The 122,377-nt window shown below is 53.1% G+C and overlaps 4 protein-coding genes, 3 long non-coding RNA genes and 1 other non-coding gene across 25 annotated transcripts in view; 7 read left to right on the top strand and 1 right to left on the bottom strand.

The window, feature by feature from the left end:
* Positions 1 to 4,623, top strand: part of LOC144337752 (uncharacterized) — a 7,138-nt gene extending 2,515 nt beyond the window's left edge. The window contains exon 2 of the long non-coding RNA XR_013411246.1: positions 4,169 to 4,623. This is a non-coding gene — a long non-coding RNA (uncharacterized LOC144337752). The remainder of the gene's footprint in view (positions 1 to 4,168) is intronic.
* CFDP1 (craniofacial development protein 1) overlaps positions 1 to 27,567 on the top strand; it is a 151,396-nt gene extending 123,829 nt beyond the window's left edge. Inside the window, 2 exon segments of the mRNA NM_001194469.2 lie at positions 15,712 to 15,870; positions 27,229 to 27,567. Coding sequence (NP_001181398.1) covers positions 15,712 to 15,870; positions 27,229 to 27,319 — 250 coding nt within the window. The 3' untranslated portion in view covers positions 27,320 to 27,567.
* A 2,362-nt stretch (positions 27,568 to 29,929) lies between these two features.
* On the top strand, positions 29,930 to 35,501 carry LOC144337749 (uncharacterized). The gene is made up of 2 exons (XR_013411243.1): positions 29,930 to 30,123; positions 34,374 to 35,501. It is a non-coding gene; the product is annotated as an uncharacterized LOC144337749 (long non-coding RNA).
* LOC114674571 (U6 spliceosomal RNA) lies at positions 35,124 to 35,235 on the top strand. Its single transcript, XR_003725714.1, has one exon. It is a non-coding gene; the product is annotated as a U6 spliceosomal RNA (small nuclear RNA).
* A 12,863-nt stretch (positions 35,502 to 48,364) lies between the features above and the next one.
* On the top strand, positions 48,365 to 94,563 carry BCAR1 (BCAR1 scaffold protein, Cas family member). 18 transcript variants are annotated; one of them, XM_028841205.2, is made up of 8 exons: positions 48,365 to 48,583; positions 49,958 to 50,025; positions 80,425 to 81,045; positions 86,472 to 86,633; positions 86,810 to 86,926; positions 87,689 to 88,786; positions 89,694 to 89,783; positions 93,568 to 94,563. In XM_028841205.2, the coding sequence occupies exons 2-8, from the start codon at positions 49,984 to 49,986 to the stop codon at positions 94,078 to 94,080; spliced, it is 2,643 nt and encodes an 880-aa protein (XP_028697038.2). In that variant the 5' UTR covers positions 48,365 to 48,583; positions 49,958 to 49,983; the 3' UTR covers positions 94,081 to 94,563. The 18 variants fall into 18 exon arrangements, 14 of the variants coding, with proteins under 14 accessions (XP_028697038.2, XP_014982114.2, XP_077840832.1 ...); XM_077984703.1 differs by lacking the exons at positions 48,365 to 48,583; positions 49,958 to 50,025 and adding exons at positions 57,415 to 57,573; positions 58,807 to 59,056; XM_077984705.1 differs by lacking the exons at positions 48,365 to 48,583; positions 49,958 to 50,025 and adding exons at positions 70,049 to 70,405; positions 71,130 to 71,610.
* LOC713851 (chymotrypsinogen B2) lies at positions 93,076 to 103,279 on the bottom strand. The gene is made up of 8 exons (XM_077984727.1): positions 103,222 to 103,279; positions 101,393 to 101,543; positions 100,408 to 100,511; positions 100,230 to 100,309; positions 100,060 to 100,138; positions 99,648 to 99,828; positions 99,099 to 99,229; positions 93,076 to 98,585 (listed from the first exon to the last, which is right to left on the bottom strand). The coding sequence occupies exons 2-8, from the start codon at positions 101,442 to 101,444 to the stop codon at positions 98,424 to 98,426; spliced, it is 789 nt and encodes a 262-aa protein (XP_077840853.1). The 5' UTR covers positions 101,445 to 101,543; positions 103,222 to 103,279; the 3' UTR covers positions 93,076 to 98,423.
* Positions 100,021 to 105,871, top strand: LOC144337746 (uncharacterized). Its single transcript, XR_013411240.1, has 2 exons — positions 100,021 to 100,156; positions 105,647 to 105,871. It is a non-coding gene; the product is annotated as an uncharacterized LOC144337746 (long non-coding RNA).
* Positions 105,872 to 114,717: 8,846 nt separating this feature from the next.
* Positions 114,718 to 120,943, top strand: CTRB2 (chymotrypsinogen B2). Its single transcript, NM_001194456.2, is given in 7 exon segments — positions 114,718 to 114,898; positions 118,548 to 118,651; positions 118,750 to 118,829; positions 118,921 to 118,999; positions 119,231 to 119,411; positions 120,144 to 120,277; positions 120,724 to 120,943. Coding segments are annotated over 7 exon segments (792 nt in total). The 5' UTR covers positions 114,718 to 114,846; the 3' UTR covers positions 120,886 to 120,943.
* The last annotated feature ends 1,434 nt before the right edge of the window (positions 120,944 to 122,377 follow it).

Raw genomic sequence — 122,377 nt, 5'->3', positions numbered from 1 at the left:
TATTAGCCAGACTGGGCGCTGTGGCTCACACCTGTAATTCCAGCACTTTGGGAGGCCGAGGTAGGAGGATCCCTTGAGCCCAGGAGTTCAGGATCAGCCTGAGCAACAGAGTGAGACCTTGTCTTATAATAATAATAATAATAATAAAAAATTAAAATATTAAAGTATTAGCTGCTAGCTGAGTGAGGCATGATGACATGTGCCTGTGAGTCCCAGCTACTCAGGAAGCTGAGGCAGGAGGATGACTTGTGCCCAGGAGTTCAAAACCAGCAAGATCCCATCTCTTAAAAAAAAAAAGCTAGCTGAGAATAAGAAATAATAAGTCATCAGATTTTCCAGCATTCTTCCAGAGTACAAGTAAATTTAGTAGCTTATATTTAGGTTCTTGTTTCTCTTCATTCTTAGAGGGAACTCTTCCTTGGTGTGACTGAGGTCATGTTTTTGGATTTTGTTCTTTTATTTGCATGAGTCTCCCTCCTTTCAGTTGTTTCATTCACATGAGACCATCAGTGTCCCATATTCTGAGCCCCGTTCCTTCATCTGAACACTGAGAACAATGAACACGCTCATGCAATCCTTGCAGAGTTACCAGCTGAGCCTCTCTGTGACTGGAAGGCCATAACAAAGCCACTGGTCCCCCAGGAGAGGGTGTTAGTCACACAGTCTCACAGTTTGGGGTGAGGAGCGCCAGGTCAGAGGCCTTGCTCTCACAGCAGGGAGATCGTGATGCCAAGTTTCCCAAAACAAATGAATAATACACAGGGAAGAATCAAGGAATAGAAGGGTCTGCCCTACTTTCGTTGATTGCACTTGATTTTTTTTCTTTTTTTAACTAGTATTCCTTCAGTCTATGCTGGCAGAGCCAGCCAGCTTTGTTTCAACAGACCTTCGTCTGCCAGCCAGTGAATGCTAAAGCATCTCTTTCAAACTTTTTGGCCTTCAATCATAGTTATACGTTTTACATTATGACCCAGTGTGAGTCATGGTCACATAAAAGCGCATGCTCCGAGGGGTTCTCAGAATGCAAAGAAACTGGACTTGTTCAAGGGTTTGTACATCACCTAGCAGTAGGGATGGGTGACATGAACCTTGGAGGACAAACTACATTTCTGAATGAAAAGGCTGTTTTAGCAACCCCTGGCTAGCAGATTAAGGAAAGAAACTCTACTTACTGTTTTTTCTTGCTCTAGAGATGGAGGATGGGAATTCTTTTTGATGGTCAGTGATGCCATGGGTAAAAATCTTTCATTTGTTAAAGAGAAACAATGTTGTGGTTTACAGATGGCTCAGCTGTGGTTAGCATCTATGAAAACCATTTCCTGTATGCAGTAAAAAGAAAGTTTTCTGCTTTCAGTATCAAACTACGTGAGAACGAATATTTCTTTGTTGAAATCCCTTGCATTGCCTTAGCGTAGTGACACTTAGGGCTCAAATGCTTAAGTAACCCCATTCTTGTGATCACCCTTGTATAGATTGCTTCCTAAGGGCTCTTTAAATCCTGGGTTGTAAGGGGTGGCACCACAGGGGGAACGCTGATGATGCCGTATCCCAGCTTTGTAAGGAGAGGTGGGAGCTGCCTCTGGAGGAAGAGAGGCAGATTGGGATCTGAGCCTCATTAAGTTTCCCATTGATGTTAGTAGAATTGTGGCCTGTAGGAAGCCAGAGATGCTACCCTGGCAACTGAATGAGCAAGCGATGTTGTGGATGCCACTGAGAAAATAGACTTGGGAGTCAGGACCCTAGCAGGAGTGCCAAGTGCTGAAAAATGACCTTCACCACTTCAGCCTCCTGTAATGCAAGGACCATAAAGCACGCTCCCCTCCAACCCCAGACGTAACTTTGAGGTGTCAAGAATCACAGCTGTGTCCAATGTCTATCTCTCGTCCTCATTTGGAATTTTGCATGCTTATTTAGTAGCAGTGAGAAGTTTGGGGCTGGGCATGGCGGCTCACACCTGTAATTCCAGCACTTTGGGAGGCCGAGGTAGGCAGATCACAAGGTCAAGAGATTGAGACCATCCTGGCCAACATGGTGAAACCCAGTCTCTACTAAAAATACAAAAAAATTAGCTGGGCATGGTGGCATGTGCCTGTAGTCCCAGCTACTCGGGGGTCTGAGGCAGGAGAATCGCTTGAACCCGGGAGGCAGAGGTTGCAGTGAGCCGAGATCGCGCCACTGCACTCCAGTTTGGCAACAGAGACTTCATCTCAAAAAAATAAATAAGTTTGGTATTGAGAGGGAGTAATTTTGCAAAATGTGTTCAGCTCATATGAGTTTCATTTAAAACCGTGTGCTTAATATGCCTACTCATTTCTAGAAAGGGGCAGGCATGGCTCATTTTAAGAGAGGTGTCTATGATGTAAGGAATTATTTCTGATTTGACTGAGGACACCCCTGTGTCCTGAAACTTTAGCCTGGTCTCAACCTGAGAGGTGCCCAAGAATTGAAAATTTATGTTAACATCCTCAGGTTTCGTTATGAAGAGACAGAGACTTGCATCCGTGGGAGAAAAAAGAAAGCTGAATGTCTAAAAGCAGGATGCTGATGTTTAAGAAAGCATGCCAACTCCCTAATCAGCAGTCAGCCAAACAACCCACCACTGAGGCACATTGATCCTCTGCCCAGTGCTTTGTCTGTCCTGTTGACTTAGTTGGAGAGATGTGCTATTTGCCTGGCCATGCTGTCCCTGATGGGAACGATCAGGGGAGTGTTCATGAGAATGTGTGGCTCCAGACCGGCACAGACCAGTCACAGTCACAGCACAGCACAGCACAGCACAGTTCTCCTTGAAAGGAGTCATTGACTTTTTTTTTTTTTTTTGTGATACGAAGTCTTGCTCTGTTGCCCAGGCTGGGGTGCAGTGGTGCACTGGAGTGCAGTGGCACAATCTCGGCTCACTGCAACCTCTGCCTCCCAGGTACAAGCAATTATCCTGTTTCAGCCTCCTGAGTAGCTGGGATTACAGGCGGGCACCACCATGCTTGACTAAGTTTTTGTATTTTTTTAGTAGAGACAAGGAATCTCACCATGTTGGCCAGCCTGGTCTCCAACTCCTGAACTTAGGTAATCCGCCCACCTCGGCCTCCCAAAGTGCTGGGATTAAGGGGTGAGCCACCACACCTGGCCAGGTCATTGACTTTTAATGCCAGATGCTCACTACACCTCAGCTTTTTTTGGCCTCTGCAACTGTAACTGGTGGTAGCCCATATGGAACCAGTATCTGGAAAATAAGCTGTGTCTTCCTCTGTTGAGCTCCCAGGGTTCTGCATAAAGAAAGATGTCATTATGGTCTTTGTTAGAAGCTGTATTTAATAATTCCTTTAAAATTGTGTCTCAGAAATGTAAATTGTCTGTATTGGTCAGTAAATTATTCTCCCCAGCTGTGTCTAATCATACAAATTAAAGCGACAGCAGTTTGCACCTCAGGGGCAAAGCATCTCCTCCCCAGGCAGAATCTAGTTTCCATTACACTCAACATTTCCTCCTTGGAGAGCCCCCTGGCCTTCTTTACTCCCACACTGCTGTGAAATGGTGGAGTGTCCTTCTCTGCTTTGCCAGGACTCCCCCACCATGGGAGTGGTTCAAAGAAGGAAATTGCTAGAGCAGAGGCGGGAAGGGTTTGCAGCATTATCTCTTTCCCGGGGAGGAGATGAAACCACATTTGAGTGGACAAAGGGGAAGGGAAATTCAGAAGTATTATTTCCTTAGAGGTCTGGCGGCAGGTCAGAAGAGGTTTTCTTTGCTGCTGACTTCATGTGATTTAACCCTCATGCGTACCAGGCACCAGGCCTTGAGAAGAGTCTCCACTCATCTAGGTGAGGGCCTCCATATTGACCAGAGAGGCCTCTGTCCTCACTACTTGCCTGTCCAATCTAGGACTCTGCTGAAGATCCCATAGCCCTTTGCCTTTTCTCTAGTTAACTGCTCTTTTACTTTTTAAAGACTTTTTTACAGCTAGAGCTTTACTCTCCTTTGGGGATTTCCTGAATATTTGTATATTTGTCCTTCAAATAGGACTTTTTTTTTTTTTTTTTTTTTTTTTTGAGACAGGGTCTCATCCTGTTACCCAGTCTGGAGTGCAGTGGCACAATAACAGCTTTCTTCAGTCTCGAACTCCTAGGCTCAAGCGATCCTCCCTCCCTGGCCTCCCAAAGTGCTCAAATTATAGGTGTGAGCCAGCACACTGCCTGGCCTTTCAAATAGGATTCTTTACTATTAATTCACTCTAGTCTGTCTGTAGACATAACCAAAGACGTTATAGAGTGAGGCGTAAGAAGTAAGAAGCGGTCAGAACTTCCTGAACTTCCTGAGGGTATTATCCCACATATTTTACATGAATTACAAATTAATTACAGAGGGAAAGTATACCTTTACAAGTGAGAGTTCTGGCAGTCAGAACCTTACCAAAGGGATCACACTTGGCATCGCCAGGATGGGCTGACCTGACACTAGTGCCCCTGATGATAGTTCAGTAAGAAGTACCCAACCTCATCTTTTTAGCATCCTTGGCAAAAATATTTAACCTGAATCTGGTCATAGGAAACAGACAAATCCAATGAGCAACATTCTGTAGGTCAGCCAGACTGGACTCTTAAAAATGAACAAGACACCGAAGACCAAAAATCAAAACAACAAAACCAAAGGCAAGAGACTGCTAGATTACAAGATTAAAAGAGACTAAAGAAACTTTCAAATGTGATGCATGATGGGAGAGAATGGGGAGCAACTGACAAGGCCATTTTGGGAGGTGCATTGAAGGAAATTTGAACCTGGACTTTATATTGGACTATATATTGTGTCATTATATCAATGTTAAATGTTTTGGGTGTATGTTGGAAAGTGTCCTTGGGAGACACATGCTAAAGTGTGTAGAGGTGAAGTGATGCAGTGACTGTACACAGCCACAAAAAAGTAAATTTATTTTTTATTTTTATTTTTTTTTTGAGACAGAGTCTCGCTGTCGCCCAGGCTGGAGTGCAGTGGCCGGATCTCAGCTCACTGCAAGCTCCGCCTCCCGGGTTTACGCCATTCTCCTGCCTCAGCCTCCCGAGTAGCTGGGACTACAGGCGCCTGCCACCTCGCCCGGCTAGTTTTTTGTATTTTTTAGTAGAGACGGGTTTTCACCGTGTTAGCCAGGATGGTCTTGATCTCCTGACCTCGTGATCCGCCCGTCTCGGCCTCCCAAAGTGCTGGGATTACAGGCTTGAGCCACCGCGCCCGGCTAAAAAGTAAATTTATATATAGAAAGAAAAGTTATATGTGGCAAAATGTTAACAATTGAATCTAAGTGAAGCATATTTAGATAAATAGTGGTTCTGTTTTCAACTTTTCTTTCAGTTTGACATTTTTCAAACTATAAAGTTGGGGGGAATTTCGCACCAGACCATACTGGAATTCCTCACCAGACGATAATGGAATTCTTGTACATAACCCTTCCGAGATACCACCTTAAGGTTACAAAAACAAAGAAGAAAAAGCAAGAGCCAGCCTCAAGGCTGATTAATGCCAGCACCCATTTCTCATTATTGAATATCATTATTATAAATTGCTCTACTAGGAAACTCTTCTCTTTTTTTTTTTTTTTTTTTTTTTTGAGATAGGGTCTCACTCTGTCACCCAGGCTGGTGTGTAGTGGCATGATCTCGGCTCACTGCAACCTCCGCCTCCCAGGCTCAAGCAATCCTCCCACTTCAGCCCCGCAAGTAGCTGGGACTACAGGCACACACCATCACATCTGGCAAATTTTTTGTAGAGACGGGGTTTTGCCATGTCGCCTAGGCTAAAGCCTTTCTTTAGGTTGGCCAAACGATGGCCCAATTATGTGATGCTTTTGTGAGTCCAGGAAACACATTTTTGCTTTAATAACATTTTCCTGGCCGGGTATGGTGGCTCACACCTGTAATCTCTGCACTTGGGGAGGCTGAGGCAGGCGGATCACTTGAGGTCAGGAGATGAAGACCAGCTTGGCCAACATTGTGAAACCGCATCTCTACTAAAAATACAAAAGTTAGCCAGGCATGGTGGCAGGTGCTTGTAATCTCAGCTATGTGGGAGACTGAGGCAGGAGAATTGCTTGAACTCAGTAGGCAGAGGTGGCAGTGACCCGAGATCGTGCTACTGCACTCCAGCCTGGGTGACAGAGCGAGACTCCGTGTCAAAATAAAAATAAAAATTTCCTTTATTTCCTTTTATTTTTCCTGAATAATAAAAGATAAATTGAGCGTATAAATCCAGTACCTAGAGAAAGAATAGTCACTTATCATCTTTCAAAACAGCTTATAGGTATAATTCCCATACCAGTCTACAGTTAAATGGCTTTTAGTATATTTGCAGAATTGTGCATCACTACAACTTAGGACATATTCATTATTCCAGAAAGAAACCCTGCACCCTTTATTTGTCATTAGCTGTCAGCAACTACCGCCCCCAACTCCTAACCCCATTTCTCCTTGACCCTGGCAACCCTTAAACTACTTTCTGTGTAGGTTTGTCTATTCTGGACATTTCATATAATTGAATCACACAATATATGGTCCTTTGCTCCTGGCTTCTCTCACTTAGCATAATGTTTTCATGGTCCATCCATGTTGTAGCATATATTGGCACTTCCATGTATTGGTATTCCTTGTTGTAGCCCATTAAGTAACTTATCTTACTGCCATTGAAGGTAGTTATTCACTTCCTTTTCTTTCTGTTCAAATAGACAAATATAACAATGAACAAGGCCAGGTGCGATGGTTCACGCCTGTAATCTCTGCACTTTGGGAGGCTGAGGCGGGCGGATCACCTGAGGTTGGGCGTTCGAGACCAGCCTAACCAACATGGTGAAACCCCATCTCTATTAAAAATGCAAAAATTAGCCAGGCATGGTAGCGGGCACCTGTAACCCCAGCTACTCCGGAGGCTGAGGCAGGAGAATTGCTTGAACCCTGGTGGCAGAGGTTGCAGTGAGCCAAGAGCATGCCACTGCACTCTAGCTCAGGCAACAGAGCAGGGCTCTGTCTCAAAAAAAAACAAAAAACAAACAAAAAAAACAAACAAAAACTAACACTCATTTGACTTTAAGACATCTCATTTGCTTTGGTTAGGGGCAGCAACTCAAACTTTCAACGTGAGATTCTCTGTGGAATTTCTTTTATGTAATTCAAGGGAATACATGCAAAGAGAGAAGACAGCTTGATGATATTTTGCTTTCTGAAGAACTAAGGCATGTTTCACCATATAACTTCCCTCAGAGGCAAGAGTGGAATGAACACTCGCACACATTAAAACTCACATGCCAACCGGGCACGGAGGGAGGCTCACGTCTGTAATCCCAGCACCATGGGAGGCCCAAGCGGGCAGATCACTTGAGGCCAGGCCTCATGGCGACCAGCCTGGCCAACATAGTGAAACCCTATCACTACTAAAAATACATAAATTCGCTGGCTGTGATGGTGGGTGCCTGCAATCCCAGCTATCAGGAGGCTGAGGCAGGAGAATCGCTTGAACCCAGGAGGCAGAGGCTGTAGTGAGCCGAGATCACGCCACTGCACTTCAGCCTGGATGACAGAGCGAGACCCTGTCCCAAAAAAAACAAAAAAACTCTCACATGTTTACCTGGTAGCACAAGTTCTTTTACATCTTCCTGCAGCATTTCTCTCTGCATTATATGGTGTGAACCAAGCATCACAGATGTTTTACATGCACCAAGGAAGGGTGTGGAAGAGGATCTGCACTTTCCTAACACTTATCAAATGTAGAGTGTCTCTGAAAGTTCTGAAATAAACAGAGTAATAAACACAAACAACACATTATTGTTTGTGGCAAGAGACCCAAAGCCACTGAGTTGGTTGGTTGCAGTGGAACAATAGACCAGTAAAGGACTGTTCTTCATAGAGAAGAATGTTAGCTTTCTCTTGGTCCTTGTACTGAGACTGCCCAGCAGGTCAGTTATCTTGTCCCAGAGAAAAAGTCCATTTCAGTGTCACTTGAGAGCCCCAATCCCCATCTGACATTCTCAAAATGAATGCCCTTGATTATAACAGAGACCAGGAGTCTGTGCATTTAGAGTACCTTTACTGCTTTTGGGAAAACAGTCCTTGTCTTAGTAATTACAAACGGATGGTGGTATCTTATATAGGAAGAGCTCTTCATTTAAATAGAACCAAAGTCAGCTAAAATTTCTTAGTTCTCCCTGGCAGTCAGCTGAGAGGCCAGAACAGGGCAAAACACACCTCCGCTCAACAACACATGGAAGGAAGGGTTGGCAAGGGCTTTCTGTAACGTGTTTCAGGAGATATTAGAATTCAGGACTTCTGTCACTAAAATAGGTATGTTTCAGACACACGTTATAAAGATGTAGAGCAGCTGAAATCAAATCAGACAAATGTAAGTGCCCTTCATTATTGGCTTAGCAAAGAACAATAGAACTGAGGAATAAATCATTTTCTATTTGTATAAAAACAGTAAAGCTGTTGCTATTTGCCAGCTTTTCTTTTTGCCTTTTGCTGATAGATGGCACTTTTTTTACTGGCACTGTTATCAACTTTATTAATAGATTTAAAAGTACTGACAATTTTTCAAGCCATAAGAGGTTTAAAATCTTTGGAACTTGTCATACTTCTGGTTTTCTGCTTTCCTGAGGCCGTTGGCCCGTAGAGTACTGTCAATACAGTGTTGAGAAGTGAACAGGAGTTAAACTAGCTCCCTAATATGCCATCAGTGGCTTCCAGTCCATTTCCTTGAGTGGTCTAATCTTGGGCTTTGGGGAGATTACTTAGAGATTTATACAGGTGGGTAGTGAAATTTGCCCAGGGCTTTGAGTTGTACTTTTTAGTCTTACGGATTTTAGCTAATTCCAGAGAAAATGTGAAAGAGAAACCTTGGTTCCAGACAGACAACCCTCAACGAAGAATTAGCTTCATAAGCTTGCTTTCTTCCTGTTTCTCAGAGAGTTCCAGGCCAGTGTCAGACCTTCCATGACTCTGGACAATATTAATAGTTCATGAATGAGCTACAAAAAGATTCATTCCTGATGAGTACGGTGGTATGAGCCTATAGTCCCAGCTACTTAGTAAGCTGAGGCAGGAAGATTGCTTGAGCCCAGGAGTTCGGGGCCAGTCTGGGCAACATAGCAAGACTCTATTTCTTTAAAAAAAAAAAAAAATTGTAAAGGTCCATTCCTACATTGTAAGCAGATGACAAATACTAGGGAAACTGCGTATCTCTGCCAAAGAATTTTTGTTCCAAATAAGTTGCATTTTAGTAATTATCCAGGCTATTAGATGGAAGGCATAGACTTAATCCAGCCTTCACTTGTTGAAGTTTAGAGTAAAGGTCAGTGGTGCTTCTGTACACGTGTTAACCCTATCCTTGCGGTCCACTTTTGGTACTGGTCTGTCAGTTCAAGTGTAGTGTTGAATATTTTGTTATGAGAAAAATAGTGTTTGGGTAAGTCCATTGTCAAATCATGGGGATTTAGTCCATTAAAAATGTAATAGATTGGACATAGTGGTTCACACTTGTAATCCCAGCACTTTTGAGAGGCCAAAGTGGGATGATTGAGGCCAGGAGTTCAAGACCAGCCTGGGCAAAATAGCAAGCTCGCTGTCTGTACAAAAATGTTTTTTAAATTATCTGGGTTTGAGGCCGGGCGCGGTGGCTCAAGCCTGTAATCCCAGCACTTTGGGAGGCCGAGACGGGTGGATCACAAGGTCAGAAGATCGAGACCATCCTGGCTAACATGGTGAAACCCCGTCTCTACTAAAAAATACAAAAAACTAGCCGGGCGAGGTGGCCGGCACCTGTAGTCCCGGCTACTCGGGAGGCTGAGGCAGGAGAATGGCGTAAACCCGGGAGGCGGAGCTTGCAGTGAGCTGAGATCCGGCCACTGCACTCCAGCCTGGGCGACAGAGCGAGACTTCGTCTCAAAAAAAAAAAAAAAAAAAAATTATCTGGGTTTGGTGACATATGTGTATAGTCCCAGCTACTTGGACTTAAATCTAGCACCAGGCAAGGTAGAAAAGACAGTAGTCTGGGCATCAAGAACACTGAGTACTAATCCCAAGTCTCCTGCTATAAACTTGGGCAGGTTTCTTAACCTTTTGGAGTTTAGTTGACTGATCTATAAAATAAGGAGGTTGGACTAAACATCCCTTCAGCTCTTCTTCTTTTGTGCCCTTATAATATGTGGTTACAGTTTGCCTGTATGTTGATCTGTCCTCCACTGGATTTTTGTTTTGAAGCCGAAAATTAAGCTTTATATATTTTTATATCCCCATTCTGAGCACAGTGTCTGGTAGAGAGTAAGTTCTCAGTAATCTCTGTTGGATAAATACAGTGAATGAATGACTCTGAATTCCTTTCCAAACCTAAAATTCTATTCTGTGAGATGGCTGGGTACCTGGGGATGATTTTAAAGATCACCAGGAAAGATCTTCCTACCGTCCTTCACAAACAGTTGGTAAGCCCTGTCAGCCTTTCCACTTGGCAAGTTACTCTCCCAGCTCCTTTCCACTGCCTCTTTTAAGCAAACAGCAGGCATTGCTGAGGGTGGTCAGATAGAACAGTGCTCTTGCTACAAAATCTCAGTCGGTTGGACAAATCCAAGTCCATGCTAATGGACGTGGAACAAAGTAAACAAGTTACCATAATATCTCTGTGACAGACTCAACAGGATGAAGTTTATTGTTTAGTTACAATGACATTTTTGTTAAAATTACATTTCTTTTGCTAAAGAGAAGCAGAGTAAGTTCTAGAAAATTATCATTATAAACTTTGAACCTAGAAGGGAAAAACATGACTTGTCATTTTACATTCTGTGTCTCTTTTACTTTTCTTAGTTTCTTAATCAGGGTCTTGGTTGGTGTCTGATGTTATGGTAGGTCTTGGTCTGGCATGGTGGGAAGGGAGTTGAAGATAATTGCTGATTGATGGATAACTGAACAAAATACGCAAGAAAGATAAGCTTGGAAAATAAGTGTCTCTTTCACCAGTATGAGCTGCACTCAGCCACGCTCTCTTACGGCATGGAAGCTGGCTGGTGAAAGCAAAGGCCACATTCCTTGAACAGGATTAGTCTTTACATCAAATTTATGGTAGTAAGGTCAACAAAGTCTCGTTATGTTCAGGAGGAGGTGGTTGCAATGTCATTGTGACATTGGAAACATCTTGGTAATAACATTCCAGAGTCCCTCAGCATAACATTCGGGATGTAATCTGAGTGAGCAAGTGCATGGTGCATTTCTTTGAACTTTGACTTGCAACAGGTGGGTGAGGAGTCTCTTGACTCAATGAAGTACCGTCATCTGAAGGGTGGTCTGTTAAAACAGACTTTCTGGCAGTACCTTGCCCTACGGTTTAGGATCCAGAACAAAGAAACCAGTGGTTCTGTTGGTCTGGAACTGGATTGGTTCTTGATGAAAACAAATCTACAAGGGAATTCTGACTTCCCCATTCCAATATACACAGCTGCCAGATGCCTGGAGAGCCAATGCTGGTTTGTCCCCTGCTAGCCACAGTTCTCAGAGGTTAAGTACGTGGCTGAAGTAGGTTTTCCTGTGTTCTTTCTCAGAGTAAGGTCAGCGGCCCCTGCCCAGAGACTGATTCTCTCCTGCCTTGGCTTCCTGAAAGCCTAGTTGATGTCCCTTTGTGGCAGAGAAAGGGGCAAGGTCATAGTAAATCTGCCTTTCTGAAAGCTGTGCTGAAATGACGCCAGGATTAGGACACTGAAACCCCTGTCAGGGTGGGAGGGTGAGTGGGAGGGCTCAGAATCTTGAGGGAGCCCACACACCAGGTTCTCAGAAGAAGCTGCTGGTCTCCTGATTATGATGAGCCCCCCTGTGTGTTCTGGCTGCTGCTATCAGTGTGTCATTCATTTTGAGTTAGCCTCAAATAAAAGACATATCGTTTTGCTTTAGAGACTATCACATTAGGACATCTTACACCATGTTGATGACCCAGTGAAAGGAGAGCTGGAAGCCTTCCCCAAAAGCATAATAGCACAGTTGACATTTTACTGATGTTTTATGGTGAGCAAGCCAAAGGGGTATTATGGTTTTTTTCCTTTCTGGAAACCTTCTCACTGCTGTCCATCAAAAAATCAAGTTTCTCATAGACTTCTCAAAGTAATTCGTCAAAAAGATGGCCTAACCCAGGAATACCACTGGAGCTGTAGGCTGAATGGGAGAGGTGGCATACATGGCCTGTGGTGCTGCCCAAATTAAATGGCAAACCCTGGGCTGTTGAGAGCTGATGGAAGAATAAAAGTGAATTGTTCCCTGTAAAATCTTCAGTGTAGAAGTGCTCTAAAAAATATTTTGTTCTACAAAGATCTGATTATCTTCCATGAATTGGTTCTGCAATCCAGGTGACATGGTTGACTTTATTGAGTGCCCATTGTTCACAGAACTCTGTCAATGGTTAGAGAGGTTTGGAGACCCAGGAACTTAAATAGCCACAGAAAGATAAAGACTACACGAGGAAAATAATTTTTCTCCTAACAGCCTTAGTTAGATTCCCCTCAAAGCAGAACGTAAGACAAGGATTTTGAGTGCAGAGAGTTTATTTGGGAAATGATCCCAGGGACCAGGTGTGAGTAGTGGAAAGAATGAGGTAAGGAAGAAGGAAAAGTTAATATAAGAGTACAATTCCAAGGCCACAAGGACTTGATGGCACCAGAATTTCTGAGAAGCATTCAGGGCACCTCCTACAACTACCTTGTGAGGGGTAGGAGGCTGGCCATTTAACCACCAGCTTTTGTGTTCTTTCTGGCTAGCCCCAATGGCTTGAGCTCCACCACCTGTGCAGGCAGTACTTGTGGCATGCAGGCAGGCTCAGAGGAGATCCTGCAGCCAGAAATGGAAAGTCTTCAGGCATGTGCTTTTGGTGGGGTGTTGTCAACAGTGAATGAACCTGCACTTGCCCAGAACCATCTAGTACAGCTGCAGCTGAAATAAGAGTTCACAAGCATCTAAAGAGAAATCAGTGTTCCCATATGAAAAGAACTGGTGTGATAGAAATACCAACAGGGGCACCTAACCCAGAGATTAGGGAAGGCTTCCTGGAGGAAGTGGTTTTAAAGCTGAGATAAGGCTTGATATGGTGGCTCATGCCTATAATCCCAGTATTTCGGGAGACCAAGGCAGGAGGATTGCTTGAGTCCAAGAGTTTGAGACCAGCCTTGGGCAACATAGCAAGACCCTAGCTCTAGAAAACATAAAAAAAATTAGTTGAACGTGGTGTCACACACCAGTAGTCTCAGCAACTCAGGAGGCTGAGGTGGGAGGATCACTTGACCCGGGGAGGTTGAGGCTGTAGTAAGCTGTGATTTCACTGCTGTACTCCAGCCTGGGTAACAGAGTGGGAACCTGTCTCTAAAAGAGTAAATACATAAAAATTTATTTTAATTATTATATTTTTAAAAAGGGTCAATGGGCCTGGCCTCGGTGGCTCACACCTGTAATCCCAGCACTTTGGGAGGCCAAGGTGAGCAGATCACCCGAGGTCAGGAGTTTCAGACCAGCCTGCCCAACATGGCGAAACCCTGTCTATTAAAAATCAAAAAATTAGCCAGATGTGGTGGAGGGCACCTGTAATCCCAGCTACTTGGGAGGCTGAGGCAGGAGAATTGCTTGAACCCGGGAGGTGGAGGTTGCAGTGAGCCGAGATCATGCCACTGCACTCCAGCCTGGGCAACAAGAGAGAAACTCCATCTCAAAAAATAAAAATAAAATAAAAAGGAGTCAGTGAAGAGACATTTAAGCAGAAAGACATGATAAGCTTTGTGTTTTGGAATATTCAGTCTAATTACAGCATGTCAGTAGATATCAGGATAGGACCACTGAGTGAGGATGGGGAAAAACAGGTTAGGGAGACCAGTAAAGAGGCTGTTTAGTTATCCAGGTGATATAAGAATTAGAAGTCGGGCAGTAGCAGTAAGGAAGATGAGAAGGAAAAAGATTTGAGACACAGTAAGTTTCCATATCCCCACTCATGGTCCATTCCTGGTAAAATGGTGAAAGAGAAAGAGTATGTGTGTGTGTGCGCACATGACATTGTAGGAGTTGAGTTGTCTAGAAAACAGCGCTTAGAAGATATGAATTGAAAGCTCATAAAGAGCTATTGGAGTTCTCTTAAGCAAACTGGGAAGTAAAGTAACTGAAGAGAAAATCTCTCCAGTCACTTCTATCTGGAGGTGAGATAGTGCAGTGCAGACTGAGAGTCAGGAGACGTCTTGCTTTGTCCCGGATCTCTGTTGTCTATTGCTTTGACCCGTGTTTTTTCATTTAACCTCTCTGAACTTTGTTTATTTGTCCAACTTAATACAAAGATGATGAAGCTTGCCCAGCCTATTCTGAGTTGATCTTAAGCTCAGCATGTACTGGGGTGTGACCCAAACAGGGAAGCTGACATCCTCTCTACTAAAGTTAATAGAATGAGAATGCTTAGGGTCATTGTTCAGTCCCAGCAGTCTGGTGTTCAGTGTGGACGTTGGCCTGTTGGCTCACCCCAGGCACAGGGGGTGAGTGGTTGTTCACCGTGCTGTGCGGCAGGGATGTGGGGTTTCGGAATGGGTTAGGGTGATACTAGGTTATTTCAAAGGTGATCCCTTCCAACTCTGAGACTGGGTCCTGTGTCACAGGCCTTAGTAAGAGTTAGATGAGATCATGGCTACAAAAGCACTTGGAGAACAAACATTCTAGACAAGTAAAGGTATTATTATCAGTAGACCATTTGACATTAGCTTATAGTTTTTAAATGTTTAACTTTCTTGCATATCCCCATGAGGCAGAAAATAACTTCCAAGTTCCTACATGCTGGTAGATGATTTCGTTTCATTTCATAAAGAGACCAAACTTTCCCTCATACCATCTTCTTAACTGCATTTTGCTTTTCTTACATTATCTCATATGTTTAACAATGACTGGAAATATTTGACTTGCCAAGACTTGAATTTGGGCATCTGGGGTTTCTCCCACTGTCCATGATAGCATCACCAGCAAGTGGAGCACAGGCTGTACATTCCGCATGTGAGCTTTCAGAGTGAGGAATGTTCTCCACCTCCTGGGAAAAACCAGGGCCCAATTCACAGGAGTTGAAAGGAAACTGATTTTAGAACCCTTTTACAGTACTGTGACTTTTCACTCATCAGTGCTGGGAACTGGTTCTCTTTCTGTTAAAAGAATCCCCTGGGGCTTTAAGCTTAAACGATGACAGTGACTCAGAGTGGCTCATGCTTATTGCACCTTGACGCTGTGCCAAGTGCAATTTTAGCCCTTTACATGTAAAATACACCACAGCCTGTGAGTAAGCATTCGCTTTGTAGATTAGGAAACCAAGGAACATGCAGTAAATAACTAGCCTAGAGTCGCACAGTTAAGCTGGAAGTTGGACCTTGGCATGTGACTCCAAAGCCCTGCCTGAAGTGCTGCTCCTCCCCTCCTTGCAAGCAGAGACCTGCCACACAGAGCCCACAGAGGTCTGAAGGAGGCAGGATTTCCTGTTCGCAGCTCAGGAGAGCAGACAGTGGTGTTAAGCAGGAAAAGCACATTAGAATTCCAGTTTACTTACAGTGCTCTCCACACCAGGAAGGAAATGCCCCAAATATGAACATGACTTCCACTAAGATAAATGGCTACAATCTAGGGGATTCCCATGTGCAGCAGAAAAAGTGTTAATCTAGAGATCAGAGTTTTTACCTGCTACCTCTTTCATATTTTCTTTCCTTAGGTTAAAAAGATCAAGTGGCATGAGCAACCTTTTGGGGAAAATTGGTGCCAAGAAACAGAAAATGAGCACCCTCGAGAAGTCCAAACTGGACTGGGAGAGCTTCAAGGAGGAAGAGGGGATTGGTGAAGAACTGGCCATCCATAATCGAGGGAAAGAGGGGTAAGAAGGAGTAGGTTATATGCCTTGAAAAATCCTCAGAACCCTGAAATCAAATGATTTATTGGAGACAGACTGCCCACTGTAAGCAAGCAGGAGCTTCTCATGATGGAACTAAAAATGTGAGCACTTTGTTCTGTCAGTAAGGCTTTGTTCCAATGTGGGGCAGGGCCCGTCACTGGGAAGGCCACTGCAGATGGAGGGAAGGTGGGGCATGTGAGGAGTACTCTCAGGGCCAGTCACGTCTGCCAAGCTGAATTTGCTGAATTACAGCTCCAGTGAACTATAAGTTGCCTAGTGGTTGGATCTGGCCCATGGTAGCAGCCTTGGCCTTATCTGAATCATTTGTCCTTCTGAGAAGCCAAACTAGTTCAAATCTTTCAAAAACAGAGCCACTGGAGTGCCTAGATGTTGCATTATTGTGACATTTTTTTTTGGTCTGTGTCATCATGGCCCAGGGTGGGGCTTTACCCTTGGCTATAGCCTGTGTGATAGGCCAGGCCCTCAGACAGCACCACAGGCCATCACTTGCACCTCTTTCTCTTCACTGTGGAATACAAAGAGGATGTTCATAACCTATGTATTCAGTTGTAAAAAGGGTCCTTTCCTTGTCATATTTGTCTTACTGGTGATTAAACAAAACATCAAGAAAGAAATGGTGGCCAGGCATGGTGGTTCACACCTGTAATCTCGGCACTTTGGGAGGCTGAGGCAGGCAGATCACTTGAAGTCAGGAGTTCGAGACCAGCTTGGCCAACATGGCAAAACCCCATCTCTACTAAAAATACAAGAATTAGCCAGGCATAGTGGTGCACGCTTGTAATCCCAGCTACTTGGGAGGCTGGGGCAGGAGGATCACTTGAACCCGGGAGGTACGGAGGTTGCAGTGAGCCAAGATTGAACCACTGCAGTCCAGCCTGGGTGACAGAGCAAGACTCTGTCGAAAGAAAGAAGGAAAGAAAGAAAGAAAGAAAGAAAGAAAGAAAGAAAGAAAGAAAGGAAGGAAGGAAGGAAGGAAGGAAGGAAGGAAGGAAGGAAGGAAGGAAGGAAGGAAGGAAGGAAGGAAGGAAGGAAGGAAGGAAGGAAGAAGGGAGGGAGGGAGGGAGGGAGGGAGGGAGGGAGGGAGGGAGGGAAGGAAGGAAGGAAGGAGAAAGAAAGAGGGAGGAGGGGAGGGGACGGGAGGGGAGGGGAGGGGAGGGGAGGGGAGGGGAGGGGAGGGAAGAAAAAGGAAAGAAAGAAAGAAAGAAAGAAATGGTGTTCATAAGTACTTAGGGACCTCAGAAGGCACCAAGGAAGTTACCACAGAAGTGACTTCATGGCTCAAAATCAATAGTCCTCACCCCTAGCCATGAAAGGAAATGTTGAGTGTCCCACTCAGAGAGCCCTGGCTGCTCAGCAGCTCTGCCCTCACCAGTAAGCTCTTCTCCAGCAGCATGCTGGACACCTCTGAGGCTCAGCTCCATCACCAATAAAATTGGGATAATGATACCATCCTCGCTATGTGGTTGTGATGATCTCATGAGATAATACATGTATTGCTTACATATATGTAATATGCATAAAGCACTTTACGGAACACCTGTCACATAAAGGCTTGCATTAAGTCCAAGTCATTCAAGTTTTTTTTTTTTTAAGAGAGAGAGTCTCACTATGTTGCCCAGGCTGGTCTCAAACTTTTGGGCTCAGGCAATCCTCCTGCCTTGGCCTCCTATGGAGCTAGGACCACAGGGGCACATCCCTGCACCTAGCTCATTCAGGTTATTAATGATAGGCAAAGGATTTATTTTGGGAGGGGTCATATTTCTAAATTAGGCTTCAAGATTATCTAAATGAACCTGGAAGCTGACCAGTATTTTTTTTTAACATTATTTATTTATTTATTTATTTATTTAGAGAGGGTGTCTCACCCTGTCACCCAGGCTAGAGTGCAGTGGCGCGATCTTGGCTCACTGCAACCTCCGCCTGCCGAGTTCAAGCAATTCTTCTGCCTCAGCCTCCCAAGTAACTGGGATTACAGACATGCGCCTCCATGCCTGCTAATTTTTGTATTTTTAGTAGATAGAGATGGGGTTTCACCATGTTGACCAGGCTGGTCTCGAACTCCTGACCTCATGATCCACCCGCCTCGGCCTCCCAAAGTTCTGGGATTACAGGCATGAGCCACAGCGCCCAGCCCAAAAAAAAAAAAACATTTTAAACAGCTTCATGAGCTTGTTTAACTAGCAGACTTCTAGGTCAGTCTAAGCTGGAATGCTACAGGACAGGGAGAAGGAGCCAGAGTGATCAGGGGAAGGCTCCACATAAAGTGCAGTGTTGTCTCTTCACGAGTGGCAGCTCTGACATGCACCCCAAACCTCTCCATTCAGATTCAGCTCTAGTAACTTGCAGCTCCGTCCTGTTCTCCACTCTTGCACGGTGATCTGAGACAGCAGTGTGTGCTACACATTATTGCTTTTCTGAATATTGATTATTTGAGTTGGACAGTGTTGACTCTGCTTGAGTTAATAGCGGTCTTAGAAAAGTAAGGAGTGCTGGGAGCAGTGGTTCACTCCTGCAATCCCAGCACTTTGGGAGTCCAAGGCAGGAGGATTGCTTGAGCTCAGGACAAGCCTAGGCAACATAGCAAGACCTCGCCTCTACTAAAAATCCAAAACATTAGTTGGGCATGGTGCACACCTGTAGTCCCAGTTACTTGGGAGGCTGAGGTGTGAGGATCGCTCACCTCTAGAAGATCGAGGCTGCAGTGAGCTCTAATCGCACCAGTGCACTCCAGCCTGGGTGAAAGCGTGAGACTCTGTCCCAAAAAATAAAAATTTTCAATTAAAAAAAGGTAAGGAGTGGTGCTGTTAAAGATAGGAAGAGTTAACAAAATGTAGACTAGAAGAGAAGACAAGATTAAAAATAACATCTGCCTAGTGAGAACTTTTCAGGAGGGGAAAGTCACACAATTGGGTTAGGGAACAACTAACTAATACTGTTCTCCTTTATGCTCTGCTTTTCCCTCCTTTGTTTGAGGCTTCTCCCCTCATTCACCCAGCCAGATTCCACAGATGTGACTGTGTTTTCAGTGCAGATCTACTGGCTCTGTGCTCTGCCTCAGCCCTTCTCATCTGCTTTCTTGAGTGCCCAGCCCCATACCTCCACTCACTCTCCTTTTCTGGCTCCCGCAGATGGTTTAAGGGAGCCCAGCCCCTAGGCCAGTGAAGGGACTGGAGCTCTGTTCCTCACCTTGGCTGAGCATGAGAATCCTCTGGTGACATTTTCCAAAGTTCAGGTGACCACCTCTGTACAGAGCTGCTGAATCAAGAGTCTAGAACAGGTAGGTCACAAATATCTGCATCTTTAAATTTTATTTCTCAGGTAATTCTCATGCACAGCCAAGGTTGAGAATCACAAGACCACAGGTTCAAAATTCTAGAGGCATAAGACAGGTGCAGTGACATGCACCCGTAGTCCCAGCTACTCACAGCACTCCAGCCTGGACAACAGAGAAAGGTCCTGTCTCTTTACAAAAAAAAAAAAAAAGACACAACGAAACTCTAATGTTGAGAAAAAAGAAACTTAAAGCAAGGAAATGAACACACAGACACAGGCTCTGGGCAGGCTGTCACCTGAGTGAGCTGCAGGTTTTTGGGGAAGAATTATACAGGCACCTCCTCGGGGCTCCAGCCTTCTACTTCTAACCAAGTCAGAGCCACGCGAGCACTTGTTTTATAATGATTCATTGCCCTTGCCCAGTTCTTGCACTCTTCTGTATGTATGTTTTACAATAAGCAATTCAAATATTGGGTCTTCCCATACCATGGGTACCAGCCCCATTTTCTTCATCTGTAAAGTAGAAACATTTTAATATACCTCTCATGATTATTGTGGGAATTATATAAGTAGAGGAAAGGCCGGGCATGTTTTTCAATAGGAGTCCTCTCCCTTTTCCATGAGTCCTGTGCTCACTTTTCTTTCTCCCACCTGCCATTACTGACCCCACCATACCTCGGGCCTTACTGGAAAACTAGATGCTTTATTCCTTTAAGTTTCTTCTTGATGTGTTCCTGCCAACTCTTCAGGAATATTTACCACAGTGGTGGGAAGCAGAGCTTGGTGGCATCTCCGCCCAGACTCCCTGGCTGGCTTTTCTTCCTTCCCTGGGCCTTTAAACTTGGAAAGTCCCAGGGCTGGGCCCTGGGCAGCCATCTCTTCCTCCCCAGGAAAGCTCACAAGTTGCAAGTTGCAGCTACCATTCTTAACAGAAGACTCAAAAAAAAAAAAGTATCCCCTGCTCTGACCATTCCACTAAGGTCCGGACTTACATTTCAGCTGTTAGTTGACATCTCCTTCTGGTTGTCCAAGACACATCAAACTTAACTTTCAAAACCAAATACTTGCTTTCCCTCCATAAACAGAACCCTCACTCCTCAGAATTCTTAGAAAATGGCACATCACTGTGTACCCTACTGTTAAAAGAAAAACTTGGGGCTGAGCATGGTGGCTCACGCCTGTAATCCCAACATTTTGGGAGGCCGAGGCAGGCAGATCACCTGAGGTCAGGAGTTCGAGACCATCCTGGCCAACATGGTGAAACCCCATCTCTACTGAAATACAAAAATTATTTTTTTTTGTATTTCATGCCACCGGGCATGGTGGTGGGCACCTATAATCCCAGCTACTCGGGAGGCTGAGGCTGGAGAATTGCTTGAACCCAGGACGCAGAGGTGGCAATGAGCCGAGATCATGCCATTGCACTCCAGCCTGGGCAACAAGAGCGAAACTCCGTCTCAAAAAAAAAAAAGAAAAACTTGGGCTTCATCCTTGATTTCTTGTCTTTCCACCAACGTCCCACAATTCCAGTTGATGGTTTCATCACAAAATACTTCAGCTCATTTATATTCGTGCAGCCCCACTACCGCCACCCCAGTACAGGCCGCAGACATCTCCTCCGCTCCCTGCTTCTACCTCTGTACCCTTTCATCCATTCTCCACCCAGCAGCAGAAGCAGTCATTTAAAAATACCATTTTTCATCTCTTCCCTGCGGAACGCCCCCCGGTAGCCCTTCAAATCAGTGTTAGCCAGGCCCTCTCCCAGCTGTCCCCTGCCTACCTCTGTCCTCTTCTCCCCTAGCTCGCTGCAGGCCATCCTCACTGTCTCTATGTAGTGCTCCTCCCCCGGGAGGCTCTGGTTTGTCATCCAGGGCTCTACACGGGTGGCATTCTAGAGTAACCCCAACCCAAGGAACCCTCAGTCACATTACCCTGTTTGGTTTTCTCCGTGACATTTACTATCATCTGATGCATGTTGTCATGTTTTGTTCATCTATGGTAAGCCCCTGAGGGCAACATCTTGTTCCCTATTCTGTTACCAGCCCAGAGCAGGTGCTGCACCATGGCAGTGTCTAAACACCCATCCCACTAGCTAGCAAATAGTCATGGCTTTTGTTTGGCAGTCTAGTAGGATTAGAATTAACCGCCCAGAAAAGAAGAGCATAATACATCAGAATGATGTTTCCATCCAGGCGTCATTTCAGTCAGCAGAGATGGTTGAAGTCCCTGTACTGGAGACAGTCATCTGTCCGGCAAAGAACTGCTGCTTTTCCTCTGAGCTCCAGACTCCCAGGGCCCAGTACAGCATTCCAGGATCAGAGTCAGCCCTGCAGTCCTGTAACCCATTACACAGGTATCTTGGTTGTGATCAGCAGCAGCAGCTTGGCATCTAGCAGTGCTAAGGCAGGGGCCGACTGACTTAGGGGGAGGAATCAATGCACAGAGAAGAGAAATACTGGCTAATGCCAGCTGCTGCTGTCTGACCAATCGATTGAAGTTACGATTGGAGACCAGGTGTTTTTGTGAGTTGGAGAGGCATGAAGGAGGAGGGACTGGAGAAAATAATTTTCTTTCTCCAAAAAAACCTATTTTCATGACCCCTCAGAGTTACTCTTTCAGAACCAGCACAACCTGGAGGTGATAGGGGAAGAAGGCAGTGGAGAAGAAACTTAATTAGAATCACCGCCCTTCCAGTCTAACCCTTGAGATGTTTGCAAGTTAAATCCTCCGGAAGGGGGGAGATGTACTGTTGGGCAAACTGCTTCTTTCAATTGCATTTCTCAGGATAGCAAAGTCTGTATCTCTGTACATCATTCCCAGAGCTTTATTCTAGCCTCGGCGTGCTTCCATAGCCCATTGCTTTGTGGTGTTGGAAAATGCGTTTACCCACTTTTTGTCCTGTGTCTGTGCTGCCTTGAATACTCACTTGGGGAACAGAATGCTAGCTTTGGGCAGCGTGATGGTAATGCAGCCTTAGTGTGTCCTTAGTGACTGCCTCAGGTTTCCCTCCGCTTCCCTGTGCTCTCCCTTTTCCTGACCAGCAGTGCAGGAAGCATCTCAGGGACTTCAGCCAGGGTGACTACATCTGATCAGCACTCTCTTGGACCTTACCACCCTCAGAGGCCCTCTGTCCTCCTGCAGTGTGGGTGCCCAGATACAGGTTGAATATCCCTTATCTGAAATGCTTAGGACTGGAAGTGTTTTGGATTTCATACCTTTTTCAATTTTGTAATATTTGCTTTTACATCATCAGCAATCTTGGGGACGGGACCCAAGTCTAAACACAGAATTCATTTGTTTTATATGTACTTTATACACAAAGCCTGGAGGTAATTTTATGCAGTATTTTAAATAATTGTGTGCTTGAAACAAAGCTTGTGTACATTGAACCATCAGAAAGCAAAGGCGTCAGGTGTAGAATTTTCCACTTGTGTCTTGTTAGTGCTTTAAAGTTTCTGATTTTGGAGGAATTCAGATTTCGGATTTTTGGATTTGGGATGCTCACCTTGTACTGACATGTTCGCTAGTAGCATTTTCTACCCTTCTCTTGTCCTCTTCCATTTCTCCCTCCCTCTTCATTGGCCTAGATCTCAGGGAAATTGGTGGCAGATAAATAATTTGGGTTGAAAGATTCAAAAGATGTCAGAGCCTTTTGTGCCTAACCTGGTTCTAAAAGGAAAAACTAGAAAATCCCTTAGGTTCTTAGCATATTTTATTAAAGAAAGTGAAGAGCCTCTTAATTGGGCCACAGAAGGCAATGGGAGCAGAAAGGGATGATGCACCCCCCACCACTGGGCTTCCCTGTGGACTGGGCTGAGTCATGCTGGGCCCCCAAAAGGGCTGCTCACAGGCCAGAAAAACACCTGGACACATGAAGAGCAAGAGCCATGATTCCCATTGCACTTGTCCTCAGGTGGGTCTGTTCTGGGGCCACGACCCACTTAAAGTGCATGAAAACGTCCTGAGTCTCAGTGGCCACCTTTGAGGAGGTGGCCTTCCTAATGAGCCCTTCCTCTTTTGGGGACATTTAGCCTCTCGGTCTCTGTTCCAGTTGCCCTGGGTTTTGAGGGTCCGTAGAGGTAAAGTCAAGTCAGAAGAAATGTGAAGCAAGACCGGGCAGAATGACTCACGCCTGTAGTCCCAGCACTTCGGGAGGCTGAGGCGGGCAGATCACTTGAGGCCAGGAGTTCAAGACCAGCCTGACCAACATGGCAAAACCCCATCTCTACTAAAAATGCCAAAAAAAAAAAGAAGAAGAAGAAGAAGAAGAAACGGGAAGCAAGAACCCCAAGCCCGTGACAAATCCCATGTCTATTTTTTTGTTTTATTGTATACAAAGCACTTCTCACAGTTTCATTGTATTGCCAGAGGGTTATTGTAATTGTTACTCCTGTTTTACAGAGAAGGAAAAAAAAGGCACAGAAAAATAAGTATCTTGCCCAAAGTCACACAAAAACTAAATGTCAGAGCTACTGTCATCCTTAGCACCTTTTCTGTCTCTTGGCAGTGGGAGAGTATATCAAGAGTTTTGTTCATGGTCAGCTCTTGGCAGTAAACCAAGGCCGTCACAGGCATCCTGTTAGCAGCTGCAGATAGCTGTGAATCGGGGGATAGTTGCCAGACCTGCCTTGATGGCCTTTGTCTGGGTTGCCCTTGAGAATTCAGTTGCATCCTGCACATGTGCCCCTCATTGCTGCCTGAGGCCTCCCTAAACCTGAACTCCGACTGCACCTGCCTGTTTAGCACCCAACCTGGGCTTCACTCTTGATAGTGTCAAGGTTAGCTGGACCCAACACAGCTTCTGGGAACATGCAGGACCTTTATTCATACCCAGTTAGCATCCTTATTTAAGTGTCACTTCTGATTTTCAGGAAAGTCAGGGCTGGGCCCGATGGCTCTCACCTGTAATCCTAGCACTTGGGAGGCCAAGGTGGGAGGATCGATTGAGCCCAGGAGTTCGAGACCAGCATGGGCAACATGGAGAGAACCCTATCTCTACAAAAGATTTAAAATTAGCCTTGGCCGGGCGCGGTGGCTCAAGCCTGTAATCCCAGCATTTGGGAGGCCGAGACGGGCGGATCACGAGCTCAGGAGATCGAGACCATCCTGGCCTACACGGTGAAACCCCGTCTCTACTAAAAAATACAAAAAACTAGCTGGGTGAGGAGGCAGGCGCCTGTAGTCCCAGCTACTCGGGAGGCTGAGGCAGGAGAATAGCGTCAACTCGGGAGGCGGAGCTTGCAGTGAGCTGAGATCCGGCCACTGCGCTCCAGCCTGGGTGACAGAGCGAGACTCCGTCTCAAAAAAAAATAAAATAAAATAAAATAAAGTAAAATTAGCCAGGTGGTATGTGCCTGTGGTCCCAGCTACCTGAGAGGCCGAAGCAGGAGGATTGTTTGAGCCTAAGAGGTCAAGGCTGCAGTGAACTGTGTTTGCACCACTGCATTCCAGCCTGAGCAACAAAGCAAGACCCTGTCTCAAAAAAATAAAGTCAGGAAGAAAGACCCCAAATGCTTAAAGCCACATACTTACTCCTTTCCTCCACCTGATCTCCCAGACAGGTAGCACTGGAAGATGGCTCTTGAAACATACCCTAAATTCCTCTTACACCCCTGGGCCAACAACAGCACAGCAAGATCTCATGCTGAGGCTCACCTCTCTTTTTTCTGCTGGCACTTCCAAGGGACAGTTAAAGTTCAGTGCTGTCAAAATCCTGGTCCCCATGGTAGTGAGCCTCCCTGGGGCTGGTGGGGCTGGGGTGGAAAGATGACCAGTTGTAGTGAACCTCAAAATGTAGTGAACCTCAAAATGGCCTCTCAGGCCATTTTGGTTAGCAGCCCCCACTTGAGAATCACAGGTCTCTTAGTGGGAGGTGGGAAGTGAGTTTGTTGTTAGATGTCTACACTTCCCTACCTGTCTCCTCTTTTTCTCTTTTTATCTAAAGGGGTCCACACTGTCTGCAGCTTCCCTGACTGCCAGGGACTCTGAAGTTCGAATTCAACCAGGCAGCCTGTATTTTTATTTGTTGAATCTGACAACCCTGACCCCAGGGGCTTTTATCAAACCTAAGAGCAGGCCCTGTCATTGTGTTTCCAGCCATTCTGGCCTCATGGATGGTTTTGACACAGCAGCTTAATATCTGAGCCAGACCAGGTATTTTGGTTACTCACTGCTGAAACCATAAGTCCAGACTTGGGCCATCTACTATCGTCAGGAGCCTGTTGGAAGCTGGCTTCCTAAAACCATGGTGACAACATTACCTACCATTTTATTGAGCATCTTTTCTGTGCCCAGTGTGATGTAGACACTATTTTATTTAATCCACACAACAGTCCTTCAGAATGGAGTCGACTAGCCGTTATTTATCATCATTATTACAAATTAGGAAACAGAACTAGCAAGGTTAAGTGACTTGTCCAGAGTCACACAGACAGCAAATGACAGGACTCAAACCTCCAGCCCTCTGGCCTCAGAGCCTGTACATTTCTGGCCAGCCCTCCAGAAGGGTCAAAGTAGTCAGGCCTAGCTGGAAATGAGGTCGGATGATGGATGGTACTTCCCAGGATGCCGCCAGGAGGGAAAGCAAGGCCCTGGACTCAGCAGGGGAACACAGGTTCCTGAACCCAGTAGCATTCTCACTATAAATGTAATGACTTTGTAATGACAGATGCACATTTTCCACAGTGCAACAAAAGAAAAATTAGTGCAGAGATTCAATTATGTCTCCCATTTTCGATGGCAATTTTTGCTCTCTCGATAGATTAATTAGCGGCAGAGATCTCCTCCCCCCAGGCAAATCGCAGCACACTTTATGGCGAGGAGGTGCATTAAGATGCAGCTGTGTCTCATTAAGCAGCCAGCCTCGCTCCCAGCAAGCACGCCTGTGCTTCAGCCCTTGCTGCTTTCCCGTCCTGCCTGGAGGACAGAGGGAAAGTTTGCTGAACCCAACCAGATTCGGGAGCAGAGTGTCCACCTTTCAAGGGGATCCTGTATGTGGACTACAGGCCACAGAGGCCCTTAACCTCATTCTCTTAGAGGAATTTAGAGAAAGAGTTCTCCTGTCATCTTAGCAGAAGCAACCTAGATCCAAACAGGGTGGAGGGGATACCACGGAGAGGAGAAAAGGGTGAGGGGGGAAGAAAAGAGCTCAGAGCAGTTAAATCGCTTCTGAAGTGTGCAGTTTATGAACCTCAGCTCACTTCATCTTCACAGCAGCCCTGTGAGGTCATTTTTACTGTCTTCTTTCCTTCATTACCACATGCCCCCTTTTCACGTTTTGATGTATGTATGCAAGAGGCATAGCTTTCTCTTACCCACCAATTCAACACACCACTAAAGCCAAGAAATACAGCATCATCGGCCGGGCGTGGTGGCTCACGCCTGTAATCCCAGCACTTTGGGAGGCCGAGGTGGGCGGATCACAAGGTCAGGAGATCGAGACCATGGTGAAACCCCGTCTCTACTAAAAATAGAAAAAATTAGCTGGGCGCAGAGGCGGGCGCCTGTAGTCCCAGCTACTCGGGAGGCTGAGGCAGGAGAATGGCGTGAACCCGGGAGGCGGAGCTTGCAGTGAGCCGAGATTGCGCCACTGCACTCCAGCCTGGGCGACAGAGCGAGACTCCGTCTCAAAAAAAAAAAAAAAAAAGAAATACAGCATCACCATGCTGCTGTATAGAAAAGTGAGGCTCAAAGATGTTCATTCCTTTGCCCAGCTAATAAGTGAGCTAGAGCTAGGACTTGAACCCATGCTTGTGTAAACCTGTATTCTTTCTTCTTACCTTAAAGTCCTGTTAGAAAATTGCAGCATCTTCCTGCCACCCAGCCTCTGATATACTTTCCCTTTGATAAGCTGTTGCCTTCCTTTTATTTTCACCATCCTTGTTTAGACCAAATGTGAGTGGTTTGGATTGTACTGGAAGAGTCATGGGTGGTCACTCTCGGCACCATTTACTGTAACTTAGTTTATCCCTGGGGCACGGGACCATGCAGAGAAGGAGTTTCTCCTACTGGATTCTACTGACAAACACTGTTTTCATCTTCTTCTAGGTACATTGAACGGAAAGCCTTCCTCGACCGAGTGGATCACAGGCAGTTTGAAATTGAGCGAGATCTCAGGCTGAGCAAAATGAAACCTTGATGTTACGGACAAAATCAAGAGCAGCTTAATCCTGTTTACAATGTGAGCTTTTTGTGCGTCTGTGAAATGTTTTCCAGTGTTTCTCATCATCTGTTTCCCAGCAAGGTCTTTTTTTTTTTCTACATTGAAGTTCTGTCTATGTATCTTAATCACAAATGGTTTCATTCACTTTACTTTTAAAAATTTGTCCTTAAATGAATAAATAAAATAAAAGTTGGTCCTGTGAGAGGATGATGAAGATGACGACCTCACTCACCTTCCTTTTATTCTGCTGCAAAGTCCCACCCAGTTCAAGACAGCACATTCCAGGTCTGTCCAGGTTGGCAGAGGTCTTGCCAGGCATGGTGAAGAGAGCTGACCAACCCGGGTGTGAATTTTCTGGGACCAAGAGGCTCTTTCTGCAGCCAGCCTTGTCCCGAAGAGCTAGAGGAGGTGGCTCACTAGAGTGACTGGAATGCCAGGCCCCTTTGCAGCTTGTTCTCATTTCCACTCGGGCTTGTCTCCTGCTCTGTCTCTCTCCTGAATGGATTCCTACTGATGGCATGTAAGGCTGAAAAGAAGGATATGGTATTGCTGAATTAGCTGTTTTTTCCCTTCAGCCTTTTTCCTCTACCCAAAGAAAAGTTAAATTCAGATATGCTCCCACTTCAATAGTTCATTAGTTTTTAGTTTGTCGGAGAATATTCTGAAGGATTTTCTTTTTTATACTCATAAGAAAATGTAAATTCCAGACTTCCTGCTTAGAGTCAGACATTCTTTGCAGAACAGCAGGGAGGAGAGTAACAAATCTTCAGTGAAGAGGGAAAGGGGGATAGAGAGCATTCATATTAATAAAGCAGGAAACCCCACAACCTGCTCCTGGTGTGTGTGCCTGCATGTGCACGTGTGTTACTCGAGTAACATGACAGGTTTGAGTGATGACAGGATCCCTAAGACTGCATTCCATTTCTTGCTGGACCAGCTCTGTGGCCCTGACCACAGGTCATTTTTCTGTGCCTCCATTTTCTGGTCTGCAAATGGCATGAATAACACCAGTACCTCCAACGGGTGGCGTAAGCTAACAGCACACCCGGCGGGTATGAGTGCTAGTTTATGGCAGGTCTCCCACTCTAGGCCTCTAATGTGGTGAGAATTCATAGCAGCAAAGACCCGACTGTCAACAGTAGATGGTTATGGGCTATGGATCTTATTACTCAGAAAGGTAGTTGACAAGTTAAATTTGAACACAGTGTCTATTCACATCCCCTCTGATAAATAATTCTAAGTGACTATAGAGCATTTCAGGCCAGCGTCACAACAGGCAGCCTGCGAGGTCTTAGTTATGGTCCCAAATGGGACATAAGAATAACAGAGGAAGTTGGGCGAGGTGGCTCATACCTGTAATCCCAGCACTTTGGGAGGCTGAGGCAGGTGGATTGCTTGAGCTCAGGAGTTCAAGATCAGCCTGGGCAACAAGATGAAACCCATCTCCACCAAAAATACAAAAAGAAATTAGCCAGGCATGGTGGTGCGTGCCTGTAGTCCCAGCTACTCAGGCAACTAAGGTGGGAGGATCACTTAAGCCCTGGAAGTTGAGGCTGCAGTTAGCCAAGATCATGCCATTTCGCTCCGACCTGGGCAAAGGGAGTGAGACCCTGTCTCAAAAACAAAAAAAGAATAACCTAAGAGCTGCCAGTATTTTGATGAGAGGACATCCAGACCTTCAGGAGGTAGCAGCCAAGATTTGATGTGAACGTCCTCCCACATGGTACTCTCTGGCTTATCATCCGTCATTCACCACCATTTGGCAACTGTTTCCCTAACTTTTCTCTGGAGTTCTGAGTCCCTCTTCCATTGCGTTTCACAAAGTTCTTCATCTTAGCAGCCAGTATCTCAGCAACACGTGAGCTGGCGCTCTCCCTGTTTGAAAAATGATCTGGAATCCAATAGAATGAATGGTGCTGAGTTCGTGGTAAGTTAGGGTTTTTCTTTTTAGCCAGTGTTAACACCTGTGAAGCCTAAGGGATTGAGACAAAAGCTGCAAAGCCTGCTGGGTTCTTCTTACAGGTGGGTTTGCTATTCCTGTTTTGCTCCAAGCCATGAAGAGAGAAGTCAGGTGTGTCAGTGAAAGTCATAGCTGTGTGCTTGGGCCCTGCCTGTCTTGTTCAGGATCCAGCCCCCACACAGGTTTCTCCATCTGTACCTGTGTTCAGTTAATGTCACAATTCTGGAGAAATGTTGGTTCCTTTCTGCTGTCTCTTGACTGGTGCCCCTTTTCCCAGCAGGGTTGCTGCCCACATCTGACTTCCACACAATCACCCATTACCTTTCCATGAGTCTTTTAGAAAGCCCCTCTAGTCTAATCTTTTTTGACAGATTCTGGCTGCCTGTCAGGGAATACATGGCTATTTGCATCAATCCTGTTACAGGTGCCCTGTTTCCCAATTTGTAGATCCCTACTTCAGAGTCTCACACTTTGCCACTTTAAACTGTGCTGTTTGCCTTGACTTCAGCTGTCACTCTCTTGATCTACATGGAACCTCTTTAAAAGCCTCCTGTACTGACCTCACTTCATCTCACTAATGAACTGCTTCCTCTGGCTGATACATATGCATCTGTGTGTATGTATTATGTACACGTGTGTCATCTTACAATGAGAGTTCATATCAGACTTTCATTTATGTCTCAGTGCCCATAGCTGGGTCACTGAACTACCTCTACCTGTAGGAAAGGCTGGAAAAGTGAGTGTCATGGAAAACAGGCAAGGATGGGGGTAATTAGGAGTATGTAGTAGGTCAGCCAACCAGTGTACCTGGCACACCCAAGTCTTTGTTATAAACCAACGGGCTTTTCTCTATTTGTTCTTTAAAATTGTCCCAGGCTGGGCACAGTGGGTCATGCCTATAATCCCAGCACTTTGGGAGACCAGGGCTGGAGAATCACGTGAGCCCAGGAGTTTGAGACTAGCCTGGGCAACATAGTGAGACCCCATCTCTAAAAAAAATAAATTTTTTAAAAATTAGCCAGTTGCACTGGCACATTTCTGTAGTCTCAGCTACTCGGGAGGCTGCAGTGGGATGATCAGTTGAGCCCAGGAGGTTGAGAGGTTGCAATGAGCCATGGTCACACCACTGCACTTCAGCCGGGGCAACAAAGAAGACTCCGTCTAAAACAAACAAACAAAAAATGGTCACAGAGAGGCAGATAGGTAACTAGGTAGGTAGATACGTAGGTAATAAGATTAGATAGGTTAGATTAGATTAGATGGTCCCAGAGTGAGACCCCATCTCAATAAATAAAATTGTCCCCAGAGGAGTGGGTAGGGTTTATTGAAGCTGAGAGAGGAGTATTTTAGATTTATTATACTATTCTCTCTACTTCTATATAGATTGAATTTTTCATGTTTTTTAAATTGTCACAGGGAGGCCAGGCACAGTGGCTCACGCCTATAATCCCAATACTTTGGAAGGCCAAGGTGGGTGGTTCACCTGAGGTCAGGAGTTCAAGACCAGCCTGACCAACATGGTGAAACCCCATCTCTACTAAAAATACAAAAATTAGCCAGATGTGGTTTGCACGCCTGTAATCCCAGCAACTCAGGAGGCTGAGGCAGGAAAATCACTTGAACCCGAGAGATGGAGGCTGCAGTGAGCCAAGATCGCACCACTGCACTCCAGCCTGGGTGACAAAGTGAGACTCCATCTGGAAAAAAAAAAAAAGATTGTTAGAGGCTCTAAGGAAGGACTTTGATGTGCTCAGGCTGTTCTAGGAGAGTGTGGGCAGCCTCCCAGGGCTCACCTCCCCACCCTGCAAGTCTCACAATGGCCATGAGTGTGGTAGAGGGGACCCTGGTCCAGGAAGGAGGTCCTCTCTGGCTCCTAAGATCCTGTGCCTGTTTTTCTTTTTTCTTTTCTTTTCTTTCTTTTTTTTTTTTTAAGACAGGGTCTTGCTCTGTTGCCCAATGAGTGCAGTGGCATGATCGTGGTTCACTGTAGCCTCGACATCTTGGGCTCGGGAGATCCTTTCATTTCAGCTTCCCAAGCAGCTGGGACCACAGGTACACGCCACTGCACCCAGCTAACTTTTTAATTTTTTGTATAGATGGGGGCTCACTGTGTTGCCCAGGCTGGTCTTAACTATGCCTGTTTTAACAACTTGGAAACCAAGCTTTGCAAATTCTATGTCACCTCATCTTCCCAGACTCTGAAGGACTTCCTTTGGCCCCTTCTTTTTACTCCTTACTGGTGTGGATCAAGTTCAAGGGACAGGGGAACTGGCCAGTAAGACAGGGTCCTTGGGCATTGGCAGTGGGTATCTGCAAATGGGTGGCTGTTTCTTGTACGTGTAAGCCAGGCCTCAGGAGGCAGGAGTCTTCTCAAGCCCTGCCTGACCATCCCCAAGGGCTGGGTGCTGTGGCTGCAGAATGGAGCAGGCCTTTGGCACCAGCCAGTGACCCAGGCAGAGGACCAAGCAGGTGGGTGTCCATGGGGGTGCCAAGATGGGGATGGGCCACTCTTGGGTATTCCTGTTGGTCATCTGTGCTGCCTGAGCCCATCTGTGCCCTCAGTGGACCTGCCTTCTCTGCCAGCATTGCTACCTGTCCCACCCTCTTCCTACCTCATGCTCAAAGGACTGAGCCTCCTCAGCAAATGCCTAGCCTTTCTCAGTGGACCCACTGAGACCAGGCTGATGGGTGGGACTGATTAAAGTGTGTTTGCCTTCAATCAAGAATCACCTTTTCAGCCAGGCACGGTGGCTCACACCTGTAATCCCAGTACTTTGAGAGGCTGAGGCAGGCAGATTGCTTGAGGCCAGGAGTTTGAGACCAGCCTGGGCGCTATATACTTGTAGATATAGCAAGACCCTATCTCTACAAAAAAAAATTGAAAATTAGCTGCACATAGTGGTACGTGGCTGTGATCCCAGCTACCTGGGAGACTGAGGTGGGAGGATCACTTGAGCCCAGGGGTTCAAGGCTATAGTAAGCTGTGATTGTGCCCTTGCACTCCAGCCTGGGCGACAGAGCAAGACCCCGTCTCAAAAAAAAAAAACACCCTTTTTTAATTACAAGTCTGATTTGAACCATGACAGACACTATCCTGCCCAAAGTGACTAATATTTTATCTAGCTCTCACATCCACATTTAGTGAAAACTCATCTATCTAACTCCCAAAGGAAGTGATGTCCCTTTATCCAGGAGTTGGAAATTGTCAAGGAAACTGTTTGCAGGAAGTGGGAAGTGGAAAGAGTGAGTCAGTGCTAAGAGGTGTTTGGCAGCCTTCTGCAGGGCACAGTGCTTGTCCCCTGCTGTGGTGTGAATGGCTGACAACGACAGTCCAAGGATACCTTAGCTGGTCCTGCGGAGTCCAGAGACTCCCCTGGAGTTGACTTTCCTGGCCTTGCTCTTGTTCTCTTCAAGTCCCAAATGGGTGTGTCAGATTTCCAGGGCATCTGGCACCTTCTCATTACTGAAAAAAGCTGTCCTAAAACAGGATAATGTCAAAAATAAAATAAGCCTCTTGATGTGCTCTGCTCACCTATTTTCTGAGGAACGCAGTGCTCTAATTAGGAACTCTGCATAAGGTCTCTAGGGGCAAAAGGGGACACATTAAGAAGGAAATCCTGAGTGAGCTGTACACTGTCAGCGCCCATAAAAAGGTGCTGGACTAAGGCCTGACAGACACTTAGCTGGTACCTGACTTCAGAACTGGGCAGTGCAGGTTACTGAGTGGCTGGCACTGCAAAGGCCAGGAGACCTCCCGGGCAGGAGTGGAGTGATGGTGCTTCTGGCATCTGGGCAGGGACCAGGAAGGCCAGTGACAGGCTTTCCAGGTGCCATGCTGCCTCGTGGCAGGAGAACAGAGGCGGTGTGGTTGGTGTGGCGAGATGGGAGTGTGTGGTGTGGCGTAGTTAATGTGGTGTGGTGTGATGTGGTCTGCGGTCTGACACGGGGTGGTGGAAAGGGCCTAGAACAGGCTTTCAAGAGCAGTCTTCTGCTTTTTGGTATCAGTCCTTAGCCAGATCTGGAATTGCTCAGGCATATTGGGTAAGACTTCACGACTTTTTTAATTACCAAAAAGCACAGGTGAACAAACAGGAATTGGGCTGAGAATGGTGGGCTCCTGGGAAGGATCAGAAGCTTTTAGCTTCATCAGCAAATGATCGGTTGGTCCTGCGTGCCAGGTGCTTCCTGGCACGCTATCTTGTTAGATCCTCTGCCCTTTCAGAGGAGGAAACTTTCCTGAGGTCATCCGGTAACACAGCCAGGGCTGCACACACATGGCATGGCTGGGGGGCAGGATGTGGGAGGGAGCAAGATTAAACAGCCTCTCTTCACCCCCTGGATCCCAGCGCCATGTTGGGAAGGAAAGACCTGAGCGCAAGGAGACAGAAAAACCAAAGGTTGAGAAGGTTCTTGCAGATGAAGAGAATGGCACCTCCCTGCTGGTACCGAATTTTTGTGTCAAGAGTTCACTGAGATGAGCTCAGCTGAGGCACCCTGGCCTCAGCTCTGGTACTGCCCAGTCTAGGGCAGCTTCTGACCCACTCTCTGCAGAGGAGAGGGTGCTGCTGAGAAGTCCTTACCTAGGACTCCAGCCTTGCTTCAGACAGGCCTAGTGGCCAGGTGTCACCCACGTCTAAGCTCTGCTCCATGGTCACGTTTCTGTGCTGAGCGTTTCTGAGTGAAGGGTGTTGCCCTCTTCGCTTTGAGACACTACCTGGGGTTAGGGAGTGAAGAGAGGAGATGCCCAGATAACTGCAGTCACTTGGTGTGTGGGAGGTTCAGCAACTCAGGGACATTGAGTGCCACTCCCCTGCCCCGCCTTCTCTGGGCTAGAGATTCCCGTCTTGGCCTCTTCTGCTACTTCTTCTTTTGAAACAGAGTCTTGCTCTGTTGCCCAGGTTGGAGTACAGTGGGGCGATCTCAGCTCACTGCAGCCTAAGCCTCCCTGGGCTTAAGCAATCCCGCCACCTCAGCCTCTTGGGTAGATGGGACTACAGGCATGCACCACCACGCCTGGCTAAGTTTTATATTTTTGGTAGAGATGGGGTTTCACCATGTTGCCCAGGCTAGTCTCCAACTCCTGAGCTTAAGCAATCGGTGTGAGCTACCACGCCCAGTCTGCTAAGTCTTTTTTACTATTGCTTTTGTTTATGCCCTCCTAGAGCAACTTAAGTCCAAAAATACTACCAGATGCAATCTTCGTGCACAGCAAGTTGACCCCAACAAGGAAACTGGGATGGAGAAGTCCAGCAGGGTCACACCACAGAGCCCTTCCTTTGGGCCTCTCTCCCTGCTATGCAGCCAGCTTTCATTGTTTGTGGTCTCAGAAAGCTGATGCATAGGCTGAGTCTGTGCTCATATAAGGTACAAGGTGGCTGTGCTAGGGAGGAGGAGGGAGAGAAACTAACATAAGGAGAGTGCTGTGGGGTCAGACACATGACTTGACATCCTGCCTCTAACCCTCCTATCTCCAGGATCCAGCTAAATCCCTCCACCCCTGCGTCTTGGATTCCTCACCTTGGAAAGGTTGCTGAGGATGGTGAATAATCCTGCTCTGCCTAGCTCACAACACTTTATTAAGTGAAATACACCATCCACGTTACTGTAATTAAATTGTGCCTGTGAGTCCTCCTTCCCCAAGACAGCCAAACTTGCAGGAGTATAAATTAGTGCCACTTTACAGAGCACTTTGGCAATGTCTAATAAATCCGAAGTTGTACCTGACCCCGGATGCAGCAACTGTACTCCCGAGATACATCTTGGAGAAGCATCAGCACGTGCACAAAGAGACAGGAGTACAGGTTAAGTACCCCTCGTCTGGTGCTCACTTTGGCAGCACATATACTAAAAAAAAATGGAATGATACAGAGAACATTAGCATGGCCTCTGCACAAGGATGTGATATGGTTTGGCTGTGTCCCCAGTCAAATCTCATCTTGAATTGTACTCCCATAATTCCCATGTGTATGGGAGGGACCTGGTCGGAGATATTTGAATCATGGCGGCGGTTTCCCCCATTCTGTTCTCATGGTAGTGAATAAGTCTCACGAGATCTGTTGGATTTATCAGGGGTTTCTGCTTTTGCATCTTCCTCATTTTATCTTGCCTCCACCATGTAAGAAGTGCCTTTCGCCTCCTGCCATGATTCTCAGGCCTCCCCAGCCATGTTAAGTCCAATTAAACTTCTTTTTCTTCCCAGTCTCAGGTATGTATTTATCAGCAGCGTGCAAATGGACTAATACAGGATGACATGCAAATTCATGAAGCGTTCTATTTAAAAAAAGAAAAAGTATCCCTTACTTGAAATGCTTGGGACAGGAAGTGTCTCCGATTTCAGATTTCTTTGGATTTTGGAATATTTGCATTAGACTGATCCAGCATCCCAAATCCAAAAATCTGAAATCCAACATGCTCCAATTAGCATTTCCCTTTAGCATCATGTTGGCACTCAAAAAGTTTCATATTTTGGAGCATTTTGGATTTGAAAGCTTAACCTGTATTGATAATTATAAAAACTTGGAAACTACTGTAGAGGAGGAAAAATTTTTCTTCTACTCTATTTATTTATTTATTTATTTTACATGTACATAGGTGTCCTCACAAGAAACATGAAGACCCAAAGAAACAAGAGTTGAAAGCTCATATACTGGGTTGGGCAAAGAGTAGTAAGTGTGACAAGGTGAAAGGGCCTGAGCTAGGGGAGTTACATTGGTTGGAAAAGTGGGAAGATACAGGTTTGTTAACAAGGTTCGTACAGATTTCTCTCAGCCTTTAACTTCCCCTCCTTGGTGATAAGAGCGTCTCTTTCCTTCTGGTATAAGAAGGATACATTGGGTCAGGCGCGGTGGCTCACACCTGTAATCCCAGCACTTTGGGAGGCCGAGGCAGGTGGTTCACAAGGTCAGGAGATCGAGACCATCCTGGCTAACAGGGTGAAACCCTGTCTCTACTAAAAATACAAAAAAATTAGCCAGGCGTGGTGGCGGGCGCCTTTATTCCCAGCCACTCAGGAGGCTGAGGCAGGAGAACGGTGTGAACCCAGGAGGCAGAGCTTGCAGTGAGCCGAGATTATGCCACTGCACTCCAGCCTGGGCAACAGAGCAACACTCCATCTCAAAAGAAAAAAAGAAGGATACATTGGCTGGGCATGTGGCTCATGCCTATAATCCCAGCACTTTGGGAGGCTGAGGCAGGCGGATCACCTGAGGTCAGGAGTTTGAGACCAGCCTGGCCAACATGGTGAAACCCCATATTTACCAAAAACACAAAAATTAGCCTAGCATGGTGGCACACGCCTGCAATCCCAGCTACTCGGGAGGCTGAGGCAGGAGAATCGCTTGAACCCAGGAGGCAGAGGTTGCAGTGAGCCGAGATTATGCCACTGCACTCCAGCCTGAGTAATAGAGTGACACACTCCATATCAAAAAAAATAGGCCGGGCACGGTGGCTTACGCCTGTAATCCCAGCACTTTGTGAGGCCGAGGTGGGCGGATCCCAGGGTCAGGAGATCAAGACCATCCTGGCTAACACGGTGAAACCCCTTCTAAAAATACAAAAAATTAGCCGGGTGTAGTGGCAGGTACCTGTAGTCCCAGCTTCTCGGGAGGCTGAGGCAGGAGAATGGCGTGAACCCGGGAGGTGGAGCTTGCAGTGAGCCGAGATCACGCCACTGCACTCCAGCCTGGGCGACAGAGTGAGACTCCATCTCAAAAAAAAAAAAAAAAAAAAGGTTTCATTTCACATGACAATTTCATCTGTTTTTAAAGAAAAAGAAGGACGGTCAGAGTGTCCTTACACCTGTTTTTCAGGTGCCTTTTCTTAGAGACAGGTTCTTACTCTGTCTCCTAGGCTGGAGTGCAGTGGTGCAATCATAGGTCACTGTAGCCTCAACTTCCTGTGCTCAAGTGATCTTCACATTCAGCCTCCTGAGTAGCTAAGACTATAGGTACATATCACCACGCCCAGATAATTTTTTTGTTCTTTTTAATGACAGGGTCTCACCATGTTGGCCAGGCTGGTCTCAAACTCAAGCAATCCTCCCACCTCGGCCCCCCAGAGTGCTGGGACTACAGGCATGAGCCACTTCACCAGGCCACAGGTGCCTTTAACTCAAAATAGTCAATAGGCCAGAGTGGCATATTTTGGGGTGGCATGTTGTGAACACCTTCACAGCCCAATGCCTGCCAGGAGAATGGGTCAATTGTAAAGTAGTCACACAATGGTATACGATTTGGCAGTGAAACGCACAAGCTGGCGGCGATGTGCATCAACACAGACGAACCTTGTAAACAGCATTGATGTAAAAATCAAATTGTGAAAGACCTGCTGTACAATCCCAGTTGTACAGATTTTAAAACATGCAAATATAAAGGTATTGGTTGCCCACCCTTGTGATGTATAATTCTATACACTTTAAAATGGTTTTATGTTCTGTGGGTCAGAACATGCATGTATGTATATATATAGTGATAAACCTTAAGCTCAGCATAGGGGAAGTCTCTTGTGGGGTAAGGAAGGCCATATAAGAGATCAAAAAAGAGCTTTGGGCCAGGTGCGTGGCTCATGCCTGTAATCCCAGCACTTTGGGAGGCCGAGGCAAGAGGATCCCTTGAGTTCAGGAGTTCAAAACTAGCCTGGGCAACATAGTGAAACTCCATCTCTGCAAAAAAGTAGGAAAAAAAAAATAAGCTGGGCATGGTGGTGCACACCTGTGGTCCCAGGTACAGGAGGGTGAAGTGGGAGGATGGCTTGAGCCCAGAAGGTGGAGGTTGCAGTGAGCCAAGATCACGCCACTGTACTCCAGCCTGGGCAACAGAGCAAGACCCTGTCCCCCCCCCCTAAAAAAAGGAGCTCTGGGCCAGGTGCAGTGGTTCATTCCTGTAATTCCAGCACTTTTGGAGGCTGAGGCAGGAGGATCCCTTAAGCTCAGGAGCTTGAGACCAGCCTGGGTAACAGCGAAACCCCATCGCTAAAAACAATACAAAAAAAAAATTAGCTAGGCATGGTGGTGTGTGCCTGTAGTCTCTGCTACTGGGGAGGCTGAGGTGGGAGGATGGCTTGAGTCCAGGAGGCGGAAGTTGCAGTGAGCTGAGATCACACCACCGCCCTCCAGCCTGGGCGACAGAGCCAGACCCTCTGTTAAACAAACAAAAAAGGAGCTTTATTTACAGCTGTGGTTTTATATCTTAAATTGGGAGGTAGTGACACAGATTTTTTTTTTTTTTTTTTTTGAGATGGAGTTTCCCTCTTGTTGCCCAGGCTGGAGTGCAATGGCACGATCTTAGCTCACCGCAACCTCCACCTCCCGGGTTCAAGCAATTCTCCTGCCTCAGCCTTCCGAGTAGCTGGTGTTACAGATATGCGCTACCGCGGCCGGCTAATTTTATGTATTTTTAGTAGAGACAGGGTTTCTCCATGTTGGTCAGGCTGATCTCAAACTCCCGACCTCAAGTGATCCACCCGCCTCGGCCTCCCAAAGTGCTGGGATTACAGGCATAAGACACCATGCCCAGCCGTGGCACAGGTATTTCTTATATTATTCATTATATCTATTTATCTGAAATATTTCAAGATAGCTTTGTTTCGATGAGAGATGAGCCTCACCTCAGAGAAACGTGCGTCACCCCAGTCAGCCTCCTTTTTGGAGGCCCCAGGGAAGAGCAGCTCAGGATGGATAGATTGCCATGGTGATGGGCTTGCTGGGCATCAGGGAGCTTTCCAGAGTGATCTCCTCCAAGTGGCGTCTGGAACATTTCCCGGGAGATGAGTGACTCACAAGTAGCCTGCCAGGTGCCCCCCTTTCTTTCTCTAAAAAGCAGGTTTTGAGGGGCCGGGGAAGCCAAGGGGGCTGGGCTAGGCCACGTGCCCCTCCTCAAGCAGCTGCACAGTGGGATTGCCCCGCCAGCTGACGATGCGAAACTGGCTGAGTCAGTCTCCTCCCAAAACATGGCTATGACAGATGCTCAGAGGCAGGGCATGAACAGGCCATATGTTAGAAGGATGCTGCACAGGCCTCGACTTGTTAGATGCAAAATAAATGGTTCCTGACCTGGATAAATGAGCTTGAAATGTGAAGACACCAAAACGAATTACACTCAATGTCTGTATTTTCTGGCGGAAGTTATGGAGTTGCCTGTCTTCAAACTGCCCCATATGCTGAGCTGTCCCTGGGCCGGTAGGCCCAGGCTGTGCCTTGAACCTCCTGTGAGTGCCTTATCTCAGTAGGAGGTGTGGCCAGATCTCCTGAGGGTGTGCAGGAGTCTTACTGGGCAGAGCCCTCCTCTCCCAGGCCCACTGAGCAGCCCTGTTCATCTCTGAATGATTTCATGCCTTCTTCCACTGAACACGTTTGCATTATAACCTGGGCCTGCCAGAGTTTGAGGCACCCCACCTGACAAATGGAACACATTTTTTAAGCTCACTGGATGCCTAAGGGCGCTGTCTGCAGCAGGCTGAGCCCTCCCTGTATCGAACACCCCGTCAGGTTGTCTCTAGCAGGCTCCCAGTTTTGTTACCACTCTGCAATTGTGCTCCATTATTGGCTCCTTGAATTTGAAGTTCAAGGTCCTGAGTCAAGGGAAGGAAAACCTGCCCATCTCCCAGTCACCATTCCCCCCACATCCCAGCCCTCCTGTACCAACAGGGTCCGGCGTGTGCCCTTGAGCCGTCTGTAGACAACTGAGCTAGAGATGACCGGAATAAGCATTATCATTATAAAGGCTTATTTGTCTTTGCTGTGCAGTGGTATTTTCCAAAAAAAAATTGCAAATACTCCATGTGTTGTAATAAAAAAAATATGACTCACCCCTGTAATCCCAGCACTTTGGGAGCCTGAGGCAAGAGGATCATTCTAGCCCAGGGGTTCAAGACCAGCCTGGGCAACATACCAAGATCCCATCTCTAAAAAATCAAAAAATTGGCTGGGCGTGGTGTCGCGTGCCTGTGGTTCCAGCTACTTAGGCGGCTGAGGCAGGGGAATCACAGCTGGGAGGTCAAGGCTGGAGTGAGCTGGGATCATGCCATTGCACTCCAGCCTGGGTGTGCAAAAGCAAGATCCTGTCTCAATTAACTATTAATTAATTATTTGGCTTTTGTATTCCTGGCACAGAGCTCCTAAAACCCTTGGAATTTACTGTCTTTTGTGTGCTAATGAGAGACCATGGCTTATCATAGGGGAGCCCTAGATAGCTTCAGGATGGGGACTGGGTGCCAGAAAACCAACCACATGATTAGAGGGACAGGACTTTCAGCCCTACCCTCCCAGCCTCCAGGGTGGGGAGAGGGGCCAGAGATGGAGTTCAATCGCCACGGACCAGTGATTTAATCTATCATACCTAGGTAATGAAACCTGCACAAAAACCCCAAACCCCCTTGCCCCCCAAGTCTATGGGGACAGAGGCTACTACACTCAGGACCCTTCCAGACCTCACCTATATACTTCATCTGGCTGTTCATTCTCATCCTGCATAATAAATGGCAGTGGTGAGTAGAGCACTTGCCTGAGTCTGAGTTATTCTAGCAAATTATCAAACTTGATAGGAGTGTGGGCTCAGTGGCCCATGCCAGTAATTCCAACACTTTGGGAGGCCAAGGCAGGAGGATCAGTTTGAGTCTAGGAGTTCAAGACCAGCCTGGGCAATATAGTGAGACCCTGTCTCTAGCAAAAAACTTAAAAATTAGCTGAGCATGGTAGCTGTGTTGTCCCAGCTACTCAGGAGGCTGAGGTGGGAGGATTGCTTGAGCCCAGGAGGTGGAGGTTGCAGTGAGCCAAGATTGTACCACTGTACTTTAGCCTGGGCAATAGAGCAAGACCCTGTCTCAAAAAAGCCCAATAGGAAGAAGGGTTCATGGGAACCTCCAAATTTATACCCAGCTGGGCAGAAGTATGGGTAGCCTGGACACCCCATTTGTAGCTGGTGTCAGAAGTGTGGGCAGTCTTGTAGGACCAAGTCCTTAGCCTGTGGGGTGTATGCTAATTCTGGGTAGTGTCAGAATTGAATTGTTGGACATCCAGTTGGTGATGGAGAATTGGTTGGTGGTGGGAAAAAACCTCGGAGCCCTTTTTGTCTAACACTTCATTTAAGGCAAACAACTGACACAGGCAAATTGAGAGGCAAGGCAATTAGTGAAAGACACCCACATCAGATGCCCAGATCCTAATCCCGGCACTGCTGACCAGCTGGTGCCCTTGGGCACATGGCTTGGCCCTCTGCCTCCCCTGGCCTGTCTTTAAAATGAGGGGGTTGATTAAATTATCCCTGGGGCTTAACACTAGGAATCTCCACTTCTAACAAGCGGCCAGGTGATTCTTCGGCACTCCAAAGCTTGAGAACCACTGCTTATGACCTCCTTGGCAGTAAAATAATTAAAAGGCCTCCAGCTATGTATTTAGGAAAATTACATCTTTCTTTATCCTTGCCACTTCAAATAACTCAAATTCCTAAACTGCTGCACCAGCAAAGCCACAAAGAATAAGCTAGCCTAGGTTCCATCCCCGATGTCTGCTGAGACTCACCTGCAGGAACTTCCTCCTACTTTCCAAAGAGCTTGGCTGAAGTCTCCTAAAAGTTGTTGGGGTCAGCGTCCGGGCATGGTGGTTCACGCCTGTAATCCCAGCATTTTGGGAGGCGGAAGTGGGCTGATCGCTTGAGCCCAGGAGTTGTGAGACCAGCCTGAACAATATAGTGAGACCCTGTCTGTGCAAAAAAATACAAAAATTAGGTCGGGTGCAGTGGCTCATGCCTGTAATTCCAGCACTTTGGGAGACCAAGGCCAGTGGATCACCTGAGGTCAGGAGTTCAAGACCAGCCTGGCCAACATGGTGAAACTCCATCTCTACTAAAAATACAAAAATTAGCCAGGCGTGGTTGTATGTGCTTGTAGTCCCAGTTGCTCAGAAGGCTGAGGCAGAAGGATCGCTTGAGCCCAGGAGGAAGAAGTTGTAGTGAGCCGAGAGCGCACCACTGCACTCCAGCCTGGGTGACAGGAGTGAAACCCTGTCTCAAAAAGAAATTAGCCAGGCATGGTGGCACATACCTGTAGTCCCAGCTACTTGGGAGGCTAAGGTGGGAGGATCACTTAAGCTAGGAGGTGGAGGTTGCAGTGAGCCAAGATTGCCCCACCACTGCACTCCAACCTGGGTGACACAGTGAGACTGTCTCGAGTGTTTTGTAAGAAAAAGTTGTTGGTAACTGGGAGAAGCAGCTGAAGTCAGGCTAGGAAGCAAGTGAGAAATTCAAACAACAAAATCCACTGAAGACCCAACAAATACAGCTGAAGAGACAACACTTTCCTGCCAGGTGGGCAACAGATGGTAGGACCTACGTGCACACACACACTCACACCAACGAAGCCGAGCTTGCAGTGTGTCAGCTAGGTTGCCCTGCCTCTTGGAGAAGACCCAGCTCCCACGCACCACACTCCTGTCAAAACAAGCCCTGTGCTAGGCGGATTCTCCCCACTCCCACTCCTGCCAGCTCAGCCAGGGGAGCCCCGCTGGGCTCTTCCTGCCAACCTGAGTTCCACTGGCACTCCTCTTACCTCCTTTTTTTCTCCTCCTGATATTCCTCTGCTGTTCTGATGGAGAAGAAATCTGTTCATTGTCTAAGAATTTGAAAGCAGGAAAATGAGAGAAAATTTAAAACTCCTATAACCTGCCTAACAGAGAAAACTACTGTATACACTTTGGAATACTCTTTCAGCCATTTTTTATGTGTTTCATGTGTTTTTCATACCTTTTTCTTTTCTTTTTTTTTTTTTTTGAGACGGGGTCTGTCACCTGGGCTGCAGTGCAGTGCTGTGATCACAGCTCACTGCGTCCTCTACTTTGGCTCAAGCGACTCTCCTGCCTCACCCTCCTGAGTAGCTGGGACTACAGGTGTGCACCACCACACGTGGCGAGTTTTTGTATTTTTTTGTAGAAATGGGGTTTTGCCATGTTGCCCAGGCTTGTCTTGAACTCCTGGCCTCAAGTGATCTGCCCGCCTTGGCCTCCCGAAGTGCTAGAATTACAGGCATGAGCCACCACGCCCAGCCACCCACACCTTTTCATAACATACTTGGGATTTAGTGTACCTGTGCAATTCAATACAGAAGTCACTAACCAAATGCAGCTCTTTAAACGTTAAATTTGTTAAAATGTAAAATTCAGTTCTGCAGTTGTGCTAGCCCAAGACATCATGTGTTCATTAGTAGCCTATGGTTATTGTCTATGGAATAAGGGACCAGGCAGGTGCAGAACGTTTCCATCATCACAGTCGTATCGGCCTGCACTGGTGTGTGCAGTTTTAACCAAGTGTTACGCGCTAAGCATTTCCCCATTTATGTAAACATTCTCAACATTGTTTGAGTACATTATTATTATTTTTTTGAAAGAGAGGGTTGCCGGGCGCGGTGGCTCAAGCCTGTAATCCCAGCACTTTGGGAGGCCGAGGCGGGCGGATCACAAGGTCAGGAGATGGAGACCACAGTGAAACCCCGTCTCTACTAAAAATACAAAAAATTAGCCGGGCGCGGTGGCGGGCGCCTGTAGTCCCAGCTACTCAGGAGGCTGAGGCAGGAGAATGGCGGGAACCCGGGAGGCGGAGCTTGCAGTGAGCCGAGATCGCGCCACTGCACTCCAGCCTGGGCAACAGCGTGAGACTCCGTCTCAAAAAAAAAAAAAAAAAAAAAAAAAAAAGAAAGAGAGGGTCTCACTCTGTCGCCCAGGCTGGAGTACAGTGGCACGATCTCAGCTCACCGCAACCTCTGCCTCCCAGGTTCAAGCGATTCTCTCACCTCAGCCTCCTGAGTAGCTGGGATTACAGGCATTCACCACCACGCCTGGCTAATTTTTGTATTTTTAGTAGAGAAGGAGTTTCGCCATGTTGGCCAGGCTGATCTCGAACTCCTAACCTTAAGTGATCCACCCTCCCAAAGTGCTAGAATTACAGGCGTGAGCCACTGCACCTGGCCAAGCACACGGTTTTTAAGGGCTGCAGAGCATGCCATTTGTGGTTGTGCCATGGTTTATTTTACCGATCTTCCACCATTGGCCATTCAGGTCACCCACTGTTGTGATTATGAATGACACTGTGGTGCACTGCTTTAGCCCTTAGATCATTTTCCACATCCCTGATTCTTTCTAGATTACTTCTACAGGTGCGTTTGTTGTGTTGGGCAGGGCACATATTTTCTTTTTCTTTTTTTTTTTTTGAGTCGGAGTCTCGCTCTGTTGCCCAGGCTGGAGTGCAGTGGCCGGATCTCAGCTCACTGCAAGCTCCGCCTCCCAGGTTTACGCCATTCTCCTGCCTCAGCCTCCCGAGTAGCTGGGACTACAGGCGCCCGCCATCTTGCCCGGCTAGTTTTTTGTATTTTTAGTAGAGATGGGGTTTCACCGTGTTAGCCAGGATGGTCTCGATCTCCTGACCTCGTGATCCGCCCGTCTCGGCCTCCCAAAGTGCTGGGATTACAGGCTTGAGCCACCGCGCCCGGCAAGGGCACATATTTTCAAGGCCACAAAATGGAATGCCCAGCTACCTCCCATAAAAGGTTCTCTCATTTAGACAGGGCAAGTGTGCCCCTCTCTGCTTATGTGAACCCTCTGAGAGGAGAGGACTCATCGAGGAAGCCCTGCCTGCCTGTTTGAGCAGAGAGCCAGGTGCTTTGGGAGAGACTTGTCTGAACTAGGAGGAGAATGGCCATCCAAGGAACAGACTGGACTAGATTGTCCCTGAATTCCAGAACCTTCTGCCATATCAGCCCAGGGCTCTGTCTCTAAAGGCAGCATCTGGACGGGAGGGATATGCTGCCCCAAGGACCCGGATTCATTCAAGCCCAGCCTTGTGGTGCATTCATCTATGAGTTGCTGTGAATGTGCTTTCTGAATCCTTCTATCCTCTCACCTCTCAGGGTAAGTGAGTTCTGTTCCACTAAAAAGGAGGGTTTTCCGGGCTCGGTGGCTCACGCCTGTATTCCCAACACTTTGGGAGGCTGAGGCAGGAGGATCATGAGATCAGGAGTTCAAGACCAGCCTGACCAGCTGGGTGAAACTCCATCTCTACTAAAAATACAAAAATTTGCCACGTGGTGGTGTGCGCCTGTAATCCCAGCTACTCAAGAGGCTGAAGCATGAGAATCACTTAAACCCAGGAGGCGAAGGTTGTGGTGAGGCAAGATCGCACCACTGCACTCCAGCCTGGGCGACAGAGCGAGACTCTGGCGTGGCGGCTCACGCCTATAATCCCAGCACTTTGGGAGGCTTAGGTGGGCGGATCATCTGAGGAAGGGAGTTGGAGACCAGCCTGACCAACATGGAGAAACCCTGTCTCTACTAAAAATACAAAATTAGCTGGGCATGGTGGCACATGCCTGTAATCCCAGCTACTCAGGAGGCTGAGCCAGGAGAATTGCTTGAACCTGGGAGGCGGAGGTTGCGGTGAGCTGAGATCACACCATTGCATTCCAGCCTGAGCAACAAGAGCGAAATTTCGTTCCCAAAATAAATAAATACATACATAAAAATTCATACCCTATATTATAGCCAAGTGATGGAACCAAAAAAAAAAGAAAGATTCTCCAAGAGAGGTGTTTTAACTTCCCCAAAAAACAGAATCTGCTATTTGAATAAGTTAAAGTTGCCACCTGTTTCTCTGAATTGTATTGCAGGCTTTTTGTTTGTTTGAGACAGGGTATCACTTTGTCACCCAGGCTGGAGTGCAGTGGTGCCATCTTGACTCACTGCAGCCTCGACCTCTCAGGCTTAAGTGATCTTCCTGCCTTAGCCCCCAAAGTAGCTGGGACTACAGGCACACACCATGACACCCAGCTGATTTTATTTATTTATTTATTTATTTATTTATGAGATGGAGTTTTGCTCTTGTTGCCCAGGCTGGAGTGCAATAGTGCAGGCTTACCACAACCTCCGCTTCCTGGGTTCAAGCAATTCTCCCGCATCAACCTCCCATATAGCTGGGATTATAGGCATGCACCACCACGCCCTGCTAATTTTATATTTTTTTAGTAGAGATGGGGTTTCTCCGTGTTGGTCAGGCTGATCTTGAACTCCCGACCTCAGGTGATCTGCCCGCCTCGGCCTCCCAAAGTGCTAGGATTACAGGTGTGAGCCACCGCGCCCGGCCTGACACCCAGCTAATGTTTTTTGGTATTTTTTGTAGAGAAGGGATTTTACCATGTTGCCCAGGCTGGTCTCTTAACTCCTGACCTCAAGTGATCCTCCCGCTTTGTATTCTAGTTTTAAACTTTGAAGAATTTAGGGCCTTTTTGTTACTTATGAATACAAAAGACATATTATTAAATGGATTGCTACTTTTAAAACATTTCATACTTTTGACCCAGTAATTCAATGTCCAGGAATTTATTCTCAGAAAATACAGTAATGAGATTGCGGAGAAAGATCCACTTACAAGTATACTCATCTCAGCATTATTTGTACATTATTTGGCCCAAAATGGAAAAAGCCGCAACACCCACATGCAGAGAATGGTTAAATCAGGTGTGGGAATCCTGTACAATGAATGATTGATTATTTTACAGCCTCTGAGGCCAGGTGCATTGGCTCATGCCTATAATCCTAGCACTTTGGGAGGTTAAGGCAGGAGGATTGCTTGAGGCCAGGAACTCGAGGCTGTGGTGAACTACGACTGCACCCCTGCATTTCTTTTTTTTGTTTTTTTTTTTTTGAGACGGAGTCTCACGCTGCTGCCCAGGCTGGAGTGCAGTGGCGCGATCTCAGCTCACTGCAAGCTCCGCCTCCCGGGTTCCCGCCATTCTCCTGCCTCAGCCTCCTGAGTAGCTGGGACTACAGGCGCCCGCCACCGCGCCCGGCTAATTTTTTGTATTTTTAGTAGAGACGAGGTTTCACTGTGGTCTCGATCTCCTGACCTTGTGATCCGCCCACCTCGGCCTCCCAAAGTGCTGGGATTACAGGCTTGAGCCACCGCGCCCGGCCGCACCCCTGCATTTCAGCCTGCGTGACAGAGTGAGACCCTGTCTCTAAAAATAAAAAATAAAAAGGAAAGTTATTCATTGAGCTCCTACTATTTGCCAAGATGATTTCAGCCCTCACGTAGTTTATAGTTCACAGGAGCAGATAGACAGCTATCATATGCACAAGCAGCTATACAATATCAGGAAGTGGTAAATACCACAAATGAAAATTCCTCCCACTTGTTGGTTTCCATGTACCCAGCCCTGTTCTAAATGTTTTACCTAGATTATCTCACTTAATCTTCGCAGCAACCTATGACAAGATAATATTTCCATTATGACCAAAAATAAATCAGGGAAGGCCTCCTGAGAAGGCAATCTTGAATAGACCTTGAAGGAAGGAAGGGATGTATCAGAGGAGACTCTGGGGGCCTGTATCAAAGGCAGAAGAGCAGTGCGAAAGCCCTGGGCAGGAAGGCACCAACTTGAAGCCAGCAGGGTTCAATCTAGCAAGGCTAAGTCATGAAGAGTGGAGTTTGCAACCCTCGCTGCACACGAGAAGCACCCAGCCAGGGAACTATATTATTGTTATTTAAAATATTGATGACTAGCTGTATGTGGTGGCTCATGCCTGTAATCTCAGCACTTAGGGAGACTGAGGTGGGAGGATTGCTTGAGCCCAGGAGTTAGAGACCAACTTGACAACATAGTAGGCCCCGTCTCTACAAAAAAAATTTTTTTAATTAGCCGGGCCTAGTAATGTACACATGTAGTCCCAGCTACTCAGGAGGCTGAGGTGGAAGGAGCGCTTCAGCACAGGAGTTCAAGGCTACAGTCAGCTATGATCACACCACTGCACTCCAGCCTGGGTGACAGAGCAAGGGCCTATTAAAATAATAAAAGAAGAAGAAGAAATTGATGGCTGAATCCTCCTTCCAGTCCCACTCAATCAGAACACCTCTGAACGCGTCTGAAATGCCCCAGTGATTTTAACGTGCAGCCTGGGGCTGGGAACCACACATGTCAACCCTTGTAGATCTCTGGGTTTTATTCTGAGTGGACAAAGAAGACATTGAACAGTTTCAGCAGGAAAGGGACATGGCCTAATAATTTTTCTTTCTTTGAATTACTTAAAGGCAGCCGGGCGTGACGGTTCACATCTGTAATCCCAGCACTTTGGGAAACCGAGGCAGGCACCTGAGGTCGAGAGTTCGAGACCAGCCTGACCAACATGGAGAAACCCCATCTCTACTAAAAATAAAAATTAGCCAGGCATGGTGGCACATGCCTGTAATCCCTGCTACTCAGGAGGCTGAGGCAGTAGAATTGCTTGAACCCGGGAGGTGGAGATTGCGGTGAGTCAAGATTGTGCCATTGTACTCTAGCCTGGGCAACAAGAACGAAACTCCATCTCAAAAAAAAAAAAAAAAATTTCTTAAAGGTTCTGTAGAAAAGCAGTTTTAGGGGCCCAGGTGAAGGTGGGAAGGCCAGTTGGAGGTCACTGTCATGATCTGACGTGGCTTGTACCAGAGTGTAGACATGGAGGTGAAGCAGCCAGATGCTTGATCTACTTTGAGGTAGACCCTGGAAGGTGAGCCGCCCCTGACTCATCGTTTAAACTCCTCTTCAGGGCCACCTCCTTCAGGAAGCCTCTGCCAATCCCTGGCAGGCCAGGAGGAAAGGCCCCACGACTGTGGCTACTCTGTCGGAGTCCATCTCCGCATATCTAGGCCTTATCTTGACTTTCACGGGGATGTTTCCCAGATGGAACAGTAAGACCTCAGTGAGCCTCGCTCCATGGCATCAGGAGTTCTGTCATCTGGAAAATGTGCAGCTCTGTCTGGAATCTTCTGCCAGACATTCCCCTGTCAAACACTGAGCCCAAGGGCGTTGTAGAAAGGCCCTGCCCGAGGTTATCCAAGAGACCAGAACTTGGGCCAGCCTCCAGCATCCTAACTAGTCTGTCGTCTGTTCAGCCCCGTGGAGAACAGGGCATCCTTCCGGAGGGGTGGGGCTGTCTGCTGCCGTAGTGGAGCTCCAGAGGCAGAAGTGCAGTCTGGTGGTGTGACGCTGGAGAGACTGAGTCAGACCGTGACCCCCACAGCGTCAGTGTTTTAACTGAGAGCTTCCTGCATACCAGGTGCCGAGAACAGCCCCATACACCTTATACCTGAGTCCTTCCAGGGCTTCGGGAAGTGGATGCCGTGTGTCCCAATCAGGGCCACAGTGGTGCACGACTCCAGGGGTGCCATTCACAGAGCAAAATAGAGCAGCCACTCCCTGCAATGTGATGTACTTTGCTGCTTTCTCCTTCCTCCCTCCTTCTCTGCCTCCATCTCTACCTCCCTCTCTCCCTCCCTCCCTCTCTCCCTCTCTCTCTCTCTCTCTCTCTCTCTTTCTCTCTTACTTTCTTTCCTTCTTTCTTACCGAGTCTCGCTCTGTCACCCAGGCTGGAGTGCATGGTGTGATCTCGGCTCACTGCAACCTCCGCCTCTTGGGTTCAAGCTATCCTCGTGCCTCAGTCTCCCAAGTAGCTGGGATTACAGATGCACACCACCACACCTGGCCAGTTTTTGTATTTTTAATAGAGACGGGGTTTCGCCATGTTGAAGCTGGTCTTGAACTCCTGACCTCAGGTGATCTGCCCACCTCAGCCTCCCAAAGTGTTGGGATTACGGGTGTGAGCCACCGCGCCCAGCTTCACTGCTTTGTGGATCCCTGTTTTACAGATGGAGAGGAAGCATGCTTAGAGAGTATGAAGATCATGCTGAAGCTCACACAGCAGGACCAGAACCAGGTCAGCCTCACCCCACCCTGCCCTGCCACTGGAGGTCAATGGTGACAGGAGCCTGGGTTCCTGTCAAAGTGCAGACCTCACTCCCCACAGTGAGTTCCTTCCTGTTTTCACAAGGATTGTTCTCACTCCCAGGGAACAGCAAAATTTTCCTAGTGTCCCCTACCCCCCACTCCAACCCTGGGCGGACCCTTGGCCTCGGGCAACATCACAGGGCAGCTGCTGGGGATGCCTGGCATTCAAGCCTTGCTGAGAACATGAAACTGCTGCTCTGGGGACTCGCACTGGTGACCCCAATGTGGCAGCCGCTCTTTTGGCTCTTTAATAATTTAGAGAATGCATACAATTCAGCGGGCAGTTTCATCTCTGGGTTCAGAAACACAATGCCCAAGGGATTGCTGCCAGCGAAGAGTGAAATTTCACTTGTCACAGTGACCGAGGATGTGAGCCTGTTCCTGGAAGGGGCTCTGGTCTCTGGGTGTTTGTGAACATCCTAGAAGACAGGAGGCCAGCAGCCAGCGTGCCAGGAGCTTGAGGGTCTGCCCCAGCTCAGCTCTCCAAAGATGGGCCTTCCTGTGAATCCCTTTCCCCCTGTCTGTTGCCTGTAGGGGAGAGAGAAGTGGCTGCACAGACTGGTGTGTGTGGCTCCACATTTGCGTTTGATGCCTAGCTGCACCTCTGACCCCAGCCTCCCTCCATGTCAGCCCCTGGGAAAACCCTTGCACCAGGCCCCAGAGGGTCCTTGGGAACCTTTCTGGGACACTTGCAGTTCCTAAAACTTGGCAATTGCCTTTTTCCCTTAAAAAAAAAAAATCATTCTTTGCCGGCTTGGTGGCCTATAGTCCCAGCACTTTGGAAGCCATGGCAGGAGGATTGCTTGAGCCCAGGAGTTTGAGACCAGCCTGGGCAACATAGTGAGACCCTGCCTCTACAAAACATAAAAAACAAAATTAGCCAGGGGTGTGTGCCTGGGGTCCCAGCTACTTGGGAGGCTGAGGTGGGAGGATTGCTTGAGCTCATTGGAGTGGAGGTTACAGTGTGCTATGACACCACTGCATTCCAAGCTGGGCGACAGAGTGAGACCATGTCTCAAAAAAGGACAAAAAAAACCCAAAAATTGGCGGCCGGGCGCAGTGGCTTATGCCTGTAATCCCAGCACTTTGGGAGGCTGAGGCGGGTGGATCACGAGGTCAGGAGATTGAGATCATCCTGGCTAATACGGTGAAACCCCATCTCTACTAAAACTACAAAAAATTAGTCGGGCGTGGTGGCAGATGCCTGTAGTCCCAGCTACTGAGGAGGCTGAGGCAGGAGAATGGCATGAACCCAGGAGGCGGAGCTTACAGTGAGCTGAGATTGCGCCACTGCACTCCAGCCTGGATGAGAGAGCAAGACTCTGTCTCAAAAAAAAAAAAAAGAGGCCGGGCGCGGTGGCTCAAGCCTGTAATCCCAGCACTTTGGGAGGCCGAGGCGGGCGGATCACAAGGTCAGGAGATCGAGACCACAGTGAAACCCCGTCTCTACTAAAAATACAAAAAATTAGCCGGGCGCGGTGGCGGGCGCCTGTAGTCCCAGCTACTCAGGAGGCTGAGGCAGGAGAATGGCGGGAACCCGGGAGGCGGAGCTTGCAGTGAGCCGAGAGCGCGCCACTGCACTCCAGCCTGGGCAACAGCGTGAGACTCCGTCTCAAAAAAAAAAAAAAAAAAAAGACAGAAAGAAAGAAAGAAAAAAACCAAGAAAACAAAAATTGTTCTTTAAAAAAATTACACTTGAAAACATGATGTTAGGCCGGGCACGGTGGCTCATGCTTGTAATCCCAGCATTTTGGGAGGCTGAGGAGGGTGGATCATGAGGTCAGGAGATCCAGACCATCCTGGCCAACATGGTAAAACCCCGTCTCTATTAAAAAATACAGGCCGGGCGCGGTGGCTCAAGCCTGTAATCCCAGCACTTTGGGAGGCCGAGACGGGCGGATCCACGAGGTCAGGAGATCGAGACCATCCTGGCTAACACGGTGAAACCCCGTCTCTACTAAAAAGTACAAAAAACTAGCCGGGCAAGGTGGCGGGCGCCTGTAGTCCCAGCTACTCGGGAGGCTGAGGCAGGAGAATGGTCTAAACCCGGGAGGCGGAGCTTGCAGTGAGCTGAGATTCGGCCACTGCACCCCAGCCTGGGCGACAGAGCAACACTCTGTCTTAAAAAAAAAAAAAAAAAAAATTAACTGGGCGAGGTGGTGGGCGCCTGTAGTCCCTGCTACTCAGGAGGCTGAAGCAGGAGAATGGCATGAACCCGGGAGACGGAGCTTGCAGTGAGCCGAGATTGCGCCACTGCACTCCAGCCTGGGAGACACAGTAAGACTCCGTCTTAAAAAAAAAAAAAAAGAAAAGAAAAGAAAACATGATGTTAAGTAAAATTAGCCAGACACAAAAAGACAAACAATATATGATTGCACTTATCCAAGGTACAGAGAATAAGCAAATTTATGGAGACAGAAGTAGAATGGGGATTACCAGGGACTGAGGGGCTGGGGAGCGGGGAGTTATTTAATGACTAAAGCATTTCTGTTTCGGAGATGAAAACGTCTGGAAATGGACAGTGATGGTTGCACAACATTGTGAATGTACTTAATGCCACGGAATTGTACACTTAAAAATGGTGAAAATGGTAAATGCTGTGTTATGTATATTTTATCACAATTTTAAAAGTATGTTTACTGTAAAAACAAAAAATTGCACAAGAGGCCTGGTGCAGTGGCACATGCCTGTAATCCCAGCACTTTGGGAAGCCTGAGGAGGAAGGATCACTTGAGCTCAGGAGTTTGAGACCAGCCTGGGCAACATGGTGAAACTCCATCTCTACCAAAAAAATAATAATAATAATACAAAAATTAACAGAAGGTAGTGGTACATGCCTGTAGTCCCAGCTACTTGGGAGGCTGCGGTGGGAGGATCATTTGAGCCCAGGAGGTCGAGGCTGCAGTGAGCCGTGATGGCACCACTGCACTCCAGCTTGGGAGATAGAGTGAGACCCTGTCTCAAAAAAATAAAAATAGGCCGGGCGGGGTGATTCATGCCTGTAATCCCAGCACTTTCGGAGGCTGAGGCAGGTGGATCATGAGGTCAGGAGTTCAAGACCAACCTGGCCAACATGGTGAAACCCTGTCTCTACTAAAAATACAAAAATTAGCTGGGCATTATGATAGCAGGTGCCTGTAATCCAGCTACTCAGGAGGCTAAGGCAGGAGAATCGCTTGAACCCAGGTGTCAGAGATTGTAGTGAGCCAAGCTGGTGCCATTGCACTCCAGCCTGGGTGACAGAGTGAGGCTCCATATCAAAAAAATAAAATAAATATCCATAAATCCATACTGATATAAATAAATGATTGAATACATAAATAAGTGAGGGAGAACAGGCAACCTCTCATCCAGAATTCCAAATCATCTCTATAGAGAGTCCACCCTCAGGAGGTGGAACATAGGAACTCCCTCCTCCTTGGCTGTGGATGGCAGACCGGGACTTCCTTCCAAGGAGTACCCTACAGAAAGCAGGGGGAAAAAGAGTCGCCTTACAGTGGAGACCCCTGACGAACACTCCCTCAGCCAGGTGGTCAGGGTGAGCCTCAACAGTGATCATACGTCATGTTGTCTGTATGCACCCTGAGATGATGGGATGAAAACGGCACTTGACCTCTGGGGTCTCCCTCCCTGAAACCCACAACCCAGTCTAATCGTGAGAAAAACGTCAGACAAATCCTAACTGAGGGACATCTATAAATGTTTTATTTCATTCTGTAAATGTTTCCAACACACCTCAAAACTGTCAAGGTCATCAAAAACAAAGTCTGAGAAACTGTCACAGCCCAGAGGAACCCAAGGAGATGCTGGGAACTTGGATGGGATCCCAGAACAGAAAAAGGACATTAGGTAAAAACTGGAGAAATCTTTGGCTGGGCACAGTGGCTCACGCCTGTAATCCCAGCACTTTGGGAGGCTGAGGCAGGTGGATCACTTGAGGTCAGTAGTTCAAGACCAGCCTGACCAAAACCGTATCTTTACTAAAAATACAAGAAAAAAATTGGCCGGCGCAGTGGCTCACACCTGTAATCCTAGCACTTTGGGAGGTTGAGGCGGGCAGATCATGAGGTCAGGAGTTTGAGACCAGCCTGACCAACATGCTGAAACCCCGTCTCTACTAAAAATAAAAAATAAAAAAAAATTAGCCGGGCACGGTGGCACGCGCCTGTAATCCCAGCTACTCAGGAGGCTGAGGCAGGAGAATCGCTTGAACCCAGGAGGCAGAGGTTGCAGTGAGCTGAGATGGAGCCACTGCACTCCAGCCTGGGCAACAGAGGGAAACTCCATCACCAAAAAAAAAAAAAAAATTAGCAGGGCATGGTGGCATACCCCTGTAATCCCAGCTACTTGGGAGGCTGAGGCAGAAGAATCGCTTGAACCCAGGAGGCAGAGGTTGCAGTGAGCCAAGATTGTGCCACTGGGGTCCAGGCTGGGCAAGAAGAGCAAAAGTCTGTCAAAAAAAAAAAAAGGAGAAATCTGAATCAACTGTGGACTTCAGTTAACAAAGATGTATCAGTATTGGTTCATTACTGATGCTACACGTCCCATGCTGATGTGAGAATTTTTTTTTTTTTTTTTGAGATGGAGTCTCCCTCTGTTGCCCATGCTGGAGTGCAGTGGTGCGATCTTGGCTCACTGCAACCCCTGCCTCCCGGGTTCAAGTGATTCTCCAGCCTCAGCCTCCCAAGTAGCTGGGATTATAGGTGCACACCACCATGCCCAGCTAATTTTTGTATTTTTAGTACAGATGGGGTTTCACCACCATGTTGGTCTTGAATGCCTGACCTCAGGTGATCTGCCCACCTTGGCCTCTCAAAGTGCTGAGATTACAGGCGTGAGCCACCCCTCCCCAACTGACGGGAGATTATTATTAGTGCCTGGTAATCATTGCACTCTCCCAGGGCAGGAGCTCCTTTGCCAGAGAAGTCCCTGGTCACCTGAAGGCGGGTACAGGGAGAAAAAGAGCCACTTCCCAGCCCTCAGCCCCTCTAGACATGGCAAGGCCCTGGGGACAGAGGCCAGCTTGGGTGTTGGAAGAGCTGGGCGTGAAGCTTGTCTCTGCACAGATTTACTCCATGGCCAGGTCCAAATTCCTTTCCCTCCAGAAGCCAGGGACAACAATAGTCCCGGTGTGAGGGCCTCGCTCAGCATTCAAGGACCCTCTCAGGGCGCAGGCGCCTGCTCTGACAGCCCAGCTGTTGCTTCTGGTTGGAACTGCCAGCCTTGAAGCCCCAGAGGTTGTTCCCTGTAGGACGGAGTGAGTCATCCTGGGATCATTTGCCTGCCAGGAGTGGGTGAGGGAGGAGCAGCTGCCGCCTTCACAGACACCTGGTAGTGTCAGAAGAGGGCATGCACTGCCCTGGTGAGGCTCCTCTGGCTGCCCCCAGGCCCACACCCAAGGATCCCTGCCTCAGAGTAAGTGAGTGCTCTAGCCAGGGTCCCCTCTCACTCTGCTAAGGGCTGGGTTAGTGATGCCCTACATAAGCAGCCGCTTGGGCGGTCGGAGGCAGGACAAGATGCGTTGGAGGGTCCAGGTCCATCTGTGCCCCTCCCTTGGGCTCTCCTTTCCCTGTACCCAGGCAGGTGGAAGGGATCTTTCTCCCATTCTGGCTGGGGCACCTAGAGATGGGGGAGATGGGAAAGGAGACAGAAACAGTGGGCCCCAGGTAGGAGCGAGGGAGGGAGGCGAGGTCTAGGCAAGGAGCGAGGAAGAGGGCCAGGGTGGTGGTGGGTGGGGGCATCAGAGACAGCGGGGCACGTGGCCAGGAGCCCGGGCGCCAGGCTGAGCTGCTGCTCCCAGCTCAGGAGCCCCTGTGCCAGCTGGATGCGGGCGGGTGGGCACGGGCAGGGCCACGTGCCAGACATGCACAGAGCGCCCTTTGAGGAGGTGGCAGCTGTGGGTCCAGGCCCCCCTCCTCTTGCTGTGGCCCTGCTTGGCCCCTCCAACAATGCCTTGCTGAGCACTGGGCTGTGGATGCTGATGTGCACAGTTGGGAACCCCACTCAAGAGGTGAAGGGGCAACCATACTAAACCGGAGCAGGGAGGTACACCCCATCATTGCCAGAACAGGGACTTGGGTCTCTTGTGGGAGGCCTGGATTTCCCTCTTTCTCGCATAACTCATACCCCCTCACTGCTGCTGGCCTCTTGGGATCCTCCCCTGGACACTCCTGGAGAAAAGATCAAGGCTGCTTGCCCCTTGGGGAAAAAGGCCGAAAACCCAGTCGGTGACCTGCTACTGGGGGCTTTTGGGAGCTGGGGGAAGTCAGCCTCCTGCCTGGCTCTGCTTCCTCCATCCAGACACCATGGCCTCCTGGCACAGCATCCCTGGCAGACAGAAGGGCCCGCCCCCCACATGGGCACCCACACAGAGATTCCCTAGGCAGCTGGAGCTCTCTGTCTGCCCCCAGCCTCATGGAGCTGACTCTGTCTTTCCTCCCTGTGGTGGGTAGCGCTGACCTCTGGGCACTGCCCTGGACCCCAGCCCCACTTGCTCTAGATGCTCACCCACCGTCCCCAGGCAGCAGAACAGAGGGGTCAGACCCCTGCTCCTTCCTTTGGGTGGGTGAGGGATCTCAGTGCCTAGGCCTATGAAACGTAGGCAACAGCAAGGCCCATGGGCAAGAGCAAGGCCTGCCTGGCAGGGGTAGAGGGATGGGGACGAACATGCATGTGCCCAGTGGCTGTGGATGCCATGTGTGGGCACCATGGTAGATGCGGAACAGCTGAAATTGGGGGTGTCTGGCCTGGGGAAAGGAAGTCTCAGGGCCACGAAGGCTTGTCTTCCAGCCTCTGGGAGGACGATGGGCTGAGGGTGGGCCCAGGAGTGGGGGTTACAGGGACAGAGGATCCTCCCTAGAAGCCAGGCCAGATGACTTCAGGATGAGCCAAACTGTTTCCGGGGAGTGGGAGCTCCTCTTCCCTGGGGGTCTCGGGGCTCGCTCTCAGCTGGGGGAGGGCAGAGGGGCTCCCGGAGGCCTGCTCTGCTGCCCCGCGATCGCCTTCCGCCGGCCGACCCCTCCCCCGTCTGCGCCCGGACCCAGGGCCTAGGAGGCCGGCCAGGGCCACAGGGCAGGCGCCCAGCCCCCGGGGACGTGCAGTGTTGGGGGAGGGGACTGGTTAGGCGACCCGGAGCTGGTGCGACCGGAGGTGGCCTGCAAGGGATGGGCTAGGAGCGGAGGAGACCGCGCCTCTCCGCCGAGTTGGGCCGACAGAAAAAGGCCAAGGTCTGGGGTCCTCGCCTTTAACGTGGCCTCGGCTGCGGAGACGGGGGGAGGGGCGGCGCGGGCGGCGCATGCGCGGCGCGGCTGGAGCCGCCGGACTGTCCGGCGTCCGGGAACGCTAGGGAGCCCAAGAAGCCGGAGAGCGCCCGGACCCCTCGCGGGGGCTCTGAGCGGCGCGGGCGGACCCGAGCCCCCAGCCCGCGGGTGCCGCTGCCCGCCAGGCCCCGGGGGCGACGGCCAAGATGTCCGTGCCGGTGAGTACCGCGCCGCTCCGGACCCCGGGCCGGCTGCCCCCCGCCCGCCTGCGACCTCGCGCCGCCCGCGCCTGATGCCTCGCGACCTCGCGCCCCTGGGCCTGATGCCGCGGGGGCTCCCGGACTGGGGGTCGCCTGACCGGGGTCTGCTCGGCCCCGGGGGAGAGCGCACAGTCTCGGGGAGGCTCCCACAAGCCGGCCTGTATGCCCCAGCCTTTGCATCCTCTTTGAGGAGAGCCAGGTCGGGCTGGGGTCCGTGTTGTCCCCTCGGGGAGCCCCCCAAGATGGCTGGGTCGGGAAGGCTCTTTGTTGGTCCGGGAAACCCCTGGGACAGCTGGGCCAGGCGGGAGTCTGCCGCCCGCCGGGACCCCGCAACAGGACAGTTAGGCCTAGCGGGGAGGGGTCTCTGCCACTCCCGGGACTCGCCTCCGGGACTGCTGGGCTGGATGAAGGGTGGGAGGCCTGTGCTGCCCCTCCAAGACCTCCCTCGGATTGCTGCCCTGCGGCGCTTCCGGGACTCCCCTGGGGTGGCCAGGTTGGGGCGCGATCTCTGCCAGTCACCGGAGCCACCCCTCCCCCAGGACGGCTTGTCTGGATGGGAGCCGTGCCTGCCCTCCACAACTGATGCGCTCACTTTCCTGGGAAGTTTTCCTCCCGCCGCGGAACCCCCGGGGCCCTGACTGGCCGCTTCCTCCCCGTTGGCCGTTGGCCGTGGGCGTTTTCTATCCGACACCCCCTCTTCCTGGCCGGGCAGCCTGGGTTTGGCAGACCCCCGGGCCATGGTTCCACACTTGGACACTGGCATCTCTGAGCATCTCAGTCTCATATTCTGAGGACAGCAAGTGATCCTGGCTACCCTGGGTGACTAGGCCTCACATTACAGATGGACAGACTGAGGTGGGAGGCGGACACCTTGGCGAACTGCCAGGAAGGGACACCATCCGCACCTGGTGAGCTGTGGCCTCCAACCATCGTTTCCCTGCCTAGTTAGGGGCTTTACCCTCCAGAGCCCTGTCCACTCTGGCCTTGTTTCTGGAACTGCTCCTCACCGGGAGGACCCAATCCTTTCCATGAAGCAGGCAGTGGGGGCTTCCTGGCAAGTGGCCTCTTCATTAACTACTCCAGAGTGTGTGCAGATGACTGGAGGGGAGGCTGGCCAAGTGCAAAGCATTGTTACTGCGCAATTAAAGAGCCCGCTCCCGCCCACCTCCAGAAGTGGTAATGCAGTTACAGATGAAAAAATGAGGGCTTCCAGACTGTGCTGAAGTAAGCCCTGCCATCCGTCCTGGTTCAGAGCATAATCGCCTGTCTTCAGAAAGAAAGAAAACAGAGCATGCCTACCAAGCCCTTCCTCTCTTCTGCTCTGCTCTCCTGGAAAGTTCTGGACTTCTCTGGCCCAGGGCCTCAGGAGACTGGCCAGCCCCGCTCCTGTGGGCACGAGACAGAGGGACAAGGTGAACCACCTGAGCCTGCTGGAGGGCCAGTGTCCCAGGGCAGTAGTGATTAGGGAATGTCAGTCTGGCCACATCTGAGCCTGCGTGGGCCTCTATGGGGAGGTCTCCATTTGCTTTGGTCTGGTTGTCCACAGTCAGAACCAAGCTCTGGACAGAGTCTGGGATGGCGCCCTGACCCCTTGCCTTACAGGACTTTGGGCAGCCTTCTTTGGCGCTGTGCCTCATCTGTAACAAGAGAGGGACGGCAGGCTGGGTAGGACTTGGACAGATAGGCACCGTTGTGGGGACCTGCAACCTGGCCAGACCATCACGGGCTCCAAGTCACCTCCTACCCTCTCCCTTGTAGTCACAGCCCAGCAGAATTCTGCTAGGGGTGGGCAGGGGTCTTCGCCATCTGTCCGTTACGTGCCTGGCTGGCAGATCAGCATGGCTCTCTCTCCTGGGACCTTGGGCAGTGTGTGAGGTGGTGGGGCCAAGAGGAGAATTCATTTTTGGAACAGTCTTGAAGTGTTCGGAAAATTGCTTTCATGTGCTGAGGAGGCCCTGTGGAGGCTTCCAGACCAAGCTGCCTGCTCAAGCCCTGCCCTTGGAACCCAGAGTGGCGACTGCTCAGGGACACGTCTGGGTTTTAAGCACACCCATTCATTTGGACAGTCTTTTCCTAGATGGGCTGACGCAGGCACTTTGGCCCACAGAAATAAGATACTTCAGAAGGGGGTGGGAGGTTAAGCAGGGTGAGAGGTTGGTGGGCTGATTGTGCGGGGAGCAACCCCATGAGTGTTGGGGCAGGGGGCACGTCGGGGGTCAGCTGGTGTCACCTTGTCATTTGACTCACATGGAGTCCCGGACCCAGAGAGGGGAAAGTGCCAGGGCATCCCAGCTGCCTGCTCAGTGCCCCTTCCTCTGCTCCAGGCATAGAGCAGTGCAGTGCTCAGGCGGTGCCTGGATACCCCATGCGTATTCCCATGCCTTCTTCTTGGGCATGGCTACCCAGCGCCCTGGGCCTGTCTCTTCCTGCAGCTGAGAGGACACATTTGGAAGGAAATGTGCCACCCACCTCAGACCTCTGGCTGGCATTGGCTTGGGAGTCCATGTTTAGGGGTGGCAGGTGCTGGCCACACCCGGCCCCGCCAGGTGAGAGGCCAGCTTCCAGTTGCAGAGTGGCCTCCTTGCTATCTGTTCTGCCTCTTGCTTCCCATCTGTGAAGTGAGTGCAGCCACTCCAGCTCCTCCTGTGCTCCTTCATTGAGGGATGGCTCCTTTCAGGGATGCTGCCTTGTGTGCTGGGCACTGGGCTCAGGGTCTCACAGGCCCACAGAGGGCCTGTGTCGTGTCTTGCCAGGGTCACATGGCCAGTGAGAGGTGGAGCCAGGGTGGGAGCCGAGTGTGGCAGGATCCACAACCATAAAATGACAATCATCCTGCATGGCCTCTACCTGTGGGGGCCGCAGCCTGTTGAGCTGTGGACGGCAGCCAACCCTCTACCTATGGCTTCCCAAACATGAGTTTGCGTCACCCCTTCTGTGTCCCTGGGAGGCAAGGCAGCTTGGGCTCAGAGCAGGTAGCACCCAGGGTTGTGTAGCACGGTGGGTCTAGTCCCAGCCAGCCCCAGCAGTGGTAGATGGAGATGAGTAGACCAGCCTGCATCTGGTTGAAACCTTGGCCAGCAATCCTGGGACTGGCTCTGTGCCAGGCAGTGGTGTGAGAGGGAGAGCCGCCCAAGGAGCCATGAGGGGCTGGCCTGGGCAGCCAGGCAGCGGACAGAGAGAGTGGGAAGAGGCAGTGTCCATGTTCAAAGTCCGCAGCTCAGGCGCCACCGCCCCTGCAGCACCCTCTCCGGCCACTGGGCCTTGGCTCAGCCTGTCCCTCCCTCTATAGGAAGTGATACCCAGCCAGCTGCCTTCTTCACCAGGTCATTCCCGTTCACCTCGAGTTCTGCGAGCCTGGGGTCTCAGCCACTCTCCTCAGAGCCTTGCTTAGGGCTGAAAGGGGTTCCTGGAGAGGCTGCTTCGGGGTGGGGAGAGTGTTTTGGTGGGTCAAGGGCGAGGGCTCTAGAGTGAGCAGTGTTGGCTCTGTGCCTTGAGTGAGTTACTGAACCTCCTGAGCCTCAGTTTCCTCCTCTATGTCATGGGGATGTTAACAGCACAGAGCTCCTGGGGTTTTGTGAGAACTTGGTGAGGGGCGCCCAGAGCTGTTAGAAGGAGGGTAATTAAGTAACAGCAGCTACTGCTATGGAGATTATTGTCTTTATGTGGCCGTGGTTGGCTAGTGCAGTGGCCCAGACCCCATTTCTGACTCCCAGGCAGCCAGCATAGGGAGGAGGCTGGGCTGGGCCCAGACCGATTGGCCTCTGCCCCCAGGGTTCCGTGGCCCTTTCTTTATGGTCAGTGTGGTTTCCGCCAAGGCCTTGGTGGTGGGATGACCCTGGCCTCTCCCCTGCCCGGGCGTGGCCTGCAGGACCCTAGCCTCTTGAGCCTTGGATGGGCAGGTCCTTGTCTTCATCCCATCCAGAGAGAGTGACCTGCACTGAGGCCACCAGCTGGCCCATCGCATCTAGGCAGCTGCTGCCCTGCTCCAAGTGCCCCCAGGAATGAGGCGGCATTGCAGACCGTGGGAGCCACCGCAGTGGTGCAGGCCTCTGCTCAGGTGTAGTCTGCAGCAGCTGGGCCAGCACAGGGCAGCCAGGGCCTGGAGGGAGGCTGGTTCCACCCCTGCCTGAGGATCATGGCTCCTGCAGCCGGGAGGGTGAGTGGGGGCCTGGGTAATACCTGCAGACCTCCCCATTTCCTACCACTGGTGCCCTGGTGTCCTTGGGCCCATACCACCTTCCCTCTGTGTGCTTACCTTCACCCCGGCCTTGGACTTGGCTTCACTGCAGCCCTGCGTGTGTCCTCCCGGTCAAGCCCCATGGTTTCTGTGGCTCACTCTCAGTCCTCGTGTGCTGAGCCGTTGTCTCCCTCTCTTCAGGAAAAAGGAAAAGAGTTCTGGGGGACAGGTTGGGGACCTCAGTAGAGGAGTGGAAGGTATGCTTGCTTTGTTGAGATGGTCACAAGTTGCGGCTCTGAAGTTAATCTCTTCTCCAACGGGGATTAGAGGCTGGGAAGGTTTTTCAGTCATTTTAATTTATTGTTTAAGCCCTGCCAAATTCCAAGAAGAATTTGAAGCAGATTATAGCAGAAGACACAAATAGTCTGGGATCATGAAAAGATCTGGAATTATGTAATGTATTGTGAAGGAGGAAGAATTATCCCAGAAAGCCTGGGCTCAGTAGGCCTCCAAATTTAACTTGAAGCTCCCTGATGGTCAGGGCAAAAAGAGTAGCATGGTGGGTTTGGGCTTGCAGTATCTGTTTTTGGTATTTGTAATACCATGTATTTTTTCTTTGCTTTGTTTTATTTTTTACCAGTCGAAACTCTTACTGAGGTAAATTTTACATGTTGTGAAATGTGCAGATGTTAAACATACAGTTAGTTGGATGAGTTTTGATTAATATAGACCTTCATGTAGCCATCAATCAAATCAAAATAACAAATGTCTCCATCACCTCAGAAAGTTCTCAAAAGCCCCCTTACAGTCAAGATTCTATCACCCTGGCTTAAGTTTGCCTGTTCTTAAACTTTCTGCAACTGGAAGCCTGCAGTAGATGCGCTTTGGGGTCTGGCTTTTTTCTCTTTTTTTCTGAGACAGAATCTCACTCTGTCACCCAGGCTGGAGTGCAGTGGCAGGATCTCGGCTCACTGCAACCTCTTCCTCCCGGGGTCAAGCGATACTCCTGCCTTAGCCTCCCAAATAGCTGGGATTATAGGTGACCACCACTATTCCCAGCTAATTTTTGTATTTTTAGTAGAGATAGGGTTTTACCATGTGGCCAGACTGGTCTCGAACTCCTGACCTCAGGTAGTCCGCCCACCTTGGCCTCCCAAAGTGCTAGGATTACAGGCATGAACCACCAAGCCCGGCCAAGTCTGGCTTTTTTCATCGAGCATATTGGTTTTATTCTTTTTTTTTTTTTTTTTTTTAAATAGACGGAGTGTCATTCTGTTGCCCAGGCTGGAGTGCAGTGGCGTGATCTTGGCTCACTGCAAGTTCCACCTCCTGGGTTCAAGCGATTCTCCTGCCTCAGCCTCCCAAGTGGCTGGGATTACAGGTGCCCACCACCATGCTGGCTCGTTTTTGTATTTTTAGTTGAGACGGTTTCACCATGTTGGCCAGGCTGGTCTCAAACTCCTGATCTCAGGTGATCCACCTGCCTTGGCCTCCCAAAGTGCCGGGATTATAGGCATGAGCCACAGCACCCAGCCCCAATAGTTTATTCTTTTTTTTTGAGACGGAGTCTTGCTCTGTCCCCCAGGCTGGAGTGCAGTGGCACGATCTCGGCACACTGCAAGCTCTGCCTCCCGGGTTCACACCACTCCCCTGCCACAGCCTCCCGAGTAGTTGGGACTACAGGCACCCACCACCATGCCCGGCTAATTTTTTGTGCTTTTAGTAGAAATGGGGTTTCACTGTGTTAGCCAGGATGGTCTCCTGACCTCATGATCGCCCGCCTTCGCCTCCCAAAGTGCTGAGATGACAGGTGTGAGCCACTGCGCCCGGCCAGTTTATTATTTTTTGTTGCTGAGCAATGTTCCAGTAATGGATGTGCCACAAGATATTTATCCATTCCCTTGTGGATGGATATCTATCTCTACCTTTAGTGTGCTGTGTCTGTATCTGAGTCTCAGTCTTGCTGTGTTGCCCAGGCTGGCCTCCTAGACTCAAACGATCCTCCTGCCTCAGCCTTCCCAGTAGCTGGGACTGAGCCACTGAGGCCAGCTTGTGCTGTGTGTTATTAAGTACTGGAACACCAGCACTATTGTTGGCAAAATACCCCATTTAAGTATTTTATAAAAACTGATATCCAATTGTATGCCTTGAGACATACCTGGAGATCTGTGTCCCCAAATCCTGGATCTACCAAAGTTACTTGTTTGCTCAGAAAGTGGTATGACCACACTCCTCCCTGTCCCATCCCTCACCAGGTGTCTTAGAGTTTGAACTGCCTTTTCGCAGGTTATCTGGGAGGTTAAGTGTCTTAGGCTGTGGAGTCATCTATGTTTCTGCCAGGACCGGTGACAACTCCAGAGGTCCTGGTTGGGAGGTTTCTAAGGAGAGCAGGAAGCGGGAGGGGATGGAACAGAAGCTGCCTGTGTCCCTCCTCCTCCTTCCCAGCCTACACAGATTCCTGGGCTCTCTCTTCTTTTTCCCTGGCCATCTGCCAAGGCACCCCTCCAGGAAGACCCCAGCACTGGAATCCCCAAGCCCAGGAGGCATGCACCACTGAGCCAAGACTGAGGAGGGTAGAGGGAGACTCCCTGCGTCCCGGGCCCCCAGTGTCTGGGTTTCTTCTGTGTGCTCCTGAGGCCACCCTGGCTCTTCACACCAAAGGAGCTGGCTTGCCTCTGCTATTTTTACAAATCTTTGCTGTTATTTTTTTCTGCATAATGAGTCTTAGCAAAAGAGTCACCCATCTGCTCAAATGTCACCTCCGCAGAGAAGCCCTCAAGCACCTTGCATAGAACAGCTTCCCCCATCCCTCTGCTGTCTGCTTTGCAAGCATTTATGTTATTTATGTTTGTGCCCCTTAACACACACCTTGGAGTGTGAGTTCCCTGAGGACACAGCTGTCCTTTTACACAGCAGTGCTGCCAACAGTTAGACCTCAGTCAGGAGGTGCAGATGCACGAGTTTTGCTTTATAATGTGCATAATGAAAGGGACTGCAACCAGCCACTTCCTGCTTTCCCCAGAGCAGTCCAAGAGGAGACCCTGCCTGCCTCCAGTGTTGGCGGGTGGATCTGGGGGCAGCAGAGCTCCAAGGAAAGATTTTTGCCCCCGTCTCTCAGACAAGGTTTCAGGGAAGGTAAGGGATGTTCAGGGCATCTGAGGAGCGGTGTCTGTGCAGCCTATAGGGAGAGCAGGGAGGGCTTGGTTGGGGGATGGACTTAGCACATGGGGTAGGCCAAGGGAGGGTGTGCCCTGGTGCCCAGCGGGTGGGGCCAGTGTATGATGGCACAGAGTGTGGGTGTGCTGCGGGCAGTGGGACACTAGAGTGCCACTGTGTCCTTGCAGGCCACCTGTGCCATCACTCTTATGGCCCTGGGGCAGCCAGGGCTGTTGGTGGTAGGTACATTTAACAGATGGGCAAACTGAGACCTGAGCTGTACAGTGACTGGCTGAAGGCCCAAGGCCAGTTGGAGTCATTAATATCTGCTCCCTTCCTCTAGTCTAAGCCTAGGTCTTCCAGGGCAAAGGAGCCTTTATCTGTAGCCTGGCGTAGGCTCCAGTGGGATGCTCAGCCTATCCCCATGATGCTGTCTGTCCAGGGAAGTAGAGAAAGCATTGCTTTTCCATCAGGCACTGTGGCTCATGCTTATAATCCCAGCACTTTGGGAAGTCAAGGCAGGAGGATCACTTGAGCCCAGGAGTTGGAGACCAGCCTGGGCAATATAGTGAAACCCCATTTCTACAAAAAAATTAAAAAATTAGCCAGGCGGCCGGGCGCGGTGGCTCAAGCCTGTAATCCCAGCACTTTGGGAGGCCGAGACGGGCGGATCACGAGGTCAGGAGATCAAGACCATCCTGGCTAACACGGTGAAAACCCGTCTCTACTAAAAAATACAAAAAACTAGCCGGGCGAGGTGGCAGGCGCCTGTAGTCCCAGCTACACAGGAGGCTGAGGCAGGAGAATGGCGTAAACCCGGGAGGCGGAGCTTGCAGTGAGCTGAGATCCAGCCACTGCACTCCAGCCCGGGCGACAGAGCGAGACTCTGTCTCAAAAATATAAAAAAAAATAAAAAATAATTAGCGAGGCATGGTGGTGCACACCTGTAGACCCAGCTAGTCAAGAGGCTGAGGTGGGAGGATCGTTTGAGCCTAGGAGGTTGAGGCTGCAGTGAGCTATGACTGTGCCACTACACTCCAGCCTGGGTGATAGAGACCTTCTCTTTAAAAAAAGGAAAAAAAAGCATTGCTTTCCCTGTGGCTGCCACAGCTCTGTCTTCTCTGTATTCACTCTTTCCATCACTGCCATGCAGAGCCTCCAGGGTCCCCTCTTGTGACTCCACTGACCCCTGGCCTGCTGACCCCAGAGTGCCGGGTGGGTATCTGTGGGTGTGGGCACCTGTGTTCTGCGGAAGCAGCCAGGAGTGGGCAGCAGATGGTGTGTGAAGTCAACCCCCTCCGCCCAGTATGCTGGGGCTGGTTGCCATGGGAGAGCAGATGGCTGGGCTGGGTTGAGCTGGGGAGGCCTCCTGACCACACCCTCATCCCTGCCCACTGGCTAGTCAGCGGAGAGTTGGGCAGCCTCCAGCCATGGAGCTTCCTCTCTGAGGACGAGGACTGAACTTGCCCCTTTGCCCCTCTTTCCCCCTTCCAGCCAGGACTGAGCCCCTCTCTTTCCCCTCCCCCAGTCAGTGCTGAAGGGCCACCTCTGCCATAGGGCGCAGATGCAGGACGGGGACCTGGTGGTCAGCAGCAGGGCAGAGCTCACATGGCCCCTCCTTACTGCACACAGGGGCACTGCTGGTCCAGGAGGACCTGTCTGGGAGGGCCCTGTGCTGGTATCCGCCCCACCTGCCAGCCCCAGGAGGCTGGGCAGGAGGAGAGAGCTGAGAGAGGAGGGTGCACAAGAGGAAGGGGTCGCTGGGGTGGGCGGAGAGCCTCTGAATGGCGCCCCGGGGCTGCCTTGCTGGACCACTCCAGCCTCGGGCCGCTGCGAGCTGTGCCCCTCTCTGAGGCAGGTACCTCCGGCAGGGGCCTCTGCTGCTTGTTAATTTCCAGATAATTTGGAAAGTTGTGCTGCCTCTTCCAGTGCTGTTCCTGACAGGCCTGAAGTGGAGGCGTAGGGCTGGATTTACTGGGATGCGGGCCAGGACTTGGAGCGCAGGGAGGCCCCACCCCACCCCTGTGCTGTGTCCCCTACCTGGCAGCTCCGCCCTCACACCTTGGGTCCTGCCCCTGACCCCGGGTCTCTGGGGACTGGCCTCGGGCATGCCAAAGGGGATGACCACTGGAGGGATTTGGCTTTAGGCTGTAGGGCCCGCCCACCTTCCCACAGTCAGAGCTGCTACTGTAATGACAAACCCTGCCCCGCAATCACTCCACCCTCGAGAGCAGGGAAGGATGGGAAAGCCCTTTAAGGCGACAGCTCCAGCTTGAGTCTTGAGCGCACGCTCTGCGGTCTGGGGTCACCCGGGGTGCTTTCTGGCAGGCACCCGCCTGGGTTATGAGGTAGAGGGTGCGAGCTCTGCTGGCCGTGAGAGCTGCGTGGGGCATTGCCCTTCTCTCTGCCTCCAGGTAGCTGTCGTCTGTCCTGGTCCCAGGGCAGCAGTGAGGAATGACTGGTGTTGGGGTGTAGGCTGTCCATTCTGGGTGTAACAGTAGGCTCACCTCTGCGCTATCCACAAGGGTTCCGTGCCCTCGCCTGGGTTTTTTTGTTTTTTGGGGGTTTTTTTTGAGATGGAGTTTTGCTCTCTCACCCAGGCTGAAGTGCAGTGGAGCGATCTCGGCTCACTGCAACCTCCACCTCCCGAGTTCAAGCGATTCTCCTTCCTCAGCCTCCTGAGTAGCTGGGATTACAGGCATACGCCACCACACCCGGCTAATTTTGTATTTTTAGTAGAGACGGGGTTTCACCATGTTGGTCAGGCTGGTCTTGAACTCTTGGCCTCAGATGATCTGCCTGCCTTGGCCTCCCAAAATGCTGGGATTACAGGCATGAGCCACCGTGCCCGGCTGTTTTTTGTTTTTTGTTTTTTTTTGAGATGGAGTCTTGCCCTATTGCCCAGGCTGGAGTGCAGTGGCGTGATCTCAACTCACTGCTACCTCCGCCTCCTGGGTTTAAGCGATTCTCCTGCCTCAGCCTCCTGAGTAGCTGGGATTACAGGTGCCTGCCACCACGGCCAGCTAATTTTTGTAGTTTTAGTTGGCCAGTCTAGTCTTGAATTCCTGACTTCAGGTGATCTGCCTGTATCCGCCTCCCAAAGTTCTGACATTACAGGCGTGAGCTGCCTCGCCTGGCCTCTCCTGGGTTTTGAGCTTGCCACTGTGAGTGTCCAGCCTAGGGGGATGGCGTCAGCTCTCATTGGCCCTCCAGAGATACCGTTTCTTCCTGTTCCTGCGGCTGGCAGTGCTCACCTCCGGCCTCAGGAAATCCTCTCCTGCTGGCGCTCCCAGAGCCGGCCATCAACCAAGCCCACCCTCACTGCTGCTGGGAGGCCAAGGCTTCAGGAGGGGAAGGGCTGCGGGCCTTTACACTGTGCAAGCCAGTTTTAGCCTGCTCTTTTCACTTTAGTTTGTTGTAAGCATCTTCTTGCATTATTTAAGTCTTTGGAAGAGGCCATCTAATAGCTGCAAACTATTCTATTGAGGGGCTGTGGTTTGTCTCACCGGTCCCCTGGAGTTGGCATTGATATTTTGCTCCATACTTTGCTGTCATAAATACTGCAGTGGACATTGGTGAACATCGAGCAAGAAAACTTCTCCTGTGCATTGGGTCTGTCCTGAAGGCAGACGTCAGAAAGTCCAAAGAGCAGGAACCCTATCCCAGACTTTTCTTTCCACTTGGGTCCAGTATAACCCCCTGCACTCCACTTAGTGTCCTGGTGTGCTGGGTCCACCTGTTTTCTGTACAAACAGCTACTCCAGGCCCTGAGGGGTTGGAGACATCCCTTCGAGCCTGTGAGCTCATCTTGAACCTGGCTGGAGGTGCCAGGCCACTCCTGGGATGACACAACTGTCGGGGAGGGCCCTGTGCTGGTGCGCTGGCCACATTGTCTGCAGCTGTCTCCCTTGGTCCGGCAGCAACCTCTCCCAGCTCCTTCTCATCCAGGGCCTCTCTCCTTGCTGCCAGTCCCACTATGTGTGTGCGCATGCGTGTATGCTGTGTGTATGCAAGTATGTGCCTCTGCACTTATGCGTAACTTAACCACCGCCATCCTCCAGACTAGGGCAGCCTCAGATTTCTTCACCCAGGCCAGCGCATCCCATGAGGGCCACCTCTGAGGTCCCATCCAGTCAACAAATGTTTACTGCACCCCTTATCACCAATGGGGCTAAACTTCATTGGGGTGGGGGTGGTGCTGGCCCCAGTGCTAAACTCATATTTTTTGGAGAGGAGGGTGCTTAGGTCTCAGCTGCCTGTCCTTTTGCAGTCTGAGTGTGACAAGGGTCTTTGGCTTTGCTGAGCCTGGAGTGCTGCTGTCCCTGTCCCTAGATTCCCTTCCAGCTGCAGGGTGGGCTGAGGTCTAGCAGCTCCATTTCTTCCCTGGCCCTGTCTCCTCTGTTCCCTGAAGTGTATGGGATGGGACAGTGGTTGCTAAACTGGGTCTCAGTCTCTTCATGTGAAAAATGGTCCTAGGCCATGCACAGTGGCTCACGCCTGTAATCCCAGCACTTTGGAAGGCTGAGGCGGGTGAATCACTTGAGGTCAGGAGTTCGAGACCAGCCTGAACAATATGGTGAAACCCCGTCTCAAAAAAACCCAAAAAACAAACTGGGGCTAATGGTGAGCCTGTTTTGCAGGATTGCTGTGTGCACAAAATAAGTGCATGGGCATAGGGTCCCTGGCACTGGCTAGGCGTGGAGGCTCTGCTGGGTATGTGGGGCTGCATCCCTGTCCTTGACAGCAGAGGTCCGGGAGGCTGGACTGGGGGTGGGGTAGGTTCTGCCCCCATATACCCCAGCCAGAGCCTGCCCAGTGGGTGCTCCTTCCCCACCCCCCAGCTACATCCCCTTCAACACAGTGGGGCTTAACTCCTAGGGCCTTGTTTCCAAAGCGGAAATGCCATTCTGGGAGGCACAGGCTTTGGGGGGAGGGAATTTAAGTGGAAAACGAGCAAATTTTTGAAATGCCTGTGTCGGAGCCTGTTCCCTTTGCTGCCTCCCGCTCACACCAGCAGCCCCACCCCCAGTGCTGCTCTAATCCAGCTCCTGGGGGAGGAGGGCCCCATCCCTCAGGGTCCCAGCCATCCACCTCCTCTCTGCACCCCTCTCCTTGGCCAACTAGGATGGAGCAGGGGCCGGCTCCCTTGAGGGCCAGGCCTTTTGTGTCCCTGCCCGTCCCTGCAGACTCCTGCCTGGAGCCCTGCCAGCAGGGCACTGCCTGCCCATGAGGCCTGGTCTCCCCTTCCCACAGAAGTGGAGGCCCAGGGATCACCTGAGCCTCCTGAGGGTCCCGCTGGTTCAGACCTGCTCTCTAGGAAGCTGGTTTGTGTGCCAGTCAGGCTGAGGAGTGGGTGGCTGGACAGGGTCAGTGCAGGAGGGGCCAGGCACAGCTCGTGGGAACAAGCAGGAGGAGATGCTCCAGGCAGCCTCCCTGAAGGCTGGCTCCTCTTCTGAGGTGAGGTGGGCTGTGTCCAGGAGGCATAGGGTGTTGGCAAGCTGTTCTGTTCCTCCTGAGGACTCTGGGTCACGCTGTGTCCCATCCCACTGGTCCTTCCTCACCCGCTGTGCTGTGAGTTCTGGCCAGTGGTTCCCAAGCCAAATATTGAGGAAATGCAGACGTCCAGTTTTTTGGGAGGGGTGGGACGCAGGAGTCTGCTTTTAAACAAGCTCCCCAGAGCACCTGAGCAGCCAAACCTGGGCTGCCCTAGCCCCTTTTCAGATGAGAAAGGAGCCCAGAGAGGGGAGAGGGTCTGCCAAGGCGGCACATCTCGCCAGGTGCTGTGTAGGCTGAGCCTTGGGTGTCAGGCAGAGGGGCAGCTGCAGGCCCACCTAGGCTTATGTCTGTCATAGGCCACGCTTGAGAATTCTCTGCTGTGGGAAGCCGGGTCCACCCCACTGCTTCCCTGCCACTAGAGCTGCCTCATGGCATCCCCTTGCTCAGCCAGTGGCCCAGGATTGTTGACTGAGGGTTCTGTCTGGTCTGGACCAGGCTCGTCTTACGTTCTTACTGCAGGTTGTACATCCCTGGCCAGGCCCAGGGGCTCTGGCACCGTGGTTTTGCTGCAGGGGGTGACAGTCACTGACCTGCAACCGAGCAAGGGGCAACTCAGGACAGCCAAGGTTGTCTCCACTCCGTTTCCCCTGGGTGATTCTTCCTTCTGTCTCCCTCATTCCCCCAGTGCCGCCCTCCTACCCCATGTCGCTGAAGCAGATGAGTTGGAGCTGGACTCAAGAGGGTACTGGGCCCAGGTTTTAGGCTGAGCCTAGGAATGAGTAATGAGAGGAGGCAGATCAACTCAGCTGGAGTCCCCAGATGTCGGCACAATTCAGGGGAAGATAGGTGCTGCCAGTGAAAAGTGCTGGATTGAGAGCTCGCCAGCCTCCTTGCTTGAGGCTTCATTTCCAGGGTCTTTACACGGTGGGACCGTCTACAGTCGGAGCTGTGGTGGTGGTGATTCTTCTCCTGCAGGCTGGCGCACGCCCCCTCCCCTTTCCCACTAGATTCACATCTGAGTCCCACGGCCCATCGACACGTGATGAATGCCCTGGGGTTGGTTAGCGGGAAAGACAGAAGTCGACTTGACGCCGTGGCTCGGCTCTGGAGGAGGAAGGCAATCCGGGCAGCCTTCCCAGAAGTGGAGGCATTTGCATAGGCCTTCGGTGCGTTCTCGCCCGGGTGGAAGGCGGGGACTTGGATTTGTTGGAGAGCGGTGTCCTGCGCTCTAGGCTGGAAGCCTGGCCTCGGCCGGGTGCCTGGAGCCTCGGGGTGGGAGGTGGGGGGCGGGGCGGGGGGCGGCACCTACTGGGCGGGCTTCTGTCTGCGCGCCCGCGCCCCTGACAGGCGGCTCATTTGCATGGAGAGCGGCGGCGGCCAATGGGCGCGCGCGGCTGGGCATGCTGGGATCGGGCTGGGCCGGCTGGGCCGCGGCGGCTGGCGGATCGCGGCTGGACCGGCTCTGGGTGGCCGAGGTGGCAGCTGCGCGGCGGCAGCGGGGCAGCTGTGGCGCTCTCGGAGCCCCGAGGGCACGCGGCCAGAGCAGCTCGGTGTGCGCCACCGCGGGAGCCGGGGCCCCAGGCCCGCTGGACACCATGAACCACCTGGTGAGGGCGGCAGGCGGGGCCGGGCCGCGTCTGGGCTTCGAGGCGGTAGCCCTGCCGGCTCCGGGTCTGGCGCGGGCTGGAAGGGGTTAAGTGAGCGGCATTTCCTGCCGGACCTGCGGGGCCTGGGAACCGCCGACCGGGATCCGCGGCCCCGGGACCTCCTTGCGCCCTGGTCGGGGAGCCGGGAGGCAGGAACCGCGGGGGCTCCGGAGCCTGCGCGCTTCGGGGGCGTTGGCGGGGCCGGGCACGGGGGCCGCCAACCGGCAGGAAGATGCCTGTGTCGGGAAAGTGACTGGCGGGGCCCGCGCTCCCCGGCCGGCGGCCGCCTGCTGTGTCACCTTGGGCCTCTGCGCCCTGCCTCCGAGCCTGTTTCCTCGGCTGCGAGGAGGGACCGTTGAGTCTCGGGCGGGTGGTCCGTCTGGTGTGGCGTGGGACTGCCCACCGCTCCCGGAGAGGGAGGAGCTCCGGGGGACCGAGGCCGGGCGGGCAAGTGCTTGGCGCCAGCGGGGAAGGCTGTGCGGCCGGAGCACCCGGGTCCGGTTAATGATTCACTCCGGCCGCCGGCGCTGGGTTCCGGGAGCGGAGCGGGGGTGGGGGCGGGCGCGCCGCGGGCTTTGCAGCCCTGCACGCCGAGCGCCGGTGGAAGCCGGGTCCTGGCTGGCTACAGGAGTCCTAGCTGCACACGAGAGTCGCGGGAGTGGGCCGGGGCCGGGTTCTACAATGTGAACGTGAAGGCTTTGGAGTCCATGGTTGGGGGACCCACAGAGCTAGAGCAGGGGCGGGGCTGCCTCTCGAGGGTCAGAGAGGCTGATCGCTGGGCCGAGGTGAGGGAGCTGGGAAAGCTGAGATTTGCCTAGGGGTGCGTGGTGAGGGGCTTACGACCCGGAAGATGGGGTTTTGGGTTCCTATCGGGAACAGCAGCTCCTTTTCCCACTACAAGGCTCCCGTTCCCTCTTAAGAGTCCCTGGTGTCCTTTCCCGCACTCCTCCTGGGTCCCGCTGCTTTTTTGGTCACCTCAGAATGACCATGGGTTGATTTCCTTACTGGATTCGGCCAGGTGAGATGTTTCCCATCGCCCTGGGCCGGGGCACGCCCCCTCTTGTGCTCATTCCTTTCCTTCGGTGGAGAGTTGGGTGGTGGGGACTGGCTGGCCTGTGAGAGCAGGTGTCGGGGTGCCTGGAGAATCGGGGCCCAGGTACCGGGGCGGCGGGGCTGTGGGGAAAGGAGCTTTGGGGAGGAGCTGCTGACGCTTCCTGCTGGCACTGCTTGCTTGGGAGCTGGGTGGAGGCAAGGCAGGGCAGTTCCAGGTTCTGCCAGGAAAGTCACCTTGGGCTGGGGCAGGAGGCTTGGAGCTTCTGGCCGTTACTGTTTGTCGGAGCAGGAGGGTGAGCCCTATGGACTGGTACCATGGCCCCAGGTCTGGGCAAAGAATGGAAATAAGGACAGTGCCACTAGGGCCTCCTGTCTGTGCAGGAAGGGCCCTGAGACAGCTCTTCAAGCCCCTTTCCCATTATACGGATGGTGCAGATGGGGACACTGAGGTACAGAGAGACAGTTAGTTGTCCTCAGAACTGGATCCAGAACCTGGTCTCCTGACATGGCCCCCAGTGCAGCACCACATGTGGCTTCTGAATTCCCAGTCTGGGATTGAGGAAGCTCTGGTCCTTGGGGGACCACCATGCTCTTTTGGGATTATCAACTTGGTAGGGACCCTCTGGTTCCAAGGCTGTGCCTTTGTGGCCCTCTGCTGGCATCTACTGTCCCTTTAGTGGGTCCTACCACCCTTTTCTCCTGAGCCTGGACAACTTCTTCCCCTGACCTCAGGAGCCCACAGCCAGCTGAAGCAGCTAGAACCAACCAGCAGGGGAGGTGTGCTCCAGGGGGGCTTCTTGGAGGAGGCAGTATTGGAGTCAGACTTGAAGTGTGGGGCATGGAGTTGGGTGATAGGGATGTTTCTCCAGCAAAGACACTGGGCAAGCCTCTTCTTCAGCCCCCAAAAAAGGGGCTGCAGGGTGGTCTCCCTGTAAGAGGGCGGGGCTCTGCCCTCTGTCAGGCCCTTCCTGGCCCTCTGAGCACAGGAGAGGCCCTGGCTCCATCTGCATCTTGCTGCCCTGACTTCCTCCCACCTCTAGGTGCTAGTCTGGGGCAGAAGTAGGGTGAAGGGGCGGGTCCAGCCTCCTTGATGACTCAGTTGGGGTTGAAGGTGGGAGCTACCCCTATTCTGGGCCTGTTGCTGTCTCTGAAGTCAGGGGTCAGCCTCACACTGAACTCTCTGCCAAAAGTCCGGATCACAAGCATGAGCTCCAGCAAGTCCACTTGAGTGAACCCCGCTGATCCTGCCTGCAGGGGTACAGGCCTGGGGCCTGCCAGCCGTCCCCACTGTCCGTGGGGTGTTTTGGGTTGCAGATTCCATGTCCTGAAGCTTGAGGGCCCTCCCCATGCCACCTCCTCTGCCCAGCCTCTTAGGGACAGTGCCTGGGATGCCCTGGCAGGAGTAGGGGCTGGGGCGTGCTTCCAGACCATAGCTGGCCTGGGCATAAAGGCATCTGCTGTGGCGCTGCAACGAAAGCCAGGCTGTGCTCTGTGCTTGTGTCAGGGCACCCTTGGCAGTGGCCACCCCACAGGTGTCTTTTTATTCCCTCCTGCTGCTGAGTGTCACGCGTGGGGCTGAGGGCCTGCACGCCTTCCCTGCCTCATCCTCTCCGAGGTTTCACGCCCTACTAAGGCCGGCAGGACAGGAGCCATGCTCCCCTGGGGTGGCTCTGGAACGTGGGCCCCGCGCATAGGCTATGTGATCTGCCCACGCCCTTGCTGCCTGCCACCTGGGCACCCAGAACTTGAGCCCAGACCCTGGCCACCCAGTTGTCTGTGGGAGTATTAGGGGAAGATGCCACTAAACTGGCAGGTCCTGGAGTTCCACCCAGGATGGGAACATGGAGGAGGGAAGAGGAGGTGCCCCTCAGAGCCTGAGGCCAGGGCCAAGTGGGGTGATCAGGACCCTCCAGGTGGGTCCCGGGTGCGGATGGCCAGTTGGGCGCACGCTCATTGGGCCTGCATCCGTTGGCCATGGAGGCTCTTTGGGACAAGCAAATAGAATGCTCCAGAAATAAACTTGGCCCAAGTTTGTGACGGTTCTGGGTATGAAAGAAAGCAGTGTTTCCCAAGTGCCTGCTGTGTGTGAGGCTCTGTGCTGGGGCGGGTGCATGTGTGTGTTGGGGGTGTGGACAGGAGGGGTGGGAAAGGCCCGTGACATTTCCTCTCGTGGTTTCCACGAACCCAGGCATCACCCCTGGGTGGAGATAAAGTGGAGCCACCCAGCTCTACTGTGTCTCAGCCTGGGGTTGGCCTCTGCTGCTTCTGGACTCAGTGACCCTGGACTGTCAGGGAGCTTCTGAGCCTTGGTTTTCCTGTCTAGTAAGATGCAGGTATTTCTGTCTTATGGGGTTGTTTTGAGGGTTAAATGAGCTGGTGGCTGTGAGGGAAAGAGCTCTGCCTCCGGCAGGGAGGAACTGTGCTGTTCTTACTGTTGTGAACCTAGTGACAACTGTGGTCGTGTTACCCGTTTCCTTGTCTGCTCCCAACCCCGGGGTCTTGGGCAGAGACCAGGAGTTCTTGCCGTTTTCTCCCAGCTCCCACCTTGTGCTGGCTTGTGGGTGCTGTGCTGAAGTCACATTTGCTGGGTGAAAGGGTGCAGGCCAGATGTGAGCCAGGCCTGGCAGAGAGGGTTTTGGTCAGCGGTGATACCTGCAGTGTCCTCTGCAGTTGGCTCGGGCTGGCCCTGCTCCTGAGAACTCCTCGGTTGTCTCTTCAGGCAACCAGGGAAGGCTCCTTGGAGCAGCGGCATCTCCCCTTACCACTCCCCGACACCAGCTTCCCCCCAACCCAGAGTCAGAGTCTGGGGACAGCCACAGCATGTCCAGGGCTCCCAAGGCAGCTGGCAGAGCCAATGAGGAGAACCCAACACCCATCCGACGGCTGCAGCTCTCCCTGACGTGTGCCACCCGCAGCCCTGGTCCCAGCCGCTCTGCTTCTCAGGGCCTGCCTGCCCAGCCCTGGTGGATCTGGTGCCCAGGCGGGCCCCAGGGATACAATGAGGGCCATTCTCAGAGCCAGGCAGAGCCTGTGGGGCAGTCCTGTCAGCTCCCATGTGCAGCAGCTGGGATATTGTTTGGGGAGTGCTGGCATCAGGCTGGGGATCTCCTCCTCTGGCCCTGCCCTCTGGGATGAGCGAGCCCTCGAGGGCCTTCCTGGGTTCCTCTGGTGCACATACCCTGGAGCTACCCTTCTGAAGGAGGTAGATTTGTCCTCCTGTCCCAGGTGCCTGGGGTCCAGGGGTATGAATTGGGCTATGTCAAGACATGCTGGGTGGTACTGTGAGGTGGGGGCCGAGGGAAGGGGGTGTCCCAGGAGGAGCCTTCCTGGACGGGATGATAGTCCAGCAGGTCCTGAAGTGGGAGTGGGGTGCGGCAGGAGTGAGGTACCAGAGACTCAGCAGCCTCCACTGTGCCTTGGACACAGGTGACTGACAGTGTCCACCTGGACTGGCTTTGCACCCCATCTGAGGTCACAGTTGTATCCCTTGAGAAGTTGGGCAGGAGCACCTGACTGGCCCAGCTTGGGTCATGCCCTAGGCCCAGTAGTGCAGGAGGCCAGGAAAGTAGGCTTAGGGAGGCTGGCCTCTCCTCCAGTTTGGAGCATGGCAGGGGTTCCGGGGGAGGCTGCTGGGGGGCCTGCGAGCATGTCCAGAGCAGGAATGCTTGAGGTGGTGTGCGCTTTGCTCGTCTGGGCTTATCTGGCCATGGGAAGCTGGTTGTGTGGATGACGTTCACTGAGCTGTGCAAGCATCACCCATGGAGTCTGTGGCGTGAGTCCTTCTGCCGCTCCAGGGTCACAGCCTGCCTCCCTGCTCCAGCCCCCTGGCTGAGGCCCTTCCTCTGCCCCATGCTCTTCCCAGACGGGAATCCTGTGGAATATCATCTCTTGGGGGAGGCCATCTCTGACCCTGTATGCAAAGGCCTTCTCCCACATTATTTTTGGCCCCCCACTTTCTTCCCCATGAGAGCAAATTGTTTGCTGTCTTTCTGTCCCACTACATTGTAGGCCCCGTTCAGACAGAGGCCTCGTCCACTAGGCCTGCGCTATCTCTGCGGAGCCCGGCTGAAGCAAGGGCCAGGCGAATCTTTTGTTAAAAGAACAGTGTGCGCTGGGCACAGTGGCTCACGCCTGTAATCCCAGCACTCTGGGAGTCCGAAGCTGGATGATCACTTGAGCCCAAGAGTTTGAGAACAGCCTGGGCAACATAAGGAGACCCCATCTCTATACAAAATTAGCTGGGCATGGTGGTGCATGCCTGTTGTCCTAGCTACCTGGGAGGCTGAGGTGGGAGGAGGCTGAGGTGGGAGGATCGCTTGAGCCTGGGAGGTGGATGCTGTGAGAGCCATGATCGTGCTACTGGGCAATAGAGCAGGACCCTGTCTCAAAAAAAAAAAAAAAAAGAACAATCCTATGAAACCAGGGCTGTCATCCGGCAGAGAGGATCTAAGTGCTCAGAGGGGCTAAGGGATTTGCCCAAAGTCCCACAGCGGGGCCCAGGTCTGAGTCTTAGCTGCTGCCTAGTGAGGAGGAAGGAGTGTGTGTTCTTGGGGAACAGACGGGGAGGCAGAGAGGCCCAAAGAGGCGGGGCCCTGGCCAGCTAGAGTGGTCGGTTGTGTACCAGCAGCAGCGGCGTCCAGAGCTCAGGCTGGGCGGGGGCACGCCAGCTGACGCAGGCAGGGGAGCTCCTGGTGCCAGGCGCCCGGTGCCACGTGCCCAGCCTGTGAGGTGCTTCCCAGCCTGGCTTCAGTGGCCCCAGACTGGGCTGTGGCCAATCAGTGAGCTCATTCCAGGAGGGGTTGGACTTTGAGGCCAGAGGCCACAGCCGCTCACCTGGGCCGGACTTTCCCTCCCTGCCTGGCCCTTCCCTCTGCAGAGCCCCTGGCCTCCCTGCCTGTGCTCCCTCAGTCTCCCTGAGTGCCTGGCCCTGCCTGGTGGGGCCTCTGCCAGCCTTTCCTGGGCCGCCCTTCTAGGAGGTGAGGGGCCTTCGCAGGGCGGTCCCCTCTGTCTAAACCCCCACCTTCTCTGACTTGGCTGGAGGGGAATTTTCCTGTGACTCACTCTGCTGGCACTTCCTGTGGTCACCAGGGCAGGGGCTGGGGGACCTGGAGGGGCAACTCTGTGGTGTGTAGGGTCACTGGGGGAGGGTGGCCCGCCCCCTGATGGGCTGTGATTCCCAGAGGCAGGCTGCAGACCATATTTGGGAAATGCTTGTCTTGCTGGCTGCCTGGGATGGGGGCCCTGAGCACGGGTGGGCTGCAGGAGAGCCCCCGCCCTCCCGCTCCTCTGTGGGGCTCTGGCCCCTGGACCTGCCGCAGTGCCTGTCCCATTCTGCCTCAGAGCCTGGGACACAGTCCACTGTTTTTTTTATTTTTTCTTTTTGTGTATTTTTTCAGCCCCAAAGCAAGAAACACTCATTCCTGAAAAACAGGAAGAGAAAGTGTCTCCAATGTCTCAGACACCTCTGGAGTCGTCCTGACCCTCGCCTGTCTTTACGTTTCACAGGATGTTTTCTTGAGGCGGGCTTTTCACTTGAGTTCCTTTTTCATTCTGTTGTAATTGTGGTGTGAACAGTGTTGCAGCCATCTAGGGCCTCTGCCCTTGCGCTCACCTTGGCTCTGATGTGACTCCACCTGGGCCTGCCTTCTCTGAGCTGCCCCCTGGCCCCTCCCTTGGGCCTTGCTCCTCCTGGCTCCCCACACTCTAGCCTGTGGCCCTTTTAGGGACTGGAGGCTCCTAGCTGCTCTGGAGAAATAGGCTCCCAGCTGGTGACGCCCACCCAGGGCAAATGAGCTGTGGGGTCTGAATGTCTGCTCCTGGGACCTGGGGCACCTACTGCCTACTCAGGCTGCTTGCCTGGTGCACCATTGCCCTCTGATGCCGGCCAGGGAGACGGAGCTCAGAGGGGTTCTGTCCAGTCCCTGCTGGTGTAGGGGAGGCTGGGCCCTAGGGACTTGGAAGAGGTGTCACCCCCACTCTGCCCCAAGGCCCAGGCTCCGGCTTCCTGTTTTTGCCCAAGGAGGCGTGGCCCTTTCTTCCTTGTTTCACTCCTTGCAAATGGAGTCCAGAAAATGGGACTTGGGCCCAAGTGGGGATGGTCACACAGCTACTGGCTGGCCGGAACCCAGGTCCCATTTCTGAGTCAGTCTCGACCAGGCTGCACGTCTAAGACCCCAGGAGACTCTAAGGAGGGACCTTGCAGGGCAGCCCAGACCTGAGGCCAGGCTGGTGGGGTGGCTGGAGCCAGTCGGGTCACCACCCAGCCGGCCTGGCACTTTTCTCAGACCCGGCTTCCCTGTGTGTGAAGTCTGGGGCCCCTGTGGAACCCATGCAGCCCTCGGCCGCCCTAGGAGGGGCTGCAACCCTGGCCTTGTCTCACCCCGTGCCTCCCTCACACCTGCCTTCTGCTGGAACCGACCACACCCTCCAGCCAGGGACCCTCTGTCTCTCTGGGCGCATCCTGCGCCTGGCACTTCAATGGGGCAGCAGCAGCAGGGGCGAGGATGCAGGGGTGTGGTGGGAAACTTCGAGGCCTCCCTGCCTGGGCTCTTGTGTCCCAGCGAGGCTCTGCACCTGCCCTCACCATCACCCTCATGCCTCTGATCTCACAGCCTCCTCCAAGTCCCTCTCCGACTGCTTGGCTCCTGGGCCACGTGGAGGACGTGCCCTGCCCTGGGAGGGTTTGCTGAGGGCAGCGGGGCCAGGCCCGGGAGGGCGTGCCTCCTGGTTGCTTCCCAGCCTTGGGGAAGGTGTTTGAAGTTTCTAAACTAATTACTGACTTTTTGGATTTTGGGTAGATGGACTTTGTTAAGGAAGCTTCCTTTCATTTTTGTTCAGTTTTTTATCCTAAGAAGCTGTCCTTTTTGTCAGATTATTTTCGTGCATCTCAAGAGAGAACCATTTGCTATTTGTTTTAACTTGGCAGCGTTGTCGTTGTTACTGCCGCTCTCCCTGTGTTGGTCCAGCTAGCAGAGTGGCCTTGGGTGGGGCTTTTAGGGGTATCTTGAGGGTTATCCCTGGAGTTTTGGTGGTGGCAGTGGTCAAGAGGATTTTGAGGTGCTCTACAGGTGCAGTGGAAAGAAAGGCCAGGCTCAGCTGGGCCTTTCTGCTGGGGAACAGATGGAGACATTGGAGGCAAAGGCACAATGATCTCACCAAACTCCACTAAGTTATTTTCCCAGTGTCAAAGCTGGGCACCTCCCCAGATGGGGCAGGAGCTGGGGATCCCCTGACGCCCCATGAACATCCTCCTGGTCTCACACCTGTGTCCTCTCTCCCCAGAACGTGCTGGCTAAAGCCCTCTATGACAACGTGGCCGAGTCCCCAGATGAGCTGTCCTTCCGAAAGGGTGACATCATGACGGTGCTGGAGCAGGACACGCAGGGCCTGGACGGCTGGTGGCTCTGCTCACTGCACGGGCGCCAGGGCATCGTTCCTGGGAACCGCCTCAAGATCTTGGTGGGCATGTATGATAAGAAGCCAGCAGGGCCTGGCCCCGGCCCCCCCACCATCCCGGCCCAGCCTCAGCCTGGCCTCCACGCCCCGGCGCCTCCGGCCTCCCAGTACACGCCCATGCTCCCCACCACCTACCAGCCCCAGCCTGACAGTGTCTACCTGGTGCCCACTCCCAGCAAGGCTCAGCAAGGCCTCTACCAAGCCCCGGGTCCCAGCCCTCAGTTCCAGTCGCCCCCAGCCAAGCAGACATCCACCTTCTTGAAGCAGACGCCCCATCACCAGTTTCCCAGCCCCGCCGCAGACCTGTATCAAGTGCCCCCAGGGCCTGGAGGCCCCGCCCAGGACATTTACCAGGTGCCGCCTTCTGCCGGGATGGGGCATGACATCTACCAGGTCCCCCCGTCCATGGACACACGCAGCTGGGAGGGCACAAAGCCCCCGGCAAAGGTAAGGCTGTCCTGGCACAGTCGTGCAGCCCCACAGGTATAGACCCAGGCCCTGGTTTCTGGGCACAGAAGGGCCCAGCCACCCTCAGTCACTGGCCGTCCAGGAGTGGCTGTGTGTTTGGTCTGGGGTCAAAATGGGAAGTGAGTGTTTGGGGAGTGTTCATTTGTCTGGGGAAGATGGATGTGAATGGACCCAGAGGGGAGACGCCCCGCTGGCCTCAGCCAAGCCAATCTGAGTAGCGGTGTCACCACAGGGATCAGAATGTTGAGGCATTCCAGCGGGCAGGCGGGGCTTGGCACGTGGGCCCCCGTGAGGGAGAGGACAGCCGCTTCATGCTCATGCTGTGCCCTCTGGGTTTACGTGTCAGCGTCTAGATGGGGTTCCAGCACATCTGACCGCCTCTGCCTCCACGGGCCAACCCCTCTCCTCTTATGGGGGATGCTAGGGTCCAGTGGGTGCTTACGGTGATCTGGATGTGACTCCTGGGAGGACACTGCCCCTGGAATTGCTAGAGGAGGGCTACTCTGAGAGCCTCCTGAGCTCTTGCCAATGGGATGCTGGGCCTGGGAACAATATCTCTGGCCTCCAGACCCTGAGCCCACTCCCCAAGTCCACAGGCCCCCTGCCTCTCAAGCTCACCTGCCTGTAGGAAGGAGTCAGAACTGGAGAGGGCGGCGAGGTCCACTGGCTGCAGCAGGAGCAACCTTTTCTCACCTTTGATTGGTCCGTTCCCCTTGTGCCAAAACCCCCTCGAGAGCTGGGGTGTGGAGTTTCCAGGCCTAGACATGGAGAGGGTGTCTCAGGGTCTCTCGTCTTCTCCTGCCTGCTTCTTAGGGCTCACCAGGAGGACCTGAGAAACCCAGCCCATGCTGCTGTCTCAGCACTCCTGGGGGACATAGCCGCCCAGGCTGTTTGGGGTCAGCTTCCCAGGACCCAGGCCAAGCCTTGTTTTTGCTGTGTCCCATCTAGAGCCACCTGTGTCTGGAGAGACACTGGCCAAGTGGACACTCAGCCTAGGGCTAAGGTGGAGAACTCATTGGTGCCAGCTGGGCAGCACGTCAGCAGGGAGTTACCCCCACCCCTGCCCATGGGTGGCCTGGTACCCAGGAAGTGTGGCCGGAGGACATTGGCAGGTGGGACTCCATGGACATGGGCCACCAAACCTGGCCGCCAGGGGAACCTGGGTCACTGGCTCCCACTTCCTGCTCTACCTGCTCCTTCAGCCATCTGGTCAGACGTGAGCCTCGCTGGTGTGAGGCTGCCTGGGTGGGGCTGCTCCCACACTGGCTTTAGCAAGAGGAGCAGGGTCCTGTTATCCCCCGGGGAGGCAGCAGGGAGCAGCGTCCTGTGGGGGAGCCTTAGACCATGGTCCATGTATACCCACACTCCACACAAATGAACACACGTGCATGATACCTGTACCCCACAGGTACAGACACCCGTGCACACACCATATGCACGAGCACACACATGCGCTACATGAATGTGCATGAACATATGCACATATCTGCATCCCATACCCCACAAATGGACACACGTATACACCCACACATGCACACATCATATCCATGAACATGTGCACACCTAAACCCCATATGTATAAACACGTGCATACACACCCCACACAGACACGTGTACGTCCACACATACAAAGCATATGCACCCACCAGTATCCCACAAACATGTACAAATGCATGTGCGTATGCACACACACACACACACGCAGTCCACACTCCACATGCCCCAAGGTCAGGCACACCCCCTCTCCTCCTCTCCCGCCTTTGCAGTGAAGCTTGTCCTGGTGTGGCTGGAAGCCCTGTGGGCTGGGGAGCAGCAGCGAGACCCCCAGACAGAGCCTGGCCTCAAGCCTTTGTTATGGCAGCTGTTCTGTTTCCCTCTCCGGCAAGGGGCCTGCTCTCAGTTACATCAGGGGCTCCACCAGCTGGGTCCTTCTCCGCCCATGGCCTCTGGTGGAGCTGCCCAGGCCTGTGCCATAAGGGCCCTGACCTGGCTGATGGCCCAGGAAGGAGAGCCCTACGTCCTGGGCCCGGTTGCTCTCCCCTAGGAAAGCCCCGCCAGTCCTTATTGTGTCTGCTTGTATTTTATGGTCACAAAAGCAATGCTTGTTTGCTGTAGAAAATGCATAATGTATGGAAAAGTCTGGAGATGAAATTTTCCAATCGAGGTAATCACTGGGAAATTCTGGCATATTTTGTCTAGCATCTGCCCTGTATTTCACAGATTTGTACATGTAGTTTTGCGTTTCAAAGTTGTAAATCCAACATTAGATATCAAAAGAATTTTGTTGCATTCTTAAAGCTTCTCCCTGAGCCGCCTTGGACGTCACTGGGTTGCCCCCTCTGCTGGGACGGGCCCTGGGCAGTTTCCATTTGCTCGTGTCTTCAGTACAGTGGCACGGCGGTAACACCTGGCTGCGGGCCATCTGTGTCCGAACCTCCATGTCCTCCCCTTTAAGCCTCAGGCCTGCCCCTCAAATGCCTGGGAAACTGAGTCTCCCAGTTCCAGGGTAGTGGTTGGCTGGGCTGACAAGGAGCACTTGCCAGGACAGCGTGTGGGCAGGATGGACACTGGCTCTTAGGAAGCCAAGAGGGTGAGTAACAAGGGTGGTGGACAGGAGGGTCAGACCCCTGGGGCCTGGAGCAGGGTCCAGCGGGTGCTGAGATGGGAGCCTGGTGGCCCGTATGGCTGGGGGAGAAGTGAGGGCCACACCGGCATCGAGACTCTTTGGGCCGGGTGTGGTCTGTAGGAATCTGAGGGCATAGGCTCTTTCATGGGCAGGTGGGACTTCCTGGGGAAGGCATCTGTGGGAGGTCACTCAGGTCGTGACCCTGGTCAGTGCCCAAGGAGACAGCCATGCCCTGGGGTCAGGTGTGTACGCGGTCCTGTTGGGCCTGAGTTTCACCGTCCTCGCCCTAGAAGCTTCATCTTGCCCCAGGCCCCCATGTGCTGGGACCTCAGGCCAGGGGGCCTGGAGCTGGGGAGGGAGGGGAGTGGGCTGTGGTGCTGGCCCCTCAGGCCACCATGACCCAGGTCAGGTGAGCCCCTCGCACTTGGTTGTGTCCTGGTGGCCGTGGTCACAGCGCTCCTGTGGTGCTCCATTTCCCGAGGAGGAAACGAGGCTCCTGAATGGGGACCTGGGGATGCCAGAGCCAGGAGCCAGCCCAGGTCAGGGGTGACACCCCTTTTGCAGAAGGGGGAGACCAGCCACTGAGCTCCAGGGTGGGGGCCTACCTTGTCCCCTTCTTCCAACCTGATGCCTGCCTCTTGGACGCTGACTGGGAGTCTGGGATGTATTCCTGAGTTCACTCATCCCCTTGCTTGATGCCTGATCCTGGGGGAGGAGAGGAGCAGCACCCTGGCCCTGGTGCTGCCTGGGTTCTGTGCGTGTACCTGGCAGTTGGCCTGTGTTGTGTTTTCCCTGCTTGTATGAGGCGTGTGTGTCAGAGACCGTGTGGGTGTTATGTCAGTGTCTGTGACTCTGTCCCCTCCTCCTGGGCTCTAGCTGTGTTCCCCTAACCCCCAGGGGACCTCCAGGGCCTGCTGGTGGGGTCTCAGGTGTGTAGCAGGGTGGCCTGTGATTAGCAGCGTCATTCCCCTAATGAGCGTTTTCCGCTGGTGGCTGCCTTGCTCTGTTTTTCTAACAGAAACATTTGGTCACTGTGGCTGCCTACTGCCACCCGACTCAGCTCCAAGAGTGGCAGGCAGCCGTTTGCCTGGGGAGGCTGGCCTGGGTCCAGCTGCGCCCCTGGGCCTCACCGCATGAGGTTGGGACGGCCACCAGCGGGGTGCTCTTGGAGGATGCTCACGCCTCCCTCCTGCTGGTGCTGGGTCCTGGCTGAGCCTTGGGGCTGGGTCCCCACCTGCCTTTGGGAGGCTGGGAGGCCTGGAGAAGCCTTAGGCCGTGCCTCAAGGCCCAGCCAACCTGCCACGTCCCTCCGCCCCGCCTGCACCACTGTTGGCAGGTCCCTGCGTCTAAAAATAGTTCTGGAGGAGACTCAAGTCTGGAGCGCGTGGAGGGAGATGAGTCTGGAGAGGCAGCCGCCAAATCCACTCCCAGACGCACTGGAGGGGGGTGGGGACACCCCGCGGAGGCCCCCAGCCTGTGGGGCTCTGCTACCAGGCGCGCTGGAGACCCACTGGGCCCAGCTCTGCTGCGCTGCGGGGGGCTCTGCCAGGCCTGGGGCTGCTGGGGGGTGCTGGGCGCCTCTGCCGCCCCCATGCCCTGCACCCCCTCACAGCACCCTCAGTGAGCAGGGCTGGCTGCCTGCCTGCATTGGGAGGGCCTCTCGGGGTTCAGGGGCACTGGGCCCGAGGGAGAGGCTGCTTTGGCGCTGCTGCCCTGGGGGATGTGCAGGGAGGCCCTGAGTCAACCCTGTCCCAGACATCCCCTTTGATGAGGGAACAAAAGGTCTTTCAGTGGAGAGAGCTGAACAGGGAGCCTGGTGGTGGAGGCGTGTGGGTGCAGTGTGCCAGGGGCTGGAGAATCCCACCAGGGAGGCCTTGTCCTCCCCAAGGCAGGGAGGCTTTTGGGGAATGAGGCTGCCTGGCATGGCCCCTACCCCCTTCAGGCCATTACTAGTGAGGGGCAGCGTGGTCCTGGGCAGGTGCTTGCGCTGCCTGCCTTGGCCGCCCCGGGCTCTGGACCAGGGTAAGAGAGCCTGGGGAGGGAGGGCTGGCCCTGGACCTGCCTCCCCCACTAAGCCTCATCCTTTCAGGTTGCTGGGGATCTAACCTGCTGCAGGCAGCTCCCCCGGGGCAGGCGCGGCAAGGCAGGGCAGCCTTGGTTCCAGCTGCTGTGGCCCCCAGCACACGCTCAACTTGCCCCTCTGCTCCTGTCCTCCAGAGTCTCCCCATGCTGTGCTGTGGGGCAGGGGGTGCTAGGCTCTGTCTGGTCCTGGGCTGGACGCAGTCCCCTGCTGGGCCAATCCTTCTGAGGAGGCTACAGCTCGGTGGTGTGGGCAGCAGGCTCCAAGGCCTCCGACGTGACCTCTCGTCCCGCGGGGCTGGGCGCCCCAGTCACGGGGGGTTCCTTGCCTGTGGGTAGTGCCCTCCAGAGCCAGGGCCCCAGCCCCTTACCCCACCGGTGTCCCCCACCGTCATCAGCTCACACCCATACTCATCTGTGGAGCCTTCCGGGTCAGCAGGCTGTAGAGATGGTGGTGTCCTGGCCCAGGACCAGGCAGCTCTGAATAAAACCCGGGGTTCTTGCTGTACCCAGCACTACGTTCCGCTGGAGGAAGGTCAGAGGGTGCAGAGTGGGTGAGAACTGGCGTCCTTGGGGAGCCCCGTCCCTTCCACCTGGTGTGCCCTGCCCACCTCCCAAAAGGACGTGGCTCCCAGGTGTGAGTGGAGCCTCCCTGAGGGCCGCTTCGAGGGCAGCAGTGAAGTCAGCTCTCTGCCCCCAGGTGGTGGTGCCCACCCGCGTGGGGCAGGGCTACGTGTATGAGGCCGCCCAGCCGGAGCAGGACGAGTACGACATCCCGCGACACCTGCTGGCCCCGGGGTCACAGGACATCTATGATGTGCCCCCGGTTCGGGGGCTGCTTCCCAGCCAGTATGGCCAGGAGGTAGGTGTGGGGTGCGCAGCAGCGGGAGGGCAGGGCGGCGAGTCTGTGCCTCTGCTTGACCCTGGGCAGGGAGCTGCATCTTCTCAGCCCTGGCCAGGCCTGGGGGCAGCGCCGCGGGGTTTCTGCCTTTCCCGTTCCCCCTGGCGCCATTAACCCTCCACTGTTTCTGCCCCCAGGTGTATGACACGCCCCCCATGGCTGTCAAGGGTCCCAATGGCCGAGACCCGTTGCTGGAGGTGTATGACGTGCCCCCCAGCGTGGAGAAGGGCCTGCCACTGTCCAGCCACCACGCGGTGAGCACATGCCAGGGCCAGGCTGAGACTGTGGGGTGTCTGGGTGTGTGCACTGGGGTGCTGACCAGTGTCTTCAGGGCTCGGGGTGGTGGGCAGGCAGAGACTGGCTCCAGACCCGGGTTCTGCTCCTCACTGGATCATTGATAGAAGAGGAAACCGAGCTCTCTTCTGAGCCTCAGCTGCTTCGTCTGCAGAGCCGCCTGTGGGAAGGCCTTCCCCATGAGCTCCTGAGAGGGTATCTGCAAGGTGACCACAGGGTATGTCCTGTCACCTGAGATACTTCCAAGAGTGAAGGGGGGACTAGTAATTATGTGGGAGCATCAGGGACAAACCAGGACTGTCCGGAGCAAACCAGAATTTGATCCCCTGATAATACCCGCAGAGCTCAGTCACACACGTGCTGCAGAGTGGAAAGTTCACACGTGGTGGTGGTACTGGGTGGTACAGTGGTGGTGGTGGTGATGAAATCATGATATGATGGTGGTGGCAGTGGCAGTATGAGAGCTAACCTTTCAGTGAGTCTGAAGTGACACAATTATGTGAATTAACACGTGTCATTCCTTGAGAGGAAGTTCTCCCACCTTCAGGTTCTAGAGCCGGCTCGTCCCAGAGCTGTCATGGATGGGAATCGTGAAGGATGTGTGTGCCGGGGCTGCGTGTGTGCCTGTGTGTGTGTACATGTGTGTGGCTGGGTGCTGCCCCCAGCCCCTGGGGTGGGCAGATGGACGGATGGACAGCCTTGACTGCCGCTTGTTCCCCCAGGTCTATGACGTTCCTCCATCGGTGAGCAAGGATGTGCCTGATGGCCCGCTGCTCCGTGAGGAGACCTACGATGTGCCCCCCGCCTTCGCTAAGGCCAAGCCCTTTGACCCGGCCCGCACCCCACTGGTCCTGGCTGTGCCCCCTCCAGACTCCCCGCCGGCCGAGGACGTGTATGACGTGCCGCCCCCGGCTCCTGACCTCTACGACGTGCCCCCTGGCTTGCGGCGGCCTGGCCCAGGCACCCTGTATGATGTGCCCCGTGAACGGGTGCTTCCTCCTGAGTTGGCTGATGGTGGCACGGTTGACAACGGTGTGTATGCGGTGCCTCCCCCAGCTGAACGTGAAGCCCCGGCGGATGGCAAGCGCCTTTCGGCCTCCAGCACCAGCAGCACACGTAGCAGCCAGTCCGCATCCTCCTTGGAGGTGGCGGGGCCGGGCCGGGAACCCCTGGAGCTGGAAGTTGCCGTGGAGGCCCTGGCACGGCTGCAGCAGGGTGTGAGCACCACCGTTGCCCACCTTCTGGACCTGGCAGGCAGCGCTGGTGGGACTGGGAGCTGGCGTAACCCCTCTGAGCCGCAGGAGCCGCTGGTGCAGGACCTGCAGGCTGCTGTGGCTGCCGTCCAGAGTGCCGTCCACGAGCTGTTGGAGTTTTCCCGCAGCGCCGTGGGCAATGCTGCCCACACATCTGACCGCACCCTGCATGCCAAGCTTAGCCGGCAACTACAGAAGATGGAGGACGTGCACCAGACGCTGGTGGCACACGGTCAGGCTTTTGACGCTGGCCGGGGAGGCCCTGGAGCCACCCCTGAGGACCTGGACCGGCTGGTGGCCTGCTCGAGGGCTGTGCCCGAGGACGCCAAGCAGCTGGCCTCCTTCCTGCACGGCAATGCCTCACTGCTCTTCAGACGGACCAAGGCCCCCGCTCCGGGGCCCGAGGGGGGTGGCACCCTGCACCCCAACCCCACTGACAAGACCAGCAGCATCCAGTCACGGCCCCTGCCCTCACCCCCTAAGTTCACCTCCCAGGACTCGCCGGATGGGCAGTACGAGAACAGCGAGGGGGGCTGGATGGAGGACTATGACTACGTCCACCTGCAGGTGGGTGCCGCCTGCCCAGCCCCGGCTCCTCTTTTGCCGCACGGGGCTCCCGTGCTTAGGGGGAGATTTGTTCCCAGCTGGGCCTGGTCCCTGGCAAGGCCCTGTACCCTCCTCTCACTCTGACCTTCCTCACCCCACATTGGCCCCATGTGCTAGCATGGCCGTGTCATCGAGTCCTTCATTGAGTCCCTCGGGCTGGTGTGTCCGGTGACCAGCAGCAGTGACTGTTGTGTTGGGAGACAGATCTGCAGAAATGTGCATGCAGAGAAAGATCCTCTGAGGGTGGGGGAGCAGCAGGAGGTGGCAGGAGGTGGCTGGGACTGCTCCTCCCAGGCCAGGCCCTGGAGCAGAGGCCTGGGTGCCAGCCGGGTGGGAGTCCCGGTGAGGAACATTCCAGGCTGAGCTGGGCCAGAGAGGCATCCAGGGGCAGGGAACAGGTGGCCAGGCCTTTAGGCCAACAGGGAGAGATTGGGTTTGATTCCTGGTGTGGGAGCCTAGGCAGGCAGGGTGGAGCTTGTGGCCTTTCTGCAGGTGGCCCACCCTATGCCCAGTCTCTTCCTGGACTGGCAGGCGGTGAAAGGGGCAGCCAGGGCTGCTTCCTAGGAAGCCACCTTATCTGTCCCTGCATGTGCCAGCCTGTGTATGTGTATGTGGGGCTGTGTCCCCACATGGGCCAGCCTGAAGGGGGGTGTGTGTGTGTCCCCATGTGTCAGCCTGGGGGATGTGTGTCTCTGTCTGCCCCTGCATGTGCCAGCCTGTTTGGTGTGTCTGTGTGCGCGTGTGTGCATGCGTGCGTGCACAGCACCACCTGGTGGCCACTCAGCTCACTGCGCCCCCACAGGGCTGGCCTGCTCTTCTGGCTCAGAAGAGAACTGGCCTCAGTGCAGCCCCTGTCTCTCCCCTCCAGGGGAAGGAGGAGTTTGAAAAGACCCAGAAGGAGCTGCTGGAAAAGGGCAGCATCACGCGGCAGGGCAAGAGCCAGCTGGAGCTGCAGCAGGTGAGGCCCTGGAGCAGAGCAAGGCCCTGCCTTGCCCGCTGACCCCTTGAGCCCTCAGCTCTTGCCCCACAGGGCCGACCCCGGGTCCCCAGCTTCTCCCTACACATTGTCTGGTAGTTCTCAGAGCTGGGCCCAGCCCGCCACCCCCCTGCCTCCTGAGCATCTTCATCTTTTCATTTGGTTTATTTTAAAGTTGTCAAGAGTAATTGTTGGAGACATTTAGGGAGTTAGAGAGAGGGGTGAGAGCAGAAAATAGACCCCTCACAGCTGCCATAGGCTCGGCTCGGGGCTGGCTCTGCCTTGCTCCTTCCTCCAAGCTGCTCGCTGCGTGTCCGGGATGGTGTCCTGTGGGCATTCGACTCTTCTGTCCCAGCAGCTGCCATGGCATTAAGCATTCTTTGTGGATTCCTTCAAAGACCACATAGCATGTATTGAATGTTTGTATTGTACCCACACTTCCTTAGTATTATTTTATTTTTTTTTTGAGACAGAGTCTTGTTCTGTCACACAGGCTAGAGTACAGTGGTGCAATCTCGACTCACTGCAGCTTCAGCCTTCTGGGCTCAAGTGATTCTCCTGCCTCAGCCTCCCCAGTAGTTGGGATTACAGGGGCCTGCCACCATACCTGGCTGAATTTTGTATTTTTTGTAGAGACAAGGTTTCACCATGTTGCCCAGGCTGGTCTCAAACTCCTGGGCTCAAATGATCCACCTGCCTTGGCCTCCCAAAATGCTAGGATTACAGTGTGAGCCACCACATCTGGCCCCTTATTATAAATACACTGCTATGTTTATATGCTGACATATTAATAGACTTTTCTTCATATTTTGAATCATTTCCTGAGGGTAGGAAAGAGGTATGTAAAAAAATATTAAGAGAGCTTTATTCCAATTATGAAGATAATTTTAAAAGTGAAAATACAGGATAGTACAAAGTGAACATAAAAATATCACCCGTCAGAGCTCCCTCGCCCACCTTCTGGGCGTCAAGGAAGTGGCAGAGGCGGGGGCCTGAGACCCACGACGCACAGCGGCGAGGCTGCAGCTGTCTCATGAGAGCTCGATGAGGATCAGTGAAGAGTGGAAGATGCCCGGGGAGGACCCGGCACATAGAGACATTCAGGAGAGGCTAGACATTGACATCTCAGAACTGTGGCCAGGTGGGAGGGGTGAGGGCTGAGAAATTACCTGTCGGATACAGTGTACCCATGTAACAAAACCATACCTGTACCCCCTGTTAAATCTATTACAACACCCAAGAAAAGAATAAATGTCACACCTGTAATCTTAACACTTTGGGAGGCTGAGGCAGGAGGATCACTTGAGGCCAAGGGTTTGAGACCAGCCGGGCCACATAGTGAGACCCAAGACTCTATATATTAATAAAAATTAATGGCTCACAACTGTAATTCCAGCACTTTGGGAGGCCAAGGCAGGCAGATCACTTGAGGTCAGGAGTTTGGGACCAGCCTGGCCAACATGGTAGAACCCCATCTCTACTAAAAATACAAAAATTAGCTGGGCGTGGTGGCATGCACCTGTAGTCCCAACTGCTTGTGAAGCTGAGGTGATAGAATCATTTGAACCCAGGAGGTGGAGCTTGCAGTGAGCCAAGATCGCGCCACTGCACTCCAGCCTGGGCGATGGGTGAGACTTTGTCTCAAAATAAATAAATAATAATTGTTTTAAAAACCTGAATGCCGAGGCGGGCGTATCACCTGAGGTGAGGAGTTCGAGACCAGCCGGACCAACATGGGGACACCCCATCTCTACTAAAAATACAAAAAAATTAACCAGGCATAGTGGCACATGCCTGTAATCCCAGCTACTTGGGAGGCTGAGGCAGAAGAATCGCTTCAACCCAGGAGGCAGAGGTTGCGGTGAGCCGAGATTACACCACTGCACTCTAGCCTGGGCAACAAGAGCGAAACTCCATCTCAAAAAAAAAAAAAAACCTCCTGAAATATGAACAATATATGTGTCTATATCTCCGTCTGTAGAGAGAGAACTCTGGGATCGCTGTGTTTTCAGAAGTGGCCATGTGCTGTATCCTCCCTCTGTGTGCCTCCAGCACTGCACCAGTTCCCTGCTGTTGGACACTTAGGCTGTTCCCAGAGTTTTACTTTTGACAACAATGCTGTGACGAATACAAGTCTTTGCACTTATCTAATCAGTCACTTAGATAACTTGGTAGAAGCTGGATTAAAGGGCAAGAATATATGTGAAAAACTCTAAAGATGTAGAATTCCAAAGCCAAGGACATAAAGTCCATGTTAAATGCAAGCCCATGGAGACTTACTCATGAGAACATCTATTGCCCCATTTTTGTATCGGTGAAGAATCTGAAATCTCTACCCGCAAAGTGTCTAATAGGAGAGTATTGGTTCAATAAAGTATGGACATTTGTGCAGTAGGATATTATATAACTATTAAGAGTTGTCAAAGAATAAAAAGGGCTGGGCGCAGTGGCTCACACCTGTAATGCCAGCACTTTGGGAGGCAGAGGCGGGAGGATCATCTGTGGTCAGGAGTTTGAGACCAGCGTGGCCAACATGGTGAAACCCCGTCTTTACCAAAAATACAAAAATTAGCTGGAGGTGGTGGCGCAGGCCTGTAATCCCAGCTGAGGCAGGAGAATGGCTTGAAACCAGGAGGCAGAGGTTGCAGTGAGCTGAGATCGTGCCACTTCACTTCAGCCTGGGTGACAGAGCAAGACTCCCTCTTTATAAAAATAAAAATAGTTTTGAAAAAAAAAGAACAACAAAGACCCACAGAGCTTGTTGCCTGTGCTCTGTAGGGCTCACTGCAGCCTCGACTTCCCAGACTCAGTGATTCACCTGCCTCAGCCTCCCAAAGTACTGAGATCACAGGCATGAGCCACCTCACCCTGCCTCACCAGAGCGTTGCAAAGAAAAAAAGCCGAGTATGTATCTCACTGGCTAAGAGAACGGAGAGATGAAGGATTTCACCAAATAGCTGCCTAAGGGGGACAGTGCCAGGTTCTGAGTGTTAGGAGGGGGAGGTTTACTATTGGTTTTGCTCATTGTGGCTTGGAGCTTTGCGCCTAGGGTGGGACAGAGCTTACCTGTCCTGAGTCTGGGTGTGGCTGGTAATTTCCGGGGCCAGAGCAGTGTAGTGAGGACACGTCGTCCCCTTCAGCTGACTCCCAGGCACAGGAGTGGAAATGTTAACTTTCCTGTGTGGTTCTGGAAGGTGATGGTAGCAGAGGTTCTATTTAGGGGCGTTGGATTACAGGTGATGTCTTCCTTTTTTCTGTTAGATATATTTGAATCTTTTTATAATGTGTATGTTACTTTTGAACTAAGGAGAAAATTTTTTTAACTTTTTGTTTTGAAATATTTATAGATTCACAGGAAGTTGCAAAGATAGGGTCGAGGGATCCCCAGTGCCCTTCAGCCAGTTTCCCCAGTGCCACATCTCAAGTCACGTGGGACAGTACCCAAGCCAGGACGGTGACCGCCCCCCCCCCCCCCTCCGACCCCAGGCTGCCACTTTTCTGTTGTCCATCTTGTCATTTCAAAAATGTTCAGGGCACGGAGTCTGATCTTCTGAGATTGGTGGAAAGGTAACTGAACAACCTCCAGAAGGCTTGCCATGGTTCCTGGTCCCGTCCCCGGGAGAGGAGACTGCCGGTTTCCCCACAGTCCCGTGCACTCTGAGTAGCAGCCCTTTTAGAGAAGCCCAGCCCAGGGTGCCCAGGTCTTGGCCTGTGGTTCTGACTCGCCCGAGAGCCTAACCCTGCTCCTGCTTCCCTCCCGCCCCAGCTGAAGCAATTTGAACGACTGGAACAGGAGGTGTCGCGGCCCATAGACCACGACTTGGCCAACTGGACACCAGCCCAACCCTTGGCCCCGGGGCGGACAGGCGGCCTGGGGCCCTCGGACCGGCAGCTGCTGCTCTTCTACCTGGAGCAGTGTGAGGCCAACCTGACCACACTGACCAATGCCGTGGACGCCTTCTTCACCGCCGTGGCCACCAACCAGCCACCCAAGATCTTTGTGGCGCACAGCAAATTCGTCATCCTTAGCGCCCACAAGCTGGTGTTCATTGGGGACACACTGTCACGGCAGGCCAAGGCTGCTGACGTGCGCAGCCAGGTGACCCACTACAGCAACCTGCTGTGCGACCTCCTGCGTGGCATCGTGGCCACCACCAAGGCCGCCGCCTTGCAGTACCCATCACCTGCTGCTGCCCAGGACATGGTAGAGAGGGTCAAGGAGCTGGGCCACAGCACCCAGCAGTTCCGCCGCGTCCTAGGCCAGCTGGCAGCCGCCTGAGGGCCGTGACCCCAGGAGGGAGGCAGGGGAGGGGCATGGTGGTCCCAGCTCCCTGGCTCCCATCTCAAGAGTCGCTGCGCCACAGGCTTAGAGACAGGACCCCAGCTCTGCCTCAGGCCTGGTACCCTTGATGCCCAGGAATCTGTATATATTTATGACTGGGCAGGGTGTGGGGCCGTGCCTCCCCAGGAGCCGAAGCCCAGGGGTCAGCCAGTGGCCTTCCCCAGCGTGCACCATGGGCCCAGGGCGGGTCACCAGGCAGGGTCTGGAGTGTGAGGACCCCGCAGCCTCCAGGACCTCATGCTGCCCCGAGGTCTGAGCCTGGCCCCGCGAGGGTGCCGTGTCCCCTGACAGGGCCAGTGCAGTTTGGTGTGTCCTCCGCCTTACCAGGAGAAGACCCTGAAGAACTAGAACTATTTTTCATTACTGGTTTTCCAATCATTTGACTAATAGTCTCCATTTAAATAAAGTTTTTAAAATGAAGAGCAGCTGCCTGAGGGTGCCAGATGAGAGCACCCCGGGGCAGGTGACGGTTCCAGGGAAGGCACCCAGGGGCAAGTGCCATGCATGGCATCTCCCAGGAGGGCAGAGGAGTGGGTCTCTCCAGAAAAAAACTAAGGGACACTGAGGCTGGGTGTCTCCCGCAGGTGGGGTGGGGCCCTGGGAGCCAGGGCGGAGCCTGGGCCCAGGAGTTGGGGTCGGTTTCGGAGCTACAAGGTCTGGGGCCCAGAAGGCACAGCCTGGGCGTGGCCCCCTCGAGCCCTAGGGATCTGCCACAGCAGCGAGCACCTGCCCATGCCCACAACTGGCATCTGGAGCGAGGGCAGATCAGGGCAGGAGCAGCTGCAGGAGGGGACGGGTTCCTGTGAGCCGAGGGCACCGTCAGGGGCTGCATCTAGAACTCTGCTGAAAAGAATCTCATCCCAGCCTGTGGAACTCCCGAAGCACACGCGGAATTACACGTGGATCTGGCCTCCAAGTTGGGAGGGAGGGGCCTGGAGAAGACCTTTGCCCTGGGCAAGTGTGTGCCCCCCGTGGCTCCCCCACCCAGCAGCCCGCAGCCTAGATGGAAGCTCCAGGGTGCCTGGAGCCCCTGGTGCTCCTCCCAGCCCTGACCATTCTGCATGTCAACATGCGCCTTGGGTTCCCCATCTGTATGAAGAAGGGGGTAGTACTGGGTGATCCTCAAGCCCTCCTGTTCTTACCTCTACAGAGGGGTCCTCGTGACAGCATCTGTCCCCTCAACGCAGCCACATCATGCTCAGCCCTCCCTCCTTGGCGAGGACAGAAGTCAAGGTGTCTGCAGTCGCTCTCAGTGGCTTTGCGTTTTACACAGACGTGGGGTAGGGAGGGTCTCAGCTTCCCAGGCATGAGCTTCATGATGTGGCTTCCACGTCCGGTGAGAACGGGAGGTGCTGGTGCTGCTCCAGGACACGATGCCCTCCAGGGTCCAGGGTCCATCCTGGCAGGCAAGGGCTGCCGGAGTTGCCCTGCAGGAAGGACAGGATGTGTCGCCAGGCCTGAACTGGGTGCCGGGGCCTGGGAGACCTTGACCTGGCGGAGTCCAGGGAGGGATGCAGAGAAATGGCAAGCGTGGGTGCAGGGGCTGTGCCAGGGTCCTGAGGCCTGGGTTCACGTGGCAGCCCCAGCTCTGCCATGCACATTCCCGGAGGGAGCTGGGGCAAGTGGCTTTCATTCCTGCCGGGGCGCCATTTGTCCCGTGAGCTGACCTTCCAGCTCAGAGGGCTGGGGAGAGGAGGGGGTCCCCAGGCACCCTCACCTGCCTGGTCCAGGAAGCTGTGAGCCTGAGGCCTGGCCCTTGTGAGGCCTGGGAAGGAGGCAGAGAGGAGTGGGGAGCCCAGACCTCCATCAGAGGAGTGGAGAGTCCTGGAGTACATTGAGAAAGGAACAGGAATGGGACTGGACAGGTGAGTCTGTGGAGACGCCAGGCAGGTGGAGTCTATGGAGACTGAAGGAGAACAGCCCGTGGCACGTGATTTTTAATGATTGTCTTTCCACTTTTTTCTACAATGAACAAAATTTTATCATTGAAGACACCTGTCAGGATGCTTTCAGACGCTTTAACACTTGGGAAGGAAAAGACAGCTGGGAGAGGTAGGTGCCCATGGGCCCTGGCAGCCAAGGGTGCAAGGTGAGGCCCAGGCCAGCTGGGAAAGGGCCCCTGTATCCTCTCACCTCCTCTCCCAGAGGCTGATTTGTCCCATGGTGGCGTCACGAGCCACCTCTGCCTGCCTGTGTGGCCTTGCATTAGCCATCCTTAGCACCTGGAAGGCCTCCGGGTGAGAGCCAAGGTCAGACGCCCCGGCCACCACACGGTGGCTCTTCTGGAGAGTGAGGGTGGCAGACGGCGCTTGGGCTCATGGGGGTGAGCCCCGCTTGGCCACTGAGTCTCATGGTGATCTCGGCATCCCTTTCTCACTTAGGGCCTCAGTTTCCCCACCTGCACAGTGAGGGCGCAGGACCTCCCAGGTTTCCCCAAGCTGTGATCCGGGTGGCCTGAGGATGTGCAAAGGTGGAGGTGGGGTGCACGGCCCGGGGTGGGCGTCTCCTGCAGGCTCTGCCTGTGGCCGGGGAATGGGGGTGCTGTTTCCCCAGCCTGCAGTTCATTTCCGACCCTTTTCCTGCTGGTTGCAGGGTGTAGTTGGGGTTGGGAAGAGGGGGTGAGTGTCATTCCCTGACACCTGGTGGGCCCCAACTCCTCAAGCTCAAGCCTCACCTGACCCCTAGTGGGCAGCGGTGACCACCCAGCCCCCACAGAAGTGGAAGCCAGGTTTGCACTGGGAGGATAGGACTGGCAACTCCCACAAGGGCAGGAGGGACCTGAGGGGCGAGGGCTGTGTAATCCTAGCACTTTGAGAGGCTGAGGCAGGAGGATCACTTGAGGCCAAGAGTTCAAGACCAGTCAGGCCATATAGTGAGACCCAAGTCTCTATGTATAAATAAAAATTGTTTAAACTTCCCCCACCTCTAGTTTGGCCACCACCCAGGGTCCCCCCCACTGCATGGGCAGGACCCCACTCTGATCTGCAGGGACACCTGCCAGGCCCAGGAGCTGGGGATGGCATCCTCCCCATGGACATCCTGGATAGGATGCTGAGTCAGGGTGGATGGTGGGGACCCTGCAGCCTGGGGTTGGGGCAGGGCAGCCGGCAGTTGATGGTGTCCTTAGGTGCCACTGCAGTGCCCACAGCCCCCTCCCCTGATCGCTGTGCACCCAAGGGAGTGTCCGTCCCTCTCCAAGCCCAGGGTGCTGTGACGTGGTGGCTGGATCTCCCTGGGGCCCTGTGCTCTCGTGGGCTCTGAGTCAGTGACTGGGGTGGATTGGGGTGCGGGGCCTGGGGACACACAAACCCAGGAGGCCGCCCGGGTGCAGAGGGTACAGGGGCTGGGGGTGGGGGGTGGGCAAGAGGTGTGGATGCAGGAAACAGTCGGGAGGCAGAATCTGCAGGGTGTGGGGGCCAAGGAAGGGAGGAAACATGCCCCAAGCATGGCTGAGGGAGCAGGGGTAGTGGCCAGAGGGGTAGGAGCCAGCTGGCAGAGTGTGAGGAGGAAGGGGAGGAGGATCTGGCCATGGAGGATGTGGTGCCCCCGTGTAACATGGCACAGTGCAGTTTTTTGCTTCTGGGCATTTGGGGCTGGGGATGGGCGTGTTTGACCTGGGGCTCCCAGCCTGCCTGAGCCTCGAACTTTCAAGAATCACTGCAGAGAGAGGGAAGCCCAGCGATCCAGAGAAAGGCCATGGGGTGTCAGAGGGTCCCCATCCTGTCCCCTGAGCCCACCAATCACGGCCCACCTCGCCACCACTCCCCTCATCAGCAGTCCTTGTGTTGATAACGCTCCTGGCTCCAGCATGTCTGGCAGCGCTAGGAGTGGCCCTGGGAAGATTCCTTGGAACCGCAGGTGTGTGCGGCCAGAGTGAGTTCGTCCCCCTTACTGCCCATGCCCTGTTGCAGGGCCCTGAGCAAGGGAGCAAGGGTGGGTGGCAAGAACCCTGCCGCCCGGGGGCAGGTGCTGAGGATGGGGGCCAAGGTCCTCCCAGTCCCCACCAGCCACATCCCCCGTCCGTCTCTGCGCCCCTTTTTATCTGCCTGTGTGTTTCTGGCCACTCTTCGGGAAGCAGGAGCCTGAGTGGTGGGAAAGGCGACTAGGGAAGGGTCCTCCCAGAGGCCGCCCGTGCCTGGCCCAGCCCAGCCCAGTGGGGGCCCAAGTTCTGGAGTGGAGTGAGGCTTTGGAGGCCCCAAACAGGAGACGGACAGCACCGACGTGTGCTCCACGGGTTTACTGAAGTTCTGTGGGGAGCAAGGTCGGAGGGAGCCACGGCCTCAGTTGGCAGCCAGGATCTCCTGCACCCGGGGTATGAGCTTGGTAACATGGGTGTACACGCCAGGGCTGGAGGTGGAGCAGGTGCCACTGCCCCAGGACACAATGCCCATGAGGGTCCAGGCTCTGTCCTTCTGGCAGACCAGGGGGCCGCCGGAGTCACCCTTTGGGAGAGGGAGAAGGGGACTTGGATCTGGCAGCCCAGACAGACTGGTCCCAGGGGCCACTGGATATAGTTCCCAGAGTCCAGGCCAGGAGCCCACACACAGCAGCGACTCAGCATGTGCTGTTGCAGGGGTCATGAAAGATCCAGCAGCTGCTTGTGTGGCTCATGCCCCTGGAAACCTGAGCCACCCCGGAATGGGGCCCTTTATTGGAAGCTTAGTAAAGCTGGTTTGACCAATAGAAGGAAGAGCCTGGTGGGGCTTGCCAAGGGGTCCTTGTGAGGGAGGGAGGGCTGCTGGAGCCCACTGGACTGCTGGGATCCACTGCCCAGGTTGTGCACTGCACAACTCCAAGGGCCATTGGCTCTGACATTGGCCATGGAATTTTGCAGCAAGGTGACTCTGACATCAGGAAGGAGTAGGGTTAGTAGATGAGGGCAGAGAGGGGTGGGGAACCCGGGCCTCCCCTGCACCCCGCTCACCTGGCCAGGGCCTGGGCGGGGCCAGCCTCACCTTGCAGGAGGAGACACCGCTGGCTCCAGCGCAGATCATCTCGGTGATCTTGCTGCCCCAGAACTTCCTGCATTGGGCATTGGACAGGAGGGGCAGGGCCGCCTGCTGCAGCTTGTCAGGGATCTTGTTGGCTGCAGGACAGGAGGAAGGTCAGGGCTCACCCAGCCCACTTAGGAGGGAGAGACCCGAGGCCGACACGCCTGCCCTCCCCTGCACCATCACCACGATGTTGGGTACGGCCCCTGGAGCCTCGGAAGCGCCTGTGGGACAAAGGGGGCCTCGGTCCTGCCCGGGTGGGAGCCCCGCACTGTGACTCCAGGCAGGTCAGCCAGGGCAGGGCTCACCCGGCCAGGTGCGCTCAGAAGCCCCCTGTGGAGGCTTCTCATGATCTGACCTGGATTTTATTTGCACTGGGGGGATTTTAAATTCAGAGGATTATCAATAAAGAACGGAAAGTTAGGAGGGTGTTGGAATTTAGAGCCAAACAGTCACGGGGGGACTCCACAGCCAGGCAGCCCCGACCCCAGAGGCAGCCCCGCGGCCCCTCACCGTTGTACTTGGTCTTGCCCCAGCCTGTGGTGACGCACACTGTGCCCGTGGGGAAGTCATCGTCGGCGCTGGGCAGGCACACGGCGGACACCGTCTGGGAGAAGACGGCGGGTGTGGCCAGCTTCAGCAGGGTGATGTCATTGCGCACGGTGAAAATGCTGAAGCTGGGGTTCTTGAAGACCTGGGGGTGGGGGCCAGAGTGCCAGGGTGAGGCCCTGGGAGGAGGCAGGACCTGCAGGCTTCGAGGACACAGACTCCTTCCCTGGTGCCCATTAAGGAGCAGTCCATCCCCAGGGCCGGAATGGGAACCACGAGGCTGGGCCGGCCCCCCTGGGCACCTGTCCCTGAAGCAGCCGAGGGATCTCCCCCCGTGCCCGCTGCCCCTGCCCTCTGCTGCACGGGGCCTGGGCACCTTGGCGATCTTCAGGACCTGGATGTTCTCCTCATCAGAGCCCTGGTCAAACTCCCCGGCCATGACCACATTGGAGGTCCTGGGCAGAGCGTTGTGGGTGAGAGAACATGCCCTGCTCCCCTCCCACCCAGCTGGGCTGGAAGCAGAGCCCGAGGCTGCCCGGTCCTCACCTGACCCCGCAGTGGGCGGCGGTGACCACCCAGTCCTCGCTGATGAGGGAACCTCCGCAGAAGTGGAAGCCGGTTTTGTCCTGGCAGGAAGATGGGGAGGGTCAGCAACTCCCACCTGGCGGCACCCCCAGCCTGGCCCCCACCCAGGGTGCCCACTGCCTTGCAGAAGCCCCCTCACCTGCAGGGACACCTGCCAGGGCCAGGAGCTAGGGACGGCGTCCTCCCCATTGACGATCCTGGTCAGGCCGCTGAGCACGGGGGGGATGGCGGGGACCCCACAGCCTGGGGGCAGGAGTGGGCGGAGGGGTGGGTACCACTCACCCAGGTCTCAGTGCTCCAGCGTCCTCTCACTCCCAACTCTTTTCCAGTCTCTGGGACCTAGGCTGGCTCCCACATCCCCTCCTCTGAGAAGTTGGCCCTGGCTCTCCTCTCGCCAGTGCTGGAATCTCCAGGTACAAGTGAGTCCAAGGCACTGGACTGTGGGCTGCTGAGGAATGGGGTGTTGACCCCTCCTCAGTTCAGAGAAGCCACACAGGTGGAGCGTGCAGTCCCGACACTCAGGCTGGGAGGCCAGACTCTGTGGATTTGACCCTGGCTCCCTCCCTGCCCAGCTAAGCCGCTCAGTGTCCCCATCAGCAAAGTGGGGATCACACCGTTTCTGACCTCTCAGGTTTGGAAGAGTGAGCAGGCAGAGCGCCAGCTCTGCTCCTGGCACCCGGGAAGTGCTCCGTAAGCAGGAGTTTAAAGGGATGAGGCTCGCCTGAAAGGTTTGGACTGAACGGTGCCAAGCCCTAGCCGCCCACATGCTCACCACCCAAGCCTGTACTGGGGCCACTGACTGTTGGGGGGTTTCCTGAAGGCCTCAGGGCGGCTCCCCAGACACCTACCTCCTCCCCTGGGAGCCTCAGGTCGGCTGGGGGTGAGGAAGGGGAGCGAGACTCCCCAGCTCCTGAGCTCCGAGGTGGCAGCTGAGCCTGGGAGGGAAGCTGTGACCTGGTGCAGGTCTTGCAGTGCCCACGGCAGAGATGGAGCCGGTGACTCGCCCAGGCCCACACTGTGGTGCACAACTAAACTGGGAACTGGGCCCCTGCTGCCCCTTGCTGGCCTCGGGGCTGGGAGTGAGGGGAGACAACCCTTCAGCCTCCGCGGGGCCCGGCCCTCACCGAAGGCGGTGCCCAGGAGGGCCCAGCAGGAGAGGATCCAGAGGAAAGCCATGGTGCCGCTGGCGGGGGGGTGGGACGCCTGTCTGTGGGTCCCTGTTGTAGCCCTGTGTGCCGGCTGTTATCTGGAGACGTTGGGGCAATAATCCCTTCCCTGGAAGTGGGCAGGATGTGTCAGCGCAGGGCTGGCCAGGGAGCCTGGGATGACAGCAGCTGTGGCCTCAGCTGAGCTGGGCTAACCCAGGTGGCCTTTTACCATGGCCTTTCTCCTTCAGGCCCAGGCTTGGGCAGGGGCTTCCAGGGACTGAGTCCAGCAGCCCCGGGTTTGAGCCCCAGCTGAGTCTCTTGTGCTCTGCAAATAATTCACTTGATCTTTTCATGGTTTGAAAACCCCTGGGCAGGCCGGGGGTGGTGGCTCACGCCTGTAATCCCAGCACTTTGGGAGGCCAAGACGGGCAGATCACGAGGTCAAGAGATCAAGACCATCCTGGCCAACACGGTGAAACCCCGTCTCTACTAAAAATACAAAAAATTAGCTGGGCGTGGTGGTGGTTACCTGTAGTCCCAGTTACTTGGGAGGCTGAGGCAGGAGAATGGCGTGAACCTGGGAGGTGGAGGTTGCAGTGAGCCGAGATTGCACCACTGCACTCCAGCCTGGTGACAGAGTGAGACTCTGTCTCAAAAAAAAAAAAAAAAGGGCCGGGCGCGGTGGCTCAAGCCTGTAATCCCAGCACTTTGGGAGGCCGAGACGGGCGGATCACGAGGTCAGGAGATCGAGACCATCCTGGCTAACCCAGTGAAACCCCGTCTCTACTAAAAAATAGAAAAAACTAGCTGGGCGAGGTGGCGGGCGCCTGTAGTCCCAGCTACTCGGGAGGCTGAGGCAGGAGAATGGCGTGAACCCGGGAGGCGGAGCTTGCAGTGAGCTGAGATCCGGCCACTGCACTCCAGCCTGGGCGACAGAGCGAGACTCCGTCTCAAAAAAAAAAAAAAAAAAAAGGAAAAAGAAAACCCCTGGGCAATGTGACCAAGTAGAGGAGAGACTGGGGGAGCAGGCCTGTGCCCCATGGTGTAGCCAGAGGCTGGGATGCAGGTGCTCCCCGGGTCCCAGGGGATGGCTAAGGAGGTTCAGTGAAGGCCCAGTTGACATCTGTGTTGGACACTTGGGCTGTGTTCAGGGGAGGGGTAGCTGCCCGCTGTCCTCATGCTGGGCCACCCCTGCACACAGGTGCCAGCACACCTGGGCCCTGGAGCCAAGCATGTGGCATCAGAGGGCAAGACTGGGCCTAGGGCCTGATGAGAACTGATGGAGGCTGAACCTCAAGGCGGAGCATGGGCAGGGACACCTGGTTCCTGGAGTGGGTGGCAGCATGGGTGGTGGAGCCCTTTCTCAGCAACTGGGAAACGGGGGAGGGAGAAATTTTGGATTGAGGCTGCCAGGTGGAGGGCAAGTTCCCCAAAATGCACAGGGAAAGGGTGCCTCGTGGCTGTTTTTAATTCCACCGCATTGATGACTGCAGCATGTGTGTTTACAGCACGGGCTTTGGGGTCAGGCAACTGTGGAGCCGTGGGCAAATGACTTGCCGTCTCTGATCCTGTATGTAATTGAGGACGTTTAGAGTATGGGTCCCATGACAAAAGGAAGAGCCTTCTTGAGCGCAAGGACCAGGCCAAGCACACAATCCATGCTGGCGGGGCCCCTACATTCCTCTTTCTTGAGTGAATCGCCTGTCCAGGCCCTTTGCTCATTCTAGAAGATTGTCTGGGGACAGAGGGTTGGGCAGGCACCAGCCAGGATGGGGCGTGGCCTGGTCTGGATGAGACGCACCCACCTCTGCACGCACGTGGGCTTCTCCTGCCAGCCAGCGCCCACCAGGCCCGCGGGAACAGCTGAACAAAACAAACAAATTCCTGCCTGTAGCAGCTGACTAGGGGAGGAGGCTGGAGAGTTTAGGGAAAAGAGTCAAGTTTTAACATAAGTAAAATATACACACCAGCGGCTAAGGAGTTATTATTATTACTGATACTGAGGGAGGGCCTCACTCTGAGGGCGACATTTAAGCAAACAGCCTAGGAGTTGGTGGGAGCAGCCCGGAGCATCCTTGGAGGATAGGAAACGAACCTGGGGTCGCAGGACCCAAAGAGGCCTGCGTCCTAAGGGCAGCGAAGGGCTTAGAAGTCAAGGGGGCAGGTCCAGGAGGGCCCTAGAGAAGATGGTACTAGAGCCTCGGGGGCAGCCCCTAGCTATAAGCTGGCTGGGGCAGAGGGGGGAAAGGGCGTGGCGGCCACGAGCAGTCAGCCCTCACCTGGCCTGAGTGACCCGTGGTCCCAGCTATGTGGCCTTGGGAGCTGACAGCTGGCCAGGACCCTGCCTGCCATGTCCCCACCCCGCACTGGGAGCTGACGGCTGGCCAGGACCCTGCCTGCCATGTCCCCACCCTGCACTGGGAGCTGACGGCTGGCCAGGACCCTGTCTGCCATTTCCCCACCCCGCACAGGGTACAGAGGCTCGTGGGGACTGTGCAACTGCAGCTGGGGTGGGGGACAGGCACGCACAGGTGTCCCCACTCCACTGCTCCTGGGGATGGGACCCCCCAACCCACACTGCCCTCCAGCCCCCACATGGGATCTGGACCCGAACGGCGAGGAAGGAGCCCAGGGACACTCAGGACAGATGAGTCAGGACACACGCGACCTGGGGCCCAGGTGGGTGGGGGAGGTAGAGCTGTGGCCTTGGCCAGAGTGGGAGCAGGAGGGATGAGCTGGGGGACCCCACGTGCTGCAGCCTCCTGGCTGCCTCTTCCTTGAAATGCCCCCACTTAAAATGCATATAAAGCCAGGTGCAGTAGCTCATGCCCATAATCCCAGCACTTTGGGAGGCCGAGGCAGGAGGATCACTTGAGCCCAGGAGTTCCAGACCAGCCTGGGCAACATGGTGAGATCCCCATCTGTACAAAAAATAAATCAGTCAGGTGTGATGGCACATGCATGGAGTCCCAGCTCCAGGCTGGGACTTGGGAAACTGAGGTAGGAGGATCACTTGAGCCTAGGAGGTGGAGGCTGCAGTGAGCAGTGATCATGCCACTGGACTCCAGCCTGGGCGACAGAGTGAGAGCCTGTCTCAAGAAAAAAAAAAAAAAGCAAGTGGATATAGGTTGATGACTTGTGAGGATCCAGGCACCCCTGTAACCACCACCTGCACCAAGGCAGGGACCATCTCCTTCACAGCCCCTTGGCAGTCAACCCCCCATCTCCAGAAGCAACCACTGTTCTGATTTCCTTCCCCGGAAGGAAGGTTTTGGTTTTGGTTGAGGGAGGCTCGCTCTGATGCCCAGACTGTAATGCAGTGGCATGATCACGGCTCACTGCAGCCTCAACCTCCTCAGCTCAAGCAATCCTCCCACCTCAGCCTCCCAAAGTGCCGGGATTACAGGTGTGAGTCTTCGCACCAGGGGATGTTGTTGTTATTGTTAAATTTAAAAAACTGTTAGCAGCCAGGTGCAGTGGCTCATGACTGTAATCCTGGCACTTTGGGAGGCCGAGAGGATCCCTTGAGCTCAGCAGTTCAAGACCAGCCTGGGCAACATAGTGAGACCCTGTCTCTAACAACAACAACAAAAAAAGCCAGGCATGGTAGCTGGCACCTGTAATCCCAGGTACTGGGAAGGCTGAGGTAGGAGGATGGCTTGACCCTGGGAGGTGGAGGTTGCAGTGAGCTGAGATCAGGCCATTGCACTCCAGCCTGGGCGACAGAGCCAGACCTTGTCTCAAAACAAAAACAAAAACAAAAAAACCTGTAAATTGTGGTAATACACATAACAAAATTGACCATCGCACCCATTTTTTGTTTCTTTGCTTGTTTGTTTTTGAAACAGAGTCTCACTCTGTCGCTCAGGCTGGAGTGCAGTGACGCGATCTCGGCTCACTGCAAGCTCTGCCTTCTGGGTTCACGCCATTCTCCTGCCTCAGCCTCCTTGTAGCTGGCACTACAGGCGCCCGCCACCGCGCCCGGCTAATTTTTTGTATTTTTTAGTAGAAATGGGGTTTCACTGTGTTAGCCAGGATGGTCTCGATCTCCTGACCTTGTGATCCGCCCGCCTCGGCCTCTCAAAGTGCTGGGATTACAGGCGTGAACCACCGCGCCCGGCCCGCACCCATTTTTAAGTGTACCATTCAGTGCTAAGTACATCCACAGCGCTGTGCGGCCACTCGTCTCGCGGAACTGAAACTGAATCCTGCCCATCTATTCGTTTTCAGGTTCTGGAGTTTCCTGTGAACAGAACCCAGGTGTTTCTGGAAGTCCAGCTGCTTTCGCTCAGCATCTTGTCTTTGGAGTTCACCCACGCTGTTGCAGAGAGCAGCAGCCTCTTCCTTTTTATTGCTGGAATGCACTACAGGTTGTCTATCTGTTCTGTAGTTTTGATCTATTACGAATAAAGCTGCTATAATAACTAAAACATATATTAAAACATCCACGGGCAAGTCTTTATGCGGATGTGTGTTCATTTATCTTGGGCAAACACCTAGGAGTAGGCGGGGCACAGTGGCTCACGCCTGTAATCCCAGCACTTTGGGAGGCTGAGGCAGGCAGATCACTCGGGGTCAGGAGTTCAAGACCAGCCTGGCCAACATGGTGAAACCCTGTCTTTAGTAAAAATACAAATAGTAGCCGGGCATGGTGACGTGCGTGGGAAGCTGAGGTGGGAGAATTGCTTGAACCCGGGAGGCAGAGGTTGTGGTGAGCCGAGCCAGCCACACAGCACTTCAGCCTGGGTGACAGAATGAGACTCTGTCTCAAACAAAAAAACACCTAGGAATAGAATAGCAGGGTTGTAGGCTGGGGCCTGTGTTTATGGAAACGGTCAAACTGTTTTCTCAGTGGCCATCCACTTTTCCTTCAGAGCAAAGCAGGATCTGAGTCCCGCAGCCCCCTCTGAGAGGTACCTTCCTAGAATTCCCTTGCCCCCTTCCGAAAGGCAGAGGACTTGGGGACTGGTACACAATGGGGTTGGGGATGAGACTCTTCTCTTTTTTTTTTGAGACAGGGTCTCACTCTGTCACCCAGGCTGGAGTAGAGTGGCACAATCACAGCTCAGCACAAGCTTGACCTCCCAGGTCCAGCCTCCCAGGTAGCTGGGACTACAGGTGTGTGCCACCACGCCTGGCTAATTTTTGTATTTTTTGTAGAGACAGGATCTCTCTATGTTGCCCCGGCTGGTCTCAAACTCCTGGGCTCAAGCAATCAGCCTGCCTCGGCTGCCCAAAGTGCTAGGATTACAGGTGTGAGCTACTGACTGTGCCTGGCCGGGCCCCTTCTCACAGCACCAATGGACGTGTCTAAAATTACCAAGTGGAGCGATTTAATTCAGTGGTTCTTTGCCTAAACCCTTTCCACTGGGATTTGTCCCTGTCCAAGTGAGGCTGGGGGGATGTTTTCTTAGTGAAAGCGCCGTGTGCTCCTTCAGCCAACGAGATCCCGTGCAGCTTGCTTAGAAAACAATTGTCCCAGCCGGGCACGGTGGCTCAAGCCTGTAATCCCAGCACTTTGGGAGGCTGAGACGGGCGGATCACGAGGTCAGGAGATCGAGACCATCCTGGCTAACACGGTGAAACCCCATCTCTACTAAAAAATACAAAAAACTAGCCAGGCGAGGTGGCGGGCGCCTGTGGTCCCAGCTACTCCGGAGGCTGAGGCAGGAGAACGGCGTAAACCCGGGAGGCGGAGCTTGCAGTGAGCTGAGATCCGGCCACTGCACTCCAGCCTGGGCGACAGAGCCAGACTCAGTCTCAAAAAAAAAAAAAAAAAAAAAAGAAAAAAAGAAAACAATTGTCCCCTTGCTCCGTGTTGATGCCTGGCTAGCAACAGTGGGGAGATGGGCTGGGGAGGCGTTTCCTGACCCAGGAGGGCAGCGTATGTGGGGACCGGCTGTCCAGCTCAGCCCTCGTGGAGATCAGTGACGCCGGCCCAAATGAGAACCAGCGAGGGCTGTTTATTCAGAGCTTGCCCCAGCAAGGGAATCGGCCACTGTCGCTTGCATTGACCAAGACGCCAAGGCTGGCAGGGGAGAGGGAAAGCTTCGTGGATGGAAGAGGAAGGTTTGCTGTGTCCTGGCCGGTGGCTGTTGGTGTGGGGAAGGGGGAGACAGGCTCCTGTGTGGTCTGCGTGTTTGTCCTACTGACATTTGTATTGAAATGTTGTTTGTTTCTTTTTTTTTTTTTTTTTTTTTTAGAGTCAGGGTCTTGCTTTGTTGGTCTAGGCCAGAGTGCGGTGGTGCGATCACAGCTTACTATAGCCTTGACCTCTTAGGCTCAAGCAATTCTCCCATCTCAGTGTCCCGAGTAGCTGGGACCACAGGTGCACGCCACCACCCTGGCTAATTACTTTTGCAGAGATGAGGTTTCACCATGTTGCCCAGGTTCATCTTGAACTCCTGGGCTCAAGGGATCTGCCTGCCTTGACCTCCCGAAGCACTGGAATTACAGGTTCGAGTCACTGCACCTGGCCGCATTGTTTGTATCAACAGTGGGACCTGTCAGAGGTGATTAGCGCGTGGGGGCTCTGCTTCCCAGGTGGGATTAATGCCATTAATAAAAGGTGAGGGACGCGCGTCTCGTCCTTCTTTGCCCTTCCACCTTCCATCAGGTGAAGACATGGAGTTCAAGGCATCAGCCTGGGGCCGGAATTGCCAATCCTGCTTCTTGCCTTTGAATTTGTAGCCTTCAGAACTGTGAGAAAATACGTTTCTGTCCACAATAAATGACCCAGTCTGAGGTATTCTGTCTGGCAGCACTCAGGGCCTCAGGTGCAGGCGAGCTCCAAGTGGGCATTTTCTGTGGTTGTCAGGGCGTGTGTGGCTTTTCAGGGCTGGCCGGTGGGGCTCCTGCTGTTTGGCGCCCTGGGCAGGTGTGGGCAGTGTTCTCTTTGTTTTAGGTGGTCTGGCCCCTGTTCGCATGTGTATTCGGTCTCTCCCCTTCCATGCAGAGTTTTGTGTCCTGGACGCGGGTACCGGGAGCTCCAAAGAGCTGGGGCCATTTCTCAGTTGGCGGCAGGATCTGCTCTTGGAGGTGGTGGGGAATGCTGGGGTGGGTTCTACGGAGAATTGGTGTTCTCTTGTGGCCACCACCCTGGTTGTCACTGAGAGCTCTGATGCAGAGACAGATCGGCTCCCTCAGTCGCAGTAAGGGGATGCCCGTGTGGGCGAGGGAGTCTTGGGGAGATTTGGGTTTGTGGTTCATTATCCTTGTTCTCTCTGCCCAGAAGCCCCTACCCTGTCTCGGGGTGCCCACGCCTGCTGCGTAGCTCCTCAGGTTAGGGAGCACAGTGGGGTCGCCCATCGTGGATTTAACAATTTTTTTTTTTTTTTGAGACAGGGTCTCTGTCGCCCAGGGTGCAGTGCAGTGCCGCGATCTTGCTGCAACCTCCACCTCCCGGGTTCAAGCGATTCTCCTACCTCAGCCTCCTGAGTAGCTGGAATTACAGGCATGTGCACCACACCCAGCTAATTTTTGTGCTTTTCGTAGCAATGGGGTTTTGCCATGTTGGCCAGGCTGGTCTTGAACTTCTGACCTCAGGTGATCTGCCTGGCCTCCCAAAGTGCTGGGACTATAGTTGTGAGCCACCGCACCTGTCCTAACAGGTCTTGCACCTCCAGCCCTGATAGGCCCCTGGCTTGTCCTCAGCCACGTCTGTCCTGTGGCCCCTGGAGATGTGTGTGGGCTTCTCCAGCGCTGCCTCCAAGGCCTTCTGATTGTCAGCCACGCTCTAGGCTGAATATTCCCTTCCTTCAGCTTCTCCTTTTCCCTGAATTTGCTCTCCACAGCCATTGGAAGAAGACTTCTGACTCCACAATACTTAACAGCTTTACCGAGCTGTCATGTGTAATTCACGTAACATACAATTCACCCATGTAAAGTGTGCAATTTGATGGATTTTGGCTTATTCCATTGATTTTATTTAATTATGGTAAAATATATGTAACATAACATTTGCTGTTTTAACATTTTCTTTTTTTTTTTTTTTTTTTTTTTTTTGATGGAGTTTCGCTGTTGTCACCCAGGCTGGAGTGCAATGGCGGGATCTCAGTTCACAGCAATCTCCACCTCCCGGGTTCAAGCGATTCTCCTGCCTCAGCCTCCCGAAGAGCTGGGAGGACAGGTGCACACCACTACACCCTGGCTGATTTTTGTATTTTTAGTAGAGATGGGGTTTTTCCATGTTGGTCAGGCTGGTCTCGAACTCCCTACCTCAGGTGATCTCCCCACGTTGGCCTCCCAAAGTGCTGGGATTACAGGTGTAAGCCACCATGCCCAGCCCATTTTAACCATTTTTAAGTGTACAATTAGTGGCGCTAATTACATTATACAATAGTAATTACATGCACAATTTGTGCAGGCATCACCACTATTTACAAAATTCTATACCCCGTGAACAATAACTCTGCATTCCTCTCTCCCCTCGGTGCCTATGGGCCTCTAACCTAGTTTTTGTCTTTTTGAATTTGCCTATTAAGAAAGTTTCATGGCCGGGCGCAGTGGCTCATGCCGGTAATCCCAGCACTTTGGGAGGCCGAGACGGGCGGATCATGAGGTCAGGAGATCGAGACCATCCTGGCTAACATGGTGAAACCCCGTCTCTACTAAAAAATACAAAAAACTAGCCGGGCGCGGTGGCGGGCGCCTGTAGTCCCAGCTACTTGGGAGGCTGAGGCAGGAGAATGGCGTGAACCCGGGAGGCGGAGCTTGTAGTGAGCTGAGATCCGGCCACCGCACTCCAGCCTGGGTGACAGAGCGAGACTCCATCTCAAAAAAAAAAAAAAAAAAAAAGAAAGTTTCATGGCCGGGTGCAGTGGCTCATGCCGGTAATCCCAGCACTTTGGGAGGCTGAGGCGGGCAGATCATGAGGTCAAGAGATTGAGACCATCCTGGCTAACACAGTGAAACCCCGTCTCTACTAAAAATACAAAAAATTAGCCAGGCGTGGTGGGGGGCGCCTGTAGTCCCAGCAACTCGGGAGGCTGAGGCAGGAGAATGGCATGAACCTGGGAGGCAGAGCTTGCAATGAGCCGAGATGGTGCCACTGCCATCCAGCCTGGGTGACAGAGTGAGACTCCATCTTAAAAAAAAAAAAAAAAGTTTCATATATTGGGTATGGTGGCACATGCCTGTAATCCCAGTTACTCAGGAGGCTGAGGCAGGAGAATCGCTTGAATCTGGGATGCGGAGGTTGCAGTTGAGCCGAGATCACTCCACTGCACTCCAGCCTGGGCGACAGAGTGAGACTCTGTTTCAAAAATAAAGTAAATAAAGATAAGACACTCCAAGTCAGCCAGGCGTGGTGGCTCACAAAAAAGTTTTTTTTTTTTTAAAGTTTCATATAAATGGAATGATGCAATACTTATCTTTGTATTGCTTATTTCACGTAGCAGACATCATTTAAGATTCGGCTGGGTGTGGTGGCTCACTCCTGTAATCCCACCTTTTGGGAGGCCAAGGCGGGTGGACCACAAAGTCAAGAGATTTTGAGACCATCCTGAGCAACACAGTGAAACTGGGTCTCTACTAAAAATACAAAATTAGGTGGGTGTGGTGGCACATCCCCTTAATCCCAGCTACTCGGGAGGCTGAGGCAGGAGAATTGCTTGAACCTGGGAGCAGGAGGTTGCAGTGAGCCAAGATCACGCCACTGCACTCCAGCCTGGGCAACAAGAGCAAAACTCCATCTCAAAAAAAAAAAAAAATTCTGTGTTTTGGCATTTGGCATGTATCAGTACCTGATTCATTTTGTGTTGTGTTTGTGTTTGAGACAGGGTCTCACTCTGTTGCCCAGGCTGGAATGTGGTGGCACAAACACAGCTCACTTCAGCCTCGACCACCTGGGCTCAAGAGATCCTCCTGCCTCAGACTCCCATGTAGCTGGGACCACAGGCATGTACCACCACACCCAGCTCATTAAAAACAAATTTTGTAGAGAAGGGGTCTTACTTTGTTGCCCAGGCTGGTCTCAAACTCCTGGTCTTAAACAATCCTCCCACCTTGTCCTTCCACAGTGCAGGGATTACAGGTGTGCGTCCCCACACCAGGCCTGCTTCATTCCTTCTTATGACTGAATAATAGTGGCGTGGAGAGCTCACATTTTACTCATTCCTCTGCTGATGAACAATGGGGGTGGTTTCTATCTTTTGGTTGTCGGGAATAGTGCTGCTGTGAACCCTGGTGTGCAAATGTCTGCTTAAGTCCTTTTATTCTGGGGGAGTGTACCTCCAAGGAGTGGAATTGTAGGGTTATGAGGTAACTCCATGTTTGTTTGTTTTTGTGGAACTGCCAAACTGCTTTCTTTGTACTTTTTTAAAAATTATTATTATTATTTTAAGACAAGGCCTTGCTCTGTTGCCTAGGCTGGATCTCAGCTCACTGTAGCCTTGACCTCCCAGGCTCAAGTTATCCTCCTACTTCAGCCTCTTGAGTAGCTGGAACTATGCTACCACGCCCAGCTAATGTGGTTTTTAAAATTTTTGTTTGTTTGTTTTTTTGTTTTTGTTTTTGTTTTTTGAGACGGAGTCTCGCTCTGTCGCCCAGGCTGGAGTGCAGTGGCGCGATCTCGGCTCACTGCAAGCTCCGCCTCCTGGGTTTACGCCATTCTCCTGCCTCAGCCTCCTGAGTAGCTGGGACTACAGGCGCCCGCCACCACGCCCGGCTAATTTTTTGTATTTTTAGTAGAGACGGGGTTTCACCGTGGTCTCGATCTCCTGACCTTGTGATCCGCCCACCTCGGCCTCCCAAATTGCTGGGATTACAGGCTTGAGCCACCGCGCCCGGCCGGTTTTTTAAATTTTTTTGTAGAGACGGAGTCTCACTATGTTGCCCAGGCTGGTCTTGGACTCCTTAGCTTAAGTGATCCTCCCACCTTGGCGTCCCAAAGTGCCAAGATTCCAGGCATGAGTCACTGCGCCCAGCCATGCTGAACTGTTTCCATAGCAGCTTCACCATTTTACATTCCCAGCAACAATGTAGGAGGGTTCTAGTTTTTCCACATCTACCACTTGTTGTTTCCTGTTTTTTAAATGGTAGCTATCAGCCTGGTGTGGTGGCTTATGACTGTAATCCCAGCACTTTGGGAGGCCAAGGCGATTGGATCACTTGAGGTCAGGAGTTCAAGACCAGCCTGGCCAACATGGCAAAACTCCATCTCTACTGAAAATACAAAAATTAGCCGGGTATAGTGGTGCATGCCTATAATCTCAGCTACTTGGGAGACTGAGGCAGGAGAATCACTTGAACCCAGGAGGCAGAGGTTGCAGTGAGCTGAGCTCACACCCCTGCACTCCAGCCTGGGCGACAGAGCGAGACTCTGTCTCAAAAAAAAAAGAAAGAAAGAAAGAAAAAAAAAGCAACATGGTTGATGTGAACTTGGTTTCTTTTGAAATTTTGTCTTTAGTGTATAAATTTAGTTTTGCTTTATAGTTCTGTTCTCCAGCAGCGGTGGAAGTGGGGAGGGGATATTTTTATTTTTTTTGGGACAGAGTCTCGCTCTGTCGCCCAGGCTGGAGTGCAGTGGTGTGAGCTCGGCTCACTGCAAGCTCCGCCTCCCGGGTTCGCGCCATTTTCCTGCCTCAGCCTCCCAAGTAGCTGGGACAACAGGCGCCCACCACCACGCCTGGCTAATTTTTTGTATTTTTAGTAGTTCAAGGGTTAGCCAGGATGGTCTCGATCTCTTGACCTTGTGATCCGACCGCCTCAGCCTCCCAAAGTGCTGGGATTACAGGCGTGAGCCAACCGCGCCAGGCTGGGGAGGGGATATTCTAAATCCAAGGTGATGCGGCCCACTGACCACAGAGCCCAAGGCCTTCAGTGGAAATGCCATCCTCCCACTGCATCTTCCTTTCAGACCCCCATTGTCCGGAACTACAGTGCAGCCCGTCCTGTTCAGCCTTGCCCCAGGTGACTGTGGTGGTCACTACGTTACATGCTAATCTCTGTCGTGTGTGTGTGTCACGAGCGTCTCAGGCCCATAAGGGCAGGGATGCTGTGGGCTCTGTCCCCTGAATACCTGCCCACAGGGTGCCGAGGATCCCTTGGCCTCTGCTTCCTGCCCAGAGTCACCGACCTGTCACCCACATCTGTCTTTCCTCCTTGTTTGGTGACAACGAAAAGTTTTTCTGCTTCCTCAAAAAAGTTTATTTTCAGACAGGTGCAGTGGCTCACGCCTGTAATGTTAGCACTTTGGGAGGCCAAGGCCAGAGGATCACCTGAGGCCAGGAGTTCGAGATGAGCCTGGCCAATGTGGTGAAACCCTGTCTCTACTAAAAATACAACAATTGGCCGGGCGCAGTGGCTCACGCCTGTAATCCCAGCACTTTGAGAGGCCGAGGAGGGTGGATCACCCGAGGCCAGGAGTTTGGGACCAGCCTGGACAACATGGTGAAATCCAGTCTCTACGAAAAATACAAAAATTAGCCGCGTGTGGTGCTACGCCTGTAATCCCAGCTACTCAAGAGGCTGAGGTGGGAGAAAAGCTTGAACCTGGGAGGCAGAGGCTGCAGTAAGCCAAGATTGCTCCACTGCACTCCAGCCTAGGCAGCAGAGTGAGACCCCATCTCAAAAAAAAAAAAAAAAAAAAAAAATTAGCTGGGCGCGGTGGCAGGTACCTGTAATCCCAGCTACTTGGAAGGCTGAGGCAGGGAATCACTTGAACCCAGGAAGCGGAGGCTGCAGTGAGCCGAAATTGCGCCGCTGCACTCTGGCCTGGGTGAGAGTGAGACTCCATCTTAAAAAAAAAGTTTTCTGTGTCATTTTATGGTGTGGAATCAAAGTTCCATTTTGTAAGAAACTGAAACTTTGAAATGATTAGTTCCTTATGAGTCATTGAAGAAAGAGTGAATCCTGTCGGGTGCTGCGGCAGAGGGGGACACGTGTCAGTGGCTTTGCCCACCTGTTAGGGCCACCAAGCCGTGTCACCCAGACCCTCGCCACACTCAGAAATGACTTGGCTTCACTGGTGACGTGCGGTGACACTGGAGAATCCACAGTGCCCTGAGCCCTTTGCTTCTAGGACAGTGTTAGGTGGAAACACCGTCCACTGAGAACCGGAGTTCCCGGAGGTCTGGCTCCGTGACAGCGGCTGGGCCTCCATGAGCCTGGGGTGGGACTGCCTCCACTTCCCCGCTGGGAACAGAAGAGCCTGGTGCTGGCTCCTGGCAGGGTTACTGCAGCTCACAGCTGGCTCTGTGGGGTCATGTCCCCAAGGCTGCCGGGTGATGTCAGGGCAGCTGCCCATTTCCCAGGGGCTGGGGTTGTCCGGCAGAGAACCCGGCCGGGCTCTGCCTCCGCTTATCGCCCAAGGTCCCTGGGTAACACGGAGGGTGGGCTCAGGCCTCCCTGGCTGGGCGGGGCTTGGGGTCCCCCCGGGAGGTAGAAAGGGCCCCGCAGCTGGCAGGCCCCACACCTTCTGAGGCAGCGGCATGGCTTTCCCCTGGCTCCTCTCCTGCTTCGCCCTGGTGGGGGCCGCCTTTGGTGAGTGCTGGGGTCCAAGGGGCCTGTCCTGAGGGAGCCCGGAGCCTGGCCGACAGGGGGATCTGAGTCCCCTGCTCTGCCCCCGGGGCCTCATCCCCAGCACAGGTAACCTGAGGGCTCAGAGAAGAGGGTCCTTCTGGGGCTTTCTGAGCCCACACAACCTGCTCCAGGAGTGGGAAGGACCATGCTGGCCTCTGCCATGGTCTGAGGCTCCAGAAGTGGCTGGGGTGGGGGTGCCGTGCGTAGGATAAGGTGTGGCCCCAGGAGACCTCCCAAGGCCTCCCTTGGGGTTTTTATTTATTGTGCCGGGTACTTGCCAAGCATTTTCTTTTTCTTTCTTTCTTTTTTTTTGTTGTTGTTGAGACGGAGTTTCACTCTTACTGCCCAGGCTGGAGTGCAGTGGTGTGATATCCACTCAGGGCAACCTCCGCCTCCCGGGTTCAAACGATCTTCCGGCCTCAGCCTCCTGAGTAGCTGGGATTACAGGCGCCCACCACCATGCCCGGCTGATTTTTATATTTTTTATAGAGATGGGGTTTCACCATGTTGGCCAGGCTGGTCTCAAACTCTTGGCCTCAGGTGATACCCCCGCCTTGGCCTCCCAAAGTACTGGGATTACAGGCGTGACCTACTGTGCCCGGCCGCATTTTCTGTTTTTTAAAAGAGAAATAGTAAAATATAGAAAAGAGTATGACATCCTTATATCTACGGTCAGAATTCAGAAAATCTTTTTGCCTTCAGATATTTCTGTCCAAAACAGATTCTGCTCAGGTTTCCCTTTTCTCCCTGCTTCCCTGTCTGGAATGGGAGCTTTATTCTGAACTTGCTGTAAATCATTGCAATGTGGGCTTATACAAATTTCCTACATATTTATGCATCTATACATGAGGTTTCAAAAAGTTTTACATCAATGAAACGGTATTCTATCCTGTTTGTTTGTTTTTGAGACAGGATCTCACTCTGTCACCCAGGCTGGCGTGCAGTGGTGTGAGTCTGTAGCCTCAAACTCCAGGGCTCAAGTGATCCTAAGTTTAAAAACTTTTTTTTTTTTGTAGAAATGGAGGTTTTTGGTTTTGTTTTTTCTTTTTTTGAGAGTTTCACTCTTGTCACCCAGGCTGGAGTGCAGTGGCGTGATCTTGGCTCACTACAACTTCTGCCTCCCGGGTTCAAGCGATTCTCCTGCCTCAGTCTATTGAGTAGCTGGGATTACAGGAATGTGTAACCACACCCAGCTAATTTTTCTACTTTTAATAGAGACAGGGTTTCATCATATTGGTCAGGCTGGTCTTGAACTCCTAACCTCCGGTGATCCACCTGCCTCCGCCTCCCAAAGTGATGGGATTACAGGCGTGAGCCACTGCACCCGGCCTGGGGTCTTATTATGTTGTCCAGGCTGGTCTTGAAATCCTGGGCTCAAGTGATCCACTCACCTTGACCTCCCAGAGTGCTGATACAGGCGTGAGCCACCGTGTCTGGCTGATGTAACTAATACTCCATTCTACCTCCATTCTACAACAATGTGCTTTTTCCCCACTCAAATCTTCTCGCTTCCTGCGTGTTGACATGGAGCTCCAGCTCATTCACCTGAATTTTTTTTTATTTTTTTTATTTTTATTTTTTATTTTTTTTTGAGACAGAGTCTCACTCTGTCGCCCAGGCTGGAGTGCAGTGGCCGGATCTCAGCTCACTGCAAGCTCCGCCTCCCGGGTTCACGCCATTCTCCTGCCTCAGCCTCCCAAGTAGCTGGGACTACAGGCGCCCGCCACCTCGCCCGGCTAGTTTTTTTTTTTATTTTTTAGTAGAGACGGGGTTTCACCGTGTTAGCCAGGATGGTCTCGATCTCCTGACCTCGTGATCCACCCGTCTCGGCCTCCCGAAGTGCTGGGATTACAGGCTTGAGCCACCGCGCCCGACCCACCTGAATTTTTATAATGCGTGCTCTGTTTTGTGAGTATGCCACCATCTATTTCTCTTATTTATTTTTGAGATGGAGTTTCACTCTTGTCGCCCAGGCGGGAGTGCAGTGGCACGATCTCAGTTCACTACAACCTACACCTCCAAGGTTCAAGCATTTCTGCTGCCTCAGCCTCCTGAGTAACTGGGACTACACACACATACCACCATGCCCAGCTAATTTTTGTATTTTTAGTTGAAACGAGGGTTTTACCATGTTGGCCAGGCTGGTCTCGAACTCCTGACCTTGTGATCCACCCGCCCTGGCCTCCCAACATGCTCTTTCTCATTTTTTTGCTATTACCAGTTGTTTTTGATGCTCTCAAACGTCAGGGAGGCGCCTTGCCTGCTTGTATTCCTGTGGGCAGGAGAGGCAGGCGCTGCCCTGTAGCAGCCGAATATGACCCCAGAAGGGGCTGGCTGGTGTGAGGGACTGGGTCTGCTCAAATGTAAAACCCAATTGTGAGGCCTGCGCACAGGAGCCGAGAATCTGGTCCTGAGATAGCAGAGGTGTGGTGCGCATATGTGGCACACCTGACTATTCTCATTGTTCTGTTTGTTTTCTGCTTTTGTCTGTGCCATTTGATGGTGTGGAATTAAAGTCCAGCTGTGTTTTGACTTTTTTTGAGATGGAGTTTGGCTCTGTCACCCAGGCTGGAGTGCGGTGGCGCGGTCTCAGCTCAGTGCAACCTCCACCCCCTAGGTTCAAGCGATTCTCCTGCCTCAGCCTCCCAAGTAGCTGGGACTACAGGCGTCTGCCACCATGCCTGGCTAAGTTTTGTATTTTTAGTAGAGATGGGGTTTCACCATGTTGGCCAGACTGGTCTTGAACTCCTAACCTCAGGTGATGCACCCCCCTTGGCCTCCCAAAGTGTTAGGATTACAGGCGTGAGCCCCTATGCCGGCCAAAGTCCAGTTTTATTAAATAATTAAGAAACCAAGACCGGATATAGGGGCTCATGCCTGTAATCCCAGCACCTTGGGAGACCAAGGCAATAGGATTGCTTCAGCCCAGGAATTTGAGGTTGCAGTGGGCCATGATCGTGGCACTGCACTCCAGCCAGGGTGACACAGCAAGACCCTATCTGAAAAAAAAAAAAAAAGAAAAGAAACCAAAACTTTACACAATGTTTCCTGAAATTGTGGAGTTCAGCCTCCCAGGGTCCACGGTACCATTTCACTCTCCTGTCTGCAAACTGTCAGCGCCCCAGGTTCCCAGCGGACTTGGGGTTATCAGATTTTCTTCCCACTTGCCCTCTCCCCGCCAGTCTAACAGAGGCGTGTCAGCGGTGGAGCTCACGTGGTTCTGCTGCCCGTTTTATAGCTGAGGACACCAAGGCCTGAGTGCTGCCCTGCCTGGTCTAGGGTCACACAGCAAGGAAATGGTGGCCTCGAGGCTGAGCCCAGGAAGTCTTACAGCCCGGCCTGTTTTCTGCTTCTTCAGGCAGGACAGGCCCCAGGTAGGCGTAGACATGACCCTCTGCATCCTGGAAGGATGACTGGAGCCAGCAGGCCGAGAGTTAGGGACATTTGAGCCTAGAGACTGGGGGACCAGGGAGGCAGAGGCGGCATGTGCCAGGGAGGTCCTGAGCTGGCCTCAGTGGACTGGGGTAGAACCGAGAGTCCTGCATGCAGGCAGGTGAGGCCCAGGTTGGTTTGGGGCCTCAGCCCTTCTTTACCCCACTCCCGTCCCCAGGCTGCGGGGTCCCCGCCATCCCCCCCGTGCTCAGTGGCCTGTCCAGGATCGTCAATGGGGAGGACGCCGTCCCTGGCTCCTGGCCCTGGCAGGTGTCCCTGCAGGTGAGGGGGCTTCTGCAAGGCAGTGGGCACCCTGGGTGGGGGCCAGGCTGGGGGTGCCGCCAGGTGGGAGTTGCTGACCCTCCCCATCTTCCTGCCAGGACAAAACCGGCTTCCACTTCTGCGGAGGTTCCCTCATCAGTGAGGACTGGGTGGTCACCGCCGCCCACTGCGGGGTCAGGTGAGGACCGGGCAGCCTCGGGCTCTGCTTCCAGCCCAGCTGGGTGGGAGGGGAGCAGGGCATGTTCTCTCACCCACAACGCTGTGCCCAGGACCTCTGACGTGGTCGTGGCCGGGGAGTTTGACCAGGGCTCTGATGAGGAGAACATCCAGGTCCTGAAGATCGCCAAGGTACCCAGGCCCCGTGCAGCAGACGGCAGGGGCAGCGGGCACGGGGGGAGATCCCTCGGCTGCTTCAGGGACAGGTGCCCAGGGGGGCCGGGTTGGCCTCGCGGTTCCCATTCCGGCCCTGGGGATGGACTGCTCCTTAATGGGCACCAGGGAAGGAGTCTGTGTCCTCGAAGCCTGCAGGTCCTGCCTCCTCCCAGGGCCTCACCCTGGCACTCTGGCCCCCACCCCCAGGTCTTCAAGAACCCCAGCTTCAGCATTTTCACCGTGCGCAATGACATCACCCTGCTGAAGCTGGCCACACCCGCCGTCTTCTCCCAGACGGTGTCCGCCGTGTGCCTGCCCAGCGCTGACGATGACTTCCCCACAGGGACAGTGTGCGTCACCACAGGCTGGGGCAAGACCAAGTACAACGGTGAGGGGCCGCGGGGCTGCCTCTGGGGTCGGGGCTGCCTGGCTGTGGAGTGCCCCCGTGACTGTTTGGCTCTAAATTCCAACACCGGCCGGGCGCGGTGGCTCAAGCCTGTAATCCCAGCACTTTGGGAGGCCGAGGCGGGCGGATCACAAGGTCAGGAGATCGAGACCACAGTGAAACCCCGTCTCTACTAAAAATACAAAAAATTAGCCGGGCGCGGTGGCGGGCGCCTGTAGTCCCAGCTACTCAGGAGGCTGAGGCAGGAGAATGGCGGGAACCCGGGAGGCGGAGCTTGCAGTGAGCCGAGATCGCGCCACTGCACTCCAGTCTGGGCAACAGCGTGAGACTCCGTCTCAAAAAAAAAAAAAAAAAAAAAAAAAAAATTCCAACACCCTCCTAACTTTCCGTTCTTTATTGATAATCCTCTGAATTTAAAATCCCCCCAGTGCAAATAAAATCCAGGTCGGATCATGAGGAGCCTGCACAGGGCTTCTGAGCAGTGCCCAACCGGGTGAGCCCTGCCCTGGCTGACCTGCCTGGAGTCACAGTGCGGGTCTCCCACCCGGGCAGGGCCGAGGCCCCCTTTGTCCCACAGGCGCTTCCGAGGCTCCAGGGGCCGTACCCAACATCGTGGTGATGGTGCAGGGGAGGGCAGGCGTGACGGCCCTGGGTCTCTCCCTCCTAAGTGGGCTGGGTGAGCCCAGGGACCCTGACCCTCCTCCTGTCCTGCAGCCAACAAGATCCCTGACAAGCTGCAGCAGGCGGCCCTGCCCCTCCTGTCCAATGTCCAATGCAAGAAGTTCTGGGGCAGCAAGATCACCGATGAGATGATCTGTGCCGGGGCCAGCGGTGTCTCCTCCTGCAAGGTAAGGCTGGCCCTGCCCAGGCCCTGGCCAGGCGAGCGGGGTGCAGGGCAGGCCTGGGCTTTCCACCTCTCTCTGCCCTCATCTGCTAACCCCACTGCTTCCTGGGGCCCAATGAGGGCCAGGACTTAGGGTCACAGCCGCCCGTGAGGGTTCCTCCAGGCCATGTGGGTGAGGCTGTCCCTGGGGATTTCCTTGCAGCCCTCTGACCTGGAGGTTTGGAGAGATGGATGGTGCCCCGGGTTAGGGGGAAGCCAGCCGCCCCAGCTCCCTCCAGGAGTGCATGGCAGAGAAGGGACTGCCACGTGAACCCATATCTCAGGACCCAGGCACCCCTATGCCCATGCTTGCCATTTCTCTGCTCTCCTCCCTAGACTCCACCAGCTCAGGGTCCCCTAGGCCCTGGAACCCCTTTCAGGCCGGAGATACTTCCTCTCTCCTTCCTGCAGGGTGACTCTGGAGGCCCTCTGGTCTGCCAGAAAGACGGAGCCTGGACCCTGGCGGGCATCGTGTCCTGGGGCAGCCGCACATGCTCTACCACCAGGCCCGCCGTGTACGCCCGTGTCACCAAGCTCATACCCTGGGTGCAGAAGATCCTGGCCGCCAACTGAGCCCGCAGCTCCTGCCACCTCTGCCCCAAGAGTTGCCATTAAATGCATCTGTTTAGAAGCACTGACTGCACTGCCCGTGTCCCTCTGTGTGGCCCGGGGAGATGGGGTTGAAGTTGTCCTTGTCACCCACAAAGGGGCGGCACTACTGTTGCCTTTCCAGGCTGCAGTTCATCTTGGCAATCCAGCCTTCTCAGGAAGCTAAGGTCTTCATATCTCCTCCCTGCTCACGGCTCCACCCCGGGTTTAGAATTTAGGCCCTACCTGCTGAAGGTAGGTTGACCCATGGGGCTTTCTGGAAGGCAGCAGTCCTTGGCCAGGCTCTGCAAGCCATAGCCCCCTGGGGTTGTCACTGGGACCAATGCTGACACACACTCCAGGTGCCTTTCTCTGCCTTTAGTGCCCCATGTCCAGTGCCCAGGAATGTGCATGCAAGCACCACCTCTCCCCCGTCAGACCCCAGCCACTCAAACCTTCTGCATCCAGTGCTGGGAGCTGGTGCCACTGTCCTCTCAGCTCCCACACTCTTCCCCGCCTCCCTCTCTGCATTTTCTCTGACCCTGCAGTTAGATTTTTTTGTTTTTTGTTTTTTGAGACAGTCTTGCTCTGTCGCCTAGGCTGGAGTGCAGTGACATGATCTTGGCTCACTGCAACCTCTGCCTCCCAGGTTCAAGGCATTCTTCTGCCTCAGCCTCCCAAGTAACTAGGATTATAGGCAGTCAACACCACGCCTGGCTAATCGTCGTATTTTTAGTAGAGATGGGGTTTCACTGTGTTGTCCAGTCTGGTCTCAAATTCCTGACCTCATGCAATCTGTCTGCCTCGGCCCCGCAAAATGCTGGAATCACAGGTATGAGCCACCGCGCCCAGTCTCTGCTGTTAGATCTTGAGGCTTCCTCAAGCTCAGGTTCCATTGCTTCGGCCAGGCCATGGAGGGGGCCGGTCCGTCCCCAGGATGTGTCCGGATTGGCAGTCTGTCTTTCTCTCTCTGTCTCTGTCTCTCTCTCTCTCTCTCTCTGTCTCTCTCTCTCTCTCTCTCTGTCTCTGGAACCTTTTAGTCTTTAATGCAGTGAAAATTGTGTTGGAGAAAATTCTCCTGTTGTTCCACTGTCTGAAAAGATATGTATTCATTTTGATTATGTAAAAGTCACCTGTCACGCTGAAAAATAATTTTTGTCACAGCGTGCATATGGGTATGTATATGGATATTTGGACTTGGAAGGTATTTCAGTGTCTTCTGGCTTCTGTTGTTTCGTGGAGAAGTCAGTGATTAATCTTACTGTTGCTTTTAAAAAGGTTTAATGGTTTTTCTTTGGATGCTTTTAAGATTTTACTTTGATTTTCATTTGTTTACCAAGATGCTTAGTTTCTTTTTTTTTTTTTTTCTTTTTTTGAGACGGAGTCTCGCTGTGTGGCCCAGGCTTGAGTGCAGTGGCCCGATCTTGGCTCACTGCAAGCTCCACCTCCCGGGTTCACGCCATTCTCCCGCCTCAGC

This window comes from Macaca mulatta, chromosome 20 (assembly GCF_049350105.2).
Source record: "Macaca mulatta isolate MMU2019108-1 chromosome 20, T2T-MMU8v2.0, whole genome shotgun sequence".
In the NCBI taxonomy this organism is placed as follows: Eukaryota; Metazoa; Chordata; class Mammalia; order Primates; family Cercopithecidae; genus Macaca; species Macaca mulatta.
Note: the sequence above shows the minus strand (reverse complement) of the source record. Positions and strands in the feature narration are given on the sequence as shown.

Excerpts from the sequence above, each read along its gene's own strand:
- BCAR1 (XM_077984703.1), top strand. The coding sequence starts at position 58,907 with ATGCCTACCAAGCCCTTCCTCTCTTCTGCTCTGCTCTCCTGGAAAGTT. Across the intron at positions 86,927-87,688 it reads CACTGTCCAGCCACCACGCG|GTCTATGACGTTCCTCCATC; the intron begins GTGAGCACATGC and ends TTGTTCCCCCAG. Across the intron at positions 88,787-89,693 it reads ATGACTACGTCCACCTGCAG|GGGAAGGAGGAGTTTGAAAA; the intron begins GTGGGTGCCGCC and ends TCTCCCCTCCAG.
- LOC713851 (XM_077984727.1), bottom strand. The coding sequence starts at position 101,444 with ATGGCTTTCCTCTGGATCCTCTCCTGCTGGGCCCTCCTGGGCACCGCC. Across the intron at positions 100,310-100,407 it reads CCTGGCAGGTGTCCCTGCAG|GACAAAACCGGCTTCCACTT; the intron begins GTGAGGGGGCTT and ends TCTTCCTGCCAG. Across the intron at positions 98,586-99,098 it reads GCGGTGTCTCCTCCTGCAAG|GGTGACTCCGGCGGCCCCCT; the intron begins GTGAGGCTGGCC and ends CCTCTCCCAAAG.